The 144,179-nt window shown below is 37.8% G+C and overlaps 5 protein-coding genes across 5 annotated transcripts; 3 read left to right on the plus strand and 2 right to left on the minus strand.

Moving 5' to 3' along the window:
• The first annotated feature begins 17,045 nt into the window (after positions 1 to 17,045).
• Positions 17,046 to 20,504, plus strand: LOC110735126 (GTPase activating protein 1-like). Its single transcript, XM_021915276.1, has 3 exons — positions 17,046 to 17,381; positions 19,030 to 19,125; positions 19,996 to 20,504. The coding sequence occupies exons 1-3, from the start codon at positions 17,247 to 17,249 to the stop codon at positions 20,284 to 20,286; spliced, it is 522 nt and encodes a 173-aa protein (XP_021770968.1). The 5' UTR covers positions 17,046 to 17,246; the 3' UTR covers positions 20,287 to 20,504.
• Positions 20,505 to 23,643: 3,139 nt separating this feature from the next.
• Positions 23,644 to 26,025, plus strand: LOC110734912. Its single transcript, XM_021915038.1, has one exon. It carries the CDS (start codon positions 23,644 to 23,646, stop codon positions 26,023 to 26,025), a length of 2,382 nt encoding a protein of 793 aa, XP_021770730.1.
• Positions 26,026 to 49,059: 23,034 nt separating this feature from the next.
• Positions 49,060 to 51,539, plus strand: LOC110735127 (uncharacterized protein At4g22758-like). The gene is made up of 2 exons (XM_021915279.1): positions 49,060 to 49,875; positions 51,094 to 51,539. The coding sequence occupies exons 1-2, from the start codon at positions 49,596 to 49,598 to the stop codon at positions 51,270 to 51,272; spliced, it is 459 nt and encodes a 152-aa protein (XP_021770971.1). The 5' UTR covers positions 49,060 to 49,595; the 3' UTR covers positions 51,273 to 51,539.
• Positions 51,540 to 77,979: 26,440 nt separating this feature from the next.
• LOC110734913 (protein FAR-RED IMPAIRED RESPONSE 1-like) lies at positions 77,980 to 91,945 on the minus strand. Its single transcript, XM_021915039.1, has 3 exons — positions 91,454 to 91,945; positions 90,700 to 91,359; positions 77,980 to 78,078 (listed from the first exon to the last, which is right to left on the minus strand). Exons 1-3 carry the CDS (start codon positions 91,943 to 91,945, stop codon positions 77,980 to 77,982), a joined length of 1,251 nt encoding a protein of 416 aa, XP_021770731.1.
• Positions 91,946 to 114,135: 22,190 nt separating this feature from the next.
• On the minus strand, positions 114,136 to 114,661 carry LOC110735128 (histone H4). Its single transcript, XM_021915280.1, has one exon. The coding sequence runs from the start codon at positions 114,562 to 114,564 to the stop codon at positions 114,253 to 114,255; it is 312 nt and encodes a 103-aa protein (XP_021770972.1). The 5' UTR covers positions 114,565 to 114,661; the 3' UTR covers positions 114,136 to 114,252.
• Positions 114,662 to 144,179: the final 29,518 nt, after the last annotated feature.

Below are 144,179 nucleotides of genomic sequence, written 5' to 3' on the forward strand. Positions count from 1 at the left end.
ATTTGTAAGGTAAACTTATAATCAAATATAAATTGCTGAATTATAATACAAATTAACATAGAAAATGGGAACTAAGTTACTTCATTCATTTAAAAGAAAATACAAAAAATGGGCAAGTAAGTTAACAATTTCATTCATTTTCACCTAAAAATGTGATTTAATAATATTTTCGACGACTACAATTTCAAACTAACAAAAAATAGTACCACAATCTAATATTCCTTCATCGTGGTCTGATCGCATGTAATTGGCTTGGTCGTCTATCTCATTTGGTACAACAGGTCTAGGAACAGTGAAAGGTGCCGAGTCATCAAACGCATCATATTCTTCCTCATCCTCGACATCTCCAACACCAAGGATTCTTCTTTTGCCGGCTAGCACAATAGACCATTTTGTGTCGGTTGGGTCACTTACGTAAAACACTTGCTTGGCTTGAGATGCAAGGATGAATGGTTCAGCACTATCATTCAGGTGGCCAAGCTCTACAAGAGTAAAGTCATCATGTTTGATGTTACGCCTGATATTATCAACCCACTTACACCGGAAAAGAGCAATCGTGAAGTCACAATAATCAAGCTGCCATATTTCTTGAATTCGACCGTAGTATGACAACTCTGCATCAACAGGTGATTTATCCTTAGCACTTGCAAACTCCCTTGACGATGCCACAAGCATTACACTACTGTTTTGGGTCGAGGATGATTTCAAATCCTGAAGCTCAGTCCAAAATGTGTACCCATTTATGTCATATCCCTCAAATGAGCGAACGTCATCCCTAGGACCATAAGCAAGCCACCTTACTGTATCTGTGACACTCTCATACTTTCCACCCATCACTCAATCACGAAACCAACTCACAAACTTCTTATTATGCAATTGCATCAGTGCCCGTTCACCTTTCGATGGAAATTCATCACGCAAACTAGCCATGTGCTCGTCTAAATATGGGTGAACATCTGCAACATGGTGCACCACAAATAGGTGCGCTTGTAAGAACTTATCTCGATCAGGTGACATTCGTTTCGACCCGATTGTGCCATGACCATCAAGTCTCCCTTCGTGTCGAGAAGTAGGAATACCAATAGGTTTAGCAACGGCTATATAGTCGGCCACAAAATTACCGACCTCCTCAGCCACGGTCCCTTGAATCATACTTCCTTCCGGGTGAGCCCGATTCCTCACTTTATCTTGCAATGTACCCATATGTCTTTCAAAAGGATAGCACCACCGCATGAACATTGGACCACATAACTTAATCTCACGCACCAAATGAAGAATCAAATGCACCAATATGTCGAAAAACGAGGGTGGGAAGTACATCTCAAATCTGCATAAAGTCACAACCACATCCGCCTGTAAAGCATCAAGTGTACAAGGATCAAGCACTTTGCTGCATATTGTATTGAAAAACGAACAGAGGCTTGTAATAGCTTCCCTCACGTGCTTTGGTAAAATACCACGTATTGCAATTGGTAGGAAAACTTGCATCAGAACATGACAATCATAGGATTTCAAACTTGTCAGCTTCAATTCTCCATTTAAGGATACAAATCTCTTCATGTTAGATGTGTACCCTGATGGAACCTTAATGCCATACAGACATGCACAAAACATTCGTTTTTCTACTCTTGACAATGTGTAGCAAGCCGGAGGTAAATAGGCCTTGCCCTCCTAGGCTTTTCCCTCATTTTTCTTCTTCGACGCATCCGTGGCCTTTCCCTTTCCCTTGCTCTTCCCCTTTCCTGTTTTCGAACTCAATTCATTTTCCTTTTCCTGTTCCTTTCCCTTACTAACCCTTTGCTGAACCCACAATTCTGGATGCACCCCCATCTTTTTCAAATCGTCCCGTGCACCCTTTCCGTCCTTTGTCTTGCTTTGAATATTCATCAGCGTTCCCACAAGAGCATCACACACATTCTTCTCTATATGCATTACATCAAGACAGTGCCTAACGTCATGTTCTTCCAGTATAGGAGCAATCAAAAGATTGATTCTTTTTTAAAGAGAGCAGTTGACTCCGCCGCTTTTTCTGATTTCCCAAAGACTGTTCGTACACCCTTAACTCGAGCGTAAACCTCCTCACTAGCCAACGGCCTAGGCGCACTCCCCTCTTCCGCTTCCCATCAAAAAACTTTTTCTGCCTACGGTACGGGTGATCGCGCCTGAGCAACCTTCTGGTTCGCAAATACACCTCTTTGTGAGAATGATCAAGGCGTCTGCTTGGCGTATCATCAACACAAATGGGGCATGCTTTATTCCCTTTGTTCTTATACCCAGATAAGTTTCCATACGCAGGAAAATCATTAACGGTCCACATAAGAGCTGCACGCAATGTGAACATCTCATTCTTATGAGCATCAAACACAGAAACCCCTTCGTCTCACATCTTTTTCAAATCATCAACAAGTGGCGCAAGATAAACATCTATGTCGTTTCCTAGTTGCCTTGGCCCCGATATCAAAAGTGAAAGCATTACGTATTTCCGTTTCATGCACAACCAAGGAGGCAAATTGTAGATCACTAAAAGTACCGGCCATGTGCTGTACTGGGTACTAAGAGTGCCAAATGGATTCATCCCGTCCGTGCACAAACCAAGCCTTAAATTCCCGACTTCATCACCAAATTCCCCAAACTTCATATCAATGTTCTTCCATTGCGGGGAGTTGGCTGGGTGCTTCAGCATTCTGTTTTTCTTTCTTCCCTCTGCATGTCACCTCAAGTTTTTAGCGTCTGTTGGTTTTGAGAATAGACGCTTAAACCTTGGAATAATGGGAAGATACCACAACACCTTAGCAAGTGGTCCCTTTGTACCAGCATTGCAACTCATGCGCTTGTAGCGCGACTTCTTACATCGTGGACACTCCTCCAATTTTTCATATTCATTTCGATAAAGAATACAATCATTAGGACATGCATGTATCTTCTTATACTCCAAACCAAATGGACACATGAGCTGCTTTGCAGAATAGTAAGACTTAGGAATTTCATTCCCGTCGGGCAACATCTCACTTAACGCGCTCAACAAAGAAGTAAAACTACTGTCCGTCCACCCATGCTTCGACTTAATGTTAAAAAGTGTTAGCACGACTGATAGTTTAGAGTATTTTTTGCACCCAGGATACAAAGGCTTTTTAGAAGCCTCCGATAATGACTCAAACACGTCACCTTCAAAACCACGCATCACCTCATCCACCCCTTCATCCTCGACCTCATCCACATGATCATCCTCAAATCCATCCTCAGCACCAGTATCAACAATATGTTCATCATTCTTGTATTCCTCGTCCACACGAATGTCATTACTTCTATCATCATGCACATCATTCCCAATAACATCCCCACTGTACTCTCCTTCTTCACCTGCCAAATCCACACATGGTATTTAAGCCTAAACCCACGACAAACTACATGATCTCTAATGATATCAACACTATTGACCACCTTCACATTATTACAATCAACACAAGGACAATAGAGGCAATCGAAACCCATTATGCGCTGATAAGATGAAGCCCTCGCGCAAAACTCTTGAACCCCATTAAAGAATTCCAATGTATCACGTCTACCATACATCCAGCCACGATCCTTCTCCATTAAGTAAATTGTCTCTAAACATGGCAACATATTGCGTATCATGTATAATTTCTACCATCTATTATATATGTAAATCAAATTCAAACACACAACATGCATATAACATTCATATAGATACAAAAATGCATATATGCTTCCAAAGGGCCCTTATCACTCCAACCTAACCCATCCTTGAACGTTTACTCTCACTAGTGAATGTATGTCGACTTTCCAATTTTAAGATAAATCCTACAGCATTTCCCCCAAGTTCTCCAAGTACACGACGTAGGTAATTACTTACCCACATATGTACCCAGAGAACATGGTGATCGAGGAAATGGTAAGCCAAGATGTTCCTTAATATCGAAAAAAAGGACATACATTCACCGCCTAAGTGAGAGTAAACGTTCAAGAACAGTCCCAACCGGGGACTATTCAAGACTTTCTCCTAATGAGAAAGTCTTGAACGGGTATCTAGGCATATGATGATACATGCAATCAATTAAAAAACAATGGATTGATTATGCATAGAAGTTGCACTAAAGTTATATCATACACCATCTCCACAAAAGTGTGCAAACAAGAACTTATATATAGCACATAAAGTTATATATATACCTGAGCACCTATAAAGTCTCAACACTCTCAACTAGAAGGTCAATGCTTCACCCAAAAATTCCTCTAAATCTTTTTCATTATAGCCTATATAGAACACAAATAGAAAACCAGATTAAGGGAAAAGATAAGAATGATATTAGTGAGCAAGAACAAGGACAGTCAAAGTAAGATACATCATCGAAATCATAAGTTAGAGAAATTCTAATCAATCTAAAATCAATTATGTAACCTATAGACATTGAGCAAGATATTAAAAGAGAATTATTGACCACTAACCTAAAAGCTTTATTTATTTATAAAGGTTAAGGTATTTTGGTGAAGGGCTTTTTGAATCTTGATTATAAACTCTTTTGCGATAAGTTCATATACAAAACATGCATGGTTTTATATTAAGCTAAAGTATATATGAACTTATAACAGTGTGTGAACTACTGTGAAATACCTCTTATTGCTGCAATTATAATGCTAATTGACTTATTACTTTTTTGATAACATATTGTATGTAGTTTTTATGTATGGTGGATAGGTGAATTTGAGGGTGCTACTTTAGGAGGTTTGGGGTAAACATCAACAAAGTTTAATTAATTGACTAAATAGCAACAATAACAACTACAAAGGACTTACATTGTGGAGGGGCAGCCTTGTGCGTTTAATGGAGGGGGAGCCTTGCGCGTTTAATGGACAAACCCTAGCAATTACAAGAAACTTTCAAATATTAAACTAAAGACAAATTCCTCAAAAAACCGAACAATGGCTTTAATGCAATACATGGAGATGCTAAGTGAATGGAGGAGCGTTATTACTTACCTAGGTCGAAGTTGCTTCAATAACGCATGGAGGGAGGCAGAAGAGAAGAACTGAGTGCGTGCGTGAGGAGAAGAACGAAGCCCAGACAGGAGGTTGTGTGCGTGAGGAGGCAGAACCTTCAATGGAAGCTTCAATTACATTAGGTCAAAGCTGCTTCAATAATGCATAGAAAGAGGCAGAAGAGAAGAACTGAGCTGAGTACGTGCAGTGCGTGAGGAGAAGAACGAATTGAAGCCCAAACAGGAGCTGCTGCCTGAGGAAGAACGTTAATATTAATGGAAGCTTCAATGGAAAATGGAGGAAGCTAAGCGTTTGGGAATTGAATGAAAGCAGAGGCGGCGTAGGAGTGAAAGCAGAACGAAAATCAAATTGAATTGAATGAATGAAAGTTGAAGATGAATGTTGTAAACCGGATTTTTTTTTAATTTGGCACTGGTTCAAACCGGTGCTAATAGCTAAGGTTGGCACCGGTTAAAGTGGAATCGGTGCTAACATCTCTGTTTTCAATTTTTTTTATTTTTTTTTTGGAGTTGGCACCGATTTGAACCGGTGCGAACTAAAGAGGTTGGCACCGGTTTAGTTGAGAACCGGTGCCAACTATGAAATTCCAATTCCCGCCCATTTATGTTGGCACCGGTTTTTAAGAACCAGTGCTAAATAGGGGGTGCCTATTTCGAATTTTCTACTAGTGTTTGTTTTCTAAAATATATATCTTTTCAAAGTTATAACTTTATAAAATTTTGATCTTTAAAACATAATTATAATATTTGTTTAGGAGATCGTTTGTGATTGTAATTGGTGGGATAATAATTCTTGAATGATGAGGTACGTATAGATAGCTAGACCTTTGATATAAGTTTTTTATAAGTTTTTTTTAATGTTTGAATAAATTGTTTAAAGGATTGATTTTGGAATCATGTTTCAATTGAATTGAATTTATTTATGATTAAAGAATTGAATTAAATTTGCAGCTCATTATGGACCTGAGTATTTAATATTTAGTCTCTATACCCGGGACTGGTTAAGTAAGACCATGAACTTTGTATGATCTGGTCTTTCCTTGAGTATAGTCTTACTTGCCTGGGGGGTATACATACTTAGGAGAGGAATTGATTTTTTGGAAAGTTCTATTTTTAAATATTTCTTTGTTAAAAGCCTATATTTGGAAAGTCTAATTTTGGAATGTAATGAATTTTGGAAAAGTCATATTTTAGCGTGTAAATTAATGTAACTATTTCGGAAGCATGTTTGCGTAATAAAAGAACTTGACATGTCTTGCATTTATATGTACTTAGCGTTTTTTCTAACACGTGTTCCTATTTGTTTTTAGTTCGCCCTGTTTACTAAATTTGGTAAGCAGTCGTGATTTCAAGTGGAGTCTATGTGCTGCATCGTGAATCAGGAGTTCGGGATTGATCACATAGTTTAGGGTTTCTTTTGAAGTTTCATAATGAGTTTGTACTCACCAACTTTGGTCAAGTGTTTAATAATATAAAGTTAGTTTTGGTTTCCGCTGCTAAGTTAGTTAGTTTGAGTTAGCCTTACGTTTTCACGTGGCGGTAATACGTCCAAGTCTATCTCTATGGTATTTTATACGTATTATTCTAGTATTTTTATAGAGGGAGATTTGGGGGTGTTACAGTAACCCTCTTAAAAATGAATTATACTAAATGACCTTATATAAGAATTTTATCACACTTATAACCTTATTTCATTAAAGGATTAATATTTAACTATGGTTAGATTTATTTATTATAAAAAATAAAAAGTAAAAAATAAAAACTCTAAAATAATTAACCACCGAATCCAGAAACCCCGACCACATCCAGATTGTCAAACCTAGACCCCAACCACCTCCTGATTGTCGAACCTAGACCCTAACCACCTTTAGACTGCCGAACTCAATACCTGACCACCGTCCTCCCGGCCTGACATCCGACTCGAATCCCGACCACCTCATTAGACCGTCGAACTCAGAACCTCGACCACACCCAGACCGCCAAATTACCCAAAACCCCAAACCCCGACCAATGATCCTCCCTCTCTCTCTTTCTTCTCCGACCTCTCCTCCACCATCTCTCTCTTTATCTTCCGCCTTCTCCTTGGCCCAAAATCGAAACTTGAAACCCGTAACCCACCACTACACCCCTCCTCGACTGAAACTAACTCCACGAAGAAGTGGCCTAGGTCTGAGAAGAGTGAGAATTGTGAGGTCAGGGTTCAGTAATGGCAAAGGAAAAGGTGGAGGTGATGGTTCGACGGTTCAGGTGGGAGGTGTTAGAAAATAAGGCTAATAACAAAGTAAAACTTATCTCAAAACCGAAGAATAATGTCGTGGCGTGACAAAAATCACTGCCCTAAAGTCGAATTTGCCTCGCACTCGTACACATGGACTCACGGCAATCGACCCCCAGGGCTACACGACTTCATCCGAACTGTGTACTTCGTAAGGATGAATTGAGAACTCAATAATACAATGCCCGAATAATGTTTTGAATATTTTTGTGAGAAAATGGGAAAAACCGTGAAGAAGAGGGATTTTTTCTGTGTGTATGAAAACCAAAAGAGCCAAATATTTAAACCGAGAAGAGCAACATAATCAATGGAAAAAAATCTCGGAATTAGTCAAAGAAAATGGTAAAACGAAGAGATAGTTTTGGGGAAGATAATCAGCCAAATTAATTGATTGGTATAATTACGGAGTAAATCAAGGAGACAATCTTTGACTGAATCCACGTAATAACAGTTACAATATCGGTGATGATATTGTGACTGTTATCCAAAAGTTTGCATAAAAAATTAGAATCATGTGTAAAATCCGGCCCACACCCGCGCACGTGTCACGAACACAAACCGGGTCGGGCGGTCGCGGTGGCACGCGAGGGGATACCCATATCTAGCCCACATAAGTTACTCGAGTATAAACATGAGTGATGAAATATATAAAGAAGGTAAAACCTCTTTACCTCACCAATGTGGGACTTTGTTATTTTATTTTGAAGCAACCAAGGAGACTATTCAACAATATCTCCAACAATCCCCCACATGATTCAAAAGAAAAGAAGATGAAATGAGTGCAGGATGACTATTGGGCATTAGAGATGTAAGTCTCTCAAGTATCAATGTCTTGTGGACTTGAATCGACACCCAGTGTTTACAAGTATATTCTACATCCATTTAAGGTGGGAAAACCTTGAACCTTTAATGAGGTTTGTATGAATACACTTGCACACTTGACTTTATCTCAAAATTAATTAAGTTCTCGCAAATAATAAATGATTTGTCCATCACAATTTCCTGGGCTTTCATGAATGCTCTAGAGATCACAAGCCTAAATGACCTCATAAGGGTAGGACAAATTCCCCATATTCACATAGGTAAGTTCATCAAGTTTGTCTCATTACAAGCCACCTTAAAGGCTATGAACTTATTAAGAGCTAAAGCTCATCCTTAAACCAAAATTAAAAAATACTACAACACTTTATTAATTAGGAATGGTAGTAGTATGTAACTTGAGTTATTTGTGACTTCGTTTGACCCTTTTGTACTTAGAAATAACTAAGTTGGGTATCCATCACAAATCACTCCTCAATAGGCTCTAAACCCATTCCTTGTGCTGTTTCCAGCACCATTTTTCTACAAAGGCCTTTGGTGAGAGGATCAGCAATATTCCTCCCAGATTTTACAAACTCAAGTGATATCACATTATTTCTGATCAGATCTCTAACTATTCTTTGTCTCATGTGAATGTGTCTCCTCTTTCCATTGTAGGATTGGTTCTTTGCAGCACCTATGGCAGCTTGAGAGTCACAATGCATGGAGACTGATGGAGTAGGTTTCCCTGACAATGGAATGTCTGCAAGTAGCCCTCTTAGCCACTCAGCTTCTTGCCTTGCAAGTTCTAAAGCAATAAATTCATATTCCATTGTAGATTTAGCAATACAAGTTTGCTTAGAAGATTTCCATGATATAGCACCACTTGCAAGAGTAAAGACACATCCACTAGTAGATTGAATTTCATCATTATCGGACGCCCAATTAGCGTCACAATACCCATCTAAGACACGAGGTGTCCTTTGGTAATGTAGATCTCAATTGATTGTCCCTTTAAAATATTTCAATAATCTAATCAAAGCACCCCCAATGTTCACGATTAGGATTATGGGTGTATCTACTCAATCTACTAACAACATATGCTATATCAGGCCTCGTATAGTTCATTAAAAACATGACACTTCTGATAATCTTGGCATATTCCTCTTGAGAAACACTGTTACCTTTGTTCTTTTTCAAATGTATACTATGATCATATGGGGTTTTGACAGGTGAACACTCAAATTGATTAAATTTCTTCAAAATTTTCTCAATTTAGTGTGATTGATTTAGACACAACCCATTTGAAGTCCTAGTAATTTTATGCCAAGTATTACATCAACTTCTCCTAAGTCTTTCATGTCAAAACAAGAGCTTAAAAAAGTTTTTGTTGCATTAACTATATCTATGTTGGATCCAAAAATAAGCATATCATCCACATATAGATATATTATAACACAACCATACTCATCAGATTTTGAATAAACACTCGCATCAGAGTCGTCTACCTGAAAACCATTAGAGATAATGGTTTGATCAAACTTTTCATACCATTGTTTTGGTGCCTGTTTTAGACCATAAAATGATCTAATTAGCATGCATACCTTACTTTCCTTTCCTGGTACTACACATCCTTCAGGTTGCCTCAAATATATTTCTTCTTGCAAATCACCATTAAGAAAAGCAGTTTTTACATCCATTTGATGTACAACAAGATTATGAATAGATGCAAGAGCTATAAGTACTCTAATAGTGGCAACTTTAGTAGCAGGAGAGTAAGTATCAAAGAAATCTAGCCCCTTTTTTTGGTAGTTTGCACAAACTACTAATCTAGCTTTGTATTTGTCTATTGAACCATCGGGCTTTAGTTTCTTTTTAAACACCCACTTGCTACTTAAAGGCTTAGAGACCCTAGGAAGGTCAGTCAAGATCCAAGTATTATTGCTCATAATGGACTCTATTTCACTGTTTATGGCCTCTAACCAAAAACTAGAGTCAATGGGACTCATGGCCTCTTTATAGGTCCTAGGGTCATCTTCTAGTACAAAAGCATTCACATCTTCCTCATCTATTAGAACTTGTTCAGCTAGAAAGGTTGTAACAAAGTCAGGACCAAAGTCTTTCTCAACTCTAGCTCTCTTACTCTTTCTAGGTTCCACAGGCTCACTGGAAGATGCAAAGTCATGTTGAGAAATGCTAGAAGATGATGCAACAGGTAAAGATGGGTAATCATGCATTTCCATAGGAAAAATATGTTCAAAATACTCAACATCTCTGGATTCCTTTATAGGTCCAAATCCAGAACTATCTTTAAGAATTAACCTGTAAGCAGCACTGTTAGAAGCATAACCAATAAAAATACCATCAACAGTTTTAGGACCAATCTTAGACTTTTGAAAATCAGGAAAACCGATTTTCCCCAGACACCCCCACACTTTGAAATAATTAAGGGTAGGTTTGTAACCTTTCCACAATTCATAAGGAGTCTTGTCTAGTTTTTTATGGGGAACACGGTTTAAAACATGACAAGCAGAAAGAAGAGCTCCCCCCCACATGTTAGTAGGCATACCAGAACTTATCAGCATAGCATTCATCATTTCCTTTAAAGTCAAGTTTTTCCTTTCAGCTATTCCATTTTGTTCAGGGGTATAGGGGGCCGAAATTCATGAATAATTCCATTTTCTTCACAAAACTTCTTAAGGAGATTCCCATCATATTCCCCTCCCCGATCTGATCTAACCCTTTTTATTTTAAGGTCTAATTGATTTTCAACTTCAGCTTTATAAGTTAAAAAACTTAGCTTCAGCCTCATCTTTAGTACTTAACAAAAAGACCTTGGTAAAACGGGAAAAATCATCAACAAAAGTGATATAGTTATGTTTCCCTCCCCGACTCATTGTGTTCTTAAAGTCACCTAAGTCTGTGTGAATCAACTCTAGTAGAGAAGAAGACCTATTAACAGATTTATTAAAAGGTTTCTTTGGGTGTTTAGCTTCAACACAGACTTAGACATTTATTAAACTCTATAGAACTAAAGTTAGGAATTAAATTATTTTGTTTTAACCTCTTAATAGAGGCAACATTAACGTGTCCTAACCTGGAGTGCCACAAAGAAATAGACTCAGCAATATAAACAGAACCAGTAGAGTTATTATTATCAACGACAGCATCAACATCAAGAATAAAAAGCCCCCCATTATAGAAACCCTTTCCCACAAAATCACCATTTTTGGTGAGTACAAGTTGATCAAATTCAAAAGTTAACGTAATGCCTGTTTTATTAAGCAAAGCTCCAGAAATAAGGTTCCTGCGAATATCAGGTACATGTAAAACATTTTGTAAAGCAATCATTTTTCCAGAAGTGAGTTTCAACATAACTTTTCCTTTTCCATGGACACTCACAGAACTTGAGTTTCCCATGAAAACACATTCACCATCTCCAACCTGTTCATAAGCCTGAAAAAGTTGTTTATTAGAGCAAATATGACGAGTTGCTCCTGTATCAACAATCTATTCAGACACATTACTAACTAAATTAACTTCAGCAGCGATGATATCTTTAGTAAGGTTAACCTGTGATTTGGAGCTATTATTATTACCCTTATTTTTCGAACCCAATCCATGTCCCTTAGGAAAAAATCTGGAAGTATGACCAGATTCACCACAAGTGTAGCACTTTCAATTGAAAGTACCACTGCCCTTATTTTTCGAAAACCTGTTAAGCCTTTTGCAGTGAACTTGATTGTAATCCCCCATATTTTACTTAGTAAATAATAATTATATTTTTTTTATATATACAAATATTTTATAATGATTCTATACTTGTATAAATAATTTTTTTTTTTTGGAAAGATTTGACAAAAATAAAAAGAAGAATTTTTAAATCCATATTTCCATTTTAACTAAGTAAATTTACTCTTTATTTCCCCTCATTCACATTTTAATTAAGGAAATGTACTCCTTATTTCCATTCTTAAAACCCTCCTAAAACCTACTGCTTCCCCTACTCCCTTTCCCTTGCTTCCCTGCCTCATTCACGAAACACACACGCACAAAAAAAAAAAAAAAAAAAAAATCACACACACACACACACAAGAACCCTCGCTGCTACTGCCGCCTGAAACCGTCGCTGCTGCCTCCACCACCGGCAACTTTCGCTGCTGCTACGGCCGCCGCCCTACCGGGTTCCTTCCCCTTCTCTTTTAGCTTCTCTCTTTCTTGTTTAATCTCCTTTAAAGTTTCGATTTTTACATGAATTTTTCAATGTTTAATAATTATTGTAGTTTGATTATGTTTGTGACTTATGAAAGATTGTAAATTTATGAATTATACTTTACTCGAATTATGGAATAAATTTCAGATTAGGTTTATGTGAGAATTGAGGGTTTAAATGTTGATTTTCATAATTTTAGGGTTTAATAACGTGTTGCTAAAGTTATTCAATTTAAGCATGATTTTGTTGTGACTTTGCTATGACTATGATGATGTTTAGTTCAACAGCAAGTTCTAAATTTTTTCGTAATTAATTTCTAAATTTCCGTTCGAAAATTTTCTTAATCACGTTTTAATCGCGTTTTGACTGTAACTCGTCTGATTTTTGCAAAAAAATAGTGTTTTTCGTGTGTAAACAATGCTCTAATCAAAACTCATTATCTATAGCAGTGAGCACCACCCTCTCGTGGCCAAATTCAGCTTCTAAGTATGGTTTTCGTGCAGTTTTTTATTTTTATCGAATGTTTAATTGAGTTTTTATGAAACTAATTTAATTATAATTATATATTTCAAGTTTAGATTGTTGTATTCATACACTTTACTATTAAATTAAATTTTCAAATTTTAATCTTAGTTTAAATAGCTTTAAATCATGGTTTTATGATAGATTTTCGAGTTCTCAACATACTAACGTGCTATATAACGATTATTTCAAATGAAAACGTTTATGCGGTTGTTTTATAATTTTAAACTAAATTTTCAGATTTATAATTTTACTTTAAAGTGCTGAAATTTTATGCTATACGCTATACTTTTATGATTTTTAGCATATAAACTCATAGTTCAAGTACTAAATTATTAACTTTGGCTATTGGGAATAACTTAAGGGTATTATTTCAATGATTTAAAGGATTTTAAAATAGTTTGGTAATTGCTGTAAAATATATTGCTTGGGTGATTGATTGAACTACTGTTGTTTTGTTTAGGAGAGGACTTCGTAGAAGGTGACTTCTAGCCTTAAGGTGGCCAACCAATTTGTGTATTCAAGGTACGTACAAGAATACGAAAAACCTTGAATTAGGAGCATGCTTGGGGACTTGGAAAAACCTAGAATCATGCTAGGGAACTTGTGGATTGGTTGACATTGTTTGGTAATGAGTTGATTGATGATAAATGTGATGATTGGCTTAATTCATGTATGAGAAATTGCATTGATTTTTCCTTATGAGCATTATTTATGCAATAATTTGCAAAGTGAGCTTAGAGGCAAAGCTACAAGTATACATATGGAATGAATAATTTTGGTTACTTGTTCATTTATATTGAAATGGAATGAGTAAAGGTAGAGTTAAAGTCTTATAAGACACGATTGTGGATATGAGTTGCCTTATGCATTTAAGGTGTTTATACACCGAGGTAGTTAAAGGATTCAATAATAAATGTTGTTTGTCACTGATAAATTAAAAATTGAATTGGAAACTTAAGTGATTTGAATGATTGATGTATGATTGGTTGTGTTGTTTGCATATGAGTCATCACCAAATTCAAACTGGTAAATCACGTAAAGTGCAAGAAGGATGAGCAATAAAACTCTGGATTTGTGCACATCTAGAGTAATGACAAACAAGGGTTGGGGTTGACGGGGTATTAGCCGTGCACTTTTCAGAGGCCGTCTGATCTACGAGTCTCTTGTTTTAAATTCTTTTAAAATTATAATGAGTTAGATGAGATCTCATACTAGCTATGGCCACGGAGTCGCGCCCGTCTGCCATTGGATGTTTATTAATGTCTTCCGAAAGGAGGCATAGGGTTTTCTTATTAAATGTTCCGGAATGGAGCACAGGGGACAACCCGATCTATTGCTTAATCCAATCAATTAATGAAGTGATCAATGCTATTTAAATAAAAACTTAGTAATGAGTAACTATGGAGTCATGTGTTCGAGTCAATCATAATATTGTCAGTGTATGGAATGCTTGTTAGTATCATGCTAGAACTCTTTACTATATTTCGTAACTTATATGTACTCAGCGTTGCTGATTGCGTGCTTTTGTGTATTTTCTTTGGTCATGGCCTTCGCCTTCAATGACCCTGTAATGATCCAATTATTACACTTGTAATATTGGGGAGCAGATTCATCACAGGTTTTTGCATAAACTGTCTTGCATCAGGGTGATGGGATTTGAGTGGAGCGTTGGTTAATTACTTAGCTTATTTCACTTCATAGACTGAGTTTATTTTGACTATAATTTTACTTACTCCCTATTTTATATGGATTTTGAATAAGGGCCTTTATGGTTCCAACTTGTAAGTCTAAAGCCTGATTTTGGTTTTTAGTTTCAAAACTTATATCCTTTTCTTTTAAAAAAAAAACTAAGTCAGTTTTCCGCTGCTGATTTCTGAAACTAGCCTTAACGTTTGAACACGTAGCGGTAGCACTCCAATAATTCTCTCACATGTTTTTACAGGTTACAGGTTATTACAGGTTATGCAGGTTAATACAGGATTTTACAGGTTTTTGTAAAGAGAGAATTATTGGGGTGTTACACTGATTAGGTCCTTTCCCTTTGAATACTTTATTTTTTCCTGCAGACTTAGATTCAACCAAGTTAGCAGAAGAGGAAGAATGATCACGAGATTTAGATTTCACCTGAATTCGGTTCTGTTCCTCGATTTTGATGTGAGAAATTAATTCCTGGAGAGTGAAATCTTTCTGCTAATGCTTCATGGAATGAACGTAGGATTCCCAAGATGGTGGCAGTTTTTCAAGAAGACAATTTGACTGAAATGTCTCACAAATTTTCATACCTTCGACAATAATGTCAGCACATAGAGTTTCATACTCATGAACTTGATTAAGCATAGATTTATCATCAGTCATACGGAAATTTAACCAACGGCTACAAGCATATTTTTTAGTCCCAAAATCATCGGTTACATACTTAGATTTTAGGGCATCCCAAATTTCCTTAGCATTTCTTATATTTGCTATAGATTAAAAACAAAGGTTGAGTCATGTAATGTAAAAGCATTCCACGACAGGTTTTGTTATCCTTAGCAAAATCTCTAACAGAATTCGGAGGGGCAGAGTCAATATCAAGAGCATAATCTACACCAATTTGACCGAAAAATTCCATTTTATCGGACCACATTTTATAATTTTTTCCGTCAAAAGGATCCGTTTTAGACATGTCAGGAATAAAAGCATTAACCATGGAAGAATTCAACGGCACAACAGTAGGAATTTCGAAATCAGCCATAATATGAATATGAAAAAATCGACTTTAGAATGTTAGAAAATAAGGCAAATAACTAAGTAAAACTTATCTCAAAACCGAAGAATAATGTCGTGGCGTGACAAAAATCACTGCCCTAAAGTCGAATTTTCCCCACACACGTACACACGGACTCACAGCAATCGACCCCCAGGGTTACACGACTTCATCCGAACTGTGTACTTCGCAAGGATGAATTGAGAACTCAATAATACAATGCCCGAATAGTGTTTTGAATATTTTTGTGAGAAAATGGGAAAATCCGTGAAGAAGAGGGATTTTTTCTGTGTGTATGAAAACCGAAAGAGCCAAATATTTAAACCGAGAAGAGCAGCATAATCAATGGAAAAAATCTCGGTAATCAGTCAAAGAAAACGGTAAAACGAAGAGATAATTTTGGGGAAGATAATCAGCCAAATTAATTGATTGGTATAATTACGGAGTAAATCAAGGAGACAATCTTTGACTGAATCCACGTAATAACAGTTACAATATCGATGATGATATTGTGACCGTTATCCGAAAGTTTGCATAAAAAATTAGAATCATGTGTAAAATCCAACCCACACCCGCGCACGTGTCACAAACACGAACCGGGCCAGGCGGTGGCGGCGGCGCGCGAGGGGATACCCATATCTAGCCCACACAAACTACTCAAGTATAAACATGAGTGATAGAAATATATAAAGAAGGTAAAATCTCTTTAACTCACCAATGTGGGACTTTGTTCTTTTATTTTGAAGCAACCAATGAGACTATTCAACAATATCTCCAACAGGAGGTTCAGGGGTTCAGGTGAGGGGAGTTCAGTGACTTAAGTGGGGGTGAAGGTGGTGTGGCTAGGCTTGGTGGGGGATGAGGGTGGAGGTGGTGGCTAGGTTGGTGGTTTTTCTTTTTAGTTAAGTTATCTTTTTTCAAAGCTAACCATAGTTAATTTTTTAACTAAATAACACTCATTAACGTCATAAGTGAGATAAATTTCTTAATTGGGATTAGCTTGTATAATAATAATAAAAAAAAAAAAGAAGACCACCAATTCAGTGTCTCATTTTTACAGGGTCACCATTGAGAATTTTCTTTTACTTTATTTATCTATTAAATAAAACAAACAATTTGACCCTACCTAATAAGGATCATTTTCATTAAACACCTTGTCTATTAAAAACCTTTTAAATTTAATCTTGATCCTATTATCACCGGACTATCATTCACAATAGCTAGATTTATTACGGAGATAACTTATATTCTTATATACTCCATACATATAACGAATATAAAATTCTAAACTCAAAATTACCCCGAACCCATCCAAACTCGACTCGATCAAAATATTCAAATTGTACATTGAAAGTAAAACAAGTTACAAGTAACCAGGAATCCAGCGCGTAATTAGCTGCGGTGCATATAAGTGTGAGGCCCATTAGCTAGGACCCATCACCGTCTATATAAACAAGGTGCTGGTCCACTCCACTCCAAACCAATTAAAATAATTTGAGTTACAACTCAAAACTCTCTTACAAAAACAACACAATTCACAACATAAACATTAATCCTTATTTTTCCTATTATACCCCTTAACTCTCTTTCTCTCATTCTTGTCAACTTCACCCACTTTACACCTACGCTCCTCCCTCTCTTTCTCTCTTATATTTTCTCAAAAGAAGAAGAATGGCGGACAAAAAGGTGAATCCGATTGGCAACGCATTGGGTCTGCTTCGTATTCGGGTTAAACGTGGTATTAATCTCGCTGTTCGTGATATTAGCAGCAGTGATCCGTATGTTATCGTTCGTCTTGGTAAACAGGTTTGTACTCGTCAATTACCGTGACAGCTCATATTTTTATTTATTTATTTATTTTAATTTTTTTTTCTGATATCAGTATTTGGGGTCGACTTTTTATGGGTATAAAATTACTTTTGGTCTGGAAAATGCTTCATTTGATTCAGCATTTCACAATTTTGTCCTGTTTAAAAATTAAAACAAGTCATTTGTGTCAATTTTAATGTTAATTCGTATTTGTTTGTCTAATTAATGGGTTATGCTCCATGGAATCATGAATCAAAAAAATAAAATAAAATTAAAAAAAAAAAAAAAGAGCTAAGTTGACTGAAAGATACAAGTATTAAAGAAAGTAAAGGAAGTCACTTTGAATTCTGCTTTAATTATCTTTTGTCAGGCTATCTATAATCAGACCAATAATTAATTATCTTCATAAATTGATTAATTTTATTTGGCGAAAGCGGATGTTAGTATGTTACGGTAACGGACTCATTATGATGTACAGTATTAACATTTTTTGTGTTATTAATTGAAGTCTTCTTAAATTTTGTTTACTATTCGAAAAAATATTACTCCGTACATTTATTATTTTCGTTTTTCATTATGTGCTATTATTGAGTATTTTTTGTAAAACATAACGTAAACGGATATAATACTTTCATTATTCTTTAAGAAAATAACAAAAACATTGTACGAGTATATATCCGCGTTCCATAATTACATTTTTCAGATGAAAATTTAAACATTAATATCAAGACAAGTCTAACATAATATCAAGACGAGTCTAACATATGATAAGTTTGTGAATATACTCTATTAGAAGTGCAAACTTTGCAATATCTAAAGTACTTGTAACAGACTTGTAAAAAAAAAAAAAAAAAAAAAAAAAAAAAAAAAAAAAAAAAAAAAAAAAGGTACTTGTAGCAGAGAAAATATACAATTCTACTTCAACCTTCTAAAGCTTTTTCTTTGAAAAGTTTGATCTTACTAGAATAAAAGACTTTTCCTCTCCTAACCCTGAGCCCTGAGGTCATTGAATTTCAAAGTGGTTAATGACATAATCTGTTGAAATTTCACAAGAATATGAGTACGTATTAAAAATAACCTTAGAGTCCTTAATTTGAATTAATCAACAATAGACATTAAATATATGATTTAACATGTGTATTACCTCATTCTAATTAATTTGAATGACTCGTAACCTGAATATGACCTGAACTAAAATAACTCAAGTTAAATCCAATCCATCTGGCCTCACTTCAGCACGGTGAAATCAGAAAAATTGTTCATCGACGTTACGTACACGTTCCTCTAGTCCTCCTTTATAATGTATGAAGTCATTTAGAGTAGGACACAAAAAAAAAAAAAAAAAAAAAAAAAAAAAAAGAGAGAATTTGGTAAACGCCTTATTTTGACTGAACAATAGTGCCAAAATCTCGATTCTAACTAACTTAGTCGTTTAGTCTGTAAGAGTATTAACAACAATTTCGACCCCTGTTAGTTGCTTATTAACTATGTAGGCAATTAGGTAAATAGATGTTCGTAAAGTGAACTATTGCACCAATAAACAAAAGTGATACTAGTAATGGTTTTGAACTTATTGATGGTTGGTTTTATATCTTGGTTCAATATTAAGTATTAACCCTTGTGTTTTATTTGATTTTTATGGCAGAAACTCAAGACTTGTATCATTAGGAAGTCTCTTAATCCGGAGTGGAATGAAGATTTAACTCTCTGTGTTACGGACCCAAATGAACCAATTAAACTTGTAAGTATTCTGAGCTTAATTCTATAAGCAAATTCATCGTAATTGTTTCATTTTTATTAAAAATCGTAATTGTTTCATAGGTTCATACGTTACATTTCTCTACACGTAAATTTTCAAAATGAACACTCATCATAATTAATGGTGTGATTCATACTTTTTAATTATACTTTCTTGCAAATCCTGGATTCATTTTCTAGAGTTCTGGTTTTTTCTACACAAAACCTTAATCTAAATTTTAGCTGGTGCTGATCATATAGTATATAATATAATCCTATTTAATTAAGGAAACACTCATGTGAAGTCTCAACTACTTAAACACCTTTCTTAGCTTATGCTTAATATATTTTCTACAATTTGGACCCCAACCTTTTTTTCTTTTGTCGTTTAATACCTAACTTATTTTCAAAAATTGATGATTTGATGACAGCTTTTGCCCTTTGTTGTATGTCACCAAGAAAGAAACTTGTAAAAGTTAGTAGCAATACTCTAAATTTAATGTAAACGGAGAGTAGAAAGTTTTTTTGGCCAATAGAACAACTATAGATAATAATGATGTTGACGGAATTTGATATAAAATTCATATTCGTACTACCAATTAATCTAGCTCAAATTAATATTCTTGGTGTACAAGATAAAAGCTAGATCATTTAAGTGGTCACATAAAATGAAATGACAACCCGAGATCTTTGAGGATGATTTTGTACTACAGTTTGGGTGAGGGACTTTAAGACACCCTTGGAAGAATGCACAGGGTGACGGTTATAGTTTGAAACTGATGGAATACGTTGAAAAATAACCAAAGAATTAGTCATCAAGCTTTTGCACCTAATCTAATGTGACTAACTCGTGTTCTTTTTCGTGTTGTTACAGTTTGTTTACGATCATGACACATTTTCCCTGGATGACAAAATGGGAGACGCAGAGTTCGATATCAGTCCATTTTTAGAGGCAGTAAAGTTGAATCTCGAAGATGTTCCAGATAGAACTGTTATCAAGAAAGTGATACCAGACAGGAAAAACTGCTTGGTAGAGGAGAGCTCCATTGTCTGGAAAGATGGCAAAGTTACTCAAAACATGTTCCTTAGACTTCGAAATGTCGAATGTGGTGAAATTGAGCTCCAGTTGCATTGGATTGATCTTCCTAGTACTCGATCTCTGTAATACCCGTAATCTGATCTAGTCCCGGTGGTCTTTTTGTATATATAAAGTGAAATGCCTTATTGCCTTAGCATGTTGGGTAATTGAATCTCATGTATGAGAATGTTATGAATCTAAGTACTATAATCTATATTTAGCTGATAAGTTTTGTATGTAATCAAGAATTTTGAAATTAAGTGATAAGTTATAAAATTAGAACAATTAGTGAATTTTGATGCTCAGTTGTTGATCAAGAATTTTAAACTATGTGATAAGTTATAAAAATAGAACAATTAGTTAATTTTGATGCTAAGATGTTGAAACCTCTTAACTAATCTTATTCTCATATACTATCATTTTCGACATAATGTTAGCTTTTGAATAAATATTGGTGCGCATGTAGTTATTATATGATGGCATAGTGGAAGGCATGTTTGTGACCTACGAAATACTTGAGGAGAAATCATTGAGTTTTATTCATGATGTTTTAACAAATTAAGGGCTTGTTTGTTATCGTTTACTGTTTTCAGTTTTCTGTTTTTTCGAAAAACAAAAACTTAAAAACAGGAAATTAGGGGTTCGTTTGGTATCTCTGGGGTTTTCTGTTTTTTAAAATCATATGATATTTATCATATAATGACTCAAAAATTAGTTAAACTTATCAGAACTATGATAATTTTGAAAACTGACAACAGTACCGAAAAATGAAAATACCTTTTTCTTGTGTTTTGGTTTTTGTTTTCCAAAAAACTGCAAAGTGAAACAAAAAAGATGGCAAACAAGCCTATAGGTTCGTTTGGTATCGCTGTATTTTAAAAACTAATCATGTGATATGTGTCATTTAATAAAACAAAAATGGATCAAACTAGAAAAAGTTGTTTCTATTTTTCTGTTTTCAGGAAAAAATAATTGATCAAACTTATTAAAATCATGATAATTTTGAAAACTGACAACAAAAAAGTGAGGAAAACAACATATTCTAGTTTCCTTTGGGACGAAGGAGTGTCGTTTTCGCGTTTGACTTTTGATTTAGCCAATTACCCTTTGGATAACAATAGTGAAGGAAAAGGGAGGGGAAATAAAAAGAGAGAAGGGAAAGGGAGGTGAGGGGAGGGAGAAGGCGACTTTTTTTTTTTTTTTTTTCTAGATCTCTCCGACAATGGAGGGTTTTGGTTTATTGAAAAGGGAAGGACAACGATATTTCCACTTCCCTCCTTACTTCAGATGTCCCAATAAAGGATGTTGTATCTCTCCTTTTTTTCTTCTATTCTTTTCTCTTTATTTCTCTCTATTCAAACACTAGGTTAAATCCCGTGCAATGCATGTTTGTCAAATAATTATAAAAAAAATTAATTTTACAAGAAAAGTATAAAATATAATTAATTGACTCAACACACATTAACACGATGAAAAATTATATTAAATAATAAAAAAAATTGTTATAAAATAATTAAATTGTTATAACAGACAATTAGAATTTTTAGGAAGTTTAATTAAATTAAATTATTATAATAGGCAAATTTTTATTTTAAGAAGTTTACTTTATATTTTATGTAAAATGAAAGTCATAAATTAGATACAAACATCCTTTTTCTGTAACAATAATTTTTTATAAGAAAGTAATTTTGGAGGAATTTTTTCTAATAATACGCTGTCAAGTGTCGTTCTTAGTTTCACTATTACTTGCATGTAATAGATAGATAGTTTAAGTTAGGGAAAATTCAAGTTTATCTCTGGGATAAACATGGAAATATATCTTCTCTCACAATATATTGTTTTATTTTTATTTTCTTAATAATAAAGTGGCACAGAAATCAATGCATAAAGTTGTGAGAGGAAATTAACTTAAAATGTTAATCTCGGAGATTAACTGGAGCTCTCTCGTTTTAGTTATCGACAGGAATGATGGGTCATGATCATAAAAAAAAAAATGGATGTACAGTTGAGTATTAGATGATTGTTGGACATTTCCCTCCAATGTGAAGAAAGAGCCCACTTAGATTAATTATAATTCCATAAGGCCACATCTCATCTATATATTTGGGCCTATGTAAAGTTAGTTTGTCAGGTCTTATAATGAGACCAAAAGCAAGTAGAAAGGGGTTGACTTTTGTTAGAAAGTGTTGCAACAAACATCCCACCCTCATACAGAAAGAAGGCAGAGAGTTAGAACTTGAGTCCTTCTTGGTGCAGTTTCAGTCTAGCCATCCGATCCAGACCCGGACGTTCTTCGATCGACGCCAAAATTTGACACGTTCTTGGCTTCTTGCCTTCCCAACCTACAGGACGTTTTTCCAAAGTGAGCCAATTTTGGCAAATATTAACCAAAATGGTTCCGTGGCAAAAGTATTTACCAAACTAAGGTTCCAGGCTAAAACGCTGTCTCGGTCAGCGTTTTATGCCTGGGTTTTTTTTTAAAAAAAATCAACCTAAAAACGCTGTATGGGACAGCGTTTCTGTCGTTTTTTTTTCCTGCACCAGCGTATTTCATCCTTTCATTTCCTCGTCCTTCATTCTCAAACCCCTTCTTTCCCAAACTCTAACTTAATCCCCCTTTCTCTCATACTGTGCTCCTCCGTATAGACCGCCGCCGGCGCCGCCACCTCCACCGTCGCCCTCCGTGTAGCCCACTATACACTCCCCTCACCCTGAAATAGGTATTCATTCAACTTTCTTTGTGTTTTAAATTCTAGGGTTTATGTTGGTGATTTCTAATTTTTTTGGAATTGGGTTAAAATGTTGATGAGGTTGAGTTGTTAGTGTTAAAAATGTTGAATTTTTAGTGTTGGTATTGTTGAATTATTAGTGTTGGTAATTGTTGAATTGTTAGTGTTGATAATGGTAGTGTTGATATTGTTAGTGTTGATAATAGTTTGGATAATGTTGAATTGTTGTTGTTGGTTTTGTTGAAAATTGATGACAATGGTTGATAATTATTAGGTTTTGAACAATTGTAATTACCTACATTGTTGTGTAATAATGGTGATTTAGGGGTTCTTAGTAGTTAATTTGTATAGTATGTAAAAAAATTTTGTTTGATTGTGGTGATTTAGGGATGATTTAACGGCTTTACGTAAAATGTGTTTTGGTTGTTATGTAGAATATGGCTGGACAAAATGTAGCGTTGTTATGTCGATGGGGAGGTGAAATTTTGTGTAATGGATCAAATGTGGAGTACAGTGGAGGGAATATGGACCTTATAACACTTGAACCGAACATGACTGTGACTGATCTGATGAATGAGGTTCACAGTTGTATTGGTTCAAACCCTATGACTGGTGAACTGAACCTTAAAATGAGGTGTGATACTCGTCATGGGGTGCAAGTGTTACCTGTCTCTACGAACAGACACATTTGAAAGGTTTGAGGAGCATGGTAGGAATGAAGGGTTTTCCCAATGAGATATATGTAGAAACAGTGCCTAAATGTACCCAACAAAGTACTCGGGCAGAACAGCAAGCTACATATGTCTCTGATTACAACACCGCGTCCTTCCAAGAGCCCGCAAACCACATTCCATCGAATGCATATGGGATGGGTTCTTTCACTCGAATGATGCAGGACGACCAATTTCACTTGCCTTTTAGTTCTCATATAGCTTCACCAGTACATGCGGGGGGACGCGTGATAGTGTTCGTCCAGCCTGCTCCGTCGTCATCGAACACCGTGGCATCTTCGCCGATGCAATTGCATAGCTACTCTCCTATGCAAGGTGATGATGGTTCACGGTTTCGAGAAGAGCCAAATCATTTTGATGATGTTGTGAATAATGAATTTTCGGTGTATGATGTGTATGCGGAAATGGATGATGAGGACGAGAACGGAGACGGGGATGATGAACCTACACAGGTGGAAGATGGTCAGCCGTTGGTTAGAACTCCCATACCTTGGTTCAGTGAGGTACCCGAGAACTATGAAGTTGATCAGTATTGGGCCGAATCGGGTAGCCACACCTCTTTTGTTCCCGGGGGAGAATTTGAGAAGGGAATGTATTTTGAGAGCAAGAAACTGCTTCAAGAAATGGTGAAGATGTATTCTATTCAGAGGAATCAATTCTACACCACAGTGACCTCGAATGATGGTGTCCTACATCTGCGATGCAAGAACAAATGTGGTTGGATGCTACGGGGTACCAAATCGAGTGAGCACTCACGTGGTTTTACCATAGTCACGTACAAAGGCCCGCATCGGGAGACATGTGTCAGTGAAGTACTATCTAATGATCACCCACACTTGGATTCGTCCGTAATAGCCGAGTACGTGAAGTCCTTTGTGCGGAAAGATCCTTCGTTGAAAGTGGAATTCATACAGGAACTGATCTCGAAGCAATTTCATTTCGATGCCCCGTATCGACGAGCGTGGTATGCCAAGGAGAAAGCTATAGCTGAGATATTTGGGGATTGGGAGAGTTCATATGGAAAACTTCCCCACTTCATGCAAGCACTCCTACGGTCGAACCCGGGAACATGTGTCGTATGGAAACACAAAGCTTTAGTGGATGGTGTATACTACAGCAACATGGAAGTGTTTGAACGAGTGTTTTGGGCCTTCGGTCCTTGTATACATGGCTTTAAACATTGTATGCCTGTTATCTGTATCGATGGGACGCACTTGTACGGGAAGTATAAAGGAACACTGTTGGTTGCTACGAGTGTTGATGCAAGCTTCCAAGTATTTCCTATTGCATTTGCGGTGGTTGAAGGGGAAAACACTTCCAGCTGGTCTTGGTTCCTAGGTTGTATTCGAGATCGTGTCACGCAACGGGATGGCCTTTGTGTTATTTCTGATCGGCATCCTGGGATCATTGCAGCAATGAATGATCCCAATGTTGGATTCACCCAGCCCCGAGCGCATCACAGGTTTTGTGTCCGCCACATAGCCTCTAACTTGAAGACTCACGTGCGAAGTAACGATATGAGAGACATGTTCAAGGCCGCTGCGTACCAAAGGCAAGAAAGAAAACTTCAAGCTGATTTGTGTTTCATTGGTGAGGCCTGTCCCAAGGCCATTGAGTACATTGCTCAAGTCCCGTTCCCTATGTGGTCTCTGTTTCACGACAGTGGTCGCAGGTATGGTATATGTACTACTAACTTCTCGGAGACATTCAACAATGTGCTGAAAGGAGCTCGGTTTCTACCGATTATGTCCCTTGTCGAGTTAACCTTCCACAGAGTTAACAAGTATTTCACTTTGAGAAGGGAGTCTTCTGAGGCTAGGTCTGATCAGGGACTTCCATACCCCTTAAAGGTCACTGCCATCCTCGAGAAGAACACCGCTAAAGCCAGATATCATAGAGTGGATGCCTATAACCGGCGATTGCATATTTACCAAGTGACAACAGAGAGGGGAGAGAGAGTTGGTAATAAAGGAGGCCACAAGCATACGGTGAACTGGCAGTTGAGAACGTGTACGTGCAACAAACCGAAGATATTCCACCTCCCATGTTCTCATGTGCTAGCAGCCTGTGCTACATACTCACTATCAGAACGGCCTTGGGTGGACCCTCTGTTGCAGTCGGCCGCCTACATGAACACCTATGCACCACACTTCTGGCCGATCCCCTGCGAGACAACCTGGGCACAGTGGGCACAGTACGTAGGCCCTAAAATCATTCCGGACGGCACAATGATACGTGGAAAAGGTCGTCCAAAGTCGAAGCGCATACGCAATGAGATGGATGACAGCAACCGGCCCCCAACCAAATGCAGCCGTTGTCACCAACAAGGTCACAACCGCACTACTTGTCCATCTAGACCAACATAGGACCTAAGTGTATATGTGTTATTTGATATAGTAGTATGTAGTGGTGTTATTTTGATGAAACAGTTATAATTTTCTACATTATGTGTTATTGTGTTCAATTCGATGAATTTTATTTTGTACGTTGGATGTTCGAGATTTCCTGTTTATGCCTTTCAATCGAAATTAGTATTCAATATATTGTGTTAGTGTTTGGTGTGTAACGTTATCAATGAACAGATATCATGGACGTACAAGATAGGACACCCGGACCTGTTGACCCTTCTGTCCTGACACTACAGGACACCCATCGGAGCGTCGACGTATGGAACCTGACGGTAATGATTCATCTTTAACGTTTTTGGATTCTTTGATGTACTATCTTTTGTTACTTATAAATGCTCCTGTGTTTTCAGGGTGACGTAGCGAAGCCACTACAGTGCAGGCACTACAGGACCCCATGGGTTGTCCATGATCGCTGCCTTGAGTACGTGACGTACGCTGGCTTTGGCGGTGTACATCGCTTGGGATTCAGGGAGATCGACCGACACCTTGTCACGGCATTAGTGGAGAGATGGAGGCAAGAGACGCACTCCTTCCACCTACCAGTTGGGGAGGCGACTGTGACATTGCGGGACGTGGCAATACTTACGCGCCTTCCAGTACAGGGGACTGCGGTGACGGGATCATTTCTAGTCGATCCCGTTGGATTGGTTGTGCGGGTTCTCGGGGTGTAGCTGGGTCCCAACGATGTTAGGGGCTCCGCCTTGAGGACGGTCTGGTTACGAGATACTTTCCAGGGCTTGCCTGCGGAGGCCGATGACGCCACAGTACAGAGATACGCTCGAGCGTACTTGTTCTTCCTCATATCCGGCGTGTTGTTCGGCAACAAGAGCGGGAGCCACTTGCAGCTTATTTACCTACAGCTGTTGGACCACGACTGGGAGCATATCCGTGGATACAACTGGGGTAGTGCCTCTTTGGCGGTGTTGTATCACCAACTTTGCAGAGCCTCACGGAGTGGTGCGCTCGAGATTGGAGGACCTCTATTTGTGCTTCAGGTATACTACGTATATTATCACAAGCGAATTATGCAATGAGTAATGTCATATTTAACATAGTTTTGTGTTTTGCTATTGAAGCTATGGGCTTGGGAGCACATCCACGTAGGAAGACCAGGTAGGCCTGCTGTACATCGTCCGGGGCGACAGGACCAGGATGACCAGTATGAGCCGTACATCGCTCCGCCTCGCCCTGCAGCTGATGAGGCTTACGGTTGCAGGTTTGTAACATGTGTCATTTTTTTCCCATATACGATTTCATTTTGTAAACATACTTACCAAATTTGTTGCCCCAGGTGGATGGTCCCCATACTCACACAGGCACATGTGGCGACGGGTCTCCCATACTACCGAGACGCCCTTGATCGACTCACTGAGGATCAGGTACAAACTCTGAAGACATTTGTAATCATTTAGGTACTGTGTATACTGATTGTGGACTAACTTATTTAGGATGTGTTATTGCAGATCACATGGGATCCGTATGTACCGGAGTTGGTAGATGTCATGCCTGCACATCTACTGGAGCATCAGGGAGAGTGGCGTGCCCGGGTCCCCCTGATCTGTTTCGAGGTTGTGGAGAGTTACCTACCTGACCGCGTCATGCGACAGTTCGGATTGCAGCAGCTTATTCCCCAGAACTGTGACACTGTCGTGCGCCTTCACGACATTGACCGTCGGGGAAAGACGGAGACAAACTGGGCACTGGAGCATTGGCAGTATCTTTAGCTATGGGAGCAGCGGTTGGGTCATGTCGTTCAGGGTTATCCCATGTAGGGCGTTATGGATCATGACGATCCGTACATGGTGTGGTACAGGCTTATCACACGCCGTTTCATCAACCCCAGCTACACACCACCGTCCACCCATTACCACCCGGCACATGACGTCATTAGCGGATATGTGAGTTCCTTTAACTATACTTATCATCCTCATTTTTTAACTTTTTTAAATATCATGTACTTGACTGGTCGATGATTACTACAGGCGGCGGATATGGTGGCGATGTATGATGCACTGTCCCTCACCCTTACAGACGGACCCACCAGAGCCCAGGTCCAGCGGATGCGAGATATGTCCGCGACTTCCTTACGCAGACATGGTCACGGTCATCTCATCCAACAGCGGGACGGTGATGATGGTCACTCCATCCATTCGCGGTTCGACCCCGGCCAGAGTAGCAGTGGAGGTGATCCTACGTCGCACACAGAGGCAGAGGAGTACATCTTCCACAGTTCTGCACCCTTCAGAACCCAGGAGGACGCATCGTCCAGCCAGCTCACTCCCCCCCCCCCCCCGCGCCGGAACCCATTCACCACCATTCACCATTACACTCGGCGTCGTCCAAGACGAAGGGACGACAGTGAGGCTAGGGAAGGGTTACACCAAATTGATGAGTAGCGAACGTATTGTATCATTGTTTTGTCCTTTTTCCTGGAATGTTGTATATAACGATTGCATTATCAATATAAGACATGCTGGTTGAATGAATCTGTTTGTGTTTTGAAGTTTTGTTTGCTTATTTATCCAAATCGGATTTATGTCAGTCAAAATAGATCCTTCAGGGCTAATGTACGTTAAACAACAGACATTTGGAATCCATAGTCGAAAATGGGGAAGAAAGGATGGCCCGTGGTGGTTAATGTGGTTGTTCATGGTGGTTTTAGTGTTGTTGGTTGTGGTGGGTGGTTATCGACGGTTGTTGAATGGTTGGGGTTGGTGGTGGAGCTGGTTGAAGTGTTGTTGGAGGTCAAAAGTGGTGGCAGATGGTGGTCGATGGTGGGGGTTGTTGGTGGATTGTGGTGGCAAGAATCATGGCAGGGGGTGGTGGGTGGGGGCAGAAGAAAGTGGCAGATCAGTGGCAAAAGGCTGATTCTGCTGCTGTTTTGCACACCAGCAGAGAAACGATGTCCCAGACAGCGTTTTAGGTTGAAAATAAGACGCTGTCTGAGACAGCGTTTTAGGTACAAGGAAGTTTGTACATAAAGCGCTGTCTGGGACAGCGTCTTTGGTATAACTGTTTTTGTTTTTTAAAAACATTTTTATAAATAAAAGGCAATTACAAAAATTTAAAAAAAACGACAGAAACGCTGTCCCAGACAGCGTTTTTAGGTTGATTTTTTTATAAAAAAAACCCAGGCATAAAACGCTGACCGAGACAGCGTTTTAGCCTGGAAGCTTAGTTTGGTAAATACTTTTGCCACGGAACCATTTTGGTTAATATTTGCCAAAATTGGCTCACTTTGGAAAAACGTCCAGAGAAAATGCTACAGATGAGTTTCCGCTTTTGATTGTGTATTTTATGTACATTTTTCCCAACAAAGATTATGACCCTAAATTAATCAAAATCCTCCCACATCACAACACACCTAGATGATATTATATTAAACAAAATCTACTCAATTTAGCATTTTACACAAACAAGCCTAAAAAGTTATCACAATCAAAAATTTGAAAACGACTCGGTAACCATTTTTTTTTTTTTTTTTTTTTTTTTTTTTTTTTTTTTGACAAAAGCAAATGATATTAATAAAATCAGAGTTTACAACATACAAAATAAAACCTAAACCTTACTATATGGCTTTTAACATTTAAGCCATTCCAACTTTCGACACTAAAAACCAAGATACATAACTAGAGTTGGCCGAAAAAGTTGCGAATCAGGACCTCTTTATAGGCCAAAGAGCGGATACCTAGTGGGTTGGTGAAGTTGAATTAGAGTTGAACACTAGTTTCCCTTAACCCATGTTCAATGATTGTATTTCTTTTTCCTAAGGAGTATTGTAGGCTCCATAACAGTTGACCTACCTTAGCACGTGTGAATCGAATGTGCATGGCAATTGTTGACATTATATCAAATGGGACAAGGGACAAAATAATGAGCCGCCAACAAGTTTTTAAGAAAAATCGTTGGTGGTTCATTAACGAAAGGGTCAAAAGGCAACCGCGATATAAATCTGAAGGCAACAATGATTTGATAAATGAAGATTATCACCCCATTGACAGTCTATGAGATTGTTAACTCCATATGGTCTCGAAACACAAGAGGAATTTGGGAATTATGGTACGGAATTGAGTCAAGAAGTCAAATGCCCATATTGGCATCTACTTTGTTCTTATTGTGACATGTATTATTTGCCATCGAAAAGACATACAAATAAAGATTCAATTCGCTCCAAACTATAATATGTTTAGTCGATTATTGAATATTAATGCACACGAAAAATTGTTTAAAATATTGATCACTTGATTAAACAATATAATAAGATTATTAACGGGTTCTTAAACCAGTTGTCCATATTATCTTATATATTAGTCATAGTATTCAAATACATATGTTGATTAATATACTATATGATGATCATGTAATTAATGCAATAATATATAGCAAATAACATTGAATTGGAAGCAACTAAGCATGCAAGAATATAAGAAATAAATCAAAGTATTGACATTAATATAAGTATATAAGATAATTAATCTACAAGAAAATAGTTAAATTTCATACTTTGAATGCGCACTTTAAAGGCTACAACATGAATAGATCGTTAGTCAACTCTAATAAAAATATAAATCGAAAGAATTGAATTAAACTAAAAAATGAAATTGAATTCATCCCATAAGATTGTACCTTTCATGCTTTGTCTTAAGGTAAAACTTCAAGTTTTGTTTTAGACTTTTGAATCACTTGAGTTGTGATTGAAATTGAACTAGAGAAATTGAAATAGAACACCAGATTATCACGTCTGGGTTCCTTGGAGGTTGATGTTTAATTTGATGCATTGAATAAACTATAAAAGCTAGAGTTATTTAAAATTTAATGAGGCGAATAATAAGAATAAAAAATAAAGATGAGTAATTTGTGTAACCTGCGAGCAGATTCATGTGTCCCCCGTGTTGAATTTGCCGATTTTAAAATCATCATAACATTTGGCCCCGGACTTGAAATAAGACATATAATACATCGTTGAAAAGCTTTAGAAATCTTATTTCTAAATCGAATTGGAATCAGAACAAGTTGTTTTGTAATTTTAAGCTATGACCGAAATAGTGTAATGGTGTCGATTTTGGGCTCGATTTAACATTTTGCTCATATCTCCTTCATGCTTATTATGATGTATCATTGGAAAGATGATTTTAAGGGCTATCCATCCATATAAGTTTAATTTCATATAAAAAATTTAAAGTTCGGAAATCAGGTAAGCTTATTTCAGGCTAAGATTTACGGATTTTGAACTAAACAAAGGGGTTTAGGCTTAATTAAAAGGATTAAATGATTTCAAAAAAAGACTGATGGCCGGGTTAGAATAAAGTGGCTTGGGTTTGAACAAGAGTTTATTCAAGCAATCTCTAGGTTCATTACACAACCCAAAGCCAATTAGGCGGTGATACACATTTCATTATCAAGCTTTATTTAGGGAGATTTATTTTTGTGTCTACAAGTATATATTTGTAGACCCCTAAAACTGTCTCCTCGACCAAAACTCAGTGATAATAAACCTTTCGCCGCCATTTGATTCGAGTAGATTATTAGATCAAATGAACACTTGATTCTTGCTTAAAATTCCAAGCCATTTCCATTTCTTATCATCCTCCTAAGCCATTCTATCCTTTTTTCATATCCCAAACACTTTTTCTAGCCCAAAATCCATAAACCTTAACCTCATTTTCTCTTTTCATAACCACAGTCCAAAACTGAGCAAAATTATGCAAATATTATATGGTTAGGTATCTTTTGAAATAAACTTTTCAATGATATATCATAAGCCCAATTCCGAGTTATAACGACAAAGATATGAATGAAATACCAAACGGTCCAAAACTGACCTTTGCACTATTTTGACTATATATTAAAATCTAGAAAAGATATTGACTTGATTTCAATTGGGTTAGAAAGTAGATTTTTAGAGCTTTCAAATGATATATTATATGCCTTAATATGTGATGAGCCTATCTTATATGCATTTTTATTCCCCGTCCCACGTTCATATTTGTGCTTATTTAAGCTCTGCGGAGCTATTTTTATTACCAATATATGTTTTCTAGTGTTTTTGTAGAGTTGGTATGATAATTTCCAAGCTTATTAAACCACTACGAATATATTAGAGTCGGATTGTATTTTATGACTGATTATTTTAAGCTCAAGACCGTGCTAAATAAATTTAATTCGGTGATTAAGGGCTCGATTTGGCAAAGGATTAACTCTACAAGCTACCAATTAAAGTGCTAGTCCGAATAGAGTAATAAAAGATAAGGCTCAAGCTTGGCCCAAAGTAAAAAGAAGCCCAGAACCAAGAGAAGTTAGCTACTAGGCGGTATTAAATAGCGGGCCCGATCAGGCGGCCCAATTCCCGATCGGGAGAGTGTGCTGCAAGCCTTATCTTAGTCGGTTTTGTCATGTTATTAGGCCTATATAAATACTACGATTTGGGCAGCTTTTGGAGGGAGGTTGATGTCATGTTATTATTCTTTTAGTTTAGTTTTTTAGGAGCAACTTTTATTTGTTTGCAATTGACTTAGTTTTGGTTTATTAGTTTTTGAGTTCTTTATTTGCAGCTTTTCTTTAACTACGATACTTTTAGATTTCATTAGTTAGGCATCAGCTTTAGAATTTTTGTTCAGCTTCGTAATTTTGTAGTTTCATTGCTATTACTTTTATTAATACCTTTTCTTTTGCTTTTGTTTAATTTTATTGTTTCGTATTTGTTTCGTTATTATTGTCTTTATTATGCTTATTTAATTGCTTTGGTTAGTTTAGTTTTAATTGTGCACGACTAGTTTAATTCTAGGGTTCTTGGGGATCCATGAATAATACGAAGGGATGATTTATTATTGTTGATTGTTAATGTTGTGGTTAATTTCCTATTGATTGTTATAATGCTACGCAATTGGATTTGCGCAGGTTTAATTGTATGAGTAACGCAATATTGATTCGAGATTCGACAGATGAGAATTAATATTAAGGCCTAGTTTCAATAGGTAGAATTAATTTATAAATGGTTAAGTCAAGATTCGAGAGATGCGATTTAATACCGCTAAGTTAATTATGTGATTGTAATACGTAGCGAAAGCCCTTTATAATCTGGTTAATTTATGTATTGATAATTGATTGTTGTCTTTCATCCCGAAATATTATTTATTGGTGAACCTATGACCCTAGGCTTTTTGTTATTGATTATTCCCTTAGTTTAATTATTGTCGTAGTATATTTCTCACAAAAATACTCGTTTCTTGATAATTTAGATTATAATAATTTATTAGAAATAAAAGAACATTGTTTCCCTGCGGATTCGACCCTACTTCCCTATTTATTTTAGTTAGTATTTTTAGGAATTACTTTTAATTAGGTGATACGACTTTATCCTGTCAATATGAATTCGAGATAAAAAAAATTATGATAAAAACAAAACCTACAAAAACAAAATATTTCCAAACTAAATAAGGAAAATTACTTTAACATTGAAGTCTAATAGACGATCATAATTATTTAGGGAAATTTGCCAAGAATAATACCACCTTTCAGCCATCTTCCAATAATGGAACCACCTTTGATTTATCTCAAAATAACACGACCTTTGACACCAATTGATTAGGGGATTTTTATCCACCAATCACCGTCTGACAAGTGGACCAACCAGGTTCCGCCACGTGTCCTTCACGTAGGCCAATAGGAGCCTGCCACGTGTCAATCACAGATACGTCCTCTACGGACCAATTGAGACACGCCACGTGTCCACCCATGCCAAATGGGAAAACCGGCCAACAAGGCCCAATCCTGTCTAGAGGTCCGGTCAGCCCTAGGTTTACCCTAAACCTAGAGAGTGGCACGCTTCTCAAGACTATAAATACTTAATTAATCCTCATTAATTAAGGAGAGGAAGAGAACATCAGGCAATTGAGAGAGCAATTGATCAAGCAACTAATCTCAACCTGAAGAACGGAACAGAACAGAAACATTACGGAACACTAATAACCGGCTAATCTCGCAAACAAAGCAGATTACCAACATTAAACACTCTCACCTAGAGAGATCTTATTGCTTTAATTTCCGTATTAATTACTCCTTAATCAGGTACTAACTTGATCGTTGGAGGCGGAGCTCTCAGGAGTCTCCGTTATTTTGCAGGTACAGGCGTCCGGTTCCAGTCTCAGAATTGTAACTCTCCCGCAGGACATCAGAAAACCCCGAAACATTTGGCGCCGTCTGTGGGGAGAGTACTTCAGAGATGGCATCCAAGTCTGTACCGACTCCTGAAGAGAGGCGTCCCCTAAACGACCCTCAAGTTCAGTCGGACCATGACACCGAAAGTGAATTTGAAGTTGAAACTCATACAGCTCCAGACGGGACCCTAAGGGCCCGACGTACCCGTCATACCGAAAGGAGGGAACGGGAGCATCTTCAAACAGGAAGCGAGCCAGCAGGCGCACCGCCTGCTCGGCAACAGCCGACTGATGGGTCTGCTCCCATCACAAGGAACGAACTCATGACCTTCATGAGGGACTTCAAGGGAGAGATCCAAGAGTTGATCAACAAAAAGCCGCCTGCTTCAGTCAAAGAGCAGTCGGCCAAGAAACCTTCCACTTCACTGAAGAGGAAGCCAGTTCAAGGGCGAGAGGCGACTCCTCATCCTAAATCAAAGAAGCAGGAGCCACATGCTCTTGATTTCACAAAATTCCGTTATCCTACGGGAAATAGGAAACCGGTTCGTCATATTCAGGCGGACGGGTCAAAGCAAACATTCACAGATGCTCGGCTACTGCTAGAGCAGAAGAAGAGTGACCGATTGTCCGAGTCGGCCTCTACTTCAGACTTTCAAGACAGTTTGCGAAATGCCTCGATGAGGCATACTCAGTCGTACCATGAGAGTCAGTCAGGCGGCACCTCCCGTCAGTCCGGCTTTCATAGTGCCCAGGCGGTACCAAACTTACCATTTGTGCCGCAACAACAGTATTTTATGCAGCCACCTCCATTTGGTGGACCTGCAGCAAAAAACGTCCAACCTATGGACTGGCAGCTACGGTTGCTTAGACTTGGTGAACAGCCGACGGCCTTCTCCAAGGAAATTACTGAAGCCGCTCAGCCGGCCAAAGTAAAAAATGTACTAGTAGGCGCCTATGACGGCACTACTAACCCAGAAGACCATCTGATGGCATTCACCAACCTGATGTATCTTCAAGGGTTGGATGATCCCACTTGGTGCAAGTGTTTCCCAGCGACTCTCAAGGGAATCGCACAGCAATGGTTCGGCAACCTGCCGACTGGTTGTGTAAACAGCTTCAGGACGCTTGCTTACTTATTTGCCTCCAACTTCGCCATGAACATCCCTGCGAAGAAAACGACCCTTGATTTGGGAACAATTCAGCAGGGCGAGAAGGAGGGGCTTCGTTCTTACATCAGGCGGTTCAACCTGATGAGAATACAGATTCAAGGGTTACCGGATGAGGTAGCTTATACTGACTTTTTTAGAGGTCTCAAAGACGGGTCTACCTTCAAATTTGATTTAGTTCGAAAAAGGGTGGCGACTCTTCAAGAGGCCTTGATTGAAGCAGAAGCCTATATACAGGCGACTGATCTGTGTACAATAAAACAGTCGGATGGGAAAAGGTTCGACAAAAGAGAAGGACGACAGAAACAGTCGTCTAACAAAGATGAGAAAAGAAAAGAGGTCTGGGCGGCTGATTCCTCTAAACAGCCGGCCCAGAAAAAGAAAAAAGAATTCAAACCATACTCCCCAAAGTATGTGTTTAACAAGGATAACCAGTTTATCCTAAAAGAAATAAAGGGACGGTTCTCAATTGAGAAGCCGGTCCCCATGAAGGGTTCTGCAAACAACCGGAACCAAGATAAAATCTGTGCTTATCATGATGACGTTGGTCATCACACCAATGACTGCATCAGTCTCATGCGGTACCTAGACCGCTTGGCTGAGCAAGGTGATCTTGACACTTATGTCAAGAAATCTACGAGGAACACTTCCTCAAAAAAGCAGTCGGCCAAAAAGAATCAACAGGCCGACAGCTCTGATACAGATGATGCAGTCGTCTACACCATTGCAGGCGGCTTCTCAAGAGGCGGCCCCACTATTAGGGGCAACAAAGATAATATAAGGCGGTTAGATGTAAATTTCGTTCACCAAGAACGGCCGTCCAAATATACATTTCCTGAGATTGTCATCACTGAAGAGGATCTAGGAGGAATAAGGGGGCCGCATGACGACCCTCTCGTTATTGAATGTAAAGTGGCCAACCAGAGAGTTGGCCGAATCCTCATAGATACCGGGAGCTCCTCAGATCTCATCAGCAGCAAATGTCTGTCAAAACTGAAATATCAGACGGACTGCATACATCCGGCCTCCCACCCTTTAATAGGGTTTGGAGGAGGAGTCGTCCATCCACTGGGACGAGTAGATTTACCCATTCGCCTGGGCGAAAAAGGGGAAGGACGACACATGGTAGTCCGGTTCCTAGTAGTAGAGGAACTCTCAGCCTACAACATGATTCTGGGTCGACCAACCCTGAATAATTCCAAGGCTGTTATAATCCCGTCTCTTATGCTGCTTAAGTTTGAGAGGGATAATGGAACAGTCGGCTCCCTAAGGGGAGATCAGAGGATGGCCCGAGAGTGCTATCTCTCGGATGTCAAGCCCACTGTTATGGCCACTGGGTCAAGTGGAGAAAAAACAGACCTTGACAATGTCAAGGAGAGTGCGCCTGTTCAAGAAACAGGCGACAAAAAGAGAAAGGCGTCCCAGACAGAGTCCGCAAGAAAAGCAAGAAAATAGCAATCATTGGCAGAGGAGCGGCCGGATGAGTTCCGCCCTCAGCCGGCTGGTGAGCATGCGGACCTGATCTTAGACGACTCACGTCCTGACCGAACAGTCAAAGTTGGGACGACTGCTCTGAGAAACCTTGGTGACGACTTTCACAACCTATTGAAAGAATACAAGGACATCTTTGCATTTGAAGTCCATGAAATGCCAGGCATTAGTCCTGATCTTGCAGTACATAAACTCGCTGTGGATCCGAAAAAGAAGCCGGTACGGCAAAAGAAGCGAAACCATGGCGAAGAAAGAAGTCAGGCGGCAGCCGCCGAAGTTAAAAAATTACTTGATGCAGGGTTCATTCGGCAATGTTACTTCCCAGACTGGGTTGCAAATGTGGTGCTTGTTAAAAAGCCGAATGGCACCTGGCGAATGTGTGTAGACTACACAGACTTAAACAAGGCGTGCCCCAAAGACAGTTACCCTCTGCCTAAAATTGATAACCTGGTCGACTCAACAGCGGGTCATGCCTTGATGAGTTTTATGGACGCCTATTCTGGTTTCCATCAAATTCCCTTATGGAAGAAAGATCAGGAGAAGACGGCCTTCGTCACTGATCAGGGGTTATACTGTTACACGGTCATGCCGTTTGGTCTTAAGAATGCCCCGGCTACCTTCCAACGAATGATAAACACTGTGTTCTTTGATCAGATTGGGAGAAACGTCGAGGCATATATTGATGATATGATTGTCAAGACTAAACTTCAGAAAGATCATCTGACGGACCTCCGAGAAACTTTCGCCACACTCAGGCGGCACCATGTCATGCTCAACCCCAAAAAATGCGTATTTGGAGTTGAGTCTGGGAAATTTCTCGGATTCCTTATCAATCAGAGAGGAATAGAAGCGAACCCTGAGAAGGTGCAGACGGTCATCGACATGCAGTCGCCTCGTACCATCCGAGAGGTTCAGAAGTTAACAGGTTGTCTGGCGGCCTTGGAAAGATTTCTAAGCCGATCAGGCGACAAATGCCTATATTTTTTCCAGGCAATTAAGAAAAAGGCAAGGTTTGAATGGGGGCCGGATGCTGAGGCCGCCTTCCAGAAATTAAAAGTTCACTTGCATTCCTTGCCGAGGCTGGTCAGCCCTTTGCCCAAAGAGGATCTCTACATGTACCTGGCCGTCTCTGATCATGCGTTAAGCGCTGTGCTCCTTGCTGAAAGGGACGGCTGTCAGCTCCCGGTCTACTTTGTCAGTCACGTACTGAAAAATGCCGAGTTGAGGTATCCCCTAGTGGAGAAATTTGGTCTTGCACTCTTCATGGCTGTTAAAAAATTAAAGCCCTACTTTTTGGCACATGCAGTCGTCGTGTATACAGACCAACCAATCAAGCGGCCCCTTACCATCATGGAGTCGTCAGGATGAATGATCAAATGGGCCATAGAAATACAGAGCCTCGAAGTTACTTTCGAGCCTAGAAAAGCAGTGAAGGGGCAAGCCTTTGCTGACTTTATTGTAGAGATGACTCGTCCTCCTGACTCTCTAGTTCCAGACCAAGTCTGGAAGGTATATGTGGACGGAAGCTCTACTTCAAATGGTTGTGGAGCAGGCGTCGTATGTCAATCTCCAGAGGGCGACAGGTTCGAGTATGCTCTGCGCTTCAGTTTTCAAGCTTCAAACAATGAGGCAGAATATGAAGCTTTACTAGCCGGGATCCGCATGTGCAAGGCGGCAGGGGCAAGAAAAATAGACGCCTGTTCTGATTCACAATTGATAGTGAGTCAGTACAATGGCGAATACGAAGCAACCCATCCGGCCATGATCAAGTATTTACAGGCGGTCCGACAAGCAGTCGGCTCCCTTGAGGATTTCCATCTGATCCAAGTGCCGAGATCAGAAAACAACCAGGCGGATGCACTATCAAAATTAGCATCATCCGCCTCCTCCGATACTCCTCGAACTGTTTTTTGGGAAGTAATGGAGAAGAGAAGCATCGAGGAAAACCCTATTGGAATCCTAGACAGAAGCTCAACCTGAATGGATTCAATCAAGGCATATCTGACAAACGGTACACTGCCGGATGATCCTCAACAGGCGGCAGCACTGAAAAAACGAGCCTCCTGTTTTGAAATGATACAGGGAGAACTTCACAAGAGGGGGTACCTTCAACCCTTCTTAAAGTGTGTTACTCCTGAAAAGGGACGAGAGATACTAGATGATCTTCACTCTGGTTACTGTGCTTCTCATATAGGTGGTAGGATGCTTGCTCAAAGGGCAAGGCGGCAGGGCTACTTTTGGCCTACTTTGGAAGCAGATGCAATGGAGATGGTGAAAAAATGTGACAAGTGCCAAAGGTTTGGCAAATTAATTCACCGTCCGGCTACTGACCTCACTACCATTCACAACCCACTACCGTTTGCTAAGTGGGGCATGGACATTCTGGGTCCATATACGCCTGCTACAGGCGGCAGAAGGTATATACTTGTTGCCGTTGACTACTTCACTAAATGGGTAGAGGCGGAGGCTGTAAAGGGAATCAAGACGAAAGATGTAATTTCATTCATTTGGAAAAACTTCATCACTCGGTTCGGGGTTCCCATGTCTATGGTTTTTGATAATGGTCCCCAATTTGAGACGCCTGTTCTCAAAAGCTGGTTGGGAGACCAAGGAATTGCACACTACTTCGCATCTGTCGGCCGTCCACAAGCAAACGGCCAGGTAGAAGCCTTTAATAAAATCATCTCAGACGGTCTCAAGAAAAAGATTGAACGAGCAGGCGGCCTATGGGCGGATGAACTACCACATGTTCTCTGGGCCATTAGGACGACTGAAAAAGGGGCGACTGGAGAAACTCCATTCCTCCTAACTTATGGTGCGGAAGCTGTTCTTCCAATAGAACACTACGAGCCGACTCTTAGAGTAATGCTATATGACGAAGAGGCAAACTGGGAAGCCATGCGCCTGGCATTAGACTCACTTCCTGAAAAGAGGGGCAATGCTGTTTTGCGCCATGAGATCTATCGCCTGAGAATGACTAGATCATACAACAAAAAAGTACACAGGCGTCCACTCAAAGTAGGGGACTTTGTACTTAGAAAAATGGAAGCAGTCACTCAAAGTAGGGGACTTTGTACTTAGAGTGTGACGAAGACTAAGTAACTCCTATGTTAACTTAATAGTCACTCAAACTTAGTATGGAGCCTAAAAGGTATGAGTCGTCCGCCTTTTTTAACAACCAGGGACTCTCAACCACTACTCTTGCTAGGTTAACAAATTACGAGTTAAAAGCCAACATTGGCAATAAAAGGAAACAACCGGTACCCGCCGCTTGTTATCCTACTTAATTCCTTGGCGACTAGGTAATACTATTTACTTGGTCAGACCGATTGAATAAATAGTTCGAATACCGATTGAATAAATGGCCGACTGATCGTCTATCCTGGAAACAGACAACCAGTCGTCCAGGGGCATAGGCGGCGTACTTACTATTTGTACCTGTCTGCAACGTTCGGCCATGTACAACAGTCGGTCTAGTGAACAATGGGATATTAGATATGGAATACTTAGACAAATTTGAATCAAAACAAAAATTTGATTAAAAATAAGCCGGTCATTAAAGACCAGCAAAATATTCAAAACCCCGGCCCCCTGGCCGGGTAAATACAAAGCAAACGGCACGCAGGCCGTGGAAAATATACTTTAAGCTTAAGAAGGGGGCAGTTCAGTATTAGCAGCTGCCGCCTGGTCAGCACTCTTCTTGCTGGACTCGGCTTCAGCTGCACCCTCTTTTGATGCCTTACCCCCAAGTGGCACAAGCGCCACAACCGACTCTTCCTCCTCCTCCAACGTATCTCCCAACGCCTCTTCTTCAGCAGCCGCCAGGATCTCTTGATTATATGTTTCCGAACACTGGCGGTACGTTCTTTCCCATGAGGCAAAGTCGGCATTGGGGAACAGGCGGCCCCAGGTCATGCGCTGGATTTGAGCGGAGTCTTCCACCATCTCCCGGACGAGCTCTTTCTTCTCTTGCTCGGCCTTTTCCGAGAGCTCTTGGGTAAGACTCTTCTCTTGGCTCACCAGGCGTTCTTTTACGTTGGCCAAAGATTTCTCCATGGCTTCGTAAGAGTGCATTTTTTGGCGAAGAGGTTTCAGCTCGGCCTTAAGATTTGTGACGGTCGCCTCCAGCTCGTCATTCTTCTTCTGGGCCGCCTCTAACTGAGCCCGAACAGCGGCGGTAGCCTGCGCCTGATAATAAAGAATATCAATGGTCAGTACTTCATTTTGGGCAATTTGAAACATTGCCTTATCACAGTTGGAGGCGGCCAAAGCTTTTGCGGCCTTTACCTCTTTGTTTTTCCGATCAATCGGCTTGCGAAGGCTGTTAACTCGGAGCAGGGCCTAAGTACAAAAAGAAAACAGGCGTCAGTTTCCAAACAAAAAAGATAACAGGCGTCCTGGAATTCAAATACTAAAAAAAAAAAAAAAAAAAAAAAAAAAAAGTATACCTCAGCAAGGACCCCTGCAATCCCATCAAGGTCAATGGTGCCGGCACCCCTGACCGCCTCCCTTTCAGATGGAGGAACTACTTTGATCATGGACTTGGCTACCTCAACCAAGTCAAGCCCCTGAGGGCCGGCTGCATCAAGCGTAAAAAAGCAAGTTAGACCTAGTCAAGAAGGAAGCAAGTGAGTTTTTACAGGTAATTGTCCATACTTCTAGGCGGCCCCGCCGGGGTTTTAGAAGAAGTGGCCGGCTGCTTCTCAGCCGCCACTGTTTTCCTGGAAGACCCAGGAGAGCTTGCAACAGTCGTCCTCCGGGCCTTGGGGTCCGGTTGTTGCGAGGAAGAAGCTCTTGGAGTGCCCGACTGAAAATAAAAAGAGTTAGTATATGCATAAGACAACTCCTAAAAGAAGAAGAGTTTTCGAAGCCTACCAAGGGTGCCCCCTTGTTGGGGGAGTCGGTACAAGACTGTTGCATGAGAGAGGCCCGCAACATGGCCGCCGCAGTCTTAGATGCTGTTATTTTACTCATGGCGTCAGCTACAAAAAATAAACAGCAAAGTTAGTAAAATCCCAAGTAAACAAAGCGTGAAAAAACAGAGTATTTGACAGGCCGGCTACCTCTAGAGCACCGACTGCTGAGGCCACAGGCGGCCAAAAAGTACTCGTCATAGAGCCACTTGAAGCTCGGGACGCAGTTTAGGGGTACTTGCTCTCGTACCCCTGAAGTAGAGTTCACCCTAGTCTCTACTTTGAAGAGTCCTTTGTCTAGGATCTCTCTTTTAGCCTTTGGGGGAACAGGCGGCATGCTGCGGCCGCCTGCGAGAAGAGGCGGATCCCTATTCCACTTGTTAAAACGTTGGTTCAGCTCCGTGTCTGAACCCTCAATGATAAGGAAGGTGTTCCGCCAATCCTTCCATTTGTTCGCCTTACCTCTCGTCATGAGGTAACCCCTATGGCTTGTTAATTGATACCAGCCGGTACCACCCGACTTAGGGGTCCGGCTGAGATAGTTCATGTGGGCGAAAGCCTCAAAGCTTGGCTCCACCCCGTACATTTCGCACCCGGCCACATAGCCGAGTACGTTTACCCAAGAGTTGGGGGCTAACTGCCATAACCCCAAATCATACCCATCTAAAATCCGCTGAACAGCCGGATGTAATGGGAAGCGCAGTCCAGCTTTGATGGCCGCCACATAGCAGCCAAAGCAGCCGTCATCATAGCTGGTACCAGCCGGCCAGACGACAGTGTCTTCTAGATCCGGCACGAACAGTAAAAATTCCGGGCCCATTCTGTGGTTAGCAATAAAGCTCTCCACTTTGTCTTGCATGGTTGCGATCCGGCCCCGGGGTACCATGCAGTAGTAGGGGGCGTTTTCCTCTCTGTAAGAGGCGGACGGCTCCGCCCAATTGTCCCCCTTCTCAACTGCATGAGAAAGTCTCGCCTCTTGTAGGCGGCTGTTTCTTTCTTCTGAGCCTGGAGAACTCTGGCCAGAAGAGCTGGACTCGGACTCGTCCCCTGACGAGTCCGAAGAGGAAGACTCCTCCCCTCTCCCAGAGGGGCCCTCCTCCTCTCCCAGAGGGGCCCGCCTCCTCTCCCTTAGAAGGAGCAGGAGGAAAATTAGACATATCAACGGTAAAATGGGAAGGGACCACCTTGCCCCCTCTCTCAGAACTGTCGGCTTGGCAGCCGTCTTGTTTCACCTCTACATCTGGCGCCTGGTCAGATGTTTCACTAATGAGCACTTTTTGGGAGGAGTCGTCCGAGTTTGAGATCATAGCAGTCTTTTTTGTTCTGGCCATCACGTTCTGCATAGACACAGATACAGTCGGACTTTGTGTAAAGGGCAAAGATGGGTCCAGAAAAGGGCAGGCGGCACTCCTAGTCCTAGATTCAGCCGTCCCCGGTGACCGGCTGATCACTAACTTAGGTCGTGTCGTGTGCTTCCGTGGTGCCATTTCAAAAAATAAAAAGAAAATTAAGAGTAAGAGAACTGAGTTACCTGAACGAGTGACGGTTGATGAAGTTCTGGAAATCCGGTGCAGTCGGCTTGTCAGAACAGGCGGTAGGCAGAAAAGGTCCGAAATGTCAGAGCAAGTTCAGGGGTCCGAATGTTCTCGCAAAGTTCTCAAATGTGAAAATGACCGAAGTCAGCACTTCCTTATATAGGCAAAGTGAGAAGGCGAAGGGTCGCTTCCAAATTCAAAATTTGGGCGGGAAAATCTCTCGGCCGTTTGCAAGGTGACACCTGTAGCAGGCCGTCGCCTGTCACCGTGCGACACCTGTCACAGGCGACACGTGACCAGTCACGTGCCACCTGTGAGGGGCAAATGATTAGGGGATTTTTATCCACCAATCACCGTCTGACAAGTGGACCAACCAGGTTCCGCCACGTGTCCTTCACGTAGGCCAATAGGAGCCTGCCACGTGTCAATCACAGATACGTCCTCTACGGACCAATTGAGACACGCCACGTGTCCACCCATGCCAAATGGGAAAACCGGCCAACAAGGCCCAATCCTGTCTAGAGGTCCGGTCAGCCCTAGGTTTACCCTAAACCTAGAGAGTGGCACGCTTCTCAAGACTATAAATACTTAATTAATCCTCATTAATTAAGGAGAGGAAGAGAACATCAGGCAATTGAGAGAGCAATTGATCAAGCAACTAATCTCAACCTGAAGAACGGAACAGAACAGAAACATTACGGAACACTAATAACCGGCTAATCTCGCAAACAAAGCAGATTACCAACATTAAACACTCTCACCTAGAGAGATCTTATTGCTTTAATTTCCGTATTAATTACTCCTTAATCAGGTACTAACTTGATCGTTGGAGGCGGAGCTCTCAGGAGTCTCCGTTATTTTGCAGGTACAGGCGTCCGGTTCCAGTCTCGGAATTGTAACTCTCCCGCAGGACATCAGAAAACCCCGAAACACCAATCTTCAAAGAATGGAACAAAAAACCGGCAACCTGATTTGTAAGTTACATTGGACACGTGTCACATTGTGATTAGCTATGTTTTTTTTTCTTTTTTCATTTTAACATTTTCTTTAATAATAATGATTTTAATCTTTTTTTTTTTTTAAAAAAAAAGAACTAAAATTAATAATAAAAAAAATCCTCTCCCCTTGCCGTTTAGGCCTCCTACCAGCGAAATTCAAGATTGGTGATCCTTTAGACATTGCCCCACCTTAGGACTAACAAACCGTCGGCGAGCCTCAAGACCTTGCCCCAAAAATCGTCGAACCTCAAGGCAAACCCAGAACCCATACCTCAGATTGCGGGTGGTTTGTAGGTGTTAGGGAATAGGTTAGGTGGGTTTTAGTTGGTTGTGAGTTATTTTCGAGGGACGCCAAGTGGTTTGCAGGGGCTACTGGTGTGGTTTCGGTAGTGTTGGGGGAGTTTTGGGGCTTGTATTGATGGTTTCAGGCATGATCGAGGTGGGAGGCTGCCGGAATTTCGGGGGCATGTTAGGGAAGTGGGGACAGAATTGGGGGTGGGGAGGTGGTCGGTCGACCGAAAATGGGAATAGGCGTTTGGCCACTAGTGGGTTCCGGTGGAGGGTAGGTGGTTTGGTGGGGAGGGGCTGGATTTGAGTTTTTTGTTTAAGGATTTTATTTTATTTTTTAAATTTTAAGTTTTTGTTTAAAAAAATTATTAAATTTTTTTTTACTAATAATAGTGTGACACATGTCACAAAAAACCGTTGGAATAGGTTACCGACCGGTTATGTTCCGTTTTTGGCAGATCTATGTCAAAGGTCGTATTATTTTGAGATAAATCAAAGGTGGTTCCATTTTTAGAAGATGGCTGAAAGGTGGTATTATTCTTGGCAAATTTTCTAATTATTTATACAGTTATTAGTTACTTGTCAATAATAGTTTACCTTAATCTACATGCATAGCATTAAAATAGAATGTGATACCTAAAAAAAAAAGTATGTAGATGAGAGGGACACTAAATTTGATATGATGTCAGATCACTCAAATAAAAGAAGAAGTAGTGGTGTTCATAAATCGGTTCGGACCTTAAAAATAGATCGGATCAGTCTGGACCGACCTTGGATCGGATCAGACCGAATTAATTGGTCCGCTCCGATCCAAAACCCTATAAAATCAGGTCTTGAACCAGATCGATTTTTTTGCTTGAAATTATGCGTGAAACCTTAAATAATAGTTAAAATTATCCTTAATAAGGTTAGAAAACTTTAATTTTATGAGCTTTTTTGTACTAAACATATAAAAAAAGACGTTAAAGTATAGTTTTTTCTTTACTTTTTTCGACTTTTCAGTAAAATTATTAAAAGTTTAGATTTTTTTTTAAAAAAAAATTCTTAAATCGGTCCAAAGCAGTCCGGTTCGGGGTTTGGACCAATTCTTTAGGTCCGGTTCGGGTTCAGTCCCGACTTAATCGGTCCGGTGTTCGGTTTTTAAAATTCTAATTTTTGATCCGATCCGGGTTGGTCTGGTTTGGTCCAATCTTGGATCGATAAACAGCCCTAGAAGGAAGGTAATAAAACGGTTTACATTAGTATCCCTCTAAATTTACTTCTCATCATTATGCTTTTGTAAAAATAAATAAAAAAAAATTTACTTCTCATCTAATTTTAAATTTTTACATAAATTTTGTCCCATGGTATAAGCATAAGCGTGACATTATTTAATATACAATTGGAGTAAGTAATTTTTGAAATTACCACACACATCATGTACATTTGGGACTTTTAGATTTTGGGTAGAAGTCAAAATAACAAAGAAATATTAGCTATAGTCTTCAATAGATTAACTCAAATAGAGGCTTTGAGAGTTAGATCATGGGGTTTCTTACCCCGTAAGGATTTAATCTTAGATTCTTCATTACTCTTTGTGTTTTCAAATACTTGCAACAGTCTTGGCTATGTGTTATGCACAAATTTGATCATAAATTCTCTTAATTATGCATTTAATCATTATGAAAAATTAATACTTGAAGATATTGTTGAAGGATTTATGTTTTCGTCAAGTGCAATTACTAGATATATCAAAGATCACTATTATGGAGATAATTAGTTCATTCTTTTGGGTTGTCATTGTCTGTTGCTAGATATGATAAATGATCTTTGGGCTAGTCAGATAGTTCAAAACCTAATATAATGGATCCTATGAGGTCACACACAAGAGTATTGGATTAAACAAGTATGAAACCCATTAATGGGCCTCATCAGGTAATGACAAGACATGCGAGTAGGAAGGCTAAAGTAGATTGGATTGGATTAAGAGTTTGGGCTTCACATAGACTCTAGTTATGTATGGGATAAATAGAGTCCTTGCCTAGGTTTTGATGACAAGTCATAATTTACCCATACAGTGAATTGTGAAGCAAGCAACCAAACTCCCTAACCCTAATTTCTCTCTCTCACGCACGCCTCTCTTTCTTTCCTCCTCCTGTCTGATGCGTTTCTTGATTCGTTTAGTCTAGGTTTAAACAAGCTTCACTGTTTGTTTTAGCCTAAGGGTTCTAAATTTGATTTCAAGGCTTCACTCACCTTAATCTCGTGATTTAGGGGTTTTTTTAGGATAGTTTGAATTAGCTTCACTCACTAATTAATCTAACCTCTCTTAAATCAGGTTTCACTCGCCTAATCTAAGGGTTTTTATGTTTACCTTCACTCGTCAAACACAAAGCGAATTTGGAAAAAGAACGTTCCAAATCAACAAGCAATAAAGCTAGGTTTAATCAACAAAACAATCTGATTATTTGCGTGTGATTACAACCCTATTTATAAGCTTAACTCTCCTAGGAAGATTAGGACAAGTCCTTAATTCAATCCTAATAAACTAGACTTCTAAACCGACTTGAACTACAAGCAAACATCTACACGGTTTTTACAACTAATCAAATATGATAGAATTTGATTAGTTATCTAAACCAACTAGAACTCTAACTAACCTTAAGATAGAATTTGATAATTTCATCCTAACTTAAACTTGTTGAGCAAGTTCCTTACGCAAGTCCTAATCAACTTAGGAACTAACTAGGCTAAAACAAGTCCAAATCAATTTAGGAACTAACTAGACTAAAACAAGTCCTAATCAATTTAGGAACTTATTAAGCTAAAACAATTCCTAATGCAATTAGAAATCCTAAGTGCTTAAAACAAGAAAAATCCTTTCAAGTGAAAGGTAAAAACTTGTAAGCAAAATCTAATTTAAGAAACATTAAAGAAACTTTAGAAAAGTTCCAAGAACGAACCAAGAAAGGAAATCTTGAATGCTCCCGCATCATTGTCCGTACGGTACGGACGCCGGCAAGGTGGTGCACGGTGGTGGTGTGGTGGTTCGTGGCTTGTTCGTTCCTGCCCTCTCCGTAGAAGGTTGATTGTAGATTTCAATCACAACTAACTAGCATTAGTGGAGGTTCAATCCTTGCTTGTGGACCAAGTAGAGGAATCACGTGTGGGGTTCTAGTTCTCCTTATTGTTCTTGCTCGATCACTCGTGGAATCATGTTTCAAAGGTATAATTATATGTTCTTTGTGTGTTATGCATAGATCTTGGTTATTATATGCTTATAAATATGATTCATGCAATTCCGCTTATAGTATCTAAAGTCCTACAATTGTCATGGGAGAGGTTTATGTATCCCAGTCCATATTTTAAACCTTAAACACTTTAGTTATATAAAGTATAAACTATGAAAAAAATTGATATTATAAAAGTATATACTGAGACAAATCTAACCGCCCAATTGAATAAAAATTTTATGTATAAATCACAATATGTGATTAAAGAGAATTGTGTGAAATTGTGAATAGTGTCAAATTTACAAATATTGCAATATTTCTAAGACGGATGAAATTTTATACGAGTATTAGCTAAATTATCGTAAGGAGTATTTAAATAATAAGGGGCGGGGCGGAGGAGGGCATTTGATGGCCATTAATCTAAAGGGGGTACAGTTCCAAAGATGATGACTTCTCCGTAATATACTAATATGTAGTAAGTACACCCAAGATCTAAGAATTTGAGTTCATCAAATATTAGCATTCTACCTGCATTAAAATTAATATCAAGTCGTCAAATTGTTAACTAACATCCAACAGAATGACAACAAACTTGATAACACCAAATTGACAACAACTAATAAGTAGCCTTTGGACCTTGGAGGCATGGAAATCCCAAATTAACCAATATAACCCCTTTAAACCTATTACTCCATCCCCAGCTTATCACTTAAGACCACTAACAAAATATTAATTAACACCAACCTTCCCAAATTAGCTTAATTTATAACTTGAAATAACAATACTTTAGTAAATCGTAATATTATTATTAATAAATCATAGTAGCTCTGTTCCTAATCGTTTGCCCCATTTTTTTAGTTGGATTTTAGAAAAATTCAAAATTTTAATTTTCAAAAATAAATGAATTTCTAAAAGAAAAATCATTTTTAAAATGTTTGACGAACAAAAAATTAAATTGAAAATTGATTATAGTGTTAGTCATTTTAAGGATGACTACTATAAGTTTTCAAACGAAATTCAACAATTTTGACCGTGAATTTTAGAATAGTAAAAAAAAAACATAGTCGTACTCGTGTGTAATTTTATATGCTTCAAAATTTTACTTTTCTATTTTTATAAATATAAATTAAAGATATTATGATCGTCAAAAGAAATGGTACAAACAATAAAAAACGGATGAAGCATACGAAGTATAAACAATTTTTGAAATAAAAAACTACAAGTGTCATTTTGTTCACATTATGCTTACTAACAAGTAACAACCCCTTCAAAATCCTCCCTTTTATAAACCTCTATATTCCTTACCATAACCAGAAAAACCTGCCCTCTTCATATGACATTTACCTTTTTTCCTCAAATCTTCACCTCCATTGATTTCTTCCTTGAAATACACATCTTTACTTCTCACTCAAACACTTCCCCTTAATCAAAATTTCCCCAAAAACCTCTCAAAAAACCGAACAAAGGCGAAAGCAAAGAACAATTCCAACCACAACTTGAATGGTAAAGTCCATAAGCAACACCGTTTTTTTCATGCCTTCTTTCCCTTCCTCAAACTCTTCATCATCTGCGTGCTCTATGCAACTGGCTCAAACCATCCACTCTTTCGTCGTATTCTTATTCCTTTCCTCTGCTTTCGGGTCCTGCAAACAAGCCTGGTACTACCGTTGCCTCGGCCTTGACCCTTAAACTAATCATATCATCCCTACATACACAACCCTACTGTCCTTTACAATTTCCCAACAACGAACATAAACAAAACTGATAAGATGTTCAACTCAAACAGCCAGAAGCACAAGAGTTGTACAAAGAAAGGCGGTAACTGTTTCGAGTGTCACAAGGATAGCAGGTTCGACAACAAGCGATTCTTGATCATTGTTAATGTGTTAGGAAGTGCTGGACCATTGAGGTTTCTAGTCAATGAAGAAGATCTTGTTAGTGGAGTTATTGAATCTTCTTTGAAATTGTATGCTAAGGAAGGTCGTCTCCCTGCTTTGGGTTCTGAAAATTCTAAATTTCTCCTCTATTGCGCCAATTTTGGATCTGATGGTAAGTTCGATCTAACTCATCAGCTATTTTCTTTGTTTTGTACAGTGTATCGGTAATTAATTATAGTACTCGGGTTAATTAATTATTAATTAATAATTTTGTTGGTAGTACATATAATTTATGTCTTCTACGTATAATGTAAGACTTCTTATCAAATTATCGGATAAGACCACTATTATATCAACATGACATTAGCAAACTTTTGGTGACTATTTATCTAAGGATAAAACGATAACTAATGCGAAGTAAAATATTAGTTTCATCTTGTTTTGTTGTATTTGATTTTTTTTTTGAGTAGTTGTATGAGTTTGTTTTATTTTTACAATCTCTACTACATCATTTTTTTATTTTTTTTTTATTAATAATTTTGCGTTTTTTGTGTGGCTGACCACACTGTGTGACCGGCTAACACACACCAAAGCACTGACCGGTTAACCCTTGACAGATCTAGTAACCCCTGACTAAGTAACCCCTGATCGAGCGAGTAACCCCTGACTAAGTAACCCCCAATAGACCGAGTACATAACCCCTGAATAAGTAATCTTGGTCAAACAGTGTGGTCAGTCACATATGAAACTTTGTGTACCTAATGTACTTTCATGGAAAAAAATTTATATCCATCTAAACTATCAGAAATGTCCTTTTATTTTTTGATTCTTCTCTACTATATAAATCAACTACTATTGCTCACATACATTACCTAGCCTTTTACTGACGTAACCTTGTAACTAATTGTTGCATATGCATGTTTTCGAAAATTTTACACATATAGTACACATTTGACAAAAGTCCATAGTTTATTGAAATAAAGCAAATTGGCTTTATTTACAAAGAGTGATGCATATGGCATGCTCCTCGCATAAGTTAGTATGTCAATCTCGAAATAGTCAAAGACAAAAAAATACAAATTGTTACAAGTGTTATATATTTATATGTAGCTTACGTCTACGAGTATATTAAATTTATATGCAATTACGCGTATGTTTAGTTCTTAAAAAATACTTGTATATTAGAATAAAAACAATTTATTAGAAATAATAAGTAAAAATATATTAGAATTGAAATATATTAAAATATAAGAGATTATATAAATAAATGTATAATAAGTGTTTTTGGTTGAATCAAACAATTCGAGAGTTGGCTTTTAAATTAGAGATTATTTTTATTCTATTATGTCAAATTATGTTGTCGAATTTATCGAATTGAATAATGTAACAGCATTGAGCCCATGGGACGAGGTAGGTTCGTGTGGAGCAAGGAACTTTGTGCTATGCAAGAAGCCAGAGCAACAACCAAATATGACCGAGGCAAGATCTCATATCATTTCTAGAAAGGGATCTGGGAATTGGAAAGCTTGGCTCAACAAATCCTTGACCTTCAAAATATCATCTCATTGATTGAAGATTTTTACTGAATTGGATGGGTGAACGTGTGATCGTATACATACATTGAACTATTATTGTGACACATAATATAGACGAGATTTATATGATTAATAAGCAAAATGTTTGAGGTACGATGAATGTGTAATCGTATGTATCCATATTATGGTACAAAAAAGTTTGTATGAGTATCTACTTGTAATTTTAATAAGGTGAGATGATTCTATATAATGTATAATAAGGGTGTGATTGAATTATATATGCTCTTACATTTCTTATTCATTTTCTCTTTTTCTTATGCTAAGAATATGTAGTGTTTTCAATTGACGCACATCAACCTTTCCAGTATTCAAGGTTATTAGAATTTATGTAGTTGGAAACTGAACTTAGATATTCCTTAATAACCTTTATTACGAGTATAACTAAACTAAACTTATATATTTTTCTTAAACATATTTTTTCCAAACATTTTAACTCTTATATGAACTAATTTTCTTAAAATAATTGAAAATAAATAATGTAATAGAACAAAACAATAATGTCGTCTTATATTGGTATTTAAAATGAAGATTTAATTGAAATGATTTCGGCTGAAATAATTAATTAGTTAGGGTTCGTTTGGTATCACTGTGGTTTTTTGTTTTTGGTTTTTTATTTTTCAAAATCATATAATATATGTTATGTAATGAATTAAAAAATAGTCAAACTTATTAAGGTCATGATAATTTTGAAAACTGACAACAGAAAAATAGAAACACATATTTCTTATTCAGGAAACAAAAAACGATGCCAGATAAGCCCTAAGGTAATTGATTACAAAACTGGAGAAGCCACATTTTCCTCCTTCCTCCCTACCTCCTTTTTACTTTCCTCGCTCTCATTCATCACAACAATTCTTCTTCTATTTTTTAATTTCTATATAACTTTTCTTGTATGAAACCAAACAAAGAAAAACTAATTTGCAATTGTAATTTTTCTTAAAAGTATGCTTTATATAAAAACTAATTTTTCATTAAAAATATTTTACATCAAACCAAACAGAGTCTTAATTACGATGGTTAGAGCTTGATAGATGTTGAAAACAACTTATCTAATTCGCTCATTTCCACCAAAGAAATAAAAACTCATCTTATTTCTTTTACCTTGTCCAATTTTGTTATAATTTATCTTCTTTAATAAATCGAATATTCGATTGAGCTAGTCTAGAAAAAGGGATGAAAATGACATTATCGTCACAAATCAGAAACGTACCTTTATGGAGAAGACACCTGGTTCAATGATGATCACATTGAAATAGACTTTTTAATTTGGCTGCATTGACATTATATTTGCAACAAACTAACAATTTTTTTATTAGAAACGAATTTGGCAATTTGTACGTACCATATATTGTACTATTTTCAAGCTCTTAACTTGTGCTTAAATCATCAAATTAAATCTGTCTTTTATTAGATTGGTTATTTGCTTTGTTGTGCATTATATTATTCATTATCTTTTCATAATCTTATTCTTTTGTCTAATTTAAATGATTTTCTAGTACATTGATTGGTTAACCTACCTAAGATTCTGGCCACAGAGAGTGGCGTGCATCTAGCTTGCTGATTGTATTAAATTCATCTATTAAAATAATCTTAATTTATGAAATGATTTATATGGTTTTTTTTAATGGAATCAAATCAATAATAAATATCCAAATAGTTGATGGTAGATTATACAAATTTTAAGAATAATGATAGGATGAGAATTAAAGAAGAAATTTTATAATATATACATAATTGTTATTTAGAGTGAGAAATAAAATACTTCGAATAAAATAGTTTACGTGGAATTGGTGGAAAAGATAAACCATAAAATAATACTCTCTATCAATTGGTTGTTGATGCAGTGGTGATTGGGACTGCACTTGATAGGTAGGACTCGTGTTCGATCCCCCGAAACAACAATTGGGAGGGGACTGGAACCTAACCACCCAAAACTGATTCCCGAATCCGGATTAATCCAAAGGGTAAACCGGGTGGAACACCAAAAAAATAAAATAATACTCCCTCCATTTTTATTTAAGTGTCCCATTTTGACTTTGGCGCTACTTCTATGCACCGCTTTAACCAATGTTTATACTTTATACGTAAGATGAATATAGTCAATGATTACCTATTAGAATCGTCTCAAAACATACTTCCTCCCTCCCTAAAAGAACGATCCTTTTGGCCAAATTTTAGTTCTAAAATGTTCATCCCATTTGCATTAAAATACCTTCTAATTTGCAATAATATTTGTGTAAAATTAGCTTTCCCATGTAAATTTTGTTTTTTTCCATATACATTTATTACTTTCTCTATCTACTTTTTATATAAATTCCGTGTACTTTTATTAGCTTCCCCATACACTTGTACTTCTCATTTAAGTTTCTTACTACCTGTGAAAAATGCCCAAAAGGGTCGTTCTTTTAAGGACGGAGGGAGTAGTTTTCAAATACTTATTGACAATTAAAGATATGAATATTCAAAGTTATGCATTGGCAAATGTATCAGTCTAATTGGGACACTTGGATAAAAACAGAGGGAGTAGTAATGTTAGTGGGGTTAACATCAAATACATAAATAATAAAGTAGTTGTGAATAATGCTTATGAGACAAAATATGTATGTCTTGAATCAGAAAAATTTTAAAAAAAAATCATTACAAAAAAGGGAACAATATTAAAACACTAGCTTCACAGGGAGGATTTTAAGCATATTCAATGCAGAAGTGAGTTGGATGACATTCAATGTAAAACAGAGCACACAAATTAAATGATAGTGAATGCATAAAAGAATGTGTCAAATTGGTTGAGAATTGATGAAATTGCTTAAGTAAAAAAAAAAATGTTGAGTTTAGTAGCTTGCTCTACAGGACTATAATCACCAATGCTTCTCCAATGTAATGAAAGAGAGGTATGCAGGTCATAATACTTATGCTCTTTAGGATATAAGTGGAATACACTGAGTGGTCCTAAAGATGTACAATAAGAGATTTTAGAATTCTTTCAGAAATTTCGAGTGCAGCTAACGGCACGTTGAGTAAGAGGTCGTAAATTGTGGGAGTGGTAATGGAGCTCTAATTAAAAACATGGGATTTTGTTCTAATAGTAATGTATCAGTTATATGTAATTTTGCAAGAAAATCCTATGTATGGTCAATGGAACTCTAATTACAAACATGAGATTTTGTTCAAATAGTAATGGATGGTAATAGAATCTTGTAAAAAAAAAAATGGTCCCTTTCTTCTAAATATGTGGGATTATCTCTTTCAAGCTTTAAACTGACAGTAAACCAATGTAGATCTATGGTTAATAGATTTTAGAATAAGGTGATGTCTTCAATGATGAAAATTGAAATTTATGATAGAAGACTTCGTTAGTCACAAATGCTTTTTCAGTCTGCAGACATACAGGAGCTAGATTTTCTTGATCCCTAAGAAGGTTATACCTTATACATAAATAGAAAGAGTTTGCAAGATATATTTGCGGTATGAATATACTGCTTCTTGGACGAAAACCCTTGTTGCTTGGTTTTTCTTCCTGCAAACCTAGAGTAGCAGGTGGTTGGGATCTTAAAAGATATTCATGTTTGGAATGTAATTTCTTGGTTAAGCTTTTATAGGATTTATCTCACAATGAAGAAATATAAATTGCCAATAGTTTCACATTAATCCCTACCCATTAAAAAGAGGATTCTTGTCAAACATGAAAGGAATAGTGACCCGAGTCTATAGTCAATGAAAATCCCTTTTCATTAGGTTGGCAAAAGTTTGAGAGTTTGGGTGTGTTGCATTTAATTGTAATTCCATTTCCATTTGGTGATTGGGCAAATTCTTGTTGAGTCAGCAAGTTGGTAGCTGTGTTCTTCTTCTCTTGGATGTGTCACGTCAACAACACCGCATGGGTTAGCAGTTTGGGTTCCTCACAAATTGCTTTGTTTAGCTAATTAAGTTTAAGCCATGATGATTAAGTTGCTTTCCTCATGTGTAAAATGGTTAGTGATTTCGTTTTTTTTTTTTTTTTAAGTTAGTTGTTTATAAAAGTTTGTGTTACTCACGAATTGCCTTGTCCAGCTAATTAAGTTTAAGCCGCGGTGATTAAGTTGATTGCATCATGTGTAAAATGGTTAGTGATATGATTTACCCTTGTTTAATTTTGTCTAAGTAAGTTGTTTAAGTAATGGAGATTAAGTTGATTGCCTCATTTCTAGAATGGTTAGTGATTGATTAATTTTGTTTTAAGTCGGTGGTTTATGCAGATATTAGAGATATGAAATGTGGATTATATTTTGTATCTTACATTAGGCCATTGTGTTTATGCAGTGATTAGATTTAGGAGAATTATATATGGGTCCTAATATTTTAGCTACGATCTATATTTTATGGTGGATTATATTTGTGAGGTTAAATGGTGGTTAGTGTTGTGGGAGTTGTTATGGGTACATGTGTATTAAATTATAGTTTATGGTGAATGGTACATATTTAGGGTGGTTGCTTCATGCTAGGGTGGCTTGCCCATATCTCAATTGTTCAGTGAACAGTTTGAGCTTTCCTTGTTTGGTGCAAACCTGTTTTGCCTCAGTACGATTGTGTACATATTTTATGCATTTAATTTTGTTGATTTTTCTACAGCATACCCTTGCCCTCTGCCTATATATATACCCTAGGTTGATTAAGAAGCATTGTATTGTGCTTTCTTCATGTCCTTAGTTTCTGTATGTATGGTTATGTTAAAAGCTTTTAGATTAAAGTAAATTAAAAATATTTAAAAATATATTTTTCAGTTACTAAGCGTGATTATGTTTGGTTGTATGGTGCTAATGCTGATTATTGGTTTCAGCTTTGGTTGATTATATTATAAAATATTCACTCCAACAACTGAACTTGATTACTGGACTTGAATAAGGCTAGACCTGGTCATTTTGGACATGATTCAGTGTGCTACATAAACTGGACTTCATTCTGAAATTATGCTTTAGGAATAATAATCTACTTTAAATGGTGGTGGTCATTGGTGATGGTTCCATTTTGTTATGAATTAACATGTTCTTGGTTCCATTTTGTTGCTGGTTTTCTCTTGTATAGTTGTTGGATGGTAGTAATGTGGTGGGTTTTTTGTTATTTTATAGATCAAAGTTAGGATCTTGAGTGTTAAGGTGTGTCAGTTTGTTTGTTATTGTTTTTTGAATTAATATTAATCTTTTGTATAGGAAAGGAAGGATTATTTTTTCTTTGAATTTTTGGGAAGAATAAAGTAAGGAGGGGGGAGGGGGGGAAGAGGTTAAATTGGTGTGGTTATATTTATATTAACGCTATAAACATTAGTGTTTATGTTATCATTCTTAGGAGGACTAATTGGTATAGCTGCAGGGCCAGATTAATGTTGTTAATTTATTGTTCTATTTGTGTTAATTTATTGTTATGTTTTTTATCAGCTTTTCTCTTGACATTAAGTTACATCTAAGAGGGTTGTATATAAAAACCTATTATTTATGCTTTTGTACCTCAAAAGGGTATCATTACTGGTTATTGTAGTCTGGATCTTATATACTTGTGTGTTTGTTACTTGTTATAGAGATCACTATTTATTTTGCTAAACTTGATTAGTATATGTGTGTGTTTATTCTTTGTTGTAGTGATCAGCACTTATTTTGTTTGACTTGATCATTTTCCAAGGTTCTAATCCTTGTTTTCCCTTGTGCATGTAGCTTTGTGATCGGGTATAGTTGAGTACGACCAAGCTGACTGAAGGTGTGCTGAATTTGCTGGTATGCTTTTACCTTAGAATTAATTACTATGGTATGATGGTCATATGCTGAATATATTTGTTGCATGTGTTGGTTCTAGATGATTTGTTATCTTTGTTCTGTGACAGATTAGGATTGATTTATTAGTGTGGGAGTATGTTGTTAGGGTGAATTGAGTGTGTCATATTGATAGGGTATATGGTCTCAGCAGCATCATTGGGAGGTTTTAAAATCTGTATCTACAGTGTCATTGGGAGGTTTTAAAATCTTTGTAAATGGTGTTTGTTTCTTGAAACATTGAGGAAGTTGGGGTAGGTAGAGCTTTGTTGCTGTACTCAGCTGTGGGAGTGAAATTAAATTTGGCTTATTGCCTTAGACAGGTTATGGCGACAGTGACTCCAACAATTGGGATTCCTTTTCAGCCAATAGTGGAACAGATTGCTAACTGTGTAGGGCTTGAAAAACCAGTTTATGTGATTGATGATTTTCCGTCAAACAAGGTTTCTATTAAGATCAAGCTGAAGAATGGTCGTTAGACCTGTGTTTTCAATGGTGGGGAAGCCGATAGTCTGAAAAAATCATCTGAAAAGGCTGCAGAAAAAGCAATTCGTGGCCTCATGGATTTGTTTATTGTAGCTGTTGATGATTTCATTGCTGATCGAATCCGAACATACAAGAGATGTGCTACTTTATTCAGAATGCAAAGGCACCAGCTACGACTTGGACATGGGACTGCAGCTGGTAATGAAAGTGGCCTTGACCTTTGATCTCACTTGCCTGTGCATACTACTGCTATTGATTATAAAGCATACTTGCATATCTTGTTGGCACGCACTGGTGCTGCCATGACATCAATTGTGACTATTGAATTCAGTGGCAAGCAGTATTTTTCTTAGACTATGGTAACTTTCTCCCCAAGTGAAGATCTAACTGAATGCATATTTGGTGACGTACGCCCTGAACTTGATGTTGCAGAGCAGAGTGTAGCCAAGAAGGTGATTTATTTGCTATTTTACAATTACAATTTCTCTATTGTTGATGCAAACTCTGGCCGCCATTCTATTAAGTGTGCGCTCTCTATGCTTGAGAAAGAGAAGGCATTGACTGAGGAGGTGTGCAAACAACAAGCTGTAGATCAGGGTGAAGTATTATCTCCTTTCACTGAAGAATAGTGTGTTACTCTTTATGGTAAAGAAGCAAGCATTCCTCCTCAGATTGTTGTTCCACGTCCTCCAAAAAAATGCATTGTTCGGTTATCATTTGGAGCTTTTTCCACTTCTGCTGCTGGATCTGGAAAGTTTATACAGAGTGTCCTTAGGGAGCTGGAAACTGTGTTCAAGCGCAAGAAGGCTGAGTAGGATGAAATATTTCCTACACATTTTGCCACCTTTTGGGGATAGAGTATAAGTTTAACTTTGTCAGCAAGTTCAAATTGGTCATGGAGTTCTATTTTGATCTTTGGTTTTGGGTGAATTTTGTCTCATGTGTTTTGGTCAGCTTTTGGTATGAAGATGTCACCTAATTCAACTCATCTTTGAAGACTTTTGCAGGAGTAGTATTAAGTGCAGCAGGGTATTTGTTTTGGCTCTTTTGGATTTACCAACCCGAAAGGGGCTATTTTCTGGTGTAGTCTGTAATTAGGTTATTTTGATTTTTACCACCTTCAAATAACGACTTTATTGAATTTACCACCTCCAAAAAAAAAAAGATTTACTTTACCGCCTCATAAAAAAATGAAACATCAGTTTTCCCACCTAAGCCTAACTCCGATGACGGAAACCGCCAGAGGGGCCCGCCATAACAGCTAGTTTTTGAAATTATCCCCAAATTCTCCCGATTTCCCATTGATTTAAACCTAACTTCTTCATTTCTACATCTATTTCGTGAAGATTGAAGTTTTTTTTTGCCATTTTCTTCACAAATTCGGATTTTGGGTGATCCTTAACAATCCCACATCCTCAACTTATCAAATTATTGAAGATTGTACTCGGCCCTGAATCAATTGAACTGTTCGACGACAAACAGCGAAAAGGTAAGCAATTTTCATGAATTCTGTTGTAATTTTTTGCAATTGTTTGCGTGATTATGTTACAACTGCTAAGTATAATTTAAATTGCATGTTTTCTGTTATTAATTCAACCCCAATTTCATATTGTAAATAATTAGGGTTCATGTAAGTGTAAATTAATTTGGGGGTTTTTGATATTTCAATTAGGCAGTAAAATTAGGGTTAGATTATGGTAATTGTGTTCAAATACAATTAACTTCAATGAAAATTTGGCAGTAGAAATGGTCACACTACCTCCGAATTACGAGAACAATTTTTTTCCAGAAGTCGAATCTATTCTTCGTCGCCGTTTGTTTTCTGAAACCTCTGTCATATAACAATCAGGTTCAGGAAACAGAAATTGAAGCAGCTCAGGTACGAGTAATTGTTGTTGCTCATCCACGGATTCGGTATTTATAAGATCAAACACGTTTTTGTTTGCAATCCTTAAGCCATTAAGGATACAAATCAGACCAAAAACCAAGCTATAAGCAAATTATAAGATGAACTTTGGCTCATTTACTACCCAAATTAAGGATTTGTAAAGAAAATTGCAAAAAAAAAACTTCAATCTTCAACAATTTGATGTGGAGATGAAGAAGGTTGTTTAAATAGGAGGAAAATCGAGAGAATTTGGGGATAATTTCAAAAACTAGCTGTTATGGCGGGCCCCACTGGTGGTTTCCGTCACCAGAGTTAGGCTTAGGTGGGAAAACTGATGTTTAATTTTTTTATAAGGTGGTAAAGTAAATCTTTTTTTTTTGGAGGTGGTAAATTCAATAAAGTCGTTATTTGAAGGTGGTAAAAATCAAAATAACCCTGTAATTATGGTAGCATGTATATAGGTGTTGTAAATATGTACTTAGGGTTTGCGGTCTGAATATTTCCATGTAATACTTGACCCTAGCCATTTCCAATGCTGTTGTGACTGAAGTAGCGCATGTTTTATCACTTAATCAATGAAGATGTTTCTTTATTTTGCTGACTTAAAAGGCTTCTCTTTAAATTTTGCACTTATTTTTTGCTATATTAAGGAACTCTTACATTGTTGTGCAAATTTGCAGAATGTATATGGTTTGATTTGGATTCTGATTGTATATCTATGTATAATTTATTTGGGTTTTGGGCCTTTTTAGAGTTTAATCAAGTACTCCATATTATATTGCAAGAAAGGAACGTATTCGAAGCTGCTTTACATGCCAAGCTTAAAATATAGGTTCATTCCTTTACACCTGCTTTTTAAAATTAGCGTGCAATTCTAAGAGTATATTGCATTCTATGTATTTATATGTATGTGTTAGTTCTCCAACTTGTAAAGAAAGATGTAAAGTAAACTTAAAGTTAAATTGCATGTGTATTAATGCCTATATTTCATTACATGTTGTGTTCTTATAAGTTCCTACAGCTTATATTCCACACATGGGGAGATCATTCCTTAAAGTTTTTGTTTTTTTTTTTCCCCAAATTACTTCATGCAGAATCATTGACTAAGCCACGCAAAACTGTAAAGCGTAAATCCAAAGACACTTAATCTCCTACTGCAAAGTAATTTGTCACTGTGGTGCAATGCCTTCCAAGTTTGTTACCAACAAATAAGAAACAGAAGCCAGCAGCAACACGTAAATCAAAACGTAATCAGGTCTTTCTTGATGCTGATGTTTCTTCTGTCGGAGCAAGTTCTATACAATATAATACTAAGCGTTTAAAAGCTTTAAAGGTTGGAATTATCTTGAGTGAGCTTAACGATGGTATTCCTGACATTGTTAGGAATGCAAAACATTCTCAAACAAATGGCAAAGGGACAAAGAAAAAACCTGAAGGTATTGACACATATGTTACCTTTCTTTTTAACAATAATGGTTAGCTCTATTTTTTGGAAATATTGTTGTTAATATATTTTACTTATGTATCAGTTGAACCTGTTACATTAATATCTGATAGAGAAGTGCCTACTAAGCCTCTTCAGTTGTCTGCTCCTGCATTATGTTCCAAGTGCTATGCAAAAAATTTTGCTTTTGAATCACCTTTCTTTTGTTGTCGGAATGGTGCTATATAAGTGGCTTAGAATGCATGGCCACCACAGTTGATTCGAATTTTACTTCTCAAGATGCAGCAAGTATTCATTTCAGAACATATTCTCGCATGTATAATAATCTTTTTGCATTTACTTCATTGGGGGAAACCATTGAAGCTAGTACTCAAAAAGGAATATATGTGTTCAAGCTGCATGGTCAGATATATCATTATCTTCTTGACTTATTACCTGATGATGAGCACCCTAAATATCTACAGATGTATTTTTATGATGCAGAGCATGAAATCATGAATCGTACATCTACTTTTCCTGAGGTGCAACAAAAAATAGTTCAGCTTTTTATGCAGATAATGGAGTGTCATCCATATGCTCAGTTTTTCCATTCGCTAAGAGAAATTCCTGTTGTGGAAAGCACTGAAATTCATTTGAATAAGAATCTAGTTCTTGACCAGATAGTCTACAATGCGCCAATTACAAATGAGGTGGCTGTAATATGGTTAGAAGAAACATCATCTAGTCAATATAGTAGTCCTCATATTGTTGCTTATGGTAAAACAAATAGGGCTCATAGAATTATGCACTACTATGGTGCTATGATCCACTTCAATATCCTCTTTTATATCCACATGGAGAATTGGATGGCACGAGGGTCTAGAGAAAATAGATACAGCTGATAGTGAGATACACTTGCAACAAGAAGTTTGTCCCCTAGAGACAATTGAGAATGTGAAAGATTTACTGGCTGAAGAGGAAGCAAGTGAGTACTAACTTTTTCTTTCTTGATTTGATGCTTTTTATCTAATCAATGGTTTGTTGTTTCTATTACTGTATGAAGTATATATATTGTAGGCAACCAAGTAATGAGCATTCCATTAGGAATAACTTTGTGTAGCAATAATAGATACTGTGATTACTTTTATGTGTGGTGAATGAATGCCTGCATCTATGTCTTATAAGAATTTTCTTTTACTATGGTTATTAGCTATATGAATAAGATCTCGAGTAAGATTAACTATGATGTAGATTTATTATTTGGGGATACAATATATTAGCTATTAAGGTTATTCTGTTGAGATTTCTAAGCTTCTTATTTTGTGTATATAATATAGATACAGCTAATGGCAAAAAAAAAAAAAAAAAAAAAAAAAAAAAAAAAAAGAGTAAAGAAGATTTCCTGTAGAGAATATTATGCATTTAAGTTGCAAATAAGGCAAGGAAACTATTTGCTACGAGCTTCCCGATTGTTTCAACAGTATATAGTTGACATGTATGTTAAGCTAGAAAACACTAAACTTGATTTTTTCCGTAGAAATCAGGCTGTCATTCGTGCTGATCTTTATCAGGGAATTATTGATTGTTTTGAGAGTGGAGAAAACAACTCTGCAAATGTTGGTCATTATGTCATACTACCTCCTTCTTTTTTGGGTGTTCCAAGAGATTTACGAAGTAGGTACTTGAATGCAATAACTTTGGTGCAGCGGTTTGGAAAACCAGATCTGTTCATAACTATTACATGTAATCCTAACTGACCGGAGATCAAACAAGAACTTGATCCTGGAGAGCTTGCTCAGAATAGGCTTGATTTAGTTGTAACGATTTTTCATGCAAAACTAATTGCACTTAATATGCAAATCATGGAGGAGATAATTTTTGGGGAAGTTGCTGCACTAATATATGTTGTTAAGTTCCAAAAGTGTGGGCTTCCTCACACCCATATTTTATTAATATTGGCTCATGGTTATAAAATTAAAGATGCAGCTGCTTTTGATAAATTTGTAACTGCAGAGATACCTTAAACAGAAAATCCTCACTTAAGGGAAGCTGTATTATCCCACATGATGCATGGCCCATGTGGGAAAGCAAATCCTGAATGCTCTTGTATGAAACATAAGGGTTGAATTAGTGTGTGTAAGTATAGATATCCAAAACCATTTGTAACTGAGACAACTAGCCATGAGGATGGATATCCTATGTATAAAAGGCACGATACTGGAGAAACAGTAATGATTCGGAAGAAACCTATGGATAACAGATGGGTAATTCTATATAATCCTCATTTGTTAGCTCTCTTTGATTTTCACGTGAATGTTGAAGTGTGTTCTACAATCAGGGCTGTAAAATATCTTTACAAATATGTCTACAGGGGGCATGATCGTATTTCTTTCAATGTTTCTTCTGCAGAGAATCCAAAACCTAGGGATGAAATAGAGCAATTCCAATCTGGACGGTGGGTTTCACCAAGTGAAGCTGTCTGGCGTCTTTTTAGTTTTGGTTTATTAGAAATGCAACCGCTTGTGTTGCCTCTCCAAATCCATCTTCCTAATCTACAGACTATGCAATTCAGGGCTGATGAAAGTCTAGGCTCTATTGTAAATGATAGCAAGAGGCACAAAACTGCTCTAACAGAATATTTTGTAATGAATGTTGCTCCAGAATACTCAGAGCATTATGTTTGGACAGCATCTGCAAAGACATGGACTAGGCATGGAAATAAAAGAATATCCATTGGTAGGATGGCATTTGTAACACCTTCTGAAGGTGAACGCTATTATCTGCGCCTTTTGCTTGCAAATGTTCATGGGCCTAAGTCTTTGAAGATCTTAGGACTGTTGATGTTTACATTCATGCAACTTACCAAGAAGCTACTCTCAAACTTGGCCTTATAGCTGAAGATGATGTTGTGGACAAATGTATGTCAGAGGCTTTTGAGACTCATATGCCTAGGGCTTTAAGACGTCTATTTGCTACTATACTCATTTTTTGTAATCCTTGCAATCCACTTGCTCTCTGGAATAAATTTTATCCTCATCTTTCTGAAGATTTCGCAAGTAATTCTTTAAACCGGCCTGGTAAAGTTCAACAGTTAACAATTCGTTATGTTAAGCAGTATTTAGAAGAAATGGGAAAGAGTTTGCTTGAATTTGGGCTTGATGGTCTAATGTGTGAGACAGATGATGCAATCAGAAGGACTCAGGATATTGTTGATGCCCTAGATTCACCTATACCTGATATATGTAAGGAAGCATGCTTCAGGCTCAATTCTAAACAACAAGATACTTTTGACTCTATCATGGAACATGTTACAACGGGACAACCAAGTGCTTTTTTGTTGATAGGGGTACAGGCAAGACTTACCTATATTGTGCATTGTATGTAGCTACCAAGGAAATGGGTAAATTTGTCTTGCCTACTGCTACATCAGGCATAGCAGCATCCAACATAATTACTGGCAGAACAGCGCATTAACGGTTTAAGATTCCAATCGATCATGCAGTTTTAGCCTCTTGTTGTGTTCCAAAGCAGAGTCGGTTAGCTGCTTTACTAAAAGAAACATAATTAATAATTTGGGATGAAGCTTCAATGGCAAAGAAAGAAAATATTGAAGCTGTAGATGTCCTTTTGCGTGATCTGTGTTTGTCGTCTATACCTTTTGGTGGGAAAGTTATTGTTTTTGGAGGAGATTTCAGTCAAGTACTTCCTGTTGTTCCAAGGAAATCACAGAGTGAAGCTGTTGAAGCAAGTTTAGTGTCTTCAACTCTTTGGAACCAGTTTCACAGATTCAGACTCATCGACAATATGAGAGCAAAGACAATAGCCAATTTACTGATTTTTTACTTTCCATTGGGAACGGTCAGATGCATAATGCAGAAATTGCACAGATTATGTTGCCACATCATGTAATGATGCCATTTGATGAATCTGAAGATGCTATTAATGGTCCTATTAATTTTGTTTTCCCAGAAGTAAAAATGGCAAACTACAATGAGAGCATGTTTATTGACTAGGGATGTCAGTGGGGCGGGTCTAGTAGGAAACCCGCCCCATCCCTGCCCCATCGGGGCGGGGATGGTCTAACTTTGGCGGGTCGCGGGGCGGGGATGGGTCTAAAATCCATACCCGCCATGGGTGATGGGGAGGGTGTGGATTTCAAGTAATACCCGCCCCGCCCTGACCCGCCCCATACCCGCCCCGCAAAAACCCACACTCATTTAGTCATTCTCATTCTCAAATCTCAACCCTAGCCGACACACATTACTCGCTCCTCTCACCTCTCTCCTCTCAAGCTCAAATGCCCAGATCTACTGACTAGTACTATTGACGCCCCACCCCATCGCAACTGCCTACTTTGATAGCGCCGGCCGACCTGATTTTGTTGCCGATAAAGTTCGTCACCGGCTTCCGACTTCGTTCAAACTTCTCCAATTCTACACTTGAATTAATTTACAAGGTATATAAATTTTTCCTTATTGAATATAGATCGACGATTCTTCACCAAAACCTCCTCACCACCAGCGTCGACTCCACCTTCGGCTTCGATTTCATCGACGATGGTGGAACCTGCTATTTTCTATCGTCCAATTTCTTCGCTGAATTTCATGTGTTGTATGTCATTGGTAATATTCAGAATTTTCACCTTGAATATTTTCGATTAGCTTTTAAATATTCAAAATTTTAGTGATTGTTTCACTGATGTATTGTTCAAAATTAGTTCATATTTTTGTTAATTTTATCTTCTTTTCAATCTAATTTTTTCTTTTTTTAATCCATGTATGATCAATTATTTTGATTAGTTGATTTTAGAAAAATTAGATTCTTCTATTAGTTGGTTTTTAGGATATTACGTTCATAGATGATGTTCAGTTTATTTTGATTAGTTTGATTTTATAAAAATTAGATTATCCAATTAGTTTATTGTTAGGATTTTGGGTACAATTTGGCGGGTATGGGGCGGGGATTTGGCAGATATGGGGCTGAGACGGGGATGGGGCGGGGGTGGTTTTGGAGTTGGACCCACCGGGGCGGGGATGGGGATAATTTTCGGACCCGCCGTGGGGATGGGGGTGAGGATGGGGGTGAAAATGTGAGGTGGGGATGGGGATGGGAATGCCAAAACCCGCCCCGCCCCGCCCCGTTGACATCCCTATTATTGACAGAGCAATCTTGACTCCTCTTAACACTACTGTAGATGACATAAACTGTAGCCTAATTGATCAATTCCCTGAAGAATCTTTTTGTTATAAAAGCTATGATTTATTGCGTGATGATACAGGATGTACTTATCCAACAGAGTTCTTAAATACCCTTGCTCTTGGTGGTATGAGTCCACGTGAATTACTGTTAAAGGAAAATTGTCCTGTCATTTACTTAGGAACCTTGCTCCTGCATCAGATCTCTACAATGGTACTCGTATGCTATGTAAGCATTTTTATCCTAATATAATTGAGTGTGCCATAATAACTGGCGATCATGCAGGAGAGCATGTTTTCATTCCACGAATAGATCTACGGCCATCTAAAACACTTAATTATCCATTCAAGTTTCAGACAAGAAAGTTTCCTATTAAACTTAGTTTTGCTATGACCATCAACAAGGCTCAAGGACAGACTCTGTCATAAGTTGGACTCTATCTAAACAATCCTTGTTTCTCACATGGCCAACTTTATGTTGGTCTATCTAGGGCTCAGACATCGGCTCAAATTAAAGTTTTATCTAAGCCAATGACAGATCAGGTTTCAGCAACGACAGTCAGAAATGTCGTAGCATTCAACATTCTCGAAAAGGTGGGCATTATTTAGGGGAAACCTGTATACAGACATATTCTACACTCAATTCCTCTTTTATACCTGCTTTTACCATGTTGGTTAGTATTATAATTATGAAACTAAATAACTATATACATTTTCTTTGCAGGTTCAGAAAGTTGTGCAAATATCAAGGTATGAAATAGTTTTGTTATTTTGGAGGACTTTTAATTGCTAAAACAAATTCAAAAAGTCTCTACTGAATAGACCTTGTCTACCTTGGTAAGCATTTATTTATGAATGCTACTACTATTAATAGCCTAAATTGTGATATTTGCTTGCTTAGTTTAATATATGTATTAAATTGTACTATTTGCAGATAAGTATGTTCCTTTACAACTATATCTTCCCGGAGAAAATTTCTCACAAAGACTATCAATATAGGTCTGGACAAAGGTGTTGAATATCAAGGCATCATCATGCAGAAAATTATATATTGAACGTATGCTTAATAGGTAGCATCAATTCGTGGCATAGGGCATTTGGGTTCCATACAAAATAGACAGCTATTTTATATAAGAAGAGCACACCCAACTACTGCTTTAAAATAATGGTCAGTTTGATGATACCTTATTATGGAGTAACCTATTTGTAACATAATATGTCCTCTGTACAAGAACTGATACAAGAACTAATATGAAGAGGTAATATATTAAAAGAAATCAGCTTTTGATACAAGAACTGATGTAAACCCTTTCTAAAAAACTTTCCAATGCAAAAAAAAAAAATAAAAAATAAATAAATAAATAAAGAAATAAAAAATAAATAAAAAAATAGAAGAGTATTGTTTCAGTTATTCAGTTTCATTATAGTATTTTATCCAATGATAACATACTAATTGCTAGAAACGTATATGCAGTAAAAATTCGCACACAATATGGTATTAAAATATCAATGTGTACATGACAAAACGCTAATTAATTTCAATTAGCTATAGATTAGAATTTCATTGTATTTCATAAATCAACATAAACAAAAGTTTTAAATAGTACCAAAGGTACTGTAATATGGAATACATGTATTTCACAAATTAAAAAAGTTGTATTCCAGATAAAAGAGAAGCTATTATATATTCTAAAAATGGATTAAAATGCATATACATATTCAAAACAAGCCCTCCATCATGTACAAAATTAAGATCAGGCATAATTAACCCTATATTTGCATCATAAATTCTCTCCAAATGATCAATAGAATGCTTATCATTGTCAGAATCGTAGTCTGATTCTTCGGAGAATTGAATTGGAGAGTCGGGTTCATACCATTGCTTAATTCTTCTAGCTTTTTCCTCCTTTCCTCTAAAATTGCCTTTTCCTTTGCCCTCTGCTTTCTCTTTTTTTCATCATCCTTCCTTTGTTTCTCTCTCTTTCTGCCATCTTCTCCTTTAACTCTTCCTCTCTCAGTATTTCATCAAGCTTAGCCTTCTTACTCGTAAGTTCATCCAACCTGCATTCCGTTATGCACTTGCTCAAGATATAGCATATACCATTCATACTCTACCAACAATTTCTTCTTTCCTGTCTTATCATCCATGGTTTCTTGCACTCTCTTCCTAATATCTTTGCAATTCTCTGAAATCTTTTGATACCCATGCCTTTTTCAGTGCAAGTAAAAAACTAATTGGATTAAATGCACGCCTAATTTTTCTATCTCCCTTAGTTTTCGATTACCTGTGCAAATTTCCTTGCTATTAGAGGAGGAAGCTTCTGCATTATTTGCCATTGAAAAGTATTTAGAAGAAGAGAGAAGAAAGTATAAAGCTGAAAAACCTAGGGTTTATAGATAATGATGAACATGGAGAGGTGTGAAGAAATGCAGAGAAGCTAGATTTTTATATAAGTGTAATTGGAAGAAAACTCTTCAAATTCTACGAGTAATGTAGCAAGGCAAAGCAAATGATATCATGCACCTTTGTATTTAAATTATAGACTGTGCAATAGTCACGACAATTACATGCAAAATTAAATTAAAAATTAAAATATACAAAGATTATGTATGGTTTATTTTTATACGATTAATTAGTTTAAAAATAATTTGTATTCTTCACATTTATAAATAAACCACAAACATTTTCTTTTCACTTTGCATAAACACGGTATTAAAACTTATTGATATTTTGGTGAAATCACATAGTTCCTTACAAAAAATAATCTTATTTTTAAAAGTAACTTGCTTTTAAATAAATACGTGCATTTACAATTAATATGTATCAATCTAATAGGTGGTAAAGTATGCAATACTCTTGTGGGATGGAAAAAAATTGATTAAAAATATTACACTAATACAAGCACGACCGACTAGATTAAAGTAATTTGATATGTATCTATATATTATTATATGGTGCACATGAATGATTGAAATTGATTCTTAACCATTTAATTACATAGAATGTTATAAGTACAAATCTATTACAATAGCCATGCATAAATAATATAGACAAACAAGTATCCTTAAAGTAGAGAAATTCTAACATTGTAGAAGTAATCTACTCACTTTGCATTAAATGCTTGTACTACACAAGCTTACCCTATTTTTCTATTCTTACACATTCACATAAAACATAATAACATTATATGTGCCATGAATGTCAAACATTTATAATTTGACATATATTAAAATCCAAAGTTACAATTTTGAATTTTAACAATCTAAGACTACTACTTGATACATTATAATATCTAATAGATTAATTATTTCAATATAAGTTAAAAATTGGAATTGACTTTAAAAAAAATCACACACTATGAATTATATTAATTAAAAAAGGAACAACCCATTGTAAATCATTTAAAAAAAAACTATAAATATACAAATTCTAATTCTAAATTATATCAAGATCATGTTTTACTTTTACTAAATTAATTAAATTGTTATTGGTCCATGTTCCTTTTAAACTCTCTATGCTAATAATTTGAACGAGATGCAAAACTGGTAGGCTATACAATAGTTGCGCCAAATGTAATTAAAATCGTTTTAGAATATATTTAGATTACCTTAACTTAAATTTTTGTGCACTTCAATTAGCTTATTGATAATTTATAGTATTTATAATTATAAGTACCACATAAATATTATAAAATAGTCTTACTTTTTAAAGTAGTGCACTTCAAAATAATTATGGCCAAAAATTACTCTATAGGACATGTAAACTTCTTTGGTATATTTATATATACCAAATATGATGTGCAAAATGATAACTACAATTGATTATAGCCATTTCATTATACAGAATTAATTATAGCCATTTGATTACTTATACCGAATGTTTTAAGTTGTTATAATAAATTTAACAATTACAATAATCATAGAAAAATAATATATACATCTATATACATATATATACAAAGAAATGGGATCATATGAGAACACATCCCTTATGTGAGAACACCAACTTATGTGAGAACAAATCTAGACCCTTGAATTAGATTCATCTGTCGACTCTTATTCAACCCGGCTTATTAAGGGTAACCGGGTAATTTTACAGCTTAAATGACTGCCCTCAATCTTCTCATTTTTCATTTTCACTTTCTCTCTCTTCATTACATTTTCTCTCTCCTCCTTATATTCTCTCTCTGCGAATTCGTTTTTGAGCTTAATCTTCTTCGCATTGTTGCATCGATCATGCTTTAATCTTCTTCGCTCTTCATATACCTTGATTCTGGATAATTAAGGTATTTGAGTTTTCTTTTTTTGTTGTTATTTATTCAATTTTTTTTAAGTTTATGAATTTGCTCTTTTTTGCTCAGCGATTTATGATTTCAATTATTATTGTTGAGATCTTTTTGCCGATTTTTGTTGATATTTCTCACGATTAGGTGTCTAATTTGCAGAATTTAATTATTGATTTTTTTTTATTTTGTGTAAATTTTTATTTTGTTCTATTTTATTTAATTAGGGTTTTATTTTATTTTATTTTATTTCGTATCGTTTCGTTTGATTATTGATGACATTGATTGATCTAGCTTGATTGTGAATTGGAATGGTTTTGTGGATTGGATCTGTTTAGAATTGTTGTTTTTATCTATCTGTTGTTCTTGGTTCTTTAGGTGGAGCATTGTGATTGTTACTAGACCAGGTATTTGACATGAGATTTAGTCTTTTTGTTGTTTGATTTTCTTCTTGTAGTATCTTATGGATGGTTTGTTGATTGTGATTTGATGTTTGTTTCATGGTGTATTTATTTTTGTTCGATTGGTTTCGATTGTGGTGGTTGATTAGGTTTTCTTGTTGTTATATGGCCTATAGTATGACAAGACTTAGGATTTTTTTGAAGGGGTTAGGGTTTTGTACCTAGGATTATACCGTGCTCAAGTAGGGTTTTGTTTTTTGTATCCAGGGTGTAACCGTGTAATGCAGATGTTTGTATGATGAAGGTTTAAAGTATTAAGAGTCGCGACTAGGGATAAAACGCCCCGAGTGGTTGTTTTTGATAATGTGAGTGTAATTAGTTCAAGCATTTGTGTGAGGGAGTAAGATCCCTTTGCTTAAATTTCATTGTTCCTCGTGTCTTTGGCAAAATGTGAGGCGACTATGTCGTGGCTGTGATGTGTGCAACAATGTTTGAAGGGTGGGTTGGATTTACTATGCTAACAGGGCTTTGCTTTAATGATATGTATTAGTAGGTGAAGATGTAGCAGCTTAAGATTACCGCAAATCTATTATCAATATTTCTTAATGAAGTAGTAGATGTGAATTTCACTGTGTTACACAAACTCATCTATTAGACTCAGGGATGGTTATAAATTCTGGTGCCAGATTTGGTTAATTTTAGGAATACTTTGTATGTTTTTGGCTTGGAATAGTGTGTTCAAAGTCTATATCTACATTGGACTTTCAAATGCCTTACTCGGGAAATTAGGTGAGTTATATTGTTGTAAAAGAGTCTTGAGTAACATGATTTTCTACCTGGAGGGTGATTGAGTCCTTAAGTCATTTGAATGCAGGGGCTGGTAATTGCATGGTACTAAATTTTAGTGAGACAAAAACTGCTAATTTTAGTTCTGACTCCAGAAAGAATCAAAGAATAGATTATTCCAGACTTCGGTTTTTATTAGAGGCAGTATGCATTGTAGCCATGCTTACTGCATTTATAAGGATTGTTCATTATTAATGAGAATTGCTCTGATCTCTTATCAGTATCCTATATTTTGAGTCATTAAGTAATAGTTGATGTCTGGTTACTCTTATTGACTGAGTAGCAAGAGATTGGCTTGATGTATTTGAATCTAGTCACATACCATTCACCGAGGCTATTATAATGGATTCACACCATGAATGGGGGATGTTATAATCTGCAATTTAGTTAGCTTACATTTTTTTTGGTTTTTTTGTAACAGTGCTATGGATTCTTTGGTTGCTACTGATCTTAACAATGCTAAAGATTATATAGATGTACATTTGGAAAGGATAATGTACGTGTTTTCTTATTTCCTTATTTTATGTTTTCTTATTAAATGCTTGCTGATTTAATGAATTATTAAAGAAATGCTTGCTCATTTGACATATGAGCAAATAACTATTTGCTTATTTTCTAAATGAGCAAAAAACTGATTGCTCATTTCCCAAATAAGCAACTAATGTTTGCTCATTTCACAAATGAACATCTATGTTTTTGCTCATTTTTGTAAAATTAGCAACTAAGTATTTGCTCATTTGACAAATGAGCAACTAACTATTTGCTCATTTGATAAATGAGCATCTAAGTTTTTGCTCATTTGTTAAATTAGCAACTAAGTATTTGCTCAATTGACAAAATGAGCAACTATCTATTTTTCTTATTTTACAAATAAGTAACAAATTATTTGCTCATTTGACAAATGAGCAAACTTATTAGTTTGCTCATTTCACAAATGAGCAAACTATTGTTTGCTCATTTCACAAATGAGCAACTAACTATTTGTTCATTTGACAAATGAGCATCTATGTTTTTGCTTATTCGTTAAATCTATGTGATATTTGACTTTTTTTTATGATTTTGTATCAACAAGAACTCTATTGAAAAGGAGTTTGCTGCCAATGCTGGTTCATCAGGGGCGGCTGCTGTCGATGCTGGTTCATTAGGGGTTGCTGCCGATGCTGGTTCATTAGGGGCTGTTGTCGATGCTGGTTCATCAGGGGCTGCTGCTGATGTTGGTTCATCAGGGGCTGTTGCCGATGCTGGTTCATCAGGGGCTGCTGCTGATGTTGGTTCATCAGGGGCTATAGTGGCAGAAGAGAAGATCAGTGAAAAGAAGAAAAAGAGAATCAAAGTAGTTGCTACTAAGGGTAAAGGGAAAAAGGTTGAAAAAAGAGTGAAAGAAAAGCATAATGTGAAGTTTGAGGATCCAGATGGTGAAGATGCTATTGATGAAGTGCAGGGATCAAAATGTGTTGTTTATGGGACGTTGCGTAATAGGATGTTGCCTTCATCTGTCGTTAATGTTTGTAAGGAGTTTTCTGAAGATCAGTTGATTGCGATTAGAGCTATAGGCTTTGGGTCCTTGGAGTTTTTGAAAGTGTCCCAACTGCCTTTACAATTGGGTTTTTGGTTGGTCAAGCACTTTGATGCTCATAGTTGTACGTTGAATATTCCTGATTCCGAACTTTTCAAAATTACAGAACAACATGTACATGAGGTCCTAGGCCTGCCAGCTAGAGGCATAGAGATGGATGCTAATGCTTTTTCAAAGGATGATAAAGTTATTAACCAATGGAAAAAACAGTTCCCAAAGAACTCATTATCTGTGAACATTGGGGAGCTTTCAATGTATTTGAAGGACCATAAATCAACTAGGCCAATGTTCAAACACTATTTTGTAGTTCTTTGTGTTTCCACTTTAATGTCAGGTAGTCTTTTCATTTTCATATTTCTTATTTTACTTTCATTTTGATCATTTTAATTTCATTTTGTTCATTTTACTTTCATTTTGCTCATTTTAGTTTTTGTTTGATCATTTTAATTTAATTTTGTTATTTTATGTTAGGAGGACAAAACAAGAATGTTAATCATGACATTCTCAGATATTTTTTACTAGTGTTGCTAAAATCAAGGATTTAAATTGGTCGAAGTTTATCCTTGATTCTCTTGTGAAGGCGAAGATCAAATGGGATGAGCTTCCTACTCGCTACTTTCTAGGATCTTTATTATTTCTTATGGTACTTTTTATGTGTTGCATTTTATTATTTGAAAAATAGCAAGATCACCTGCAACCCCCTTCCTCCCTTAAACAAGAACACACACACACTTACACACACATATACACATAAATACACATACGCACGCACACAGACACACATATATGCATACACACACACTGACACAAACACACACACATAGACACACACACACACACACAGACACATACACATACATACACGCACTCACAACCTGTAATAGAATCTGAAATCAGATTTTAAAATTAGATTCAGAAATTAGATTTTGAAATTAGTTTCTGAAATCAGAATTGTGATCAGCTACTGAATTGAAATGTGTGCGTAGGTTTGTGTGGGTAGGTGGCAGTAGGGGGTGGGGCTGGTATTTTCTAAGTTTTTTTTTTAATTTTTTATGTATTAACTGTTATTTATTTGTTTAATTTTAATGTACTATTTTTTTCTATCTTACTTGTTTGTAGCTTTTATATGTTGATCAGTTTGTCATTGAGGAAGTTAGAGCCAAACGAGAAACTCCTGTTCTCAAAGGTTGGACAACCAATATGTTGTCTAGTCATGAGAAATTGGAAATTTTTAAGGGGAGGCTTGGAATTTTTGATAAAAATCTGAAGGTTGTTGGTCCTTCTGGCAGCAGACAACCAAAAATGGTATTTCACTTTCAATCAATACTTAGCTTTTCTGCCTTTTATAATTGAATTGAATTGGAACAAATCTTGTTAGATCTCATTGCAAATGGTCCCAACTTATTCTGACTTTTTTTTTTTTTTTTTTTTTTTTTGCATTTAGGAAACATCTGTTCCAACTGTTCCACAAACTAACGAAGATGTTGAAGTAGATCTAAAGAAGGAATTTATATGATTTTTAATATTTCAATGTAGATCTAATATTAATTTATTTTGTTTTTTAATGACATTCGTTCTGAATCAATGTTCTGAATTCTATTCTATGAAGTTTGGTTGGCAAAATTGGGTTTGTAGATTATCAGCAGCAATTGAATAATGATGCAATGTGGCACTCTATATGGCGCATCAATGGAGTTCCTAAATCAGCAAAAAAATTAATTGCTCATTTGACAAATGAGCAAATATTTTACTATTGATTTGTTTTTTGCTCATTTAGTCTTTTGATTTATATTTATGTTTTTTTTTTTCTAGAAATGCCTTATGGATCTTGCAGCAGCTTCGACTAAGTTGGTGTTGGCATACATGGACTTTCATGAAAAACATGAACTAGCTGTCAAGCATTTTCCTCACAATGAGAAAATATGGAAGCTAAAGGAAGATGCAATGGGTATTTGTGACGAGCAAAGATTGATTTCCCAAGCTATGCCAGAAAATCATAGCTTTTCTTTTAGCCAAGACGATGAGTATTGGCAAGATCCAGCTGTCATTGAAGCTTGGAATAGATTTTCCAAGATTTCAGCTAATGAGAAGAATGTTGAATCCTCAGTCTTTGCTAGGGCTGATTGTCCAACCGTAACAGGAGCCATTGATGTTACAAAGATTGCTGCTGAAAGTGTTCATATAGCAAATAGTCTTTTTGAAAATGAAGGTCTTGCTATTGTAGTTGAAACTGAAAAAGTTGAAGGAGGTTCAAGTATTCGATCTAGTTTAAGATCTTCAGTTAAAAAAGGATTTGGAACTCCTACTTTCAATTTAGGATTTGATTCTTAAAATATTGATGATCTGGAGAACTTCCCAACTATTGTACAACCTTTAGTAGCTGCTGATGTTGATGGTCTTGTACGACCTTCAGTTGCTGCTGATGCTGATGTTCCTTGTGCTGTAGGCGCTGTTGATGTTCCTACTTTAAAGAAGCGTAAAGTTCAACCATCAATGCTGCTTAGATCACCTTTTAAGACATGGATTATCAACATTTACTCTACATTATCAGAAATTCAGAAAAGTGTCTTGGAAGCTTTGTTTGATGATGATAAAAATCGTTTGTAAGTATTTTTTTTTTATTATATACTTTGCTATCTTGTACACTAACTCACATTTGCTTTAGTGATATTAACTTTCTTAATTCCTTTATGCAGTAAACAAGTATTTTTATCCAAAGTTAATGGAGAGGATGATGTTGAAATCATGAGATTTCAACTTGGAAAGCTTTATACTCACCATAAAATTGATTCAGAAATCATTAATGCTTGGTGTAGTATTTTGAATTATAATGAGCAATTTAGAGACTCAAGTTCTCCTGCTCGTTTCTTTTTTAATCTTGCTGCTACTGTAAGTTCATATTCTTTAATTTATTTTGTTTTATTGAAGTATTTTACAGTAGTCCTGTTGAATTTTTTTTTTTCTTAAACATGTAGGATTGTCTTGTTCATTATGAGATTGATTTTGTTAGTCATGGGAATGCTATGTTTTGTGAGGTTGCTGAGAAGTTATACAGCCAAACTGTTGTCCCAAAGAAGAACATTCAACTTTTCTTATTCCCAGTTTACGAAAGAGGTCATTATTATTTGGTATGTTTCAACACTACCACAGAGCATGGTAATATCGAGGTTATTGATTATAGTGAAGATTTCGGAGATCACACAGCTTTTAAAACATTTGGTACGGTTTAAAAGTTACTTTCTATTAACATTATGTTTGCTCATTTCAGTAAAATGATTAGATTTTATAAATATCTATTATCTTTTCTCATTTGACATGTTTATTTTCAGAGAAGTGCATTTTCCAATTTTATGCAATACGGAGGAAATGTACAGAGCTCTGTGGTGTCAAGCGATATCAAGCGCATGGAGCATGCTGCAATTGATTCTCCTTGGAAGTCTAAAGATATTAATCATTTGCATTGTGGAATTTCATTGATGAGGATTATGGAAATATACATGGGTTTGTCAAAGTGGCCTTCAGGTTTGAAGAAGAATAATGTAAGTCTTTCATCTTATATGGAATGTCCTTAATTACTTGTTTACTGGACTCGATTAAATTTTGTGTGTGCCAAGCCTAAAAAAGGTTGGCTACAAGGCCTACAATTTTTACTTGTTAATTTCTAGTACTCTCTGAGTTTATAGGAATATGGACATGTAAAGTGTAAATTTACTTCAATAGCCATTACAGTAGCAGCTAAGGAACTTTTTCAATTACACTGTAGTATAAAGGGTACCTTCACTACCTTGTGATTATGTGTCTATGTGATACTTAGAACGACATTGATAGCTCATGAATTTATAATAACCCTTTTAAAAGTGGGAGTGGACGTACTTTAACTTATCTACAGTAGCCACTTCAGGTGTTACTCACATGCATATGTGTATTTTAAGGGGGGTAGTATTTAAAAATTTGAATGATAAAGAAAATTCATGATAATAAAAGGATATTAGTATGTTTATATGCACCACCAAGTTATTTTTTGATTATTCTTAAATAGAAGTTTAAATAAATCTTGCTCATTTGTCAAATTCGCAGCCAATAATTTGCTCATTTGTCAAATGAGCAAGCAATTATTTGCTCATTTTTCAAATGAGCAAGCAATTATTTGACTGAATTAATATGATTAAATATAAGGCTTAAACTGGCATCTCTGTGCTTGAACATATTTGCTCACAAAATAACACAATTGATAAAGTAGCTAGATAACAATCGTCCTTAACCATTTTTTGCAAGTACCTTATATAAGTGATTCCATGTGCTTGGACTTCTTGTGAAAGTTCCTGCACTGTTATTTGATAGTTAACCAAGAAAGGAAAAAATTGTAAAGTTTCCATCTGTCAAATATAAGGTCTTTAGGAAGCGCTACAGTTTCAATGTTAAAGTTGGTAAGCTCATTGAAGTGGTTAAAGAGAGAAGAACTAAACTAGTGCTCTAGGCTGTGGATTATGCATCCTTGATAAGTGAAATCTTCCAAGCTTCCATCTGCTTATGCATAGCAGAGAAGGTAGCACACTAAGGTAGCTTCCTGCTCTGGTTTATTTTCTCTTGAAGTAGAGGCTTTGCACTAACATTTCAACAATTAAAAAAACAGGACATAATTTCCACAATCTCTAATACTACCATTAGATTACAATACACTATTCAAGAAGAAAAGACAATTAAATTGCAAATAATTTGCAATACACTATCCCCATGAGCAAATAATTTGCTCATTTGAATTATTTTTGCTTAAATGATGACATTTTCCTCTTTTATTGAATTCTATTTATGGCCAATATAAGTAGTAGATGGTTCTGAGTGACCTTGCACACCAGTCATCCACCTTCCCTTTTCCAACTCGGCTGAAACTTGGACTATAAACTGTAGAGCAATTGAGCCAAAGTTCAGTGAACCCAGTGAACCTTTAAATAGTCTTGGATTACATATCAAGTATGCTGCATATTAAGTAATTGATTGCTCATTAGCAAGATTTCAAGCTACTTTTCTTTTAAAATAACTGTAAAGGAAATCAGAATTTGGGTTTCTTATTACTTATTCTATTCTTTTGCTTCGTGCTTCACTCTCCTTCATGCATTTATATTTTATAAAATTTTCTTGTTTTATTTTTTCTTTTCTATTTCTTACAGGTGATAATCATAGAAAAACTTTGTGTGAAGTAAACCTTGGCAATAATTTCAAGTGAAATAAACACAATTCAATCCGTTAAAGAAATTCCTCAAAAAAAGAAAAAGCAGAAGAAAGTTTATGTTACGACTGAAGAAGAAAAAGTTGAAGAAGAAAGAGTGAAGAAGAAAGAGCTTAAGAATAAAAGGCTACTTGTTAGTGTAACCTCAATATTTTGCTTGGTGTAGTGTTGATTAAGATACTTGGTGGTGTTGATATAGCTTTCTAAGTTTAGGGAAGTAGAGAAACAATGATTTAATCAACTTGTAAATTGTTTAGTAGTGTTACTTTTTGAATGATGTAAAAATGGTGACTTTTGATTATGGTGACTTTTGTGTTGGTTATATTTAAATTGGATCTTTTGTGTTTTCCTGAAATACTTTGTCATTTATACCTACCGTTTATTTGAACTATTTGTTGATTTACAAATGAGCAATGAACTATTTGCTCAATCGATAAATGAGTAAATAAATATTTGCTTATTTGAGCAAATAAACAAAGAACAATTATTTGCTCAAGGGTAGAGCAAATTATTCTTTGCTCATTTAACAAATGAGCAACTAACTATTTGCTCAATTGACAAATGAGCAACTAAGTTTTTGCTTATTTGAAAAATGAACAAAGAACAATTTTCTCATTTGACAAATGAGCAAAGAATAATTAACTCATTTGAAAAATGAACAAAGAACAAATTGCTCATTTGACAAATGAGCAAAGAATAATTTGATGAGAAAAAAAATGCTTGTTTATTTAATGAATGATTAAAAAAAATTTGCTCATTTGACAAATGAGAAACTAACTATTTGCTCATTTGAAAAATAAGCAACTAACTATTTGCTCAATTGATAAATGAGCAACTAAGTTTTTGCTCATTTGTTAAATTAGCAACTAAGTATTTGCTCATTTGACAAATGAGATAATAACTATTTGCTCATTTGCTAAATGAGCAAAAAATTGATTGCTCATTTTCCAAATCAGTAAGTAATTGATTCTGTTAAGAAATATAAAATCAAAAAAATATTAACAAAATTTAAAACACAAAATTTCTAAATGTTTAATAAATAATGAGGAGATGTGCTAAAAATATTAAATCTTATATTTATATAAAGTTATTGTTTCGGGGTTTTCTGATGTCCTGCGGGAGAGTTACAATTCCGAGACTGGAACCGGACGCCTGTACCTGCAAAACAAACGGACACTCCGAGTGGTCCGGAGATCCGCCTCCAACGGTCAAGTTAGTACTTGTTTAAGGAGTAATTAATGCGGAATATTGTAATTGGGTCTCTCTAGGTGAGAGTGTTTTTTGTGTGTAATCCCCTTTACTGAGGATTAATGAGCATATTTATATGCTTTGGGATGCGTGCCAATACCTAGGTTTAGGTTAAACCTAGAGCTGAATGGGCCTCCCACAAGGATTGGGCCTTGTTGGCCGGTTTTCCCATTTGGCATGGGTGAACACGTGTCGCGTCTCAATTGGTCCGTGGAGGACGTATCTCTGATTGACACGTGGCAGGCTCTGATTCGCCTACATGAAGGACACGTGGCGGAACCTGGTAGGTCCATGTGTCAGATGGTGATTGGTGGATAAAAATCCCCTAATCATTTGCCCCTCACAGGTGGCACGTGACTGGTCACGTGTTACCTGTGACAGGTGTCGCACCGTAACAGGAGACGGCCTGCTACAAGTGTCACTTGATGAAAGGCCGAGAGGTCTCCCGCTCAATTTTTGAATTTGGGAGTGACCCTTCGCCTTCTCATTTTTTCCTATATAAGGGTGTGTTGACTTCAGCCATTTTCACACATGAGAACTTTTAAGAGAACATTCGGACCCTTGAGCCTGCTCTGACATTCCGGATACTTTATGCCTACCGCCTGCTCTGACAAGTCGGCCGTTTTCTCAGAATTTTCAGAACTTCGTCAACTTCTCACTCGTTCAGGTAACCGTCGGTTCTCTCACTCTTTTAATTTTTCTTTATTTTTTCCTTTTTGAAATGGCACCATGGAAGCACACGACACGACCTAGGTTAGTGATCAGCCGGTCACTGGGGATGGCTGAATCTAGGACTAGGAGTGCCGCCTGCCCTTTTCCGAACCAATCTTTGCCCTTTATACAAAGTCCGACTGTATCTGTGTCTATGCAGAACATAATGGCCAGAACAAAAAGAACTGCTAGGATCACCAACTCAGACGGCTCCTCCTACCAGGTGCCGATTAGTGAGACATCTGACCAGGCGCCAGATGCTGAAGTGAACCAAGGCGGCTTGACCGCCGACAGCTCTGAGGGAGAGATCAAGGTGGTCCCTTCCCATTTTACAGTTGACATGTCTACATTTACTCCTGCTCCTATTGAAGGAGAGGAGGCGGGCCCCTCTGGGAGAGGAGAGGAGTCGTCCTCTTCGGACTCTTCAGAGGACGAGTCCGAGTCTAGTTCTTCTGGTCATGCTTCTCTAGACACAGAGGAGAAAAACAACCGCCTACAAGAGGCGAGGCTTTCTCACGCAGTTGAGAAAGGATATAATTGGGCGGAGCCATCCGCCTCCTATAGAGAACAAAACACCCTCTACTACTGCACAGTTCCGAAAGGCCGGATCAAGGCCATGCAAGAGAAAGTGGGGAGCTTTATTGCGAACCACACAATGGGGCCTGGCTTTTTAGTTTTTGTGCCAGACCCGGAGGACACAGTCGTCTGGCCGGCTGGTACCAGCTACGATAGCGCCTGTTTTGGCTGCTATGAGGCGGCCATCAGAGCTGGGTTGCGCTTCCCCCTACATCCGGCTGTTCAGCGGATCTTGGATGGGTATGAGTTGGGGTTATGGCAGTTAGCCCCAAATTCCTAGTTTAACGTTCTCGGCTATGTGGCCGGGTGCGAACTGCACGGGGTGGAGCCAAACTTTGAGGCTTTTGCCCACATGAACTATCTCAGCCGGACCCCTAAGGCAGGCGGTACCGGCTGGTACCAATTGACGAGCCACCGTGGCTACCTCATGACAAGAGGTAAAGAAAACAAATGGAAGGATTGGAGAAGCACCTTCCTTATCATTGAGAGTTCAGACACAGAGCTGAACCAGCGCTTCAACAGGTGGAACAGAGACCCGCCTCTCCTTGCAGGCGGTCAGAGCATGTCGCCTGTTCCCCCCAAAGCTAAGAAAGAGATCCTAGACAAAGGACTCTTTAAAGTAGAGACAAGGGTCGACTCTACTACAGGGGTGCGAGAGCAAGTAACCCTGCACTGCGTCCCGAGCTTTAAATGGCTCTTTGACGAGTACTTTTTGGCCGCCTGTGGCCTCAGCAGTCGGTGCTCAAGAGGTAGCCGGCCTGTCGAATACGCTCTTTTGCCATACATTACGGTTATGACTTTTTATTAACTTTGGTATTTGTTCTTGCAGCGGACGCCATGAGCAAAATTACCGCCTCAAAAACTGCGGCTCCTATGTTGTGTGCTTCTATCATGCAATAATCCTCTGCCGACTCTCCTAACAAGGAGGCGCCCTTGGTAATTTCCTAGCCTTTCACCATTTCCCCTTTTTGTGTTTGAGGTTGGGTTCATATACTGACCGTGTGCTCTCTTTCTCTCTCTTTTTTTTTTTTTTTTTTTAGACGGGCACACCACGAACTTCCTCCTCCCAACAGCCGAACTCCAAGACCGGAGGACGACTGTTGCGAGCTCTCCTAGCACTGCCAGGAAAAATGCGGCGGCTGAGAAATAGCCGTTCATTCCTTCTCAAACCCTAAACAGGCCGCCTAGAAGTATGGAACTGTCCTTATGCATTCGAACTTACTTCCTTTTTACTATATCTAACGTGCTTGTATATGCTTGATGCAGCCGGCCCTCAGGAACCGGACCTGGTCGAGGTGGCCAAGTCCATGATCAAAGCCGTCCCTCCGGCTGAGAGAGAGGCGGTCAGGGATGTCGGCACCCTTGACATAGACCGGATTGTAGGGCTCCTTGCTGAGGTATACTTAGCATATTTTTGTTGTTTAATTTCTGGACGCCTGTTTTTTGTTTGAAGACCTGACGCCTGTTTCCTTTTACTCAGTCTCTGCTCCGAGTGAACGGCTTCGCAAGCCGCTTGATAGGAAGAACAAAGAGGTAAAGGCTGCTAAAGCTATGGTCGCCTCTAACTGTGATAAGGCAATGTTTCAAATTGCCCAAAATGAGATTTTGACAACTGATATTCTTTATTATCAAGCGCAGGCTACTTCTGCTATCCGGGCTCAGTTGGAGGCGGCCCAGAAGAGAAATAATGAGCTGGAGGCGACCATCAACAATCTCAAGGCCGAGCTGAGACCTCTTCGCCAAAAAATGTCCTCATATGACACCTTGGAGAAATCCTTGGCACACGTTAAGGAGCGCTTGGCGACTCAAGAGAAGAGTCTTACCGAGGAGCTCTCGGCAAAGGCCGAGCAGGACAAGAAGGATCTGGTCCGAGAGATGATGGAAGACTCATCTCAAATCCAGCGCCTCACCTGGGGCCGCCTCTTCCCCAATGCCGACTTTGCCTCATGGGAAAAAACGTATCGCTAGTGCTCTGAGAGATATAATCAAGAGATCCTGGCGGCTGCTGAGGACGAGGCATTGGAGGAGGAGGATCCGATAGTGGCTATAGTGCCGATTGGGGTAGATGCGTCGAAGAAAGATGCAGCTGAGGCTGAGTCAAGCTAGAAGAATGCTGACCAGGCGGCAGCTGCTATTATTGAAGATCTGCCCCCATCTTAAGCCTTTGTCTTCTTTTTCTTCGGCCTGCGTGCCGATTGTTTTTCTTTACCCGGCCAGGGGGCCGGGGTTCTGACTATTTGTCTTTATGGCCGGATGTTAATATAACTTAGGCGACCATTATTTCAGGTCGCCTTATTTGCCAAAAATGTTTCGAATTTGTGCTTTTGTTTTGCTAAGTATCGAAACTCATGATATCCAGTTGCATACTATACCGACTGTTTTGCATGGCCGATAGTTGTAGACAGGTAAAATGCAGACACACTGCCTATGCCCGTGGACGACTGGTCGTCTGTTTCCAGGCTAGGCGACCAGTCGGCCATTTATCCAACCTGTCTCTACCATATCTTGTTGTCTGGTTCCCCTTTAGGCGGGTGGTCCTGTCGTTTTTAGAATTTACCAAGTAGGAAAGTGTGGTCTTACCTGCCATGTTTTTAAGCAAAAGAGGCACTAAGCGGTCTAGGACGGCTAGCCCCTGCTGTGTTAACTTAGTAAGAACAGGCGTTATGTGAACACCTTTTTTAGTTTCACACCAAGTTTCAAAGAGTGACTAACCATGATTGTTACTTAGTCGCCGAATGACTGAGCAGTAGAGGTTTCAAGCGGTGGATACCAATTGTTCCTCTTTATTCGCCAATGTTTGTTGGCTATTAACTCATAAGGTACCGGTTGTTCTTATCCCAAGTAGTTCAGTCGGTTATTTGACTCGGATGGTTTCTGCAGACACTTGTTGGACCTAATTAGTCGGTTAAGTGAGAGACATCCTTGTCTGAGAAACGGCTACGTGGTTGTCTTGGTTAGACAGTCGTATAGGTGCCGTGTAATTATTTTATAGAACAATGTTCCACCCAAAAGGGAGCTGCTCTCTGCGATGAATTTCATCCGGATGGATGCCTCCAGACGCCTGCTATGAAGTTAGGACAGGTCGGATTAGTTTAATATTTGAATCAGTTGGCATGGCGCCTGGTCTGATCATTTCGGCCATGAGCCTTTGATAGTTCTTGGTGAACTGTGTTATGGGAGAGTAGTCGGTTGTATGGAACAAGCGGCATGCCCCTCTTAAGTAAGAATGAAAAATAAAACATGGAGAGTAGCCGACTGTTTGTCAGTAGGCATGCCCCTCTTAGTACAAAGTTGAATGAAACAGCAAACTTTTATTAAGTAGCTCTTGGCTATTTACATCATTCAAAAATAATATTTCTTAAGATTATCTACATTCCAGGTTCGAGGCAACGGTTGGCCGTCTGGTGATTCCAGACGGTAGGTACCGTCCCTGACCTCTTCATAGATTCGGTAGGGTCCTTCCCAGTTGGGAGTTAATTTTCTAGACTCGTTAGCCCTACCGACTGCTTCCATTTTTCTTAGTACAAAGTCCCCCACTTTTAGTGGACGCCTGTGTACTTTTTTGTTGTATGACCTGGTCATTCTCAGGCGGAAATTTCATGGCGCAAGACTGCATTGCCTCTTCTTTCTGGGAGTGAGTCCAAAGCAAGGCGCATGGATTCCCAGTTCGCCTCTTCGTCGTATAACATTATCCGAAGAGTCGGCTCGTAGTGTTCAATTGGAAGAACAGCTTCCGCACCATAGGTTAGGAGGAATGGAGTCTCTCCAGTCGCCCCTTTTTCAGTCGTCCTAATGGCCCAGAGAACATGTGGTAGTTCATCTGCCCATAGGCCGCCTGCTCGTTCAATCTTTTTCTTGAGACCGTCTAAGATGATTTTATTAAAGGCTTCTACCTGTCCGTTTGCTTGTGGACGGCCGACTGATGCAAAGTGATGCGAGATGCCTTGGTCACCCAAACATCTTTTGAGAACAGGCGTCTCAAATTGGGGACCATTATCAAAAACCATAGACATGGGAACTCCGAACCGAGTGATTATATTTTTCCAGATGAATGAAATTACATCCTTCGTCTTGATTCCTTTTACAGCCTCCACCTCCACCCATTTAGTGAAGTAGTCGACTGCAACAAGAATGTACTTCCTACCGCCTGTAGCAGGCGTATAGGGACCCAGAATATCCATGCCCCACTTAGAAAACGGTAGTAGGCTATGGATGGTGGTGAGGTCGGTAGCCGGACGGTGAATCAGCTTGCCAAACTTTTGACACTTGTCACATTTTTTCACCATCTCCATTGCATCTGGTTCTAGAGTAGGCCAGAAGTAACCCTGCCACCTTGCCCGTTGAGCAAGCGTCATGCCGCCTACATGGGAAGCGCAGTAACAAGAGTGAAGATCTTCTAGGATCTGTCGTCCTTTTTCTGGAGTAACACACTTCAAGAAGGGTTGAAGATAACCTCTTTTGTGAAGTTCTCCCTTTATCATTTCAAAACTGGTTGCTCGTTTTTTCAGTGCAGCCGCCTGGTGATGATCATCCGGCAAGGTACCATCTGTCAAATATGCCCTGATTGGATCTATCCAGGTTGAACTTCTATCTAGGATTCCAATAGGGTCTTCCTCGATGCTCCTTTTCTCCATCACTTCCCTGAAAACAGTTCGTGGAGTATCACAAGAGGCCGAGGATGCTAACTTTGAAAGAGCATCCGCCTGATTGTTTTCACACCTTGGTACTTAAATCAAATGAAAATCTTCAAGGGATCCGACTGATTGTCGTACCGCCTGTAAATACTTGATCATTGCCGGATGGGTCGCTTCGTATTCACCATTGTACTGACTCACTATCAGTTGTGAATCAGAACAGGCGTCTATCTTTCTTGCCCCAGCCGCCTTGCACATGCGGATTCCGGCTAGTAAAGCTTCGTATTCTGCCTCATTGTTTGAAGCCTGAAAATTGAAACGTAGAGCGTACTCGTACCTGTCGCCCTCTGGCGACTGACATATGACGCCTGCTCCACAACCATTTGAAGTAGAGCTTCCGTCCACATATACCTTCCAGACTTGGTCTGAGGCTTGAGAATCAGGGGGACGAGTCATCTCAACAATAAAATCAGAAAAGGCCTGCCCCTTCACTCCTTTCCTAGGCTCGAATGTAACTTCGAGGCTCTGAATTTCAATGGCCAATTTGATCATCCGGCCTGACGACTCCATGGTGGTCAGTGGCCTCTTGATAGGTTGATCTGTATACACAACGACTGCATGTACCAAAAAGTAGGGCTTCAATTTTTTGATGGTCATGAAGAGTGCGAGGCCGAACTTCTCCACTAAGGGATACCTCAACTCGGCATTTTTCAGTACATGGCTGACAAAGTAGACCGGGAGCTGACAGCCGTCTCTTTTAGCAAGAAGGACAACGCTTAAAGCATGATCAGAGACGGCCAGGTACATGTAAGGTATTTCTTTAGGCAAAGGACTAACCAGCCTCGGCAAGGAATGCAAATGAACTTTCAACTTTTGGAAGGCCGCCTCAGCATCCGGCCCCCATTCAAACCTTGTCTTCTTCTTGATGGCCTGGAAAAAGTATAGGCATTTGTCACCTGATCGACTTAGAAATCTTCCCAAGGCCGCTAGACAACCTGTTAGCTTCTGAACTTCTCGGACGGTGTGAGGCGACTGCATGTCAATGACCGCCTACACTTTCTCAGGGTTCGCCTCTATTCCTCTCTGATTGATAAGGAATCCGAGAAATTTCCCAGACTCAACCCCAAATACATATTTCTTGGGATTAAGCATGACATGGTGCCGCCTGAGTGTGGCGAAAGTTTCTCGGAGGTCCGACAGATGATCTATCTGAAGCTTAGACTTGACAATCATATCATCAATGTATGCCTCGACGTTCCTCCTAATCTGATCAAAGAACACAGTATTTATCATTCGCTGGAAGGTGGCCGGGGCATCCTTCAGACCAAACGGCATGACCGTGTAACAGTATAACCCTTGATCAGTGACGAAGGCCGTCTTCTCCTGATCTTTCTTCCATAAAGGAATTTGATGAAAGCCAGAGTAGGCGTCCATAAAACTCATCAAAGCATGGCCGGCTGTTGAGTCGACCAGATTATCAATTTTGGGCAGAGGGTAACTGTCCTTGGGACACGCCTTGTTTAGGTCTGTGTAGTCCACACACATTCGCCAGGTACCATTCGGCTTTTTAACAAGCACTACATTTGCAACCCATTCTGGAAAGTAACATTGCCGAATGAACTACATTTACTTCGGTGGCTGCCGCCTGACTTCTCTCTTCGCCATGGTTCCGCTTTTTCTGCCTTACCGGCTTCTTTTTTGGATCCACGGCCAGTTTATGTACCGCTAGGTCAGGACTGATGCCTGGCATTTCATGGACTTCGAATGCAAAGATGTCTTTATATTCTTTCAAAAGTTGATGGAATTCTTCACCCAGAACTCTCAGAGCAGTCGTCCCAACCTTGATTGTTCGGTCAGGGCGCGAGTCGTCTACGATCAGGTCCATATGCTCACTAGCCGGCTGAGGGCGGAATTCATCTGACCGCTCCTCTACCAATAATTTCTATCTCTTCTCTTTTCTTGCGACCCCCATCTGGGCAGCCTTTCTTTTCTTGCCGCCTGCTTCTTGAGCAGGCGCACTCTCCTTGACATTGTCAGGGTCTGTTTTTCCACCACTTGACCCAGCGGCCGTGACAGTGGGTTTGATGTCCGAAAGGTAGCATTCTCGGACCATCTTCTGATCTCCCCTTAGGGAGCCGACTGTTCCGTCATCCTTCTCAAATTTGAGCAACATAAGAGACGGGATGATAACAGCCTTTGAATTATTCAGGGTTGGACGTCCTAGAATCATGTTGTAGGCCGAGAGTTCCTCAACTACCAGGAACCGGACCACCAGGTGTCGACCTTCCCCTTTTTCACCAGGCGGACGGGTAAATCCACTCGTCCTACCGGGTGGACGACTCCTCCTCCAAACCCTACTAGAGGGTGGGATACCAGGTGTATGCAGTTAGTCTGGTATTTGAGCTTTGACATAAATTTGCTACTGATGAGGTCTGAGGAACTGCCGGTACCTATGAGGATTCGGCCAACTCTCTGGTTGGCCACTTTGCATTCAATAACAATGGGGTCATCATGCGGCCCCCTCACCCCTCCTAAATCCTCTTCAGTGATGACAATTTCAGGAAATGAATATTTGGAGGGCCGTTCTTGGTGAACGGATTGACGTCTAGCCGCCTGATATTATCCTTGTTGCCCCTGATAGTGGGGCCGCCTCCTGAGAAGCCGCCTGCAATGGTGTAGACGACTGCATCATCTGTATTAGAGCTGTTAGCCTCTTGACTCTTTTCGGCCGACTGCTTTTTCGAGGAAGTGTTCCCCTTAGATTTCTTGACATAAGAGTCAAGATCGCCTTGCTCATCCAGGCGGTCCAGATACCGCATGAGACTGATGCATTCATTGGTTTCATGACCAACGTCTTCATGATAATCACAGAACTTTTCTTGGTTCCGATTGCTCGCAGAACCCTTCATGGGGGTCGGCTTCTCAATTGAGATCCGTCCCTTGATTTCTTTTAGGATAGCTTTGCTATCCTTGTTAAACACATACTTTGGGGAGTATGGTTTGAATTCCTTCTTCTTCTTCTAGGCCGGCTGTTTAGAGGAATCAGCCGCCCAGACCTCTTTTCTCTTTTTCTCATCTTTGTTGAACGACTGCTTCTGTCGTCCTTCTTTCTTGTCGAACTTTCTTCCGTCCGACTGCTTTCCAGTACTACAAAGATCAGTCGCCTGTATATAGGCTTCTGCCTCGATCAAGGCCTCTTGAAGAGTCGCCACCCTCTTTCGAACCAAATCAAATTTGAAGGTCGACCCGTCTTTGAGACCCCTGAAAAAGTCAGTATAGGCCACCTCATCTGGTAGCCCTTGAATCTGTATCCTCATCAGGTTGAACCACCTGATATAAGAACGAAGCCCCTCCTTCTCGCCCTGTTGAATTGTCCCTAAATCAAGGGTCGTCTTCTTCGCAGGTATGTTCATGGAAAAATTGAAGGTGAATAAGTAAGTAAGCGTCCTGAAGTTATTTACACAACCAGTCGGCAGGTTGCCAAACCATTGTTGTGCGATTCCTTTAAGAGTCGCTGGAAAACACTTGCACCAAGTGGGATCATCCAACCCTTGGAGGTACATCAGGTTGGTGAATGCCATTAAATGGTCTTCTAGGTTAGTAGTGCCGTCATAGGCGCCTACTAACACATTTTTCACTTTGGTCGGCTGAGCGGCTTCAGTAATTTCCTTGGAGAAGGCCGACGGCTGTTCCCCAAGTCTAAGCAACCGTAGCTGCCAGTCCATAGGTTGGACATTTTTTGTCGCCTGTCCTCCAAACAGAGGTGGCTGCTGAAAATATTGTTGTTGCGTTACAAATGGTAAGTTTGGTGCCGCCTGGTCACTATGAAAACCAGACTGACGGGAGGTACCGCCTGTCTGACTCTCATGATTTGACTGAGTATACCTCATAGAGGTATTGCGCAGACTATCTTGAAAATCTGAAGTAGAGGTCGACTCTGACAGTCGGTCGTTCTTCTTCTGCTCTAGCAATAGCCGAGCGTCTGTGTATGTTTTCTTCGACCCATCCGCCTGTATATGACGAACGGGCTTCCTCTTTCCTGGAGTAGGAAAGCGGTACTTTGTGAAATCAAGCACAGGCGGCTCCCACTTCCTAGAGTTAGGATGAGGGGTCGCCTCTCATCCTTGAACAGGCTTCCTCTTGCCTGAAGAGGAAGGTTTCTTAGCCGACTGCTCCTTAGTCAGAGCAGGCGTCTTTTTGTTGAGCAGTTCCTGAATCTCTCCCTTGAAGCCCCTCATGAAGGTCATGAGTTCTTTCCTTGTAATGGGAGCAGACCCGTCAGCCGGCTGCTGCTGAGCAGGCGGTGCACCGACTGGATCACTGAGTCCAGTTTGAGGATCTTCCCGTTCTCTCCTTTCGGTATGACGGGTACGTCGGGCCCTTAGGGTCCCGTCTGAAGCTGTATGTGCTTCAACTTCAAACTCTTCTTCAGTATCATGATCCGACTGAACTTGAGGGTCGTCCAGGGGACGCCTCTCTTCTAGAGTCGGTACAGACATGGATGCCATCTCAAAAGTACTCTCCCCACAGACGGCGCCAAAATGTTTCGGGGTTTTCTGATGTCCTGCGGGAGAGTTACAATTCCGAGACTGGAACCGGACGCCTGTACCTGCAAAACAAACGGACACTCTGAGTGGTCCAGAGATCCGCCTCCAACGGTCAAGTTAGTACTTGTTTAAGGAGTAATTAATGCGGAATATTGTAATTGGGTCTCTCTAGGTGAGAGTGTTTTTGTGTGTAATCCCCTTTAGTGAGGATTAATGAGCATATTTATATGCTTTGGGATGCGTGCCAATACCTAGGTTTAGGTTAAACCTAGAGCTGACTGGGCCTCCCACAAGGATTGGGCCTTGTTGGCCGGTTTTCCCATTTGGCATGGGTGGACACGTGTCGCGTCTCAATTGGTCCATGGAGGACGTATCTCTAATTGACACGTGGCAGGCTCCGATTGGCCTACATGAAGGACACGTGGCGGAACCTAGGTGGTCCATGTGTCAGATGGTGATTGGTGGATAAAAATCCCCTAATCAGTTATCATTACACTTTTTCTGGATAATTTCTAATATCATGATGACTCAATTCACCACAACCTCTACATAATCTCTTCTTTTTCTGGTTTTGTTCTACAGCCTTTTCTTTTTCTCCCTTCAGCCTTTTTGCACTTCTACCTCTTGTTTCAAAATTTGGCACATCAATCTCAGCCCCTTTCTTTTTTGAAGTCTCTTTATTTGATACATGAACTCCAGTCCCTTTATTCTTTGAAATTTTTGGAGGTTTGACAATTATTTTAGTTGGCACACTAGCTCCAATCAATAGCTCAATGTCTTGTCCTTTATTGTTTGCACTTCCAACTATTGTTTCATTATTTCTTGCAATCCTCTTAGCCTCCAAATCCTTTCTTATTCCTTGAAGATTTATCACAAGATCTTGAATATCTTCATCTTTTCCTTCTGCCAAACTTACACAAGTGTGTATCTCTGACCATAAATCATTTAACAATTTTTTCTTGTCAATTAAATTAGCACATTGCTCCAACAGGTTTCCACCCAAGTCAAAAATTGGTTTTTTCAGTGCCATAATAGTCCATCTGTGTATCATATACTGCTCAGGAATGGTTTCAAACCTTTTTGCTTTCCAAACCCAAATCATATCTCTACATGGAATTCCTTGTCTATAAAATATCTTGCAAGAACATGTGGTGTCATAGTTAGTTAGATTAAACACAACATCAAATGTTCTAATCCTATTTCCTTCACTTACTTTTGCAACTTCCAATCCATTTTCTTTCTTCAATTCATCAACACCACAAGAAAAACATGCAATTTCAACCTCATATTGAAATTCGTAAAAGACAGAGTTAGTATATAAATGTGAGGCATGCTTTTCTATCCCTAGTGGTGGTTTTGCGCTCAGGATATTTGTGCTTTGAATGATTATCATTCTGACCTTGAGTGTGTCTCTGAGCATCAATTGCAGCTTCATATCTCAAGTAAAACTCAACAAGTGACACATGAGGATTGATAAAGGAGCAGAAAAAGTTGTTTTCACTTTCAGATCTTGATGTTGTACGCATTATTCCTCCAAGAAACACATCTCTGGAATACGTCGAAATCCACTTGTCCCTTATCTTGTACATATAACCTAACCACTCATGATATTCCAAGTGGTATTCAACCATCACCTTGTTCCACCTTTCTTCAAACTCAGCGGGTTCAATTTCAAGATGCCAAATGCAAGCACATATTTTTTTTAGGAAACCAGTTTCTTCTTGCATGATTGATTTCTCCACCTTATCTGGTAACTTTTTCATTATGTGCCACATACATAACCGATGTTCAGTCTTCTTAAACACACATTTAACAACTATTTTCATTGCTGGATCCTAATCCGTGATCATACAATTAGGTTCATTCCCACCTATTGCCTTGAGAAATAATCTGAACAACCACTCAAATGACACAATATCTTCCTTTGCTATGAAACCAGCAGCAAAAGTAATGCAGCTCTTATGATGGTCAACCCCTGTAAATGGAGTAAACATCATGTTGTACCTGTTTATACATATAGATTAAATTTTGAGTAAATAATTCAATGCTCATTTGTGAAATAAACAAACAATTCTTTGCTCTTGTTGTCAAATGAGCAAATAATTTAATGCTCATTTGTCAAATGAGCAAATAACTCAATGCTCATTTGTCAAATGAGCATATAATTGAATGCTCACTTGTCAAATGAGCAAATAACTCAATGCTCATTTGTGAAATAAGCAAACAATTCTTTGCTCATTTGTCAAATGACAAAATAATTCAATGCTCATTTGTCAAATGAACATGCAATTCAATGCCCATATACATACTCTTATCAAAGAAAATTAGACTTATGGGGATATTTACTTTTCACATTGAAGTAAGCAAACAATTATTCTAAGTTCATTTAAAACAAAGTCATTAAGTTAAGATATAGTTATAACATAGAAATAAATTGTGATTATTATGTATTACCTATTGGTTTGGTATGTGGTATCAAAGGGTACCATATCACCAAATAGAGCATAACTCTTTTTACAAAGGGGGTATGCCCACAATGCTCTACAAAGGCAATAATCTTCATCCATCTCAAAATCAAAGAAAAAAGCACTCCACATTAGCTTTTTGTTGGTAAAATTATCCACGGACATTTGAGCATCGCTTCCTTGAATGTATGCTTTTAAATCTCTATGAAATTTTTTGAAATCTTGCTTAGATGCACCAATGTTATCATATCCTCCAACAATTTATTTCATCATTCAAAAAGTTGTAACGGGACCAATATTCACCTATTTAAAGAACAAAACAGTTTGTCAAAAGAGCAAACAATTTAATTCTCATTTTTCAAATGAACAAACAACTTTTATTAAAACATATAGAGAATTCATGAAACATAAGAGTGTCTATTTAGAACAAAAAAATTTATATAAATACAAAAGTTTTTGAAAGTGTTACCTTAGAATTATTCACAATTATTTTTTTGTGCAAAATGTTCATTTTTCTCCCCTCTTTGTGAAATAGATTGCAGCTAGGTGTATAAAGTGGATGTGTATGTCCCTCATGGAATTGTGTCACCATGTATTTGTCATCATCACAATGCTTTAGTACCACGTGTGCTTTGCATCCAACACGGGTGACTAGTCTTTTCCTTGTGATTGAAGCCTTTTTTTCATTGTTTTCTTCTTCTTTGTCATCTAAATTTATCTCAACATTAGGCTTTCTCTTCTCTTTGTAACCCTCTTTATTGCATAATATATATTGCATTGTCAATTTTTTGCTTCTTTTTTCCGTTCTAGTGGTAGACTTCCTTGTGTTGAATCCTGCAGAATATGCATAAGCTTTATAAAATGCAAGACCCTCATCAACGTTATTAAACTTCATCCCTAAAGCTGGTTTAATTTTAACTCATTGGAGCATAATGGAATCCATTCTTTTGTTCCTCCGGGAGTTACCAAAGGCGCTACTTTAGGAGTAACTACTACTGTAAGAGTAAATGGCATGCCATTCGCACTAGTATCACTATTACACTGTTCGTTGTTGCTAATTATTTCTACAGAATATTACAAAAATAAAGTTAAGAACATAATAAAGTAGAATATATAGCAAGTCAATAACACAGTAAAATATAAAACTAAATAAGAGAAGAGGGGGAGCAGTAGAAGGGTGGCAGCAGTTAGGGAGCAGTAGCAGGGGGGAAAAATAAGGGGTTGAATAACAGAAGGTAGACTATGTTCTATACTACAAAGTATGACATGTAAGAGCTCCCAATTTGATTTTTGTTGACTATGATATATTTGATTTTTGTCATTTCTCACCATCTTCTTTACACCATACCATCACCACCACCACCAAACTCTGTCTCCTTTCTCTTCCTCTGCACCCTACCACCACCAGCAGCATCACCACAACCTGTGTCACTCTCACTCCCCTACCACCGCCACTGTTCCCTGCACCCTACCATCACCAGCTTATTTTTCTCATTTGCTCATTTTTGTATTTGCTAATTTTTTTTTTGGTATTTGCTCATTTTAATTATGTTTGGTCATTATATTTTTTCTATATTATTTCACATATTTAGGAAATGAACAAATAATTGAATGCTCATTTATCAAATGAGCAAATAACTCAGTGCTCATTTGTGAAATGAGCAAATAAGTACTTAGGAAGAACAACCCCAACAAAATAAACTATCCTAGCAGCAGCAACAAGATGCAACAATGATATCACTATATCAAAGACCATTGAACATGACTGCCTATACCACCTCCATCAACTACAATCTTTAATCACTACTATTAAACATGAATGCGAAAACAAAGATTATAGGTATTTGCAATGTATCGATATGAAATCATAGCAATAGAAACCGACAGTAGTACATCTATAATAAAGCACCAAACATAGCACCAAACCGACAGTAGTACTCTCTAATTGGTTTATTATTAGAATTTCAAGTGGCTAACAACTTATAAGTTGAGAGAAGCCATGCTCATTATATTTTTTCTACATTATTACACATATTTAGGTTTGCTCATTTTCAATTTATTTGCTCATCTTAAATTTGATTGCAAATAAGAACCTAATAACATAGGAGTATAATAACATCATTCGTAAATAAGAACATAATAAGAACATTGTAATGAATATTCTAACCATAAATATAGTACTGAATTTAATTCGGAATAAAAATTAAGCCATTGTCAATGATCGTACAACTCCATTCTTTGAATAACTCAAATAATGCTTCAATTTCATTCACCGTAACAAATTCGAAAACTAGATCACAAAAAAATAAAATTGTTAAATGAAATTCATCAAATTCCAGAAACTTACATTGAGATTCACGAGCAAGGCAAGTGAGGTCGGTAAAATCGAAATTATGATTGAACTTATCAAAACTGGAAGAAGATGATTTGAAATTATCAAAATTACAAAAATCAGAACAAGAAGTTTGGGAATTCAATTGAAATTATCAAAATTAAAATCAAATTAAGAGAAATTCGAATAAGAGAAATCAAATACTACTTGAAATTATGCAGCAGCGAAGAAGAGGAGAGAGAAATCCCACCTTCAAGCGTTGAAGAGAGAGAAAGAGGAGTATACAAAATTGTACGGGATTTGGGGCTGATTTGTTTATTTTGAGAATTACATTATTGCCATTATTAGTGGAACAATCTCGGTTGTTGGATTAATACAATCTAATGGATGAGATTTGTTCTCACATATGGGATAAGTTCTCACATAGCAGGTTGTTCTCACCGGATCCCGACCCTATATATATATATATATATATATATATATATATATATATATGAAATTATTATACAACACATAATTCTCACTAAATAGCTGGAATATTATTTGCTATTATCTCTTCTAGGGAACCAAAATGAAAGGAACTCTGTTTGAGAATCAGATCCAAGAGTATGGACACATCTTCCAGAAAGACAATGTTTATCAGATTTCTAATGCACCATTAGAATCTGTAAAATCAAAATATAAAGACTGGGATGGTGAGTGCTCCCTTAGATTTGGAAAACAGACAATGGTGCAACCTATTGCCACTGAAATAATCCCAAACAAAGCGCACTATATGCCTCTTGCCTCAGTCTCATATGACAGTGACCTAGATGATCGCTATGGTATTCTATACACTAATCACTCTTGAATTTCTATAATAATTTTAGAAATTGTTTTGGTAACTAAGTTATTGCACATGATAAACACAGATATCCTAGGTCTAGTGCTCTTTATCAGTGACATAAGAACAATAACAAGTGAGCAGGGCATTGAACATCCAGTTCGAGACATAAGTGTGATAGACCACAAGTCTGTACATGTTTCGTTATATTAATACTCCAATTTATAACATTACATGAATTACTTAAACTAAATTTTTCATCTCTCAATGCTTTATTTAAATTTGCTGCACTACCAAGCCAATGACTATCTCTATAAGGGATGATCTCAAAGAGATTAAAGATCCTAAGCTCCTTGCATGGGCGACTGAACCAGTTATAGTTGGTTTCTTAGGGTTAAAAGTGGCAACAAATAGAGGTGTTTCGGGGTTTTTTGATGTCCTGCGGGAGAGTTACAATTCCGAGACTGGAACCGGACGCCTGTACCTGCAAAACAAACGGATGTTCCGGATGATTGGAGATCCGCCTCCAACGGTCAAGTTAGTGCTTGATTAAGGAGTAATTAATGCGGAAAATAATGTAATTTAGTCTCTCTAGGTGAGAGTATTAAATGTGTGTCGTCCCCTTTAATGAGGACTAATGAAGGTATTTATAACCTTGGGAAGCGTGCCACCTTCTAGGTTTAGGTTAAACCTAGGGCTGACTGGGCCTCCGACAAGGATTGGGCCTTGTTGGCTGATTCTCCCATGTGTCATGGGAAGGACACGTGTCGCGTCGCGGCTGGTCCATGGTGGACGAATATATGGTTGACACGTGGCAGGCTCCTATTGGCCCATGAGGCGGACACGTGGCGGAACCTGATTTGTCCACTTGTCAGATGGTGATTGGTGGATAAAAATCCCCTAATCAAGAGGTAGACCTAATTATGCCCTACTATGCGCTTACATTAAACCGCAATACAAGATTCACTCTCTCAAGCAGTCTCTCCACAACTTTTGACACCAACCCTACTGGAGAAGAATTCATAGCTTTCCGAGACTAGTAAACTATTGTTCACTATACACAAATCTATTTGAATTGGCCATACAATATTACTAATATTCTGTTACATAACACTGTTTTCAAGGGTGATGGAAAATAAATTTGAGCTTGCAAGCAAGATGACACAATTGCCGTATAAGAATCCAACTACAGAGAAAAGCATCCTAATAATTGAACAAATTCTGAATAAAAAGGTTATAACCTATAATCTACTTTTTTTCTTTTACATCAGTAGTTTCAATCTGCTTTCAGAATTATTTAAATGTTTTATTACGCAACACTGAACACAGAAATTATGCATGAGTAACCATTTGGCTTCTTGTATATTATTAGCCTAGCAAACAATTCAGCAAGAGATGCATTGGATCAAGGTCAAAATCCTTGAGCCAGACCAAACTAGGCTGATTGTGTATGAGGGTTGTAACAAATGTGGCAAAAGAGTTGATCTACCACTGAATTCATATATGACTTGTCCAAATGCTTTAAACTAGATTGCACAAGTGTTCCAAGGTAAATGAAACCTTTTACATTCTATAAACTAATTAATTACCGAGTTTATTTTAAAAAAAGCTTATACTGTATCAAAACTTGTTTGCTAAATACCAGGTCTACATTCAAGTTTTATGCAGTAGACGACACTGGGATACTAAGTCTAACAGCTTTTGCAGAAGATTGTGAAAAATTATTTAAGCTAACAATAATAGAAATATTTGAGCAGACAAATACAGTTAGCAATGACTTACCAATTCTATTATTTCTATTAATTTTAACAATTGAATACTTACCATTGCATATTATCAATTGCAGGGAACACTTGATTTTGGCTCAATTGCTCGAGACCTTTCCAATGACTTTTATATTGCAGTTGGTCCATCATACATATTGACAAAGAAAGGTGTTCTGTCATGGGTTCTCAAAGATGTCAGCCGGACTTAAGTATCCACCAATATTTAAGCTTCTGCTTTTGTACAACGCAGCAAATTTCATGGGAAACATCAGGCCTTTTGAGTAGTTTGTATATAGCAGCAGCCTGATCGGAAATGAAACCTATCCACATTCAACAGAAGCAAGATAATCTAAGTTCCTTATGCAATGTAGCATTTACAATCTTAATCATGATGCAAGATGAAAAGCATTACCTATTTTAGTAATATTGATGGAGTTGGCTTCAACCTTACAACTTTTTCTTTGCTTAAGATATCTATCCTAGATATTTTTAAGGAGTTTAACAATCTTTTGTTGTAAGATAACTTCCCTGTGGGTAAGCCAAGTATCTATAACCAATTCTATAGTCTTTTGCTATATAAAACCTTATGTAGTTTAACCTTAATGCTTTCCTTTCTTTTTTTTAATGCTATTCTTACTAGCTAAGGATATAGCACAATCATTAAAAAGCATTCAATTGTTTTCTTACATACAATATTACTTTGAAAGAAACCTATATGCAAATATGATAATTACAACTACAAATAATTACAACTTACATGTTCGGTTATATGTTAACTAAAGGTCACTAATCAATGAAGAAAGTAATTATAACCTTGTTGACAATGTTATGTTATAAAGGAGAAAGTAATTATAACTAACAAAATAAGAAGAAGAAGAAGAAAGGTGCAAAATCCAAATTTTGACAATAGCACATACATAATCAAATTCAAGCCAATTTCATATAGAAATGTTTCACTACCTAAAAAAAATGTGAAATAAGGGAAGGTGAATGGAAAAGAAGATAATAAAAAGGGAAAAAATTTGTCACTTACCAATTCAAATCAAATTTTACGCTTAAGAATCAGCGTTCTCTACAAGTAAAATTAGTTAAGTCGATATGAGTAACAAATTTGAGACTACTATAGTTTGTGCCAAAGTCAAGCTAAATTTTTGAATATGAGCCACCAGCCCTATTTAATCTAAACTTGATAATATGCCATTTCAAAAAGGCTTAAAGCCGATATATATTTATTGAAACTGATAGAAGAAATCAAAACTTCAAAAACTAAACAACTTAACCAATAAACCAAGGAGAGGAATACCATTATAGCCCAACAATTGAGCACTAATCAGTATCAGAAATCATTTAAGTTTATAGTGATAATCAGATTGATCTACACTTTACACAAACACAACCTTATCCTTATTAATCTACAGCCTAGACAATCAACAAACAACATATATGCTGGACAAAAACTACAAGCCAAGAAACCTACACAATCACAGACCCACCATGCTTATACATTACAACCTTAATCTATCAGCGACACTATTACTAACAGACAAACATGTCCAAATGTCACAGAGTATCAAAAAAACTTTGAAAAATCTATACCATCATTCATGTATTCCCAATAAACAAATTAATTTCCTTATTTACGAATAAATAATTGTAGCCATATTCCTGCTATAAATACACTACTTCATATTTAACCTATGCACCTACACATTACCAAAGAGAGGAAAAAAAATTCTCTAAGCATAATAAAAATACATACATATCTCCTCCTCATTACCTAACTTTAAAAATGTCTCCAAAATCAAGTCTAGACAGCAATACCTCTAACCTCCCTCTTATCAACCAACAAACAATATTTTCTTCTCTCAAAATTCCATTACCTATAGCAAATACCTCAACAATCAGTAGCAAAGTTAGTGCTAATACATGGAATCAGTAGCAAAGTTTTTGCTAATGTATTCCAAAAATGGATACTTTACTACAAATATGTAGCCACCAGTTAAATTCACTTCGTGAGCAACATATTGTGTTAAAGTTCCACCATAGTTATCTTGGTGCAGTGTCAACCAAAATTGCAATATAATTTTTGACATTTAGACACCTAAATGACACCCAAGTCCGGCATTTAAGCAAGCGGAGCTGGTGTTTACATGAAACAAATGGTCAGCTTCTTTAATCAACATCGAACTCCACCAAAGGACTTGGGAAAATATACAATATTTTTCCCTGCCAAAGGACTAAAGCCCATGGAAGATGAAATTGTTGGTGGTGATTATCCACCAACCGAGGGCAATAGTATGAAATTGGTGGTGGTGAAGAAATTGTTGTAACAGCAAAAGAAATGACAAAGAGAAGCATATTTTTTTACATCGAATGCAATGAAACAAGCCTAGCTCAAGAAACATTGTCATAATAACTTAGCTATAGAATTTCAAAGAGAGAGAAAAAAAAAATTAAAAAAAGAGGGTTTTTTTTCTCTTTTTTGATCACTGTATTATGCCCCTGCAGGTAACTCCATTTATAAAGAGTGTCATAACAATTACTATACTTCAATTATCATTATCTTACGATTATTAATTTCGTCAAGTTTTTGCTTCATTCATATAGTAGATTCTAATTGCTTCATTCGTATAGTAAATTATAATTGCTTCATTCATACGACCAAATATGCCTACATACATGCATAACCAGTTAATTGCTTAAATAAGTCTATAACAGAAGACAGAACATTCATATAGCAAATTATAATTGCTTTGCCATGTTTTCTCTAAATTTGAATAACCTTACTTACTACATAACAAGTTAGATACTAATTTCCCTTTGATACATATTTATATCTATGTTTTTATATGCTTCTGCCCCAATTATTGCATCATTGATATACCTATATATGTTTACACTTATTAATGCATATATTTTCCTGGCCACTTCCTATGTTAGAGTATTCATAAAAGCAAAACTATGTAACATAAATTTTAAAAGATATGCTTAAAAGAAATGCACTAAATTTAGCCCACGCAAAATAGACTAACTCTAACTACCTTATACCTTTGTTTTATAAAAATATTACACCCTAAATACTGTAATTATTATCAGTTCAGAAACCACAGTAAACACAGGCAACTTCCAAGAAACAACACTATGTTAACTTTAACCAAATCACACTTTACCTAAAGATAAACTTAAGCATGCTCTGTAATTCTACTTTAACAACCCATAGATTCCAGACATAGAATCCCTGAACAAATCTTCAAAAGCATTGCTCACTAAATTTTGCACATCTTTAAAAAAATCTTTAAAGAATCAAGGCCAATAATAATAAAACAACATATCAATAAAGAAAATACAGATTGAGATGACTACATAAACAACACAGCTATACTAATATACAAGTAAACAAAAACTTGACATTGTTTTTCCCTCACAAAAAAAAAAAAAAAAAAAAAAAAACTTTACATTCTTTAAGATTCTCACCAGATCTCTGCACTATGAACTATTGTAACCCTACAACTAAACTTGTCTACATATACAATATTACATAATAATTACTAAGTTACCAGACCAACAATAGAAAAATATAATGCAAATAAAGGTAAGCTCTATAAGACCAGCTAATACTTTACCAAAAACTAAGCAACTATTTAATAAAAACATATATACCCTCTGTAATTCAAATAGTATTACTTAACAAAAAAAAGTACTTCAAGTTAAACCAGAAAATATATCATGACCTCTGATCAATTATTACCTTTAAAAAAGAGTAAAATTAAAGGAGGATTATGCTCCATTATATAAAAATGTTTATAAGCAGCCAAAAAATTATTACCTTTATAATTTGAGGTAATTTTCAACTAATGAACATATAATTATAGCATAAATTATCGAGAATTACCATTCATAACAAAGTGACTATCACAATAAGTATCAAATTTCATAACCGTTGGATTTTGTAAGGGTCATTACTCAAGTATTGACATATACCAAGCTCATCATTCATAAAGAACTCTTAATTAACAAGACTTAAAGTCAACATGAATTTATACAGCATATAAGTTGGACAAACACTATTAGCCAAATGACCAACAAAATTACAAAATCACCATGCTTATACACCACACTCTTAATTTATCAGTTAATCTATTACTGGAGACAAACATATCCAAATATCACAGAGTATTAGAAAATCTTTGAAAATCTATACCACCATCAAATATAGCCATTAAAATATATGAACAGTTGTCATCAACTGTTACATTCTTCCAATAAACAAGATAATTTCCTTATTTACGAATAAAAAATTGTAGCCATATTCTAACTATAAATATACTACTTGACATTTAAACTATGCATCTACACATTACTAAAAAGAAAAAAAAATATCTAAACATAATAGAAACACATAGAAATCTCCTACTCATTAGCTAACTTCAAAAATGATTCCAAAATCAAGTCAAAACAATAATAGCTCTAAGTTCCCTCTTATCAACCAACGAACAATTTCAGCTTATCTCAAAATTCCATTACCAATAGCAAATACCTATACACTCAGTAGCAAAGTTAGTGCTAATATATGGAATCAGTAGCATAGTTATTGCTAATGTATTCCTAAAAAATATTCTTTAATACAAATATGTAGCCACCGGTTAAATTCACTTCTTGAGCAACATGTTTGTGTTAAAGTTTCGTGATAGTTATTTAGGTGCATTGTCAATCAAAAATGTAATATAATTGTTGACAATAAGACACCTAAATGACACTCAAGTCCGGCATTTAAGCAAACGGAGCTGGTGTTTATGTAAAGCAAATGGTCAACTTCCTCCAAACGACATCGACTCCACCAAAGGACTTGGGAAAATTTTTAAATTATTTTTCATTACAAACTCTCTTCACTTCTTCACAAGTAAACTACCTATCAACACAATCACTTATATATTTTGATAAGAATAGTGCATAAATCACTACATTTTCCTAATATCATTTCTATTATATTTACCTATCTTGTAATCATTTAAACTAATCATACTACTTATGATTGTCCAACTTTTATTTGATATTCTAAGAGTATATTGATCTAATAATATACAGACTAGCCAGATTGCTTTTAATCTAATCACCTAAACTTATTATACTTGCCTAACTTATGTGCACTTGACTTACACTACCTGAAATTAATCAAACTCAAACATTAGCTAGCAAAAACTCACTAGCAGCTTCCTCAGCTAATAAATCTTCTACACTATATCCTTTGAAACCCAAAATTCAATCTTATTTACATGTAGAACTAATCAATAATAACAAAGATAGATATGTTACATATATAGCTGAAACATAGCAAGAGGAAACAAAAGAAAGAGCAACCACCAACAAAGAAGAGCAAGGGGCAGCGAATAAAGAAGCAAAAGAAGCCCTTTGGAGGAAAGCATATCATCTCAGTCAGACTACATCACAGCATAAGAAAAGAACATTACTACTTCTCTTCACTTCTTCCTTCTAAAGTCTTTTATTAACAATTTGTATCATACCTTGCTTCAAAGATTTGTAATAATATTCTGAAATCACATTAATTATTAATTAAGGTATCAATCATGTAGTTCAAGTATCAACCACTGTGATTTGAGGAGGACCTATGTTCTAGAATTAATTCTGGAATGTCATCATGCTTAATATATAGTGATTTTACTACCAGTAATTTACATCTTTGAATTTAATTTAACAATATTATTTTGCTTCTAATACCAACCATTAATATAACCTATGTTAATTACCATAGGTTAGAACTAATACAAGTTCATATATCCTGTAACAAATGCACCAAGTAGATTCACAAAAATATTTAATAATAATATACTTCCATTATAAAATCAATAGATTACAACATCATCACCCATTACAAAACATTCCTAACATTCAATCACCTCAGCATCCTAGATTTACCCTAAATTCTGATCCAGATAAACCCCCAAAACAGCTACCCCTATCTTCTTCGGCATAATCTTTAATTTATACCAAATACCAACAACAACCACAAAAAAAAAAAAAAAAAAAAAAAAAAAAAAACCAACAACTTAAATAGCCAGAAATTACCACGTTAAAGACAATTAAATCAAATACTGGACAACCTAATCAGCTCCAAACCTTGGCTTCTTGACATTGGAATTGGTAGCAACCATGGAGCGAATTTCAGTTAACGCTTCCTTTTTAGGGCTTTGATTGCTGCTTCTTCTTCCTCCTCCAGCTCTTTCATGGCTTCTTTTCCCTTTACCTCAAGCTCTTTCAAGTAAACCTTCAAACGTCGCCGCACCCACAGACAGTAGCCGAAGTCCAAACGCTATCATCCTCAACGGTCAGGTCAATAATTTCATCTGCCACTTTTTAGGGAAAGAACGCTCACTGAAAAGAAGCAAAAATCTTGACTATGTAAAAAAGAGTTGCAAACAGAGTAGAAGAAAGAAGGGAAAGTGATTTTTCTTCTTTAAAAATGAATAAAAAATTGATTAAATATAGCCTATTATTCTTTTAACATATTCAATTACTTTAAAATTTATTTCTAAAAAACAAAGTTTATACCTACAGTATTTGGAAACAAATTCCTCCTTAAAAAAAAAAAAAAAAAAAAGCTTGCCACTACTTTTAACATCAAAGGAATTCCTAAATACACTTAATTAAAAAAAGCCACATGATAATTAAATTTAAATATACTTAGAATTTGCTTAAAGATAATAGTTACGCATTTTATCAAATATGTTACCTGTTTTGGGGTTTTTTGAGATGTCCTGCGGGAGAGTTATAACACCGAGACTGACCTCCAGCTGCCTGTACCTGCAAAACAATAGAGACTCCCAAGGGTGAGAGTTCTGCCTCCGACGATCAAGTTAGAACGTGTTTAAGGAGTATAGTGCGGAAAGTAATAACCCCTCCTGAGTCAAGAGGGTTCTGAAATGAAAATTGCTCAGTAACCCCTCCTGAGTCAGGAGGGTTCTGCAATGAAGATTGCTCAGTTACCCCTCCTGAGTCAGGAGGGTTTTGCAATGAAGATTGCTCAATTTTTGGGTTGATTGAATGTGTATTCAATGTATGTTGTGTTAGTTGTCTTATAAATGAGGATGGTTCCTCTATTTATAGAGAGGGAGATCAATCACCTTCTAGGGTTTGGTGACACGTGTCAGCAGGCTATTGGGACACATGTTGCGTTAACAGTGGTCCGTTTGTTAGGGGTATTTTACCCTCAAACATTAGCCCCTCGGAAGGAGTAGTCTCTCTTTTTTAAGAGGGATTGCTCCTTTCGAATACGGGACCGCTTAAGCCTCTTCGATCGGCATCTGTCTAGTTCAATTGGGGAGAGATTTGATTGACTTGGAAAATTTGATACCTTGAATGGTATGACATTTTTCGAGTTAATCAAATCATAATAATGATTGCCGCTGAACTAGACGGATGTCGACGATTATAGCTTTTAGCCCCACTATGCTGATAGCCCCAGCCTAGGCGGACTGTCGACCATCAAGTGGAGGATTTCATGCAATATATGGTCGTTGGCCTATATTTGATCATTTAGGCCAAGGGGCGCTTGTTTGATCATTCGAGTGCATAACCGTCGGGGATGCTTTAAGCAACGCTGGTTATGACCAAGATTTCATGTGCCGCCTGTACTATCTGGTAGCACAGGCGGCTGTTATTTTTCTGTGGGGAGTACTGGTTGTATTACCTTAAGGTAAAGCCTGGGGGTACCGCATTGCAAAAAATACCGGTTGTACTATTTTACAGTGAAAATTGGTTGTATCTTGTTTACAATGGATCATTCAAACAGCCGTGAGGTATCTTTAACCTTGGGGCCGGTTAAAGCCGTTTGAGTTATGACCGCTAGAACAATGTACCACCCGGAAAGGAGATGTTCTCTGCGACAAATTCACCCGTATGGGCGTCGCCGGACGCCTGTTGGGACAGACGGATTGTTTAATTTTTTATCATCCGGCCTTTGACCTTCGCTTGATCATTCTGGCCATTGGCCTCAATAGGATCATCCGGCCATTGGCCTTCGCTTGATCGCCAGAACAATGTACCACCCGGAAGGGAGATGTTCTCTTCGACGAATTCACCCGTATGGGCGTCGCCGGACGCCTGCTGGGGCAGACGGATTGTTTTATTTTTGATCATCCGGCCTTTGGCCTTCACTTGATCATTCCGTCCATAGGCCTCAATAGGATCATCCGGCCATTGGCCTTCGCTTGATCGCTAGAACAATGTACCACCCGGAAGGGAGATGTTCTCTTCGACGAATTCACCCGTATGGGCGTCGCCGGACGCCTGCTGGGGCAGACGGATTGTTTTAAATTTTGCCGCCGGCACATTACACATGCAATGGTTCTACTTAAGCCTGCTTAACATACTTTTTAGACCTCTTCCGATCGGTATGCTGCCTTTAAGGGAGGTTAGAACCAATATCAAATGTTTTCGAAAAACCAAGTAAAAAGCGGTATTGAAAACCAAGAAAGGATGCACACAATACTCATACAGAGTTTGTTAGAATGGTACCTTCCGGTAGAGGATGCCAGCATGCTTGACGGCATTGAAATGCCTCCTGCTAACTCATGATACAAGGCTCTTCAAATGGTGACAGGCGGCCATGAAATGCCTCCTGGGTTAGTTTTGAATTCAAGTGCCAGGAGCGCTGTCAACCCATATACATGCAGCAAGGCTCAAGGCAACATACACTCGGAGAAAATAGCAATAATTTGTTGAGGTACCCTGGCATTCTTCTGAAGCTTTACTTGATGATACCCCAGATTTGAGTAGCTAGACTTCCACCCATATAAACAAACGGTTTTATTGAAGTACGATCATGCCGCTTTAGTGTGCGATTACAGGCGGTTGGAATGGTGAGACTCAGGCGTCCTTCATCCAACCTTTCCTTGGTTCGACTTGGTGAATACTTATGCGGGCAACCCATACAGGAGGCAAGATGTATACAGGAGGCAAGGTGTATACAGGAGGCAATGCTTCAAACCCTACAAACGCAAAAAAGCTTCCAGCCCCACACTTCTCATGAGGTTGTATTGACCTTTGTACATACAACCGGCCTTCTTTTTTTTTTTTTTTTTTTTTAATCATAATAATGATGAACAACACTTGTTACAAACACAAGGCTTGTTACAATCAGGAGGCTTTGCTTGATAGCTTCGCACCACAGCCGGTTTCAATGGTGTACCAAAAGTATCACCCAACCGGTCAGTTCATGGCTCACATAGAATACATACAGTCGGTTCCGCAAAGATGCATACAGCCGGCTCTCTCATAATAATGATTAATCATTTATATAATGAGTTTGATAAACCATTATTCCAATAAAAAATAATGATTACCAAACCTCCTTTGCAGCTTGCAATCATGCTTTCATTCCCACACACAACCGACAATAATGCCGGCTGCTCTTCACAATGTGAGCTAGCTTGCCCATCCGGCAATCAAGAAGCTCCTCATGCTAGCAAACTCACAAAAGCTCACACAAACACAGCCGGCTATAAGGTTGCAGCCGGATGTATCACAAGCTCGCTGCTACGCTGAACCTCTCATGCGCACTAAGAGCTACTTGTATATGCAAGGAGGTGCTTTACTGGCTGCTGCAAACAAGCTGAGCAGCCGCCTACCAGTTTAATGGCAGGGATTTATTTTATAGCCTTGAACAACCGGATCATTCATGGCTGTTTGGTCTATGCACAGCCGGCATAGGGCCCTTGTTTGATGTTGGCTTGTTAGATGCGCTCTTTAGCCGGATGCCACGTTGCTAGCTGGGCGTAGTAGAACATGAACCCACAGCCGTATAAGTGTCGCTTGGGTATGCTGGGCTGGGCCTTTCATTGGTTCAGTCAGCCAATTACACAAGTAATACAACCGGTGCCTTTTTTTTTTTTTTTTTTTTTTTAGTGATTTGAAAAATTATTATTTTAATCAAATCATTACACCAATCATAATAATGTTTTGATAATTCATTATTATAATCAAATAATTATTTTGATAACAATAATGATTTGATAAATCTTTATTTTAATCAAATCATTATTTTAATCAAACTTCAGCATGCCTGCTGGGAATTGTAGCAATGAGACTTTGCTCATGCATATACAACCGTATAATTGCCGCTTGTTCCCATTTGAACACAAGTAGGTGAGTAAAGAAGATGGATGAGGCACAAGCACATTTAATTCGAACTACTCATGGCCTAGCTTGCATTCATACAGCCGGTTTAAGCATACACAGCCGGTCTAAGTATTGGGGTAACAAAGGTGCCGGCTGTGCAGCTGATCATTGACATTCTCAATGCCGCATGCCCCTATTGCAAATAGCATCTAGCAGCTTGTTCACCCACAGCCGGTGGCAATTAAGGTTGACCTATGGCTCACTCAAAGTGCTTGGCCATATAGCTTTTATCATGAGGCTGGCTGCTCAATGTGGCTTAACAGCCGGTAAAAAACCGAGATGCTCATGCTGCTTATCCCCCATACACGCACCCGGAGGAGGTGGCTGGCTAGTTGCTCATTTTTTGTTCGCAACTCATTCGGAAATTTCAAGGCTCATTTCCCATATACACAGCCGGCAATAGTGCCGTGTGTATAGCTAGGCTTGTGTATGGCTGCTGCTTCCTAGCCATGTACATCACTGCCGTATATATGCCGCTTGCTTTCATACTAATACCAACCGGACCTCTTCGCAAGCTACACAGCCGGTGCTAAGGCCGGTTGTATGGCTTGGGCTGGGGGCATCACCACATTGAAGCTTTAGTTCATGTGTTCATTACTTGGGAGCTCATTGCCGGCTACTCTTCACAATGTGAGCTGGCTTGCCTATGACCATCCGGCATTTCGAGAAGCACCCCATGCTAGCAAACTCGAAGGCTCACACAAGCACAAGCGGTTTTGAAGATGCAGCCTTTATAGTGCTTTGCCGCATGGGTTGTGCTTATGCAAGGGTGAACCTTTGTTGCAATGGTGAGTACAGAAGATGGTCGAGGCGAATGCAGTGCATTCGGGCTACCCATAGCTAGCTCGTGGGCTGCCACATGAACGTACTCATGTATAGGCTCCTTTACGAGGCACACACGGCCAAGTTACAAGCTGTTGATACAAAGCATACGCAGCCGGAAGCGATGCCTAGTGCCGGCTGTATGCTTTTGGAGTAATGAGCCATTCAACTTGCATTTGGAGCTTGACATTAGGCGGCCGAAAGTCCACCCTAGTACTTATGTAGACGCTTGCCTTGCTTAAGCTGACTACGGCATTGAGTTACATACACCCAGGCAGCTTTTACAAGCGTGTTGCATGCGCCACTTGTTAGGATGTCACTAGGCTTATCTAGCATATATACAGCCGGAATGATGGAGCCTATGCTCACAAGACCTAAACATGCGGCAGTCTACACACTGGCGGCTGTACATGCGTGAATGAGGCAGGTGGCTGCCCTCATGTTTGCCGCCTGACCCATGTCTCTTTGTAAGTAAAACAAGGGCCTTAATTCGTAGCACCGTATGGGGTATCATTGCCATATGAGAATCAGCGTGTGCTGACTTTGCATACACACAGCCGGTGCTAAGCCGCTTGTAAGGCTTGGGCTGGGGGCATCAAAGAATACACTTATGCCCATGAGCCTTCTGGACTTGCTGCAGCTTATGCCCAGCCGAATATGGCTGGCTTTGAGCCGGATTGCTGCCTGAGCATAGCTTAGTTTCATATTACTCATGCTTGGTGATGCTCATTTGCATGTTACCCAACCGGTGACCATTTGTGCCGCTTGTGAGTGAAGTAGTGCCGGTTGGATTGTGGCTGCTCTAATGATAGCCGCTTGACCCCTGCTGTTATGGTCGTGGACATATAGGGGGTTTTGAGAGTCGAGGACATTGGTGACGAAGCACCGGCTGGATGGGCATACGGGTGATGCAAACGTAGAAGCGCTTGACTAGAGCCATGCTTTGGTTTTATCTGGCTGGGTGATGGGTGCAAACCACCGCTTGTCTCTTGTTGTTTGAAGCTATCGAGTGTCGTCTAGCCCCTACAAACACCCTGCTTATTTCACTCGGCATTAGTGCCGGTTGGGTGGTTTGAGCACAGAGCATCTGAGCAGCTCTAGCATTCACCGTCGGCTTAGCTTGCATGCACCTTTGTCGTGTGTGATAATGTCGTTTGCCTATGAGAGGTGCTTGTTGGCTGCTTGGCTGTGTGCGTGAGTTGCTTGGCCGAAAGTAAGCAGCCATGCTCACACAGGCAGCTCGCTAGAACATTGAGCTGCATACACAACGCAACAATCTAAAGAATGCATGGTAGCCATGCACTACTCATGAAATGAGTATAAAAATATACATGAGGGCTCCACCATTGTATAATTATATACATAGTGGGAGTTTGGCAGCCGGACCCTTGTAAATTTTTTATTTTTTTTTTTATTATATATATATATATATTTTTTTTTTTTTTTGATAATCATAATAATGATTAATCAATAATCATAATAATGATATGATTACATGTATTGCTAACAAGCTTGTCGCTGACCCTTGACAGTTGGTCATATGACGCTTATAACACTTGACACTCGGCCGTATGACGCCTCCTGAGTCAGGAGGGTTTTGTATGACGCCTCCTGTACTAGACAGTCGGCCTCACGACGCCTGAGAGACTTGACCGCCTGTATGATAGGCTTACACCAGAGCCTGAGGACGACTGAATTTAGCAGCCCCTGCTCACACGCACCGCCGCTCATCGAGGCCGCCTGTATATAGCCTGCTGTGTCAACACGCCGGCTGATTGAGAGGCTGTCTGGGGCATGAAAAGGTGTCGGCTGCATGCATGGCTGTCCACACGGCATGTATGGCTTGCTGAAGCACATTGTACCGAATGAATTCTGAGGGCTAGAAGGGACGGGCAGGCCGCCTGACTAACCCCCTCGGTTTGATTGTGAATGCCTCATTTGAGACATTCTAGAAGCGGTCTGGGTAGGGCGGCTTTTAAGCCGGCTCAGACATTTAGGACAGGAAGGAGGCACTCGGTTTTTGAACTCAACCGTAGGCCGCCTCCTGTCAAGAGGTGGTACAGACTTGTGAAGTCATCTCAGTGGTACTCTCCCCACAGACGGCGCCAAATGTTTCGGGGTTTTTTGAGATGTCCTGCGGTACAACACCGAGACTGACCTCCAGCTGCCTGTACCTGCAAAACAACGGAGACTCCCAAGGATGGGAGTTCCGCCTCCGACGATTAAGTTAGAACATGTTTGAAGAGTATAGTGCGGAAAGTAATAACCCCTCCTGAGTCAGGAGGGTTCTGCAATGAAGATTGCTCAGTTACCCCTCCTGACTCAAGGTTCTGCAATGAAGATTGCTCAGTTTTTGGGTTGATTGAATGTGTATTCAATGTATGTTGTGTTAGTTGTCTTATAAATGAGGATGGTTCCTCTATTTATAGAGAGGGAGATCAATCACCTTCTAGGGTTTGGTGACACGTGTCAGCAGGCTATTGGGACACATGTTGCGTTAACAGTGGTCCGTTTGTTAGGGGTATTTTACCCCCAAACATTACCCTTATTACTTAAGTACCTAGGCCTAATAATTACTTAAATACCTAAGCCTTATTGATTAAGTACCTAAGCCTAGGCATTTTAATTTTAATGAAAGCCAAAAATCATTCACTATTTAATAGTTTCATACTTATTAGTACATAGGCATAACAATTACACAAGCACAATTTGAAGTTACCCTTAAGAATTTGTGCAAATGATGAGAAAACTTACCAATTGATGCAAAAAATAAGTAGCCACTAAACCACAACAAATCACGAAATCATACAACCAAACCAAAAACACGGAGAACTATCGCGCGAGAGGATGACTAGTTATGTGAAAAGAAGCTAAGCCTTGACTGTTCCTATTCCTCATCAAGCATCAAGGATGGTGAAGAAAATGTAGGGTACTAAAGATATGCTAGTTCAGACTACAAATCGGGATGATAACTTAAGAAAGGGAAATTTTTTCAATACATTAAAGGTGATTATGAGAAAGTGGGATGGAGAAGAGTAATATGTAATTATGTAATAAGCCCTAGGAGTTGCATTATTTAGATGTGTATTTTGAACAGATTACTACCGAAAATAGCCAGAGGAAATGAGGTCGGGGATCGAGTGTGATGCTACATGTTGCTTGTCTTCTAACACGCCATGGATAAATGTGTAGAGCATATGTTCTTCAACTTCAGTTTTGCTACCACGGTTTGGTTCAGAGTAGTGCAATAGGCATATATAAATATAGCATGCTTCAAAGTGTTAATGAGGAATTGCAGATAGCTATTAGAAAGGCTATAATGACAACGTATACAACACGGTTTTTGTAGAATTTATGTGTAATCTATGGTTCAAAGAAATGCAAAGATTTGTAGCAGTTAGTACAAAACACTAATTCACTCTACTGATATGGTATAATAAATATGACAAAGTATACTCTGTACATTAATAACTTGGACTATCTTCTTTAGTTGTTTATACATACAGAACAGCGTTTTAGTGCTTGCCTGTCTTATTATCTCAGTACTTGCCCGTCTTATTGTCTCATTTTAAGCTACGCAACCCTTAAGCTTGGAGTTTTCATTCCAATCTCTTAGTAGGGTACGAGAGCTCAACATTGAATGATTAGTGTAGAAGCACAAAAATTATTGAATGATGTGTTCTGTATCAAGCTTTTATACTTGAATCCCCCCTTATATGAACGACAGGGTCACAAGCTTATTGGAGTGGTTTAAAAAGGCACCAGAGGTGTTTTCCATGTATGGTCAGCAAGTATAAATCCATACATATTGAAATGGTTTGGGAAATTCTTGAATTGGGCTCAACCCAGGACTCAGTAGTAAAAGATGGTAAGAACCTCAGTTGCACGAACATGTATGCAATAACTACCAAATTCAATTGGGATTTTAGTAGCCCTTGCTTCGGACCCTGGGCTGCAGGCACTGCTGATGCTACTGGTCTTCAGATTCCGCTGCTGCTGCCTTTCTTCATAGTAGCCATCAAGAATGCAGATTGGGGTATAAAACCATAGCTCAATATCCGGACAAAATGTAACATTAAAAAAGATTGAGCAGCAAAGTCATACAATACAGTGTACAAAACCACATAGCTCTTTGTCCACCAGTCTGGACAGAAGATGTTCCAGAACAACGATTGAGAAGCCAAGCATAGTAGCATACCAAAATGAATGTATGAGGCTGGTTTAATCAACATTTGAGCAGCTTTATGCTTTTCCCATAATATTCCACTCAAGCCTCAAGTTATGGCAAGAAAAGTAGACCAAACACAAATCTTGCAAGTGTAAAGAATGACCATTTATTGTGACCATGTACTTTCATTAAACAAAAACATCACTTCCTTTCCAAATATCAGAATCGCACAACTGAGGCAGCACCCACACAGCCACACTAGTAATGTGAATACACTCATCAGCATTACAAGGATATATGGAGTACAAAATTTTAAGGATTACAAAGCGAAATAAGTTGGCAATCCAGGAATAGACAGCTACCATACGATACAATACCCTGAAACTTCATCACAACATCAAGTAAACCAATATAGCTGTGCATTACAATTTGCAACTAAGTAAACCCACATCACCAGAAATTTCAAGTTATAAAGAAAATGGATGCATAAAGTGCCTGCATAGCAAAGAGTTTTGAGGCTCCTGCTCGCAAAAGACGCAAATTGCTCTACCCACAGCCACTTTCCGTCCTAATAACCACTCCCAGACTAGCCCGGCAGCTATTTGCATTCCCTTAATATGGAAAAGCCTACATACACGCCTTTGGTCTGAACCAGAGGCCCTTTTCCCCTTTCAATGAGCACCATATTATCGACATGAATGCTGATCGTGGCTGCTAAAAATCTTTTACAGCTTCTGCAGATGACTATTTTTCTGCGAAATTTGTAAGCAGCAGGGGCTTTTCTGTACCATGCATCAGTAGTCGTTGAAGCACTATACATCATCAAATTTCAACAAGATAACCTTTCTCACTTAGGCTATCATCTCCTACAGAATCTTAATTGAACCAATGCAAGCAAATCCTCAAAATAGGCCAAAAACTTCCTCAAGTATGTGCACATTAATTCATCCTCAACAAAATTATCACCTAAACTTCCAAGCCCAAATTGGCTCGACAATAAACAAGTCACACCCAAATCATAGAAATATGGGTTAATTTGGATCTTAACCAATAATGCTTGCAATCATCATCGAAGAAATAACAATACATTCAACACAAATTCATCAACTGAAAAACCAAAACAACATTTTCACCAATATCACAATCTCCAAATAGTACAAGGCAGAAACATCAAAAACAGCAATAGTCCATATCCCACATATATAATCGCAATAAAATGTACCATTGGAGAACCAAATTGAGTATCAATAACAAAAATGCATCATCCTTAGCTATTTCAATAATCTCTTAAATCAACATTGCAAATTATAGATTAGAAGACCATAATCAGATTAATCACTAACCCTTTTAGCCAATTTTAGCATTGTATAATCAACAATTAATCCGAGCTTAATATTCCCAATCATAGCAAAGATACACAAAAGAAAAATATAAAAATTGCAAAACTAAAATTCAAATTCAGAGGAAATCACTTTCATTCATTTCTCCATCAAAATGAAAACACAACATCAGAAATTTACATAACATCCAATACTTTTTATCAATTAAACTAAAACATAAACCCTAACCACCAAAACCGTAGAGAGTACGGCCCTGCCTCTTAAGAGCATAAACAACATCCATGGCAGTAACAGTCTTCCTCCTCGCATGCTCAGTGTAAGTAACAGCATCACGAATCACGTTCTCTAGAAAGATCTTAAGAACACCACGAGTCTCTTCATAAATAAGACCACTAATACGCTTCACACCACCTCTTCGAGCCAAACGACGAATGGCAGGCTTAGTGATACCCTGAATGTTATCACGTAGCACCTTCCTGTGACGCTTTGCGCCGCCCTTTCCAAGACCTTTGCCTCCCTTTCCTCGGCCTGACATTGTTAAGTTTGAAGATGAAGATTTGGTTACTGAAGAATGAGGGTTTCAGAGGAGAGAGAAAATGGTGGGAATTAATTTGATGGTGGTGAATTGAGGGAATGTGGTGGGGTTTTTATAAGGACGGAGGAAAATGGGGGGAATTTTTGTGGGTGGTTGATTTGAGTTTTGATCTGACGGGTAGAAATGGTGATCCGTGTGTGTTGGGGTAGTGAGGGTTTGACCGTTGATTGTTTTAATCGATGGTTGGGAGTAGATGATGTTTTGTGTTTTGGATTGAAGTTTCTCTTTCAAATTTTTCGTGTTAGCGCTGGTATTTCAATACGGAGTACTCCGTAGTCCGTAGTCCGTAGTCCGTAGTCCGTACTAATCTATCTATACTACTAATATATACTCCAACTATACGACTATATTACTCTAATACTCAAATTCTATGCATTTCATGGTTTTGCAATTAAAAAAAGAAAACCAATAACTACGCATCACACTATTTTTCCTTTTTTTTAATTTATTTATTTTAAGGGACTAATAACTACCAACCTTTCACTTTAAATCATGTTTTCTTTCGTGAATAATATGTCCCGTGCATTAGCACGGGTACGCTCTATTATTTAATGACAGGAAAATTAACATGCCAAATGTCCTGTTTCTGAATATTATTTTAATTTTATTTTAGAAAATGCCCATTCAATTTCACTGAAGCGTTTCTTTAGCTTTTTCATTTTTGTCATCCATTTCTTTCCTTTTATGTTCATTTCTTTTTTTTTCTTTTCCATCATTTCATCTCCTTTAGTTTTTACCAACAATCCTAATAATGGTATTCATCTTAATTTCACAACATTCCTAGTATGCGTTTCATCTCTTCAATAAAAAAAATCAGTTTTTTTTTTCCTAAGCTTTTTTTCCCTCAACAAGCATTAGTTTTCTATTAATATTTCTCTTTTCTTCTTCCCCACCAATTCAATGTCTCTTCCCCATAATTGAATGCAAGCATATTCTGAATTTTACTTCTCTCTCTTTTTTTTGGTGTATGTGAAATATAAATAAACCGTTGGAGTTGAATTCTAATTTCTAATTTTGCAAGTATATTCTTTGAAATTTACTATTATTTTGCTATGAATTACTGATCTTAATTCAGATGTCAATTTCACAAACAAAGTAGTGGTCAATTTTTTGAAATAATGACCAAATTTTTTTAACTATAAAGTTATACTCCGTATTACCATTACAAAGCCAATATTGGGGAAGATTTATTTTTTACAACAATTTTACATAAAGAAAGATTTATTGATTATAGGCTTTTAACTTTGCATGCAAATCAATTTTCATTCCCTGCGACTCAATTTTCTAATACACTACAAAAATTTGGCCTTTTAGCGACAGGTGAAATCCGTCTTTAATTTCTGAAAAACCGTCACTGGACATAGCTAGCTACGGATATATCGACAGAATCACTCCATTGGTAAAAACCTTGTCGCTAAATGGATTCAGAGACGAAAAAAAATTGTCTCTAGATTTAGCAACGGAAAAAAAATACGTCTCTAAATTAAACAATTAACGGAAAAAAAAATCCGCCACTCATATCAGCAACGGAAATAAAAAAATCTGTCTCTAAATTTAGCAACAGAAAAGAAATTCGTCGCTCATACCAGTAACGGAAAAAAAAATCCATCTCTATATTTAGAGGTAGAAAAAAATATTTCGTCTCTAAATCCCCAATCTCGGGAATCGCAATTAGTAAGAGTCGAACCTATGACCTCAAAGTCACATAGTGAAACTCTTACCAGCTATACCAAATATTATTTGTTTATATCTATGCACATAATTGATAATAAGTGAAAGAAATATTAGAGACGGAATCCGTTTCTAGTTTACATAATTCGTCTCTAAAGTAATATTTTACGTAATTCGTTTCGAGAGTAATTTAGAGACGGAATTAAAAATCCGTCGCTCATATCAGCAACGAAAAAATAATAATAATAATAATAATAATATCGTCTCTAGTTTAGCAACGGAAAAAAAAATCCGTTTCTAATTTAGCAACGACGAAAAAAAAAAGTCATTTCTTATTTAGAGACAGATTTTCAATTCCAATTCTAATTTAGAGACAGATTTTTTTAATTCCGTCTCTAATTTAGAAATGGATTGAATTCCGTCACTAGAATTCCGTTTTTATATCGACATTTTTTTTGTAGTGATATTTATTTTGGGGTTGTTTGGTTGAATTTCTTGGAATGGGTTGGAATGGATTTAGAATCCATTCCATGGCTTTATTTGTTTGGTTGGGCTATTTGAGTATGGAATCTCATACCTGGGGGATTCTAACTCCACCCCATTTCCTTGGAATCTCATACCCACCTCCCCCCCAAGGATTCATAATCCATACTACCACTCAAATACAAGAATCCATTCTATGATTAAACTAAACAACTTTAGATTGGTATGGGATATAGAATCCATACAACTCAAGTATGAGAATCCATTCCATCTTAGTGAACCAAATGACCCCTTAATGTTTATGTTGTTGACTGGTTGTTGGCGGTAGCTAGAGGGCTTCTGCTTTCCTAGGAGGGAGGTTATAGGAATGTCCATCGAACAGTGGACTCGGAAGCTGAGGTGAACTTGTTGAAGGATGAAGTTCCCCTCAACTCTCCGTCAATTCATATAATCCGAAGATGCAAGGCCCTTATTCTTGAAAGGGAGTGGGAAATTGTCATCGGTCACTGTTTTATGGAAGCCAACCGTGCCGCAGACGGGCTTGCTAATTATGGTGTTACTTTGGAGCAAAAGCTTGTTCTCCTTAAAGCGGTCTCGCGGGATCTTCAACCGTTTTATTGGAGGACTTGAGTGGCTTAGCGTTGCCTCATATGTTGGCAGAGAGTAGTAAAGCACTAGGACTTATTCTTGATGCTAGTAGTTGTTTTTTCCTAGTTTCGTAGCTTTGTTTTGTTTTTGTTTCTTTTTTTTTCTTGCTTTCCAAATTCGTGTGTTAGTTTTGTTCTTTCTTTGGGGCTTGCCCCTCTCTTGCACCCAAAAAAAAATATGTACGAATTATATTGCCTTTTTTGTCAGGAATTTGGAGTTGCACATGAACTATTTTTCACTTTGATGTGTGTATAAATGTGGATATTGTTACTTGGTTCATTTATGTTGGGAAAATGACATTATGAGAGATTTCGATTTTTTTAAAACAAATTGCTGATTATTTGTATAAATCAGAGTTCATTTAGGAGATATTATCTGTAGTATTGATGTGAAATTGAGATTTTATTCTTGGGATTGCTCTAATTTTTTAGAGTAAGAAAGAGAATCTCAGCCAATGCATTACTTTTGGATCAATTCAATATACATTTGATTTTGGGATATTGATTAGTTTATTTGGGCAATTTACTTATCTACATAAAATGAGTGAAAAAGTCCAACCTTTACTTCTTCTTTCACTTCCTTTTCCTATAACCAACACCATTTTTCATTTTTTTTAACAAAAAAATTAGTAAGTAATCTGCCCAACCTCCTCTTCTTCCTTCCTCCTTTAATTTCCTTTTCTTACTAAAAAATATTTTGGGAAATTCTCTTTGGTAACACTGTATTTTTAAGTTTTCTCAGTGGTAAATTGCAAAAAAAAATTATTATCTCTGGTAAACTCGAATTTTTTATAGTAAGATAACTATAACATTATAAAAGGAATGGTGTCCTTCGAACAAGTGTATTATTCCGATAGAGGGCTCAAAATTAATTAGGAAAGCTAATTATTCAGTGAGGTCAAGTGATCAGAATGCCTAGCCGGAGGCCGCTTCCGATCAGTATTATTAATGTATAATTCATAGTACAGCTTAGTCTTGCTGAACCCTTCGAGTCACACTCAATCGTGTAACCGAACCGAAGCGACGAATTAATTCGAAGGATTAAATAAGTCGATAGAGATTTTACGAACTAAGACGTAGGATTCCGAGCTTAGAGCACCGAAGTCGAACGTCAAGCGTCGAGTCATTTTAATGAATCGACGAGATGGCAAAATAATCAAGCAACACGATTTAAAGCCAAAACCCCAAAGCCGTAGTGATAGAGGGTCTAAACACGTCGTTAAATGCTTAAAACCTTATCAACAAAAATTATAAACATTCGACCAATCCTAAACAAAGTATAGGGTAAGTCAAGGGTCGAACCATGAGGAATGGGAGAAAGGTTACTATAGCCTAAGGTCAAGCTATTTCAAAGAACTTGAAGGATGTTGAGTATGACTAACTAAGGTATCAAACAACTAGACTAAAAAGAGGAATTCAATATCAAAAGCACTAGGGATTAGGATCCACATACAATCATGTTGGTTATGCCAATTGAAGGAAAATCAATCAACCAAATGTTGCAAAGGAAAATAGTAATTGCAATCAAGAGAATTCAATAGGTTATCTCCTAGAATTCAAACTAGGTTTCCTCTATGAATGACTAGCAAGAAGAATCACAAATCAAATTCAATCGATAAATGTAATCCCTAAATCAATGGTTCGTGTCATTAGAGATCACAATGCAATCTAGCTTGAAAATCAAGGTTAGCTACTCCTTAACAATTCAAACACATGCACAATTCTATCAACCAATATAATCACATCATTCAATCAATCAAAAATCAACAATTAGCAATGATCCATCATTCATGCATGTTTCACCATCACCCTAGCAAGGAGTCTACTCACTAAGCATGGTGGCAATGATGAACAAAACTAAACTAATCATCAAAATCATCATCATCATCATTACAACCAAACTATTAAGAATCAAATCAATCAATAAACTTGAAAATGCAACAAATGATCAAAATCAAATGCAAAAGATTGAATTAAGAAGGAGAATATTCTTACAACTTTAATCAAATCAAAGAAATTGAGCTTGCATTCAAAGTAGAAGGAAATCAAATGTAAAAATCATCCAATTCTCTCAAGTTTTTCTCTTTAAAATCTAAGAACTTTCTCTCTCTAGCCTCTCTAATCAAATAAATGCATAATTCTCTCCCTAGAATAACTAAGGGGAAATAAAGTGGACGTCCAAAAGAAACCCGTACAGGCGCGCCCTCACTCCATAATGCGCGGCCGCGAAGAAAAGGGTACGGAACTGGGGACTCAGGTGGCACGGCCGCGCGCGAGGGTTGCGCGGCCGCGCCTCAAGCCTGCGCGCCTGCGCCCCTAGAGTAGGGGATCTCCTTCGTGCATCCATCAATGCAAGAGGTGCGCTCCTCTTGATCGTCATTGGGGATGACAGTCCCAAAATGAGTTTACGATGGGTTCAACACTATACTTTTATGAGAGCACAACATGAGGGCGCAAGCATCAAGTCTTGGAGTAAGTCATCCCTTGCTTTGTGAGCCATAAGAGAGCATCTACCTTGCACCTTAAGCATTTTCTAACCCGAGAAATCACCATGAAGGGCCTTGGACTCCACCTTTCTTTTGAAAATAAAGAAAAGCAACCAAATATAAAGGAAAAGACGATAAAAATTACGAAAATACAAGAAAAATGGAGAAATAACTAGAATGAGATCAACTAGAGAATAAAAGACTAAAATTAATGAAAAAGGCATAAAGAAAGCTATAAAAGCAACTAAAATCATCCCAAAATAATGCTATTTGAGTGCCATAAATGGCACTCATAACGTAGCATCGCATTGTCCTAGCCTCGTGCTAGTTATGCGTGGGCTAGGCCATGGGGTGCTAGCCGCAAAGTGCTAGCATGGCTGCTAGGCTGTGCCACGATGCGCAGCATGGCAGCCAGCCCAGTAGGCCATGAGCACTAGCGAGCCTAGTTGGCTGGGGCTGCTAGCGCACCAAGCCCGCATGGCTGTTGGGCGCGTGGTGGCTAGCACATGGGCCGCGACGGCATGGCATCCCAGTCGCATGTAATGGTAGCCGGTCGGACTTGCCATCGTGGCCCATGTTTGGGGCCGGCTACATGGGGATATTTTTGGGGTTGTTAGCTCTTTGTTTTTTCTCCAAGGCATGGTAAGTGGTCCTTACCTAACCTCAATATTGTGACAAGTGTTGTTTGCTTATTGCTTTTGATATTTAATTTAATTTGGAATTAAATTAAATCATTCTTTTTGCCTTTTTACCAACTATCCCACATTGAAAGATGATGGGAATTCTAGGGGACGTTTCCCTATAAATACCCATCATTGGGTATTGGGAATTTCACTTGAGTTGGTGAACTCTAAAGGATCTCTAAAAGCGAGAAAACCTTTGTTCGTAAACTCTAAGTTATTTTGGTCTAGCCCCGTCTAAGCTATGGGGTAGGAACTGGTTACAGTTCGGTAGCGAGGGTGTGATCCGTCGGTAGTTCTTGCACTTGTGGAACTTGAAGCTTTCAAGTCCGAGCTCATCGGTTGAGCGAAGCACGCTTCTAGGGTAAGTATTCTTTCTCTCTCTTCTCTTGTGTTTTGTTTATTTGCATGTTTTTGTTTATGTTGTAATTATTATGCATGCGATCTGGTTATCAGGTTTTATTTCCGCGCGGTGTCGGACACCTCAGCGGTATAAGAGCCTCTTGCATTTAATTTTTACAACGAAAAAATTAATTAAGGTGATTTAAAATGAATTTAAATTTCTAGTTTAGCTAGGGGTGGCAAAAGCTGACCCGACCCGATAACCCGACACGAACCCGACCTGAAAATAGCGGGTTAGGGTTGAGATTTTTAACCCGAAAACTTAAATGGATCAACACGAACCCGACTTGAAAATTAAATGGGTTAGGTTAAGGTTGAAATTTTCAACCCGAAAGTAACCCGAATTGACCTGAAAAAAATTAGAACATATTTACTTTTTGGGCCAGATCCAAATTGCATGCCTCTATACTACTTATAAGACGTCTGGTGACTAAATGCTTAGTTTTTGGGCCACTATACCTCATGTGGAGCATATATAAATAACAACTCTTTTTACCTAAACCCTATTTTTCATTTCACTAACACTTTCCACCGCCACTTACATCTCTCTCTCTCATCTTTTCTTCTAACTTTCTTTATTTGTGTTTCATTCTTTTACTTTGATTTTCATTAACTCAGATAGAAATTTATATTTATCTCTTCAATCTTCATCAACTAAAACTTCATATTTTCTGAAGTATTTTTTGTAATGTTGGTTGGTTTTATTTCAAAACTTGTTTATAGTTGAAGATTGTTAGTCACTCGTATTGTTTAACCTTTTGGTTTTTGTAAATATTTTTTAAAATTATTCTACTATACTTTTGTTTCTTTTTATTTTTTTAATTTTGCTTCCTTTAATTGTTATTCTTTTTGTTGATTTCAAAAAATTCATCCTTATTTTTGTTGGATGTATTTACCCTATGAATTTTCTAGTTTATTGTTTTGCAGGACATGTAATTTGCGAATTTTTCATGATTAACCGAAAAATACATGCAATGTACACTTCATATTGATAATTATTAGCCTTATTTTGCTTTATTTTGAAAATGAAACTTCAATTTTCATATGAACTTGTACTTTGTGAAGTTCCAGTTTAAAATGAAGTACTTCGTATTATATTTTACCATCTGAAATTGTAAAATTTCATTGACGAATAAATGAATTGAAGACTGAGGAGACAAATCTGAGTAAAATTTAAAATTATCATCTTAACTTTTTTATTAAATAAAATCAGGTTAAATCAGGTTGTAATCGGGTTGAACCGAACCCGAAAAGATCAGGTTCGGGTTGAGAATTCTGACCCGAAAAGTTAAACAGGTCAGGTTCAGGTTGGGGGTTTTCAACCCGAACCCGAACTAACCCGAACCTGAAAGTGACCCGACCCGACCCAATTGCCACCCCTAAGTTTAGCATCCTAATTAGATTAGGAGCTCGTTTTTAATTGGATCAAAATCGTATTTGTGCTAAATTTGGATTACGAACTTCGTTTTTGACTCAAAAATAGTGAATTTTGGGTGGAATCAACATTCTAAATAAGACTTTACCCACTTTGTGATTAAAAATGGCCTTCCAGAATCCAAAAGCCACCCAGAAAGTGATTTTTCGAGGGGTTTTTCGTTTTTGATGAAATTTTTAAAATCTTTAAACCTTGATTAATTATGACATGCAATTGTTGGATTATGTGTTTGATTATACCATTAATATTTTGCAATTTTAACCCTTATTAAGCATGTTTATGAAGTCATAATTAGTGCTTAATTTAGTTAGCTCTTATTTTCACATAAACTTGCAATTTCACATTTTTGCAAATTAATTGCTTAAAGTGTGAATGTTTATGGTAAATATGCATTTTGAAGCCCCTAAAGTGTTAAAGATTCAATCTTTAACGGTTTAAATGGATGAATCTTAACTTAATAAAATCCATAATGAACTAATTTTTGGTTTTAATCATTTTAGTTGATTTAAATCTTAAATGTTCATACTTTGAAATATTATTGTTCTTCATATTGGAAGATTATAATATTCAAATGTGCACAAGTGAGTGTTGGATAAATTTTTTCATTGGATGAATGATTATTTATTCAACTATTTTGTCAAATCTCATTATTAATTTATGTTGGTTAAATTAATTGTGAGAATGGCCCTCAATTTTTGTAGCATCAAGTTGAGCCAAAAATAATTTAAAGAATGGTTCTTGAATTAATTTTGGTTTGTGCACTAAAATTGAATTTATTTAAGTTAGACTTGTTTTATTTTGATTATTTCTCAATACTAATTCTAAAATCAATTTAGAATTAATTTTTTTTATGTCACACACAAAATCGGAATAAAATTCCGAGGCATAAGCACGTAAAAAGAGGCACAAAGCCTCGAGCACCACCCTCGACTAGCTAGGCTGCTTGCGCATCCCACATGTGGCTGCCGAGGGAGTGCATCGTGCTGGTGCATGAGTGTGTGCGAGCAGCAACACTTGGTTCGGCAGTGCGTGCGTCTGGTGCAATGCTGCGACTACTAGGCAGCGCCAGCCCGCACAGCAAGGCTGCGGCCAACACCAGCATGGGCGCTAGCACGCTGCTATGCCTGTGCGAGCAACACCCACACATTGCAGCAGGGCCTTGGTGCCTAGTAAGCCGAGCCTCGTGGCTTGGATGCTAGGCACTCGGCCGTTAAGGGGGCAATTATTTTGCTATTTTTTGCGGTCTTGTTTTAATTAAAACGAGGCTAGGCCTCAGTCTTTTCCGGTACTTGCATAATAATTTGGCAAAATTTTGGGTTAACCGGCTTAATTAATTTTAATTGGATTAATTTTAATTAAGTTGGATATGAAATTTAGTGGAGCTATTATTGCGTTAATTCACACAATCGGATAAAACTTTGACTAGTTTTAATTAGGCAAGTTAATTGGATTAACCACCTAAGTTAGTTACTAGTTTGTGCGTGTTTTGCATTGTTGCTTGATTTATTTTGTAAAATGCTTGGGCGGATAAAACTTTGACTAGTTTTAATTAGGCGAGTTAATTGGATTAACCACCTAAGTTAGTTACTAGTTTGTGCGTGTTTTGCATTGTTGCTTGATTTATTTTGTAAAATGCTTGGGCCATTCACTTTAGAAGTGAATGGATGAATGGGATAAATATTCTAATGCAGTTTTTACAAAATGGCAACTAGTGGGGCCCGACTAGGATAGTAAATACAGACTGCGTTCCATTTTCTATTTTTGTAAATTTAAATACGGACTGCGTGCCGTTAAGTATTTTTGTACTTAATTATTTAGTTTAGTCCTAGTCTTATTAGTAGTTGCATAATTGGTGGTGATGTCTTGAAGACGGTATTTCTAAGAAGACGAAGCCAAGAAGATGCAATGAAGGGCCTTGAAGATTTGAAGATTCAAGTTTCAAGGGGTCATGCTAGTTGCCAAATGCATCTCTATTTATGCCCTATATATTATGCTCATATATAATTGCGTTATTAGATGCATGTTTAGGATTTTGAATGTTGAATGATTACTTTAGTTCACTTAAATCAACCAACATAGAAATCCTAAGTCCCAAAGAATATTGAGTCAAAATTGCCATTCCAAAATGACACTTACGGAATGAGAATAGTAATGGGCTATGCCAAAGCAAGGCATTACTCCTTTCCTAGGGAAGTAAGGTATATTGATGGGTTTGCTAAAGCAAGGCATCATATACACGTTAGTTTTGGTTAAACTCAACGATATCAGTAAGGAGTCCTTAGATGTTGTGGCAAAGGAGATAATCGTCAAGGAAGCATTGGATGCGACGATTTATTGAACCAAGAATAGCTTAGAGCTATTAGAAATTAGATAGCTTACCTTAAAATAATAAGTGTTAAGACAAGCCAAAGCATGCTTAATCACTTTTTGATTTTTGGGGTCTTGAAATCGTTTTATTCTCGCCTAATTGGGACATATTCATAAATGTGTGAATGGAACGTTAATAAGTTAATTGAAATTGCTTGTTTACATGTATGTCAAAGCTTATTACTATGTTATTATCTTGATAAATGGTTATACTTTACACTTATATTTGTAGAATTCTAAATCAAATTATAATGTTTCCAACGATTGGTAAATAAATCTTTTGAGAACGGTTCTCAAAGAAAAGAAAAGGCATTTTTAAAATACAACTTCTCATAAAAGACTTTTATAGCTAAGTCTGAAAGGACGGTTGGACATCATGTACTCAAAATACTAGGTAGTTTTGATAAACATGAAGTATTGAGTTGAAACCAACATATCTTTTCGCTTCATACGCTAATGAGTAGGACTCATTGATGTAGTAATTCAAGTACGAATTAAAGGAAAAAATGGAACTTTATTTTACTGCGCATTAATGCTTAATTATGCCTAACAAGGTATAAAAGTCAAAACATTTAAAGAAAAGGTTCTTAAAGTTATGAGATGATGTATGATAAGAAATATAGGAAACAAGGAACAAAGAAAAGGAATTTGAGATTCCAATTCTATCTAAGAGTTTATGTTATCGTAGTTAAACTTAGCAACTTATCTTCACAAGTATCAGATATTGCTTGAGTGTTCCATTTTAAAGTGACCTCAAACCATTGAAGTTAAGCTAAGTTATTGACTTACAAGCTTGGAATGAAGCAAGTGGTGCTACATCAGTTGTAAGGTCATTAGCTTTATTTAAAGACCTTTTAAAGCTAAGGCTGGAACAAATAATGGTTATTGTGTTCCATAATCAACAAACGATCCGTTTACACACAGAAAGACTCACATTCAAAGTAAAAGAGCAATAGTTGTTGGTTTTAATTGAATGGCATGGTTGTCTAAGCCATGAGTCAAGGATGCTTGATTATAAACAAACATTTATTTCACATGAAAACTCACAATCAAGTCATGGACATAATTGGTGTTCTGAACATCTTTAGCAACGTCACATCAACAAGAATGTACAAGGTTCTATTAGATAGAATCTTGAAAGTTAATCGATTTGAAATCGTTCTAAGATAAGCAAGTCTTACTTGTTGAAATTGACAAAGAAAGGAGCTATTGTGCTTGGTATAAACCATTGACACCGAAAGCTAAAGATAATTCCATTACTTCAACATTTTCACAAGAATTTGAAAGAATATAGCTATATTCATCAAATCTGAACAAACTGGATCTTGAGTAGCTCAAAAGTTTAGTGAAGTATAGAATCGAATTGTCAAGATGTCAAAACGTTTAGATTAGATCGAGCGATATTTGCTTGAGCCTAGAGTGATCATATCAAGGTTATGAAATTGGAATTTCATAATTAGCTTCACAAAGTATATAGTATGTCTTGACAGAGACCTCGATGCCATTTGGAAATGACTTGAATGATGATGGATCACATCCCTTCCTATAAAGTTCTTAAAGATTTGCACAAATGACTAGTGTTACACTAAACAAAATTGTCAAAGCTAATAAAGGACACCATATTTAGTTATGGATAGAAATAGTTTCTAGCGTCTTTTCAAGTATATGTCTAGGGCTCTTAGCCTCAGTAGGAGTTTAGTGGCTCAGTGGGCTAAGTGGCTCAATAAAGGCTAAGGTAGCTCGAGTGGGAGCTAACTATTTGTTTCACAACGAACTTTTACCCAAAGACAATATACATGTCTCTTTGCAAGCATTAAAGTGAGACTACGGGCATCACTCCTACAACCTGATTGAGAAAATTGTATTTGTTGCTCTAAGTGGTGTCTTTCTGGAAAATAACACATTTCCAAAACGACAAGTGGGAGGAAATTGAACTCGATGACCATCGAGATTAGCAACAAACTAGAACTGAAAATCTCGGAAGACTTTAGAAGGGCTTCATGAGAATGATTGATCAAGAATACTCAAAGGACTTTATAAGTGCCTCGAAAGAAAATTCATTACTCATAAAACTTTAGAAGTGTAATCGCCGGATAATAGGTCGTGTCTACTATCCTAAATTAAATCAACAATTTATATTCCTTACCTAACTCTATCAAGTTTACACAAGATAATAGCAAGCTAGGGTCGAACCCAAAGGACTAAGTATATCAATTTGAGCCAATTAAACTAATAGGAAAGGTTGTGAGATAGAGAGAGGAACAACTAAAACACTACTTAAGCAATTAACAAAATACTAGGGAAAGAGGAATCCAATCACATTAATAAATTCAACAACAAATTACAATTAGATGATCATGATCTCAGTTAGGAACGATCAACACACTCAACTCACTCTCGCGCAATTAAACATGCTAATTATCCTACTAAGCTAATTCACTCCCGTGCAACTAGCCTAGCATAGGTATGGAAGACTCTAGACTCTCAATCAACTCACTTTCGCACAATTAATTGAAAGCACAATTATAAAACAAGAATCAATTATCTAAAAAGATTCTAATCCATGTAAGCATCATCCACACACAATAATCAAGAATCAATTGCATACTAATCACAATCAATCATTAAATTCATCAACTTAACCTTCATCCATTTCCCTAGAGCAAAATCTAAGCAAACATAATGAAGGAAAACATGGAAAACAAGGTGAAACAAGAATTAAAGCAAGAATAAAATAACAAAACTAATTAACTACTGTAATCGACAATGAATTAAACAAAAACAACAATAAAATAAAGCAATAAAGGTGAGAGAATGGTAGAAAAGCTCATTGAATAATTGAGAAGAGAATCCTCAAAGTTGCTTCTTCAAGCTCCCAAATCTCCATTGAAATCCTAAGCTTTTTCTCTCTAAAACTACTCCTAAACTAGAGAGAGAAACTCCTAATCTAAGCCTAATCCTAATTAGAGGAGAGAGAAAATGTAAAAACTTGCTTCCTAAAGTCTAAATAAGGTTGTCCTATTTATATTACAAGAAGAAAAATGGAGAAAAAATGAAGATAAAACGCGAAGGAAACCCAAAAACCCGCGCTCGCGGCAGCCACGGCCGCGCCCGCGCCCGCGATGGCTAAGGGCCGCGCCCGCGGAGAGGCATCTCCAGGGCATCTACAGGAAGCTAGCCAAAATTGGAAACCCGCAGGGCCGCGCCCGTGGTGGTTAGGACCACGCCCTCTTTAGTTTGGGCCGCGCCCTCTCCAGTCTGGGCCGCGCCCTCTCCGGTCTGGGCCGCGCCCTCTCCTAGCCATCTCTGCGCCATCTCCGCTTAATCTTGTTAGCTTCTCCTCTTCTTCTCCATGGTTTTTGACTTTAAAGCTTCATCTTTTGAATCTTGGTCTCTCCTTGTCCCATAGACACACTTAGGCACTTCAAGTACCTAGACAAAGGATCAAAGAAAGGCAAAAGTAAGAGAATAAAAAGGAAAACACGTAAAACTAAGCAAGAAACCGAGCATAATGCACGTTATTGCAAACTAAGGCCTAAAAACATAAACTAAAACATTATTAACTAAAACAAGAACAAGACTAAAAGGACTAGAATTAACCAATATAGACCAAAATAAACCAAACACTAAGGGAGAAAACCACCATAAAATGTGTCATAAATGACACTTATCAAATTCCTCCAAGCTTAGCTTTTGCTCGTCCTCGAGCAAAATACAAAAACAAAAGAGAAAAGGAGAAAGATTTATTCAAGCAAGACTAACACACTAAAGAGGATGAGAATGTACACTAACTCACTTTCGTAGGAATCACAGTCAATTTTAGCAACTAAAGACAAGGCCTTTAAACCCCTAGATCGCCCTAGATGGTGAGTGTGTTCTCGTGAGGGTTTCCCAACAAGAGGTTAACCCACAACTCTCACAAACCAAAAAAACAAGGCAAGCATGTAAAAGAAAAACAAAAAGAGAAAGAAAGAAAATAATTGCTCATGAATGGGCTTTTACAAATGAACAAGCATCAATGAATACAAGTCTTTCTAAACAATAGAGGAGTGCACGCTAAAGATGTCCAAGGTTGATTGAAACATAAGAAGTGCTAATCATAGAGAACTAATAAGACACAATTCACCTTCATCCCAAACAATCTTACCGCGTTCTCTCTACTAGTTTCAAATCCACCTTAGTGAGCATCTCAATGATTCCTCTAAGGAACCGGAAAAGAAGAGATTTTAGAGCTACTCGACATCTTTACTATGCAAACCGCTCCATAAGCTTGACTCCCATCTCCCTCCACCAACTTGTGACTTAACCACAAAGGTCGAAAGGTCTTTGAAGGGTTGTAACGTATGGGCATAAAGGGTAAAGGTAGGCTGAAAATTTTGGTGGTATACCTAATTGTGAAGCATAAGAATGGCCAATTCTCAACACCAAAATTAAGTTATCACCAAAACTCAAACAAAAATATCAACACACCCAAGCTTATTCAAAGCAAAATCACAAACATATATACAAAAAGCGTAGACACTCTTCCCCCAAGCTTAAATGGAGCATTGTCCTCAATGCTCTAAACTAGGGAAATCATAACTACATCAAAAAAATTTGTGCTTTTCATTTTTTTTTTACTTTATTGCTTTGTCCTCGCCTCTTTTGACTATGGACGGCTTTTTCAATTTTACATTTGCTTTTATTCACAAACTTATACACAATACATATTTGCTATACAAAATGAGCTCATAACTTCAAACTATTGCACTTATAATCACCAAACAAACTCATCACCACTTGCTTCACAAAAACCAAAGATGAAAAGAATGAAACAAATGGTAAGAAGTCTAGTAATATGGCTAGAAAAGAAAGTATAAGGCTCAAATGGTTATCAAGGAGGCAAATGTAAACCCAAAACCAAAAATATAAAATCAAAACCTAGAAAAGCAAAAATAACCACCCCGAAAAGATGCCTTTGTCCTTTCTAAATGGTTCGGTCGCGATCTTGGGAGATAAAAGTCAAGTTCTAGATAAAGTAAGCGATAGTCAAGGATCCATGTGCCACTCATGCAAAATAGGTAGAAGTCTAGAGAAATGAAACCTCACATGGTTGTAGCAAAAACTCACTATTGGCTTCAAATTCACTATAGGAAGCAACTGCTTCTTAACACAAATAAGTAGACTAGGGCTTAAAGGTCCCAAAGTTCTTAACATACTACCTTAGCATAATCTATCCTGGAATCAACCCAAGATATCTCAAAGTGTGCAAACCACTACTATTTAGGAAGAAAAGCATTCAAGAACACAAATTCAAAAGTATTAAGTCCAAAACAAGAACAAAACAAAACACATTGCAAATTTACCTTGATAGAAACGAAAATCTTTTTGGAATTTTTCAAAATATAAGAAAACACATGGAAATGCATATACTCAAGTGCATGGCAAAAATGGACCGACATTCTACCCAAGCATGATAGAATACCCTCCCCCAAGCTTGAATGAGACAATACACTCAAATCATAAATCATAAAATCCATGGGAAGGGAAAAGAAAGAAATCAATCCAACAAACCAACACATGTCCACCAACCAAGCCACAAAAAGTTAGAGAGAGGGAAAAAAAGAAGGATATTACCAGATTTGAGAAAAAATTGCAAAAACATTCAAAAAGACCCGAAATAACCACATATGAGCCACAATCTCCAAAAGTATGTCTTGAAATCCACATGCTAGGAAAGAAGGGGTATATCTTCCTTGATTCTTGACCTAAGCAAATGCACAAGAGTATATCGAGTAGTGTACCTAGCAAGAAACACAAACACGTCCATGAGACAAAAACTATACAAAAAGAAAAGAAAAAGAAAGCAATAAAACACGGGTTAATTCCCGAGAAAGGCTTGTTTAACGTCCAAGCGTGACCGCTCTAGGAAATAATAATTCAACGATCTTAAGAGCTTGTCAAATGCACTACTAAACATTTCATAGGATAAACGATAGGCAAATGACGGGAGGAGGACGTGCAATAAGGTTATTGCACCCAAATGAGGAAGGAGATGCCAAAAGAAAGAAGAAAATCAAAAGAAAAATCAAGAAAATAAGAAGAAGAAGAAGAAGAAGAAGAAGAATAAGAAGAAGAAGAAGAAGACGACGACGAAGAAAAGGAAAAAGAAGAAAAAGAAAAAGAATAAAAAGGCAAAACCTCCTCAAAATATTTTTGGGTGGCACAATCACCCAATTCCTCAATAATGGGAGGATGAGAGAGGGGATGCTCATCAAAGAAGAGAGGTTCCTCAATAGGCTCTATGAGATATGAAGGGAGAGAGGTTGAATAAGGAGGAATAAGGTCAAAACTTAAAGAGAAAGGGATATGAGGAAGGGGAGGAGAAGCAATGGTCTCACAAATTAAGCATCACATCACCAATGAGGGCATGAAAATCAATCATGGAATCTTCAAAAGAACGCTCATGACTCACATCTCCCTCAAACAAAAACTCTCCAAGAGAAACAACCTCATCCTCCTTTCCCCCATAATGAACAACACTTCCCTCAACATTCTCAAAGCCTAAAGTCTCAAAACCATGCATGAAAGGATAAAGGTTTCTCTCAAACACATCCCTTTCCCATGAAGCATTGCCAATGAACTCTCTCAAAAAGCTATGATTTTTGTTACACCTTCAATGAACACATTAGTCATAACCTCAAAGGAATCCAAATACTCGTAGATAGAAGGGTCGCAAACATGCAAGGTAAACTCATCAAGATGGGGAAGGGGGTTGGAATCCATAAAATCATCATTTTCTTCATTCTCAACTCCTCCACCATCATCCAAGGGACTCTCAATCTCTCTTAGTTGCTCAAATTCATCATCATCCTCCTCATGAATTCCCTCATCCAATACTGAAAATGGCTCACTCACATCCTCACCAAGGGTAGCTCTCAAAGGGGGTGAATAAGGGGAAGGAAGGTGCTCAAGCTCAAAAGGGGAATGAAAAGGATCAAAATCCTCTCATCACAAGAAAATATCCCCTCACCTTTACACCCTTGGCCCATATCATCCTCAAAAGCACTCTCACACTCCAAGTGAGGTGCCTCGCATCCATTTCCAACAACCTTAGCACTCATCACTTGGGAAAGTCTCACTTCTCTCACTTTTTGTTCCTCTTGAAGCTCTTGGACTTGTTGGGTGAGATATTATATTTGGGCAAGAATTTGGGCATCAATGTTATTGGGTTGAGGTTCACAATCACCATTAACATGCATATCATCAACATTAGAACACACCTCATCATAACGAGCATAAGAGAGAAAGGGGTTAACATGCATATTTGGATCATCACAAGGCATATTAAAAGCATCAAGAGAATTCATGTAAAAATTAAAAGAATCTTGACATTGAGAATCAAAACAAGAAACATGACATTCTCTATCATAAGAATCTCTAGCAAGCCATGTGAAGAAATTCCAAGCATCATGCATAGACAAAAGATGGAATCTACCATTATACATATTCTCAACCATTCCCCTAGTATACTCATTCATGACCCAATAAGCTATACCACAAGCTTCACTAAAGAACAACCATGGAAACAAAGGAAACCATCAAGTCTTTCAAAGTAAGCATGGGAGGGTTCATCATCAAATTGAGGAAAAGATAAGCATGCCATTTTTTTACACAAAGCAAAGAAAAGCAAACAAAAATCAAAACTAAACACAAGAACCCAACTAATCTAATCAACACAAACTAAAGAACGCCTTAGTCCCCGGTAACGACGCCAAAAATTGATCAGCGAATAATGGGTCGTGTCTATTATCCTAAATCAAATCAACAATTTATATTCCTAACCTAACTCTATCAAGTTTACACAAGATAGTGGCAAGCTAGGGTCGAACCCAAAGGACTAAGTGTATCAATTTGAGCCAATTAAACTAATAGGAAAGGTTGTGAGATAGAGAGAGGAACAACTAAACACTACCTAAGCAATTAACAAAATAATAGGGAAAGCCAATCACATTCATGAATTCAACAACAAATTGCAATTATATGATCATGATCTCATTTAGGAACGATCAACATACTCAACTCACTCCCGCGCAATTAAAACATGCTAATTATCCTACTAAGCCAATTCACTCCCTTGCAACTAACCTAGCATAGGTATGGAAGACTCTAGACTCTCAATCAACTCACTTTCGCACAATTGATTGAAAGCGCAATTATAAACCTAGAATCAATTAGCTAAAAAGATTCTGATCCATGTAAGCATCATCCACACACAATAATCAAGAATCAATTGCATACTAATCACAATCAATCATTCAATTCATCAACATAACCTTCATCCATTTCACTAGAACAAAATCTAAGCAAACATAATGAAGGAAAACATGGAAAATAAGGTGAAATAAGAATTAAAGCAAGAATCAAACAACCAAACTAATTAACTACTCTAATCAACAATGAATTAAACAAAAATAAGAATTAAACAAAGCAATAAAGGTGAGAGAAAGTTAGAAAAGCTCGTTGAATAATTGAGAAGAGAATCCTCAAAGTTGCTTCTTCAAGCTCCCAAATCTCCATTGAAATCCCAAGCTTTCTCTCTCTACAACTACTCCTAAGTTAGAGGAGAAACTCCTAATCTAAGCCTAATCCTAATTAGAGGAGAAAGAAAATTTAAAAACTTGCTTCCTAAATTCTAAACGAGGTCGTCCTATTTATATTACAAGAAGAAAAATGGAGAAAAAACGCGAAGGAAACCTAAAACCCGCGCTCGCGGTAGCCACGATCGCGCCCGCGATGGTTAAGGGCCGCGCACGTGGAGAGGCATCTCCGAGGCATCTACAGGAAGCTGGCCAAAATTGGAAACCCGCAGGGCCGCACCCGCGGTGGTTAGGACCACGCCCTCTCCAGTCTGGGTCGTGCCCTCTCCGGTCTGGGCCACGCCCTCTTCTAGCCATCTCCGCGCTATCTCCGCGATATGTTTGAAAATTGCCACAAGGATGTATTCATGACCTCCTGTTCCAGGGGGAGTAATCTTTCCAATAATATCTATTTCCCATGTTGATAATGGCCATAGAGATGTATAAGTGTAGAGAAGAGACGGTGGAGTGTGTTGCAAGTTAGCATATATTTGGCACTTTGCACATCTTTTCACATATTGATGGTAATCTTTTTGCATGGTAGTCCCGTAATACCCTTGACGCATAATTTTCTAGACTAGCATTTTGCTATTCATGTGTGTTCCATATGCTCCTTCGTGGATGATTCTCATCGCTCTTAGAGCTTCCTTCTTACCTACACATAGGAGAGCTCTGCCTCTAGGTACTCTTTTATGGAGTTCATTGTTTATGAGCACATATTGTGAGGCTAAGAGCTTTAAGGCTCTATTTGCTCTTTTGTCAGCATTAGGTGGATATTCCCCTTTGGTGACATAATTGAGGATGTCTGTATACCAGAGTTCTTCTTCTTCTTCCTGAATTACTTCGTCATCCTCAATGACTTGAATGTAAGCAGGTTTATGCCGTTTCTCTATAGTTAAAGGCATTTGCTCAATTTCCTTAGGAATTCTAACCATAGAGGCTAGTCTTGCCAAGGCATCAGCAAATTGGTTTTCTTCTCTCGGTGGATATGTATGTTCTACTTTTCAAGCTGATCTGTGAGGGTTTCCAAATAAGTTTGGTATGGAGCTAGACTTTCACTCCTCACCTTCCATCTTTTGGAAATCTGGTTAATTATAAGGGATGAATCCCCAAATATTCGGAGTTTCTTCACTCCTAATGCCAAGGCTGTTTCGAGGCTTACCACACATGCTTCGTATTCTGCAACGTTGTTGGTAACGTCGAAGTCAAGTTTGATCGAGATTGGGACATGTTCCTCCTTAGGTGATACTAATAAGACTCCTACACCACACCCTTTCTGATTGGATGCGCCGTCAAAGTATAATGTCCAAGTATCATCCTCAGTGACTATTAATTCTTCGTCTGAGAAATCGTCCCCTTGTGTTGGTGTTGAATCCTCAATTGGAAAGTCTGCTAAGAAATCCGAGACTACAAATCCTTTGATGGCTTTTTCGGGCACAAATCTTAGGTCGAATTGAGCTAAGTTTACTATCCATCTGGATATTCTTCAATTGAGTATGGATTTCTCAAAGTGATACTTAAGGGGATCCATTCGAGATACCACATAGACTGTATGGACGAGCATATAGTGCCTTAACTTGGTTGTGGCCCACACAAGTGCGAGGCACAACTTTTCAAGTGGTGTGTAGCGAACTTCGTACTTGAGCATCTTTTTACTTAGGTAGTAGATGGCGTTTTCCTTTCCTTCTACTTCTTGTGCGAGCATAGCTCCCATTGTTTCCTTAGTGACTGTTAAGTAAAGGCGAAGAGGAATGCCTGGCAACGCTGGTGCTAATACAGGAGGATTTGCAAGGTAGGCTTTGATCTTATCAAAGGCTTCTTGGCATTCATCGTCCCATATTATTGGTACATTTTTCTTGAGTTTCTTGAAAATTGGTTCTCATATCGTGGTGAGCTTTGATATGAACCTGCTAATATACTGCAATCGACCAATAAATCCTCAAATTTGCTTCTCGATCTTGGGGGTGGCATTGACATGATTGCATTGATTTTAGTAGGATCTATCTCTATTCCTCTAGAGCTAATGACATAACCTAAAAGTTTTCCCAAGGTGGCTCCAAATGCACACTTGGCAAGATTCAGCCTCATGTTGTATTTTTGAAGCCTTTCGAAGAATTTTCTTAAGGCTGTTTGGTGTCCGGGGCGATCCTTTGATTTTATAATCATGTCGTCTACATAGACTTCGACCTCTTTGTGCATCATGTCATGAAGTAAGACAGTTGTTGCTCTTTGGTACGCGACACCCGCGTTTTTCAACCCGAATGACATTATTGTGTAGCAGTAAGTGCCCCATGGTGTTATAAAAGTTGTTTTCTCCATGTCTTCTTCTGCCATAAGAATTTGATTGTAACCCTCGTACCCATCCATAAACGAGAGAAGTGCATGATTGGCCGTATTTATCTACTAAGATATCGATGTGTGGTAAAGGGAAGTCGTTCTTTAGACTTTCCTTATTGAGATCTCTGTAGTCGACACACATTCTTACTCTTACCATCCTTCTTGGGAACTGGTACCACGTTGGCGATTCATTCTGGATACTTGGATACTTTGATAAAACCTGCAGTTATTTGTTTTTGAACTTCTTCTTTTATATTAAGAGCTACGTCAGGTTTCATTCGACGCAACTTTTGTTTTACAGGCTTCATTCCTGGAATTAGTGGTATAGTATGTTAAGCAATTTCTCTATTTATCCCTGGAATATCCTCATATGACCAAGTGAAAACATCGATGAATTCTGTAAGTAGATTAATTAGTTGAGTTCTTTCCTCTTGATTTAGAGTTAAGCCAATTTTAACTTCTCTTTTAATGGTAATATCCATTGAGATGTTAACTGTTTCAGTTTCTTCAATGACTGTTGTTTTATTCTCAAGTGTTTCCATTGCTTTAAATTTTCTTTGTCATTTTTGTTGTTAGCAAAGCAATACTCGTCATCTTGTGTAAGGGAAAAGCACGAGGAGTAAGAGGAAGAAGACATATTATTGAATTCTTGAATCATTACATCAAAAAGAGGTAGGTCTGACAGGTGCTAAGCTAGGTGGGATAGAAGAAGGTGCAACTGCTAAGGATTTAGGAGACTTATCAATAGAAGACTCGGACTCAGACTTAGACTCAGACTCATCAAACATGGGTCCTTCTCCTGTGGTTATGGATATCTTCCTTCCATTTGGTGTAGTCACCTTCATGGTCTTGCACCATCCCTTGAGTAATCCTTCTGCTGGGGTGATGAGCTTGGAGGGATTAAAGTTTTCACTTTGTAACAATGTTTGGATAAGCGCGGAGTTGTCGTCGATACGGTTAGGCTCATTCTTCTCATACCCAAAGAGGAGTCCCATGACATTAAAGTCAAAGCACGGAGGTGCTCGTTCCTTGTGAATAGGAGCTGGGATCTCGTCTAGGAAATTGCAATCTAAAAGATTTCAAACCCTGGTTGTCGTATCCCATTCCTGACAAGTGATTCTAGGAATTCGTAGCATGGGTAATCTTCTCCCTCTTTTATGAATTGTCCATTTAGAGTGAGAAGGTAGTGATCCATTGGGATTGCCTTTGAGTGCGAGCTGTCTTTCGTGCATTAGACTTTTCCTGGGCTTGCTTAAGGTCCTCTAGAGTTGGTTTGAAACCAAGTCCAAAAGTATCCATTTTTGGGAGGCCAGGTAGTCCCATTTGTCTAGCTATCTCTTTTTTCTTTCCTAGAGTCATTTCAGGAAAATGTCCTTGTCTTTTAAGGATAGCGTTAACTACAAGATTTGAATGGGGGTTATAGTCAAGAGGGGTCTTTTCATCTTCCTCGATAAAAGAGACCTCTTTGGCGATGAAGCCCCATAAATCTTCATCGTTCTCATCGTGTTGTACATTAATGATGGGTTTATCCACTGCTTTGATCCTCATAGGGGAAGCGTCGATTGTGACAGGAATTCCCCCAACTATAGCCTTGACTTGTTGATGGAGAGATGAAGGGATGACCTTAAGGTCATGAAGCCAAGGGCGCCCAACAATAAGTTGAATGAAGCCTTGATGTCTACTACTTGAAAAGGTAGTGCTATGTTCAATGACTCATGCAGTGACATTCATGGTGATGGTTCCAAGAGATTGGCGACGAGTATTGTCATAAGCCCTTATACCTTTTATGGATGGAGATAAGTCTTCATCCTTTATTCCCAACATTCTTGCAGTACGAAGTGGGCATACGTTAATTGCCAAACCATTGTCTACAAGGGTCATTGGTACATACATTCTTTTGCAAACCACCGTGAGGTTCAAGGCTTTATTGTGTTTGTCACCTTCCGGGGGTAAATCCTTATTAGAAAAGGTGATCAAGTTGATGGGACTAGGGAGGTCACTTGTAAGGAAGTTAGCTAACCCCTATGGAGTAGTTTCAGAATCTATCCCTACTTTTGCTAGAGCATCCATTACTGCGACTCGGTGTTCACGAGATGAAGCTAAAAGTTTCCAAACATTCATTTCAACCTTAGTTTTCTTGAGCCGCTTGACAATATCATTGCCCTCTATAAGAGGTGCTGCAATTTGTTGAGTGGCAGGGATAGGGTCGTTTGTGACTGGTGGTTGCACCCTTCCGGACCTTGTAAGTACGGTTATTTGGGAGACTTCTTCCTCGTCCCTAATATCATCAACTGGGTAAATTGCAGCAAGTGGTGGCTCTTCCATATCTTTGAGGTAGACGTCCTTATCATCACTGTCCCAAACCCCATTAACACTGACGTATTTATCCAAAATATCCCTTCTTGTTGGGATAAGTTTTCCACTATCTATGAATCCTTGAATAAGATCTATAAACTTGAAACAATTTTCTATTGTGTGCCCTCCAGATTGATGGTATTTGCAGTAAAACCTGTCTGTTCTTTTGAGGGATTCAAATGGTCTTGCCTCAAGAGGTTTGATTTTTCCCATTTCGAAGAGCATGTTGAACATCTTCTCATAAGGGACACTAATAGGTGTATAAACTTTGTTATTTCTTTTAATTGGTGGTGCAACTATGTTGAAAGTGAATGGTTTTTTCTCAACGGTGTTTAAGGAAGGAGTGTGGTTCTCTTTTTCAAGAGCGCACTCATTTTCAGCTTTTTCTGCTTTCCTGCGAATAGCTTGAAGTTCAAGCCTTATCTCTTCTAATGTGTTGATAAGGGCGCACACTTCTCCTCTAGTGGCAGCCTGTTCACCAATAGTTAAGGGCTTAGCTTCTTCTTGAAAGTTCAAACTTTGTTATTTCTTTTCATTGGTGGCTTTGGAAGAAGAAGGTTTGTCGTTCTTCTTTCCCTTCCAGCCATTGTTGTTGCTATTGTTAGTAGCTTTCTATTTTGCAAGATCATCTTCAATTTCAATGCCTATGTTATAGACAACTTTGAAAGTGTTTAAATTGCATTGATATTTTAAATTCTTTTGATACTTGTCTTGGAGGTTCTTAATGAACAACCTTACAGATTCTTTCTCGCTTGGAACTTCGATCATTTTAGCAGAAGTTTCCCTCCACTTATTATAGAAAGCAGTAAATCCTTCATTTTCTTTTTGTTTAAGTATTTCGAGTTCCCTATGATTAGTTTCTACTTGGATATTACATTTGTATCTATCAATATAAGCATGTGTAATGGATTCCCAAGTAATGATCTTCTCTTTGTCTATAGAGAAGAACCATTGCTGACTTACTTTTTCAAGAGAAAGTGGGAAGAGTGAAGGGAAAACTTTCCTATCAATTCCCTTGATGTCCATTATTGTACTAAAAGCTCTTAAGTGAAAGTAAGGATTGTCAGTTGGCTTGAACTTAGGGATGTCATTGCCAGAGAACTTTTGCGGAAGAAGTTCCTTATCCACTGAGACCCCTTTGGAGCTAATACCATGGTACTTGTAGTCATTAGACATTTGACTCAAGCTTTCTTCTATGCGTTTGATGGTCTCGACTGGTACTTGCTTGCTAGGATCATTAACCTGAGTAGTGAGCCCCTTAAGCATCTCGGCGAGTCCATTGACGGTTTGCTTAAGTTGGTCAACTTCTTCTTGACTGGCCATTGTTCTGAACTTTTTTCTGTGTCGAATCGGTTTATCGAAGAGTAGTACTTGAACGAAGGTGTTGTCTTTGATTAAACTCCCTTCTCTCCTTGACCAAGTGCTGTAAAATTAAACCAATGACTCTTTTAATGACTTGACTTTTATTTTATTGGGGTTGAAAAAGCAAAAAAAAAAAAACGGGTGCATATTTTGGGAATTTTATCAAATTTTTAGGCAACATGGTTTAAGCAACAAAAGGGGTGCATATTTTGGGAATTTTATCAAATTTTAAGCAACATGGTTTATATTTGGAGGATAATATCCGACTTACCCCCCTGAAAAAAATGACGGAAAAGCGCACACAAGACTCTAGACATGGTCTTGACATATACAAAGTGTGTGCATTGACTAGTGAGTGGAAGTGACATGCTTAAGACTCGTGTAATGACCATGGGACTATGTGATTAGACTCAATCCAAAACCAAACTAAGACCTCGGTTATTAATGAAATTAATTAATCATGTGAATTAGACTCGACACAAAGACTCGGAAAGAAAGACCGAACCATCGCGCAGCGATGGAACTATCGCGTCGCGTCAACTCCATTGTTGTGCGATATTTCTATCGCGTGACGATGGGTGCTGATGCTTCGCGTCACAAGCCAAACTTCCGCGCCAAGACTGGAACGTTAGTTTTAACTTGTTTTCGATATTTCTTTCGAAAGGGTAAGCCTATAGTCTTGCTAAGTCAAGTATATTTAGACTATATTAATCCAATTTAATTAATTAATTGAGCAAAGTCCTTTTAGTCATTGGTTAGTTTGTTAAGACTTTAGCTACAAACATAAGTGAACACAAACGGTTAGTTTAATCACAAATAAGATATGCACAACTAAAAAATGCACAAGTAGTCAAATAGTCACAACATGATGCAATGAGTTTGCAACCTAAGCATGACTCTAGTTCTCTAAAGTTCAGGGATTATGGTAGTCAAAGAGGGTCCATGTTTATGAGTCCGAATGCATCGCGCGGAAGCCTTACCTTTGGAAGGGTTGGCGTGTATGGATGGGACCCCGCAAGTTAGACTTGCTTCCAGGGTTTGGTGAATTCACAAACTCGGATGTACCCGTCGTTGCACGGAGCGTTCGATTGGGTAGATGGAGCGTGAATTCCCAGGGGATAAAACCATATGTGAAACACATATGGGTTCAGAAAAGAAGGAAAAACTCAATCATGAAGTAGAATCGGCCAAACAGTAATAGAATCAGTCAAAACAAGAAGGCATATTTCTGGCTCGATGTTGGAAGAACTCGGCGCGAGAAAACAGGGTCCATCGCACAGCGAAGACCCCATCGTGTAGCGATGAAGCCATCGCATAGCGATGGACACTGTTGTCTCGCTACAGTTCCTACCCTATCTTGAATATTTTATATAAAGATAACTACACTGTTGTCTCGCTACAGTTCCTTCGAACAAGTGTATTGTTCTGATAGAAGGTTCGGAATTAATTAGGAAAGCTAATTATTCAGTGAGGTCAAGTGATCGGAATGCCTAGTTGGAGGCCACTTCCGATTAGTAATATTAATTTATAATTAATATTATAGCTTAATCTTGACTGAACCCATCGAGTCACACCCAATCGTGTAACCGAAACGAAGCGACGAATTAATCCGAAGGATTAAATAAGTTGATAGAGATTTTACGAACTAAGGCGTAGGATTCCGAGCTTAGAGCACCAAAGTCGATCGTTAAGCGTCGAGTCATTTCAATGAATCGACGAGATGGCAAAATAATCAAGCAACACGATTTAAAGCCAAAACCCCAAAGCCGTAGCATCGCATTGTCCTAGCCTCGTGCTAGTCATGCGTGGGCTAGGCCATGGGGTGCTAGCTGCAAAATTCTATCATGGCTGCTAGGCCGTGCCACCATGCACAGCATGGCATCCATCCCAGCAGGCCATGCGCACTAGCGAGCCTAGCTGGTCGGGGCTGCTAGCGCACCAAGTCCGCATGGCTGCTGGGCATGTGGTGGTTAGCAGCAACCCGTTGGCTAGCACATGGGCCGCGACGGCATGGTAGCCCAGTCGCATGTAATGGCAGTCGGTTGGGCTTGCCATCGAGGCCCATGCTTAGGGCCGGCCACATAGGGATTTATTTTTGGGTTGTTAGCTCTTTGCTTTTTCTCCAAGGCATGGTAAGTGGTCCTTACCTAACCTCCTTAATATTGTGACAAGTGTTGTTTGGTTATTGCTTTTGATATTTAATTTAATTTGGAATTAAATTATATCATTCTTTTTGCCTTTACTAACTATCCCACATTGAAAGATGATGGTAATTCTTGGGGACATTTCCCTATAAATACCCATCATTGGGAATTGGAAATTTCACTTGAGTTAGTGAACTCTAAGGGATCTCCAAAACGAGAAAACCTTTGTTCGTAAACTCTAAGTTATTTTGGTCTAGCCCCGTCTAAGCTACGGGGTAGGGACCGGTTACGGTTCGGTAGTGAGAATGTGAGCCGTCGAAGGTTCTTGCACTTGCGGAACTTGAAGATTTCAAGTCCGAGCTCATCGGTTGAGCGAAGCACGCTTCTAGTGTGAGTATTCTTTCTCTCACTTCTCTTGTGTTTTGTTTATTTTCGTGCTTTTCTTTATGTTGTAATTATTATGCATGCGATCCGGTTAACGGGTTTTGTTTCCGCCCGGTTTCAGACACCGGAAAACCCAACACATTAATGACTAATTAAACTAAATATTTAACTATAGTTAGTTTATTTTTATTTATTTTATTTTATTTTATTTTTTTCACTTTTAAATGATTTTAAAATTAAAAATAATTTTTTTTTTTTTTTTAAAAAAGTCACCTCCTGCCCACATCATCATCCCACCACGTTAGTGCCGGCACCTACTCCCCTACCCCGACCCACGCCGGCGCCCAACCTTCTCCCTCGCCGGCGCGCCGGCCTCCCCGCCCCTACCGCGCCCCGCTGAACCACCACCTCCCTATCTCCCCCCCCCAAAAAACCCTATAAACCTCTCCCCCCTCTCGAAATCCCCAAGCTGGCCGCTGGTGACCTTTGATCTCTCCTCTCTCCTTCCTCTCACCTCACCATAAAAAATTACGAATGTTTGAACCAATTTGCAAATTTTTAAGCAACCCTTGCAGATTAATTAGGTGGGGTTTAGGGTTGGGAGGGCGCGTTTGGAGGTGGTTGAGAAAAGGGTGGTCATACCAGGGGATGGGGTCGTCGGCTAGGGGAGGGGTCGGAAGGGGATTGGATCGTCGGCTAAGGGAGGATTCGCCGGCTAGAGGAGTGGCAGTGGCTGACTTGTGGGGAAGAAATGATTTTTTTTTTTTAAAAAAATTATTTCTAAAATAAATTAATTGTTAAAAAATAAATAAAATTAACTATGGTTAAAGAATTTGGCTAAAATATCTATTATATTTGGTAACCAATAGTACAAGTTTACCAAAGATAATAAGATTTTTTACAATTCACCACTGAGAAAATTAAAAACTACGATGTTACCAAAGAGAATTTCCCAAATATCATTTTTATGCATATTTACACAAAATGAGCAAATACTTCGTATTATTTTTCTCATTCATACTATTCAAAATAAACAAAATTGCTTGACCTCCTTTTCCTATGTGGTTTGCTACTTCTATTTCCAAATATATTAAGTACTGTTGTTGCTACCAATTTATGCACCATTATAGAAATATCAAATTAGGGTGAGCAGAAAAATTCTATGATTTTATATATCTTTAATTGATAGCTACAACTAAAAATGATGAAGATGAGCAGAGAGAAAATAAGTGAGATGATGAAGAAGCAGAGGTGAAAGATTCGAATTTGTTCCATAATTGAATTTGATTAAGTAATTGTAACTTTGCAATTTATTTAGCCATTGTCAGATAATTTGAAGTTTTAAGGAAAATTCTAGATTAAATATTGTTGACATTGATATGTTTTGTTAGGAACTTGTTAATTGGGTCAGCTAGAGACTTGTAATGAATTAGCCTTAAAGATAAGGTACAAATATTACAAAAAAGACATTGGTGATAGTGGTACCTTGCTAGCTTAGGTATCACCGGTGGTACGATGAATGAATTGATTTATTAGTGTTACGATTTATAATATTCTTCCTTATTTTCCAGATTGTGAAAGTTCTTTTGCTTATATTTATCCCCCTCTTTTTCTGAGATTTAAAAATATACAGAATTGTGATCAATCAAATATTGCAAAGCCCGGGTATTTATTACCGATCCGAATTGATCTTCTCTATTTATCATTTTTATAGGGTTTAATATTGATTCAATTACTTCTTCCTATTTACTTATCTTTATGGGAAGCATAGCTTTTTATTTGAAATTGTACCGAGAATGACCATCAAACATATCCCAGGAATATTGACTTTATAGAGTTTTACGATGTTCCAAACACCGCGCGGAAACCAAAACCTGCCCCGGACCCATGCATAATTAATACAACTAATTGTATATAAAACACAAACACATAATAACATTGTAGAAGGCGATTTCTAGTTCCTAAAGTGGCCAACCAACTTCTTTACTCAAGGTACGTACAAGGATACGAAAACCTTGACTTTAGGAGAATGTTTAAGGACTTGGAAGATTTAGAATCATGTTAGGAAACTTGTGGTAGTAAGTTTGATTGGTGATTAAACTTGTGGTTGGAATTGTATGATAGTAAGTTTGATTGGTGATTAAGTGATGATTGGTTTTGTTTCATGTATGAGAAATGCGTATT

The sequence above is a fragment of the Chenopodium quinoa genome, unplaced genomic scaffold (assembly GCF_001683475.1).
Source record: "Chenopodium quinoa cultivar QQ74 unplaced genomic scaffold, ASM168347v1, whole genome shotgun sequence".
NCBI classification, from domain to species: domain Eukaryota; kingdom Viridiplantae; phylum Streptophyta; class Magnoliopsida; order Caryophyllales; family Amaranthaceae; genus Chenopodium; species Chenopodium quinoa.

Coding starts and splice junctions, on each gene's coding strand:
- LOC110735126 (XM_021915276.1), top strand. CDS start 17,247: ATGGCGGACAAAAAGGTGAATCCGATTGGCAACGCATTGGGTCTGCTT. Junction 17,382..19,029: donor TCGTTCGTCTTGGTAAACAG/GTTTGTACTCGT, acceptor TTTTTATGGCAG/AAACTCAAGACTTGTATCAT. Junction 19,126..19,995: donor CAAATGAACCAATTAAACTT/GTAAGTATTCTG, acceptor GTGTTGTTACAG/TTTGTTTACGATCATGACAC.
- LOC110734912 (XM_021915038.1), top strand. CDS start 23,644: ATGAAGGGTTTTCCCAATGAGATATATGTAGAAACAGTGCCTAAATGT.
- LOC110735127 (XM_021915279.1), top strand. CDS start 49,596: ATGTTCAACTCAAACAGCCAGAAGCACAAGAGTTGTACAAAGAAAGGC. Junction 49,876..51,093: donor CGCCAATTTTGGATCTGATG/GTAAGTTCGATC, acceptor ATAATGTAACAG/CATTGAGCCCATGGGACGAG.
- LOC110734913 (XM_021915039.1), bottom strand. CDS start 91,945: ATGAAAATAGTTGTTAAATGTGTGTTTAAGAAGACTGAACATCGGTTA. Junction 91,360..91,453: donor CCACCACTAGGGATAGAAAA/GCATGCCTCACA, acceptor GATGAATTGAAG/AAAGAAAATGGATTGGAAGT. Junction 78,079..90,699: donor AGGGAGAAAAAGAAAAGGCT/GTAGAACAAAAC, acceptor ATTGCTCTACAG/TTTATAGTCCAAGTTTCAGC.
- LOC110735128 (XM_021915280.1), bottom strand. CDS start 114,564: ATGTCAGGCCGAGGAAAGGGAGGCAAAGGTCTTGGAAAGGGCGGCGCA.